Here is a 144,179-nt window from a genome sequence, read left to right on the forward strand (position 1 = left end):
GTCACACAGTGATGACGCAGACGTTTAGGATATGGAGGACATGAAAACCAATGACGCGGTCTTGTGAAAAACAAATCTGCTGGATAGTTTTTTTTTACACTTTACACTTTCAGCTTGTCTCACCTACCGATAACTAACTTTAATGATGTAGTTGATGTTCATTCAAATAAAACAAGGGGGGGAAATAACCAAGATATTTCCCCTCAATGGCACTCCATTTCACAAATGTATGACAACAGACACCCCTTCCTCTTTTATCACTTCACCCCTCCCTCTCACTCTCCCTCCCTGTGTAAACTGGGAATGCTTTTCATGCTTCATTAAGGCTAGCAGTGAGTTCCCATTTAAATCCATTACTTTATAAAGCTCAGTGATACACAGTGGTGATGATGTTCTCATAACCCCATTTAAGATTTCATTGCAGCTAAAATGAGCTCTCGTGTAATTCACAAGTAATAATGACATTTGGACCACTGTCGCTACAGTTTTGTGCCTCCTCCCAATTTCTACGGCGTTTTCGATAACAAACTCAACGGGGATGCTCCATTGCAGACTATTCAGAAGCATCACCGTTAATTCTGCATAACACCAGCTCCGTGAGATGACAGCTGTACAACATGTTCCTCATCAACTGCTGAGAAATAGCACATAAAAGCAGAACTAAGTCCCAGAAATAAGCAGATGTAATATCTCCAGTCTTTCACAGACACAGATGATGTGAAGTCCATTTGGACGATTGAAGGCCCCCCCCCCCTTCGGCTCCCTTCTGACAGAGCTTGCAGAGGAGATGGTGGTAGCATTTATTACCACTGATAAACCTCTTACCTGTACATTCCCATCCCCTTTACCTCTTAATAAGCTCCGTTCATCTGATTTCCATTTGGCCACAATCAGCCGCGGTGATTTCTCTCTCACTCAAGGCTAAATTATGCCTCGTACATCATCATTTCCTTGAGCCTAAGCAGATGCTCTGAGCAGAATGAGGTTGGGAGGGGTGTATCGAATTAATCTAAATAATTGGTCCTAGCTTGTTTGAGCAGGCTCTCACACTGGTCTTGGACAGTGTAATGAAGTTGCGACCCCCCCCCCCCCCACACACACACACACACACTAAAATGAGGCAGGCCAAGTCAGTGTCAGCATACATCTGAGGTGAGGAGAGATGCAATGTGTGCTGGGTACCCCTGACCCCAGCACTCATAAATCATAAACTCCACATTGTCGCCCTAATCTTGATTATAAATAACAGTCTCAGGTCCAAAGTTGTTGAATTATTCATGTTTTACTAATGGAGGTATTTAAAGATATTCTATGTTGTCTTACATGTATAATGTGAACACTTACCCAGTATAAAACATTTAGCAAATGACTCTTGGGATGTGTGCAGACAGGCATTAGCAGAAGCTAACGGAATTGTTTCTGTTCGGAAACAACAACAGAGAAAGGCCAGGGCAGCTGTCAGGGGAAAACATAACACGATGCTTTTTTTATTTTTACAGAAAAAACTCAGGTTATATGGGTTATGTGCTCATACCAGCCAAAGCTAATGTATTCGTCCTTTTTCATCTAGTAGCTCATTGTGGTTTATTCTTTAGGATATGTTCCTTGTTAGACAGTGGCAATATGATATAAAACAATATGAGCCGTTTTTAAAAAAAAAGGTTATGACATTTTTGGCATTCAAGACTAACCATGTGCTTCAGCCTGAAGTTTTTAAGTTTTTAATTAACATGTCTCGGTAAACAGCCTCAAGACATCAAGTTTATTGCGGGGTCAAACTCTTGTTTTTCTTTGTCTACACAATTATTCCTACAGCTGTTACTATGAAGCCAAGTTAAACACTTTACAATTTTGGTCTATGTCTGCATAACTATGACCCAAAACAACTGAGATCAAGATAAATCCAATCCAATGAAACAAAAATTATACAAAAATATTAAATGATCCAATCCAATATTATAAACCTGTGAATGACAAAAGTATGGGAACCCCTAGATAAGAAGTTAATCTGAAGGTAAAATTAGAGTCAAGTGATTTCAATCAATGCAAGAGCAAGGCGGGTAACAGTCTGTGAGGTCACAAAGGGAAGCCACTAAGACCTCTCTCACACTGGCTGATGTTAATGTTCATGAGCTGACCATCAGGAGAACACGTTGGTGTGCATGGCAGGGTTGCGGCGAGGAAACCATTGCTCTCCAAAAAAAAGAAAACTGCCCATCTGCAGTTTCCTCAAGATCACAGGGACAAACCAGAAGGCTACTGGGAAAGAAAACTTTCTGTGGACAGATGAGACCAAAGTAGACTTTATTTTGTTTGTTTGTTTTAAATGTGAAGCTTTATGTTTGGAGAAAGGAAAATGCTGCATTCAAGCATACGAACCTCATCCCATCTGTGTAACATGATGGTGGTAATATCTTGGTTCGTGCTCGTTTTGCTGCATTTAGGCAGGGATAGCTTGACATCATTGGTATAACAATGAATTCAGAATTATACCTGCAAATTCTAAATAAAGAAATGTCAGGAGATCTGTCCATGAAATTAAGCTCCGTCCTAATTGGGGCGGGGCAAGCAATCACCAAGAATGGAATAAAGTTAATATTTTAATCTTATAGAAAACCTGGGAAAATGGGAAATGGAAGGACCCGAAGTGAGCAATTCATGTGAAAGGAAACCCCTCCCAACAGCCCAGAGTGGAAGCTGTTCTGTACAGAGTCATGTGCTAAAATTCCTCCAAACCGACACGCAGGACTGACCAGTTACTGGAAATGTTTGGTTGCAGATATTGCTGCTCAAGATCACACCAGATACTGAAAGCAAATTGGTTTTGCCACTCACAGATATACGATACTGGATAACTTTTCTCAAGAAATGAATCATACATTTAGGACCTGTGAGAAAATCTGATGTTTTTTTATTTATAGAGAAATATAGAAAATTATAAAGGGTTCAAAAACTTTCAGCATCTTTTTTTTTTCTTTTACTGCAATATTCTTCATAATATTTTACCATGGAACTCCACTTTGTTGCGTCGTTCTCTGCTCTTTGACAAGACAAAACCAGTTAAGTAACGTTGGCTTGACAGTGGAGCCGTTACCTTAATCCTTTAGGAGGTTGTAACTACCATAGGTTGATAGAAGAGACTCAGCCATGCCATGTGAAAGATTAGAGATAGAAATAAATGTGGTTAAATGTGTTTAACTAAAGAAACAGAAGTTTCTTCATCCCTAATTAAAAACTTGCTGCAGGGCTTTTGTTCTTTTGACTATTGTCCATGGTGAAATCAGTGACTCACCACATGTGAATGGGTATTTGGTGGAATTAATAGGTGGATATATTTCATGTTGGACCCACATATTTTATAGCTTTACAAGGAATATAATGGAAATAAGCAGAAAACATTTGCATATGCACAAATGTGTCTTTCATTCTGGCATTTTTTGGGGGGGTGGGGTGGGGGGGTGGGGGTTGATTTGACAGAATAAATCTCCCAGAATTCCATATTTTGCATGGAACCAAATGCGCTGTCGGTTTGTTGAAAATTATTGTAGGAAACATAGCTGAATTATGTTTTGGGGTGTCTGGAACCAAATGCAAATGAAGGCAATGCTGGTACGGTTCAAGGATTTACTTAATAATGAAAACAGAAAAGTCTTACTTTGAAGGTGAAACAAATCCAGTCTGGGGCGGAGGAAGGAATCCAAAATCCAAAAAACTCAAACTGTAGAGGAACCAAGGTAAAACACAGAAAAACACAGAGGGTAACGGAGGCACAGGGAAAGTCAAGGGAAACTGAACAAACAAACTGACCAGGAGTGAGGGGAACACAGGTAACGAGACACAGGTGCAAATAACTGGGGTGGGGCAAGCAATCACCATAGGTGGGAAACACACTGTGGGGAGGAAGTTAAATCAACCATGAACAACAGGTGAGATACTTCAAAATAAAACGAGAAATAAGGAGTCCAGGAAATCACATGGGCAGATTGTGACAATAGCTGCAATAGGAAAGCACTAGCTGAAACACATAATTGTAAATAATTCACTTAAAGGTAAAATGTGTGTAGGATTTGGACCCACCAATCCACGATATCTCCTCAGACAGGTCCTGCTTTATTTGCTAAAGTTTTAACAGAGTAGAAGAAAGCAGGCACAGCAGGTCTGTGTCTACATCAGGTTTTATCTAACATCCTGTGCTATTTGGCTGAAATCATAAAACACAAATATTATCCAGTCCCCTATCTTATTTGTTGCTATCTCAAAGTCTGCGGCTGGCAGGTTTCCATTTCATACAATGGCATTTGGTCAGGGAGTGGAACAAAACTCAGCTTCACCTCAGCTGTATCTCTCCAAGGGAGTAGGATTAATGCAGATTGTTTCAAGCAGGAAAACAAGACGCTCCCATTTGGTTTGGATCTATGTCAGAAATCAAACTGTGACCTCTGTTGAGGTTTTGTATTGCTATTTTGCCCTGAAGCAGCCTTGATGAAGTGCATATAAAACAGTGATTGGTGTGGAAAGACGGAAATAAAGGGAGAGGTAGGGACAAATTCAGATGATCAAAGAGATGTGGAATGGAGAGGGGAAATGGGCCCTACATGGATGCTTCCCTTTAAATTGCTTTTTATAAATAAGACTTTGAAATTCCCTGAACCTTTTGTCATTGGTTCACAGTGATCCTTTCTGACATTTATGAATTAATAAAAAGACAGCAGAATGTCAGCCTATCTATTTGTAGGTTTTGCCCAGAGAGCAGTTGTGTACACTGTACCCGCCCATTAAGCTGTCCTCCAACTGTACCACACATACACAAGTTCACAGTGGGGGGACACAAATGCTCCCTTGGTTTTGCTCTTTCTCATTGACACATGCACACACGCTCTCACACACACACACACACACACACACACACACACACACACACACACACATGCACACACACACACACACAGCACTACAACATCACAGCTCTAAAAGAGGCCCACTAAATGACATGTATCAGCTGCTTAATGAAAGGAAAACTACTGTGTATTCAGTAAAAATGCCCAATTTTGTTTCCTGCACTGTAGAGCTTGAGATAGAGTGTGGGTTAATGGAGGGAGCCCTTGCTGTTCTTTGAGCAGGGGCATAGAAGCATGCTGAGTGTTACTGTGATTTGCTATGACAGCCGTGCCCCAGTGCAACATTCATTTAAAGCACAAAGTAAGCTTTGTCCATTTGTTTCTGTTGGCGTGTGTGTGTGTGTGTGTGTGTGTGTGTGTGTATGTGTGTGTGGGTGGGTGGGTGTGTACAGGGCAGGGCAGGGACTAGATGAATGCAGAACAGTGTGCATTTCCCAGCCAGGTGGAATCAGACAGTGTCTTCTTTAAATGACAGATGAGCTCGGAGACCATCTACATACATCATGTTTTGCTAGACTGATCAGCAGGAAGAGTGGGAGCGAGACAGAGAAATCCCTATAGTGCAGGATTTTGGACTTAATAATTTCATGAGAGGCTGAACACTGTGAGAATTACACCAGACAGACAGGAGAGCCGGCTTATTTTCAGCACCAGTTGGCTGGTATTTTTGCCCAGTCTCCCTGACTGCTTTTTCTGTTGAAATACATCGCTAGGTCAGACACACAAGAACTGTGATATTTCCTCCATTTTGTCCCATCTGTTTAACATGGCGCATTACAACACAATCAGCAGATCCTGGCACAGCGTGTGCCAGACACTGGTGGAACAACTGCCATAGAAACCTGTGCATGTACACCACATTTCTATTTCATTTCGCTCGGTTTTCAGTGGATTCGTTTAGAAGTGTTATTACTCCTGTATGGCCAAGATTCTCAGAATTCTCTGATCTGCTTTTGTGTTACTAATCCACAAGAGCTCAGGTCAGGGACTGGTATGTTTACTGTTCTGAACTGAGTTTCACCAGCTATTTGTGAATCCAGTATAAGTACAGTATATATATAAAGTTCTTCTGAAGACATTAATAGTATGTAAATTAGATGCAAGGTAGAGCCATCCAAGCAAAGCTGTGCCAACATTGCAAACTGTAACATAACCTCTGATTCATTCAGGGTTATATATGCATTCATATGGAGAAAAGTGTGTTTAGGGTTTTTTGCTAACAGTATACAGTTGAACGGAAAACATCCTGATCAATGCCATAAACTGCAGTTCAATCGAAGGGCTACTTGAGGCTGGCGGCAAAAGTGAGTCAATCCCCATAGACTCCCATGTCAAATGCCCAACTTTACAGCAGAAATAAAGATGTTTACAGCCTGGTTCAAAAAACATTTTTGGTCTTTATAGCTAACTGTACAGGGGGTGAATTTTTTTGAGGGCGACCCGCTTTGATTGACAGGTGGGTGAGCGTATACTTGCCACAAACTGGCATGCACTGAAGTTTCGGCTTAGCGCACGCCACACCTCGTTGCTCATTTTTTTGGATTAGCCAAGAGTTGGGCAGAGTCAGGCACTGCCAAGACGGCGACAGCGGAGCAGCCCACCCTGAGCTTCAGGACTACTCTTCAGAAACGTATGGGTCACAGAGGCTACGTCCATCTTTAGGTACAGTTTATGTGCTAACCTAACCAGCTTTTGTGAGCTATACGTAGCAGCTACACCTGGCAGTTACTGAGTGTAAATGTTCAGTAAATTTATTTTTATTTTCCTAACCATTGCTTTTTTAAACGTAGTATGTCTTATATAAATTGCCTGCATGTTTGAATGGTTCCATATAAATAAATTAGCATTTCCTGCCAAAGCAGAATGACTCCAGATCAGGATTATTGAAAATATCTTCACAATTTTTGAGTCTTCAGATTTTGTTTTTGTTTGTGTGAGCTGTCTGAATTCTTTAACCTTCCTATCTCTCATGGCACTGGCCAAGTCCGTGGCTCTGAGAACCATTTGTTATGCGGGTTCATGAGATCAAGTGGGTGTTTGTCATTCCCAAGCACACTCCTTCACAGTGGTTGGCTGCCTGTCTCCTTGCGATACCACAGTGAGGAGAAAACAGCATGACACAGACCACGGTCGTCTGCTGCACAGAAAAGGAATGTGCTCCGGCCACTTCTCGTATGTTGCTCTGATTTGCTCCAATATTACACTGATTTGCCGTCAAGATGGTTGGGCAGAAGGTATTCGCCACAGCAGTTTGATTCCAATGTCAGTCATGCTGCAGCTGCTCATGCTCTCGCAGAGATAAGGGAGATGCATGCTGGAAGGGGGGGGGTGGCTAGCACACATACACATCGGCAGTCACAGCAGGCATGAGTGTGACCCCACAAATAGTGATGAGGTCATTACAGCTGCCACAGCCAGGGCCACAGCCTGGAGACTGGAGGCTGTGCAGTAGTATAACAGAAGAGAGAACAGCATGTTCCCCAGAAAGGCCAGAGGTCAGGATGTGCCTGTGTCCCTGTGCTTGTCCTTAGCGGTGGATACAGAGGACGGGGAGCTGGTGACATCACACGAGGCCACTTGCAGCAACTCACAGACACTAATTATGGTTTCAACCTCCTGCTCTCGCTCAGTTTGACTCCTCTCCACCTCACTGCTGACATTTCCACCTGCGACATTTTGACAATCTCTCAAATCTCTCGTTCTCTCTTGCCTGAACTTCTTCTCTCACCTTTCTGTGTTTGTGTGTGTGTGTGTGTGTGTGTGTGTGAGTGTCACTTTCACACACACAGACACATGCATCTTGTATGAAACGATTAAATACTATCGCAAAATTTACACTCGCTTTGGTTCAGGACTTCCTTTTCCGTGTCTTGCTCTCTCACTCTCTCTCTGCGGACCTTGCCTTCTTTGGGAACCACATTTTTAGCTCCCGTAAGAGCAGAGAAGCAATTGTGACCTGTATCTAGACGAAATGGACTGAATGGGGATAACACTCTGCTGCTAGAGTGGGGAAAAAAAAGGCAACACGTGTTGGGGTAAGTCAAGGGCTTTTTTTTGGTCAGGTCTGTTGATCTGTTAAGGGATGATTCACTCCAAGACGGGTGAATAGAGAGTGGTAGAGGGGTTTTACAGTGAAAGGCAAGACATGGAAGGATGAGGTGGCGAGAAGTGGAGAATGTCACAAGAAACTTTGTGAAAACGAGGTTAGTAAAAGGGAGGGTTTGGTCTGCAGCTGCAGTGGGTGGGTTTCTGTTTGCACTCCTGCTTAGCTCTCAGCTGGCTGATATGAAGGAACCTTGGCAGAGCAGTCAGCCAGCAGCCAGCACACCTGAGGAGTAAACATGACAGATGCTGATAGACCCTGACACAGACTGATAAGCGTTCTCTGCCACAATCCCCCAGCGCTGTCCACAGTGGTGCGGAAACCTTATCGCGCCGCGCACCACGCCAAGCCTTGCATTGCCACCATCGCAGCCACCGCTCAGCCACCCTGATAGGCAGGGCGGCGCAGTGGGATCCCCTCCCACAGCGTGACGTAGGCGGCGCACGCACAACCCGGTGGGGCTGGAAATTATACCTGACTCCTGCGATTATTCATCTCATCTTGGTAACCAGCATATTTTATTAACATCCTGAGGCTTGATTGAGTACCACTCCAAACCCAAGTGTAATGATGTAGAGCAGGCTATCGCAGACAGAGAAAATGAATGATGAGATGCCAACATTACACCAGTTATATGCAAATTGGCTAATAAAAATATCTCTCTATAAAACTACGTGAAGGCTGAGAAAATAATCAAATCAGATACATATTCTAGTTAATGTAAAATATTTCTTTGCAAGGAGAGGTAGTAGTTCTAATAGCTGTGTATGTAGTCACTGTAGAAACATAGAACAATAAAACTGCATGCAACGATACAGTGCATTCAGAAAGTATTCAGTATACTTCACTTTTTGTTATGTCGCAGGCTTATGCTCAAATAAAGAAATACCCTCATCAATCTACACACAGTTACGCATTATGACAAAGCGAAAACAGAATGTTTTGTAAATTATAAATATAAGTATTCAGACCCTTTGCTGTGACAGTTTAGTGTCCCCACATTTCTTTGAGGTGTTTCTACACCTTGGTTGGAGTCCGCCTGTATTAATTTCAATTGATTGGACATGATTTGGAAAGGCACACACCTGTGTATGTAAGGCCTCACAGCTGATGATGCGTATCACAGTAAAAACCAAACCATGAGGAGGAAGGAGCCGCCTGCAGAGCTCAGACACAGGGTTGTGTCGAGGCACAGATACGGGGAAGGCTACAAGAAAAATTCTGCTGCATTGAATATTCCCAAGAGCACAGTGGCCTCCATGATTCCTACATGGAAGAAGTTCGGAACAACCAGGTCTCCTTCTTTAGCTGACTGCCCGACCAAACTGAGCAACTGGGGCAGAAGGGCCCTGGTGAGAGAAGTGACAAAGAACCTGATGGTCACTCTGGCTGTGTGTAGAAGGGAGAAACTTCCAGAAGGATAACCATCACTGCAGTTCTCCACTGATCTGGGTTTTATGGCAGTTTTATGAAAGCTGCTTGGAGTTTGCAACAAAAAAAAAAAGGACTTTCAGACTGTGCGAAACAAATTTCTCTGGTTTGAAACCAAGATTTAACTGTGTGGCCTCATTTCTAAGCGTCATGTTTGGAGGAAACCAGGCACAGCTCATCACCTGCCCAATACCATCCCCACGGTGAAGCGCGGTGGCGGGGGCAGCATCATGCTGGGGCAGGTAGAGTGGTCATGGCTGAGGGAAAGCTGAACTGAGCAAAGTACAGAGATGAAAACCTGATCCAGAGCGCTTAGGACCTCAGACTGGGCGGAAGGTTTGCCATCCAACAGGACAATGACCCTGAGCACGCAGTCAAGACAACACAGCAGTGACTCAGGGACAAGTCTGTGGATGTCCTTGAGTGACCCGGCAGGAGCCCAGACTTGAATGCAATCAAAAATCTTTGGAGAGACCTGAAAATGGCTGTTCACTGACAGACTGTAATCACTGCCAAAGGTGCTTCAACTAAGTACTGAGTCAAGGCTCTGAATATTTATGTCAATGTGATATTTCAATGTTTCCTTTTTTTAATCAAAAATTTCTAAAAATTCTGTTTTTGCTTTGTCATCATGGGATATTGAGTATGGCTTCACATACGATTTTAGCATAAGGCTGCAACACGAACGTCTGTTGGTATTGCTCACTGGTGCTTGCTAAAATGCTTATAATTTCTATTGACCTGTCTCCATTGATGTCTCTATCTGCTTATACACACACACCTAATCAATTGTAACCTGGCTCTAACTGATCCCTATCACTCTCAATTACGCCAATCAGAGTTTGGTCTGCTGATACCCTCCAGCCTCTGAATATGTGGACTCTGCATCATGTTAACTGGTATTGGATCCTCTGGTGGGCGGACAGGCTGGAATCAATAAAGGCAGAGAGGATCCCAGTGCAGCAGCAGCACACAGCCGAGAGTGGGCAGGTCATCCTGCCGCAGGCGAACAGACAGCGAATCTACTGGGAAAGACATATCTCAGCACCAAACAATAACTATTCTTTTCTGCATGTCTTCTTAATCCTGTACTTGTCATTGCTGTGGACAAGAAAGCATTTTGCTGTAACCTAGTGATTTAACCTCTCGAGATCCCTGAAGTCATGGAAAATATCTAAAGTTATAGTCAAAGGAACATGAAGTAATTTCAGGGAATGTAAACGCCCAGACTGTACAATAAAGGTTACATAACATCTCATCTAACGCACAAGAACATGTCATTACTATTGAAATTACAGCTTTGAAAGGCTTAGGAATCCTCTGCGTCAGCCTGACTGCTGGTAACATCCTCTTAACAGAGGTATCTGTAAAGGGAGGCTTTCACTTCAAAAAAAAAATAAAAAAACCTAATCAGCAGTGAGTGCTATAAGGTCAAAACTGCAGCAGGCAGGTGACGGTAGCAGGCAGTAAACATTCCACAACAAACACTTGTTGATCTGCATTTCAAATGCAGCTTTGAGGGGCGACTAACTGTGCCAGTCAAAAAAAAACTTGCTCAACTGCAGCACAAAGGCGATCAATCTCATAATAGTACTCATATTCCCATGTGTCTGCGGTTTGTTGTGGTTTTCTGAAACCGGTGCAGGTCTGCTCGAAAAATATCCATTCTTCCCCATTCTCCATTTCACTCAAGAGGAAAATGGCCATCCCTGCAATGATGGCATAAGGACTGTGTGTCATTTTTAATGCCAGTCATTTTCTGACATGTTGGTCGGTCCACAGAGATGTTGTACATAATAGTCAGAGGCATAATGGTTATGGTAGGAGTGGGATTAATAAAAAAATAAGCAAGAAGGGCTAGAACCGGAGTGAGCAGCAAAGCCTCTGCTCTCTGTGCCTCCATCTGAGCTGCTTGGTTTTATACCACTCTCTCTCTGATCCTCTCTGGCTGCATCACTCGCACATTCATCCTGAAAAATAGAGCTGCATCTGTCACATTGTCACTCCGTGAATCATCCTCCATCTGAATAACCTCCTTGAAATATTCAAAATGGGGAGCAGGTAGAAAAAAAAAAGAAAAGAGGTTTGGATGAAAAAGTTCTGTCTGCCCATTACTCCAAACTCAACCGGTAGAGGTGTTGTCACGGAAACAAGCAGCCACTTTTAACAATCAAACATGCATGACAGTTCATTTTCTCTCCTGGATTAGAAGTGCTAGAGCCGGTGTGTGAGCACAGAGACAGCAAGACCAAGCAGGAGCAGAGCGTGACAGTTGGACGGCAAAGACACAGACATTCCACAACTAGAGGCACAGTGGAAAGAATTAGCAGCTACTAATAAGATCAGTGGGTGGCAGCTGTTCGCTCACTATCTTGAACATCTGTTTGTCCTATCAAACAACTCAGGAATTCACAAGCCAAAACAAATGTTTACCTGTTGCTGAAGAAAATTTTAAAAATGGACATTACATATCAATCCATCCTAAACGTTCTCCTCCTCCTCCTCCTCCTCATCTTCCTCTGTGGTTAAAGTGAGCCTGCTTCTTAATGTGCAATTCAATACAATGCACATTCAAATCATGTTAAATATTCAATTTCACTCAAGCTGTCTCCGATATTCATAAATGTGTTTAATGAGAAATGTTAGCATGGGTCATATTCAGGCCATGCATTGTGAATTTAAAGGTTAACATCCAAGCCAGTGTACAAAGAGATTGACAGACATGGTTATGGGTGGATATTTCCATACTGCATAAAGAGTTATGGTTATGTCTAGCCTCTCAAAGGCATGAAGTCTGAATATACCTATATTCATAGCTCTGCTGCGGTGAATATATACCATATATGTGCATGACCGTAATGGGGGATTATTACAAGGGACCACCCAGTAAAGTAAAGTATATGGTGCGATTGCCCAGCCATGACCTGTGTGAGAAATAAATTACAATGCTGACAGAACATCACATCCTCTTAGCCTGAGGAGAGCTGAAAGACGAGGTCCTCCGTGACACCATTTCTCTGCGGATTGTTAAATGCCACCATTTGATCTTTTCCATTTATGAGTAATATTTTTTTCTGCTTCCCCTAAGCACTGTGCTGTGCGAAGCTACATACAGCAGGCCAGTCAAACACTGAGACAGCCACTGACCTCCACCGTCGTACTACGTTTCCTGTGGCTCACCAAAGCAGAGTTTGGGGGTTGCTGAAGCTGCTTTAGCTCAGATGTGTGACTAATACCTTCCCCTTTTCAGCATTAGCTGTTTTCAGATCAGACTGAAAACCACAACTGACGATGATTTCAGCAGCAAAATTGCCTCTTTTTTTTTTTTTTTTTTCTACATTCTTTCGACTTCACCTTAGTCTTTAAACCACCCGCCTCAACAGACTCATTGTGTCTCTTCCTCTCATCATCAGCAGCGCATATATAAAGACAGTGGGAGATGTCGAACACGGAGCAAAGATCAGGGTATCTTTTTGAACTTCTTATGTATTCACTCAAGGCTTTTTTCTTTTTGTTTGGCGAAGGCTGCTCTCCCGCTGTGCCTGCCCTACACCGAGCTCTCTTTTCTGCTCCAGCTGTACTCTCTACTTCAAATGGCATGGAGTATTCAATTAGATATGCCCTGAGCTGACAGACTGATCAAGGCTGCCTCTTACCATTCTGCATCTCTCTCTTTTTTTTTTCTTTTTTTTTTCTTTTTTTTCTTTTTTTTTTTTGCACAGGGACCGGAGAGCTCCTCCCCAGAGAGCAGCACAACACCTCCTGTCACCTCACCTTCCAGTGCTCGTGCCTCCTCCAGCTGCAGCTTTAAGATTCAGCTGTGGCGCAACACTGCCCCCACAGGTATATGTCACTTTCCCAGCATCTTTGCAATCAATGGCGGCAGGCACACACTGATTTACTGACTGCGCTGTTTGGCTTGTGAGGATTGTGTAAATCTCGCCCAGTTTAAGTCATCTTTTTATTCTCGGTGCAGGAAAACTAAGGTTTTGCTGATATGACTTTTGATGGAATAAATGAGGCTCAAGATTTAGCGTTAAAAAAAAACCATTTAAAAACAATACTTACTACAAAACATCCTTCATCATGGATCAGCTATGTTTGATGGATTCCCTCATGTGCACAGTAATTCAATGTAATTCATGAAATTTACCACCGTGCAGACCATTTTAGCATGTGCTGAATACCAAAAAGAAATATGCAGGATCCTTCTTTATATTTGTCATATTTGGTGAGCGGCACATTTTTCATTTTTGCCTCTCTACTTATTACTTCAGCTGTGAAATTACACAGTGACTGAGAGGTGTAAGTGCAGATCATCCACCTAACTTTGCAGAGAGGAGAGACATCCCGTATTCTCCAGTCATCCAGCAGGTAAGAGTCCTGGCTATTAATATTCAGTGTGTCAGTTTTATGTTTATACAGTACAGCTGTTTGAGCTTCATGGGTCGATACACTGCTCTTTGGTCTGTAAACTCTGACGGTGCTCGCAGTCACTACCCAAGAAGCTAAAATCCAGTTTCATCACCTCTATAACTTGTATTACAGCTGTGTTATTTTCCATGACCGCCTTAAAAGTTAATGGCATTGTCTGTCATATAAAATCCAATGTTTAAATGTGAATCTGGCTTTGACTTTCTTTCTCATTGTCAGGTATTTTGGTAAAATCCATGAATACCATCACTGGGACACGAGATGCTCCGGTTACAGCTTTGAAATAACGGCAACATGCATCCGTTTTTCAAAGGCAAATGCTGAAAGAACACTTTGAACACTTTGAACACACACAAAATTTCCCATAAATTATTTCCCCATACGGTACATTCAGTGTTGTTTTTGCTTCATTGCCTCTGTCGTCCTTCTTGTTTAAGCTCTCATTTGATGGGCATCTTGCTCTGTAGTCACAGGTCGGCCTTTTTTCACAGCAGACGTTGTCATAGTAGGAAAAGCACAGGTGTTTCTGAAAACACCGATGGCTCGGTTCCATTTAAATGTCCCAGTGCTCGACGCCACTGAGCCAAAATGCAGCAGGACCCTGGAACTGGCTCGCCTGCATGGAAGGCAGCCATCATTAGTGTTATTAATTACACCTGTGCCCTCCCTGCAGTGACATATCAGCCATGAAAGAGTCGAAATGCTTTTACTTTGGCGAGGAGTCGTTCCTGAGCGGCTGATGGTGCTGGCATTTTATCATTTCATGTGCCATTAGCCTGAAGACAGATAGACTGCACATTTCTCTGCGGTGCAACATGGACCACACAGTTGACTGTGAGTGAATAAAGTCTGTATTGTGTGCACTGCTGAAGCTATTCTTCTTCACTTTCCATAATCTCCCTTGAAATCTTTAGAGAAATTAATGTTTGCTAAAGTCATCTGAACCTAAATTGAGGCTTTGCAGCAGGAGAATGCTTAGTCCGTGGTGGTTTGAGAATTAGCCGCTGTTTGACTGGAACAACTGAGTCAGCCAGGAAGCTCCGTACTGGACTTTGATAAAGCTCAGTGTAGTGCACAGCTCTCTTCTCAGGGGAATGCACTGAAACGGGGGAAAATATTCCAGAAAACACTGTAGTCTGGTGATGTTTGTGGCTATGGATATCACTGTTGTAGTTATAGCTGTCGTAGTTTCTATACTGCCCAAAAGAAAATGAGGGTATCATGAACAAAACATCCAGTAATTATCAGTACTTAGAGCTGCTTACACCACAGCCTCATAGTTACTGCATGATTTCTCACTGAGAATAAACTGCTCCTGCATTTACCGTTGCTCTTTTTTTTTTTTCCAATTAATCTTTCTATTTGTTCTTTCTGTCTCCAGCTACAGCATTTTTTTTTTCTTGTATTTTCTTTTCTATTTTTGTGTTGCCATCGCGCATTCAGCACAGATTCCACTCAGTCGAAACTGAAGGAGAGCATGAATGAGCTGTGTTCGTTCACAGCCCTTTTGAGGAACCTTGTAGCAAGAAGTGGCTCTTGGTCTAACAATTGAAAGCAGGTAAACTCACAGGAATGTTTCCATGCCAACAGTGCGCTGCAACATTTTCAGTTCACTTATTTTCCCTATAATCTTGGAGATGGATGGGAGACCTCTGTGATGCGCCTGGCAGTCAGTCGGAGCGGCACAGAGTCTTTGGGTCCCAAGCCATCACACGAACACTCCGTTCTGATTTGCTCGGACTAGTGTTTTATTCAGTTTTTACTTTCAATGTTAAGATGCGGTTATAACCACAGTGTGTACACAGTAATTTATTTATAGGGGAGCATGTACAAGCTTGACATGCACACATGAGTGCACACAGTCTCTCAGAAGCACCAGAATTGATTTTCCCCACATGTACATCACCACTGCAGCATAGTTGTCACTCAGGGATAATAAAATGGGAGTGCTCCTGTCTCACCGCCAATCCCACCAAACTGTCTGCTTTCCAAGGAGCAGCAGGCGTCCTCTCAGTGCACAGTAACACGTCCATTGTTGGCAGAGATGCAATCACCAATAAATGTTATGAGCTTTCTTTGCTCAAATATGCCCATATCTGTATTTGAATACGTTAAAGCTACACAAAGCAATGATTTTTTTGTATTATCAACATGTCAAAAGACTGTACATTGTGAAATTCTCAGCTCATAGTGACAAACCCACAGGGTTGATGCAGCTTCACTGAGCATTTTAGTCTCTTTCAGCTCCTTGTTTTGGTAAAAGATTTTAACAGAAAGCCCACCCTACAAACTGAAGGACTTGAGGTTGAAAGACGTGGCTATTTAAGAGGGGGGGGGGGGCTCTAATAAAAGATACTATCAAGTTGCATTATGGGAACTACAGGGTCCGGTTTTTGCCGCATAAAACCATACTAAACACTAGAATCAGAATATCTCAGCCTCTACTGCTACTCTACTGCTACTATTTCGACAATTTGAAAAAAACAAATCAAATTGCATCTTATGAGTCACCCACCTTATTGAAATGCAATACTACAATCTAATCTGGAGTTCTCTTTCAGCCTGGTTTCCCATGAAAGCTGTTTTCAGAAAACAAGCTAAAACTAAACTAAAAGACCTAAACCAACAAAGTTGGTTGTGCTGGTGAAAAAAACAGATGAATGTTTAATGGCTAAAGGCAGAGATAGAATATGTTCTCAAGCCAGAGGCAAACATCTAGTGAATATTAAACTTATACTGAGTGGTGAGAAGCATTACTCTAAATAAGTACTAATGCTACACATCAGCTAGATGTGTAAATAGACAATTGTTTGCAAAGGCTTAGGCCACTACAGCTTAATAAGGTGATAATATGTCAGAACTGGGTATCTGTCAGCCAGTTGTGGAGTTCTTCTGCCCCCATGTGGCCAAAAAGTTTTACATTTTCATACAAAATGTGTTTTTTGTTTATGTTTTAGAAAATGGAAATATGTCAATTCCAGCTAACTGAATTAAAAAATGCAATTGTGGTTTAAAAAAAAGTCTGTCGTTAGGTGTTGTTAAATGTGTTTATCATAGATTGTCAGGTATGTCATTTTCAGGAAATGTGAAATGTGGCTCTCTTACTAGATATATTGTATACAGGTGTTACGTAAGAGATTCAAGCAAACTGATCTAATGGCAGAGAACACTCTTGAACATATACTATCAGTCAGTTGTCTTGGCCGTGGCGTACCGAGGAGGCAGAATAACAGGAGCATTAATACACTGGTGCAAAAAAATGAAACTGAACTGAACATCAAAGACAACACCTTCCACCCGCCCCCATTCTGGACTGATGCAACATGGAGCACTTGTGTGTTCAGCTCCCTCTGTCCAAACAGCTCCAGCCACTGCCAGCCTGTGTTACTGCAGAGTGCTGCTCACACACTTCACACACACTCGCCTTTATGCATATGAGTTAGTAGTTGTACAATACAATACATGCATATTTGATGTACACAGACATCCTGCATCCTTGCAGGCTGTGCTGCACATGCTGTGCTTTCATTTGTGTTTTTATGGGATAATGATATTTGACTCCTCACATTATGCATTTCATAATGTGTTAGATTTAGAATGTAAAGTACATCCTGTACAGTTACATACTGCATGTCATATTTCATTTTTTTATTTTTCTTCATTGGAGCGTATGTGTGTATTTCATTGCTACTGCATTTTCTCATTTTGTTCATACATTAGATTTTCTGCCTCATTATGAAAGATTCTACTGGTCCCATTTTGCACACTTCCATTCCTTTTCATACATCTTATCACTTCTATACAGCATGTTATCATGCTCAGATTGTGGGTTTGTGTTCATATAACCTTCATCTTGCTGAAATCTTTCTTATTATTTTTTGCCACATTCCAATTACCCAAATGTGATTAAGGATTCATCTTGATCCTGCTGAGCACAAAGAGATCTGTTATTTCTGATAAAAAGGACTTTGCCAAACATAATTTATTTGTTGCCTCAGATTAAATAAGGCCAATGCCAGACTTCCAGCTGATAAATCATCAAACTGCAAGGTGTGATTTAAATATACATTGTAGATTTGGCATGAATCAAAGTAGATGTTAAAAACTGTATTTCTCACAAATCAAAGGAAACACCATATCTACCGTAGTAAAAATATTTTCAGTGCTCTTTCAACCAGTCTAGAAGAGGTGCTTTTCATCAGCCTCTCTGAAATGTCTTTTAACGTCACTAAGTGGCCAATAAAACCTAAAATTAAGCTTCATAACTGCTCGAAGAGAATGGGTAAAAGGGATGGTTATCTACATATGATGAATGTGAAGAATATCTCAATGCAGAAATAGCATTTGTAAGCACTATTGTGTAATGCTTTTCATTGTCACTGGCCTTGAATCATGAATGTGAAGTGTTGCTGCCATCTAGTGTTTCACATTTAACCTTCTGTCTTAAAGCCAGAGGACATTAAAAAAAAAAAAGAATTACTTTATTAAATCCTGGCCAAAGTCTATATATGGATCTGCACAGAATTCCACCTGCCAAGGTGCCTTGCTGCTGCTGAGCTTACTCAATATTCAAAGTTTGGTAACCAAAGTCACAAGGAAGTAAGCAATTAGCCACACTACAGGGGACCTATCAGATTTCATTAATTGTGAACAAGACCAATACCCCAGCACGTTGCCAATTTTTTGCATGTAAGGAGGGGCATTTTGTTTCATGTGAATGCATGCTGACTAGGAAATTAATCTTTGCAACTGCCATAGATCAATTACTCTTTACTGCAGTGCCATTTATTATGATGTAGGCGACATGCTAAATGATCAATTGCTGTACTTAATTTCTCACAAAATAGCTCAGCTAATGCCCCATTAAGGATTGCTGATAAGTTTGACTGCTTGATCTAAAAATTACAGCATCAAATTTGATCTTCCACCTGGTATATTTGGCATCCACAACTGATCTGAGAGCTGTTTCTAATACATCAAGTTTAAACAAATATTCCTTTTTCTTTTCTTACCCACCTGTCTATATTAAACCAACATAGTTTCCAAGGATAACCCTTACTTCTTCAGCATTATCCTCTAATTATGAAGATGCCGACATATGATACCTAAACAGTGCTGTAACCATAAAAATTAGGTGCCAGTTGCTTCTCAGTAATTGGGCAACAAAACTACTTTTAAGATGTGATGCTACACCAACAGGCCTGTAATAACTACCCTCCTTAAATAATGTTTTTGTGGAGTCTAAGTTGTTTTATTGCTCAAGGATGTTACAGGCTATATAGGTTTTTTTTGTAACGACAGGTATCCCAGTTACATTTATATAAAAGACGATTGAATCAACACCATAAAACAAAAATTGTGCTTTCATAAATGTATTTAGAGCGTCTGGGGTTTTAGGTGGATTGTGTAATTTAAAAGTTTATGTAGCATCCAGTGTGTATCTTCCAGGTGATCAGAGTTTGAGTTTTGTGTGCAATGGGTACTCCGGGCTTCATACGCTCTAAACCTTATAAAACAGTCCGCAGAACATTATGTTAGAACTAAAACATTTTCAAACCAGTTCAGAGAGAGCAATTATCTGCTATAGTTATGGTACAATTGTTGCTTCACACAAAGTTGTATACAAATATTTTAAAGCACAAATACTCCAGTCCTTTGTGTATTAAAAGTCTCTGGAAATTTGTGAGTGACAGTGGCTCACATACCAGTGTTTCAGCTAAGTGACTACATTTGTTTAAATGTGATTGTAATGCTACCTAATCATACCCAGCATCATGCCTACAAAACAATTCATGAATAAACACACAAAACAATTAACTTGGACAAAAAAACACATTTATTTGCAGTGCTGAATTATCCCATCTTGGCTGGCCTTCCAGAGATCACCACCTGAGGATGTCAGCGTAAGACATCTAGTCCAGCTGTGTGAGAATAATAATCAAGTCGTTAGTTATGGTTAGAGAGACACTTTCTGCATTGTTGTTTCAATTTCTCCAGACTATTCAGTCATATTAAGTGACAACTGAACCATAAGTTCATTACTCTTAAGAAGGAGGCTGATGTCTGCAAATATGTGCTACGAAACTGCTCATTAAGAGCCAATTTTCTAGATGAGACAAACTACATTTGTTTAAAATGCAGGTTTAAACAAGTTAGAACAATATTATTGCTGAAGTTGTGTGATGTGCTTAACGAGCCTTTCCGACGCCGTCACAACAGCCGTCACCAGCCTTTACTAACGCTACGATTTGATATGAAGTCAAATATACTATGTAAACACAAATTGATAGAAAATGGATAGTATTTACCTTGACGAAGCCGATGTCTTTAGCGTACTGCCTGAAGCACTGGCGGCACATGTTGAGTCCGTATTTACGGATCAGACCGTGTCTGTTCGAGCATACCCGGCTGGAGTAAAAAGGGAAATTATTTTATTTTAGTTATTTACATAATAGAGCAAATATGACTGTGGTTATCATTCACTCATTCATAGAGTGCAGACGCGGTGTCCCACACAAACTTGGCGCTGGTTATCATGGGCAAGCCTTTCTCTGTGCATCACGGCTAATCCTAGCCTAGCTTAACATATACTTTGGATGTAAAACGGTCAGGCTTACAATGTTATAAGAGACAGTTTACATTAATAACCTCCTGAAATCACATGCAAATGTGTAATAAGATTTCTGCACATTAAACACGAGCAGTTTCGTTTCATGAACAGTGAGCGGCTAACTGAGCACAACTGTACCGCTGTTAAGTTAACAAGGCGCATCCATATCCTCCACCGCCATATTAGCTCACGGTCAGCTCCCATGCGGTGCAAAACTACTGATGAATTATCAACTACTGAAAGCCACAAATACGATCAAACCAGCTCGATTTAGTTCACATGTCGACATTTGACACATTAAAGGCAGGACTGACCAGGATCTGGATCCCTGACCGAATTTTCTGGGGTGACTCCAATAGAGCTGCTGATGGCCCATCTTGTCTCTTTCGCTCGAGTGTCGGAAAGGAAGAAGGAGGGCTGCGCGTGCGCCAATGAAGCATTCAACTAGGAGTGTTTCCGGTTGTGGTGTTTGTATGTTGCGCCTCCCAGTGGCGGGGGGGAACTGCAGCATGTAGCGGGACAGCCTGCAGGGGGCGTCACATACAGTTAACACCATGGGGTAAACACATACACGGAGGTGATGAGTGGAGACGTTTAAGTTCATTTATTATACTTACTGTAGCTGGAACTATATAAAATGAGTTAACGGAATAAACAAAAGGCATTTTATAAAGAGAAACTACAGGTTAAATATGAGGAACTGTGTTTTCCATACGTTCAGACCTTCATTAGACCTAATTTGAACATGATATGACATGTTTTTGACAAATTAATTGGACAATATTTTATTTAAAAGACAACATTTTGTGCATGGGTCAACAGTTATTTTCCAAATGGATTCAATATGAGAATAGATGGGATATGATGAGTTTAATTTAATATCTAGGCCTAAAGATTTGTTTTCTGTTTTATACTCATGTACAGAACACAGTGTTGGCCCTAGTTTAATGATATAAAATAAAATTCACAAAGGGGTTAACCCACATTAGTTAAAGTAGAAAATGAAAACGTTATATTAATAGAAAGTAGATGTTTGTTTAGATAGAAAAAGCAGTATATTTGTACACCTGGTGATAAATGCATGACTTATCTGTTCACATTTCTTATTTGTTTTTGTATCAACCTGAAAACAAGCTGTTTAATCAACATACTAGCTACAATTATCCAGGCAAAATCAACAATTTTAGCAATTTGTGTGTGTCATGACAGAACTTGAATAAATAGCTTTCCATTATCTGACCATAGATAAAATGTCTAAATATAAACTATATATATTGTTGTTATGAAGGATTTCATCCTTTTCAAATTTGCACCAACAAACTTCATGTGCACCAAAAGTAGCCTGAAAACTACTGCTGGGAATGAATAAGGCAACACCTGGAGCTGCTACATAGATAGTGAATAATGGAACAACCCCTAGGTCACAGTGACAGCTCCCATGGTAATTTAACTAGGGTATATATTTTCGGTCACAGCTGTAAGCCCAATTGTCAAATAAAACGGTATTAAATAAAACAATCCAGCATTTAAAATACTGATGCTCTGGTTTCCATTTTAGGGAAACAGTTGTTTGTATGTAGCCTGCAGCACTGGAAAAGCACAATGTTTAAGCAAATTCATGTTTTAGGGTGGATTTTCCATCTAAATATATAAATGTGTATATTAAGCCTTGGTATGCATTAGTGAATCACTTAAAAGTATAGTAAAACTGTTCCGACCCATGTTGAGCTCAGGAAGGCTGTCATCAGCAGCGATACACGATGATATTTAGGGTGTCTCGGGTGCCCCCCGCTGGACCAGTGCATTGTGGGACAGCAGCAGGGGCAGGCAGTGGTTCCGTATTTGGGATTTCTACAGCTAGCTGATAGTTGCGTTTCCATGCATCCTGCTGGAAGGTATGGAGGAGAATGGGACCCCACCGTACTGATGTTTCTCGCTGAAAGGACCGCACGGCTTCTCCAGTGTTAGGTAACTAGTGTGAATATTGTTGTTCTGGTTCGCCATGGACGTTGTTGTTGGCGAGGTTCGGTGTGGACGGGCAGCTTGTAAGTTGCTAGCTGAAGCTAACTTACGGCTAGCATTTTTCTGGATGCTCGTTGTCATTAAAGACCGAAACTGAAACGACGACAACTGTTGTTTTCGGTCGCTTTGAGAGTATTTCACATCAGTCGGCGACACGACGACAACGGCATCTCGTATTAAAATCGATTAAAGCTGTGGCTGGCTCGGTGTGCCTGACAGCGGCCAATTCAAGACAGAAAAACTAACCGTGTTAGGCTCCAAGTGAAACATTGCATATCAGAGCAAGGAAACACGATAGATACAGACACTGGTAGAATAAAACGTTGCTGCAAATACAGTGGATTGAAACAGCTGCAGAACAAACCTTTCACTTGATGTTCACTTGAGCTGCAAATGTATGGAAAGCCCGAATAGGGACATACATATTACAAAGATATGAAACCTATAGATAAGATAGCTTTGCCATCTAATCCGCTTTTCATAAACTACTGTATTTAAAGTTTAAATTCAATATTACTGCGTTAAAGTACATGTTTACAGGTAGCATTTTTTTTCTGTTGTTTTCTTGTTGAGTTTTCCAGTAGCAACCACGATTGTATTCATTAATATTATCAGAGACTCTAATACAGTTGGTGTCAAATGCCTATACCAGGCAGTGTTTGTGTCGCACTGTGACCATTCAGCTGAAGAGTCTCCAGAAAAAGAGGAGAATGAATGGGGTCAGAGACCACTAATTTAATAACAAAAAAGATGGAGTTTTGTTCAGCAGATCTGAGTAGAAAGAGCTAATCGATATTTACAATGCAGTTAAGGACAGTGATTTATGCAGAAGAAAATAAAGAAGTATTGAGCTATAATCAACATTGATAACTAAAGAGGGAGTATAGAGTGGTCATAGAGATATGTTTATTATTAAATTATGTTTGTGGCTTAAGTGATACTGCTTTGTAGAGACTATTGGATTGTTATGTGAAATTAAGTTAGCTATTTTAACAAATGTACTTCCAGTAAGGCTGGGTGATAACAGTTTTTCAAATTTCAACGATCTAATAATGTTATCATCCTACAAATTTCTGTTCTCCAAATTAATGACTCACAGCAAGCTATAATTAACATTAAAAAATACTTATTGTTGCACAATGTTGTGCATTACACAAACCTATGCTCTTTATATGCATAAAGTAAAAACTCCAACGTGAGAGTGAAAGTTAATTCTTGATCTCGGAGGCAATAGTTTGATTTAATATTCTTAACAGTAGGATCAGTAGTTAGCTTTACCCTGCATCTCATGGTCTTCATTTCCTAACTGAGTTTGTTTAGTTGTCATAGCGCTGGTTCATTTGTCAACATGCAACCTACATAATATATATGCTAGTATTATATATACCATGAAAAGCTATTAAGTGGACCTTGAGTTAAGATTGTTTTATCAAACTGCTGTTGAAAAATGAAGTGTCACACATATTTCACAAGTTTTTACACATGAAACGCTAGGTCTCATTTAATGTGCAAGATGGGTCATTGTCATAGACATCATTTTGATTACTTTCTATTTTATTTTGCATGTATTTGTCATACTGTGATATGCTGCCTATTTGGAAAATATTCCTCTTAACACTTTGATAATGATTTTAACCATATTGCGCACCCTAAGTTTATTTCCTGGTTTATTTTTCATTCAGGTGGTTCATGCACACTGCAACACTGCTGCCTCCCAGCACCCGTCATGCCTTATGGAATATTCATCCACCACCAATGACATTCCAGTGGGATCCATGTTTACAGCAACAGTTCATTTTGCCAACAATTAGCCTCATTACAGCTTCTTTTTAATCAGGCTTGCTCCCTGTGCAAAGCACACCATCACAACTGCAAGCCTGTGCTTTTTTTTTCTCTACAATCAACTTTTCTCCCTTCGCAAGAGGCTGACCCCCTATCATGAGATTCCGAATCTACAAGAGGAAGGTGGTGATACTGACTCTGGTGGTTGTTATCTGTGGCCTAGCTTTCTGGAGCAGCGGAAGGCAGAAAAAGAACGACACTGGATCATTCCCCAAGGAAGTGGAGACGGTGAGGAGAAGCAGCAGCGTTAGCAGCAGCAGTAGCAGCATCAACAACCATATCCAGGTGCAAGCCACACCTGCAGTCAGCCGGGCACCTGTTCCACCTCCTATTATACAAGCAAATGACACACATCCAGAAAAAGCAAAGGATAAAGAGAAGATACCCAAGCCAGAGGTAGATAACACCACTTTAGTCTACCGTGGCATTGTTTTCCAGCTAAATTTTGACCAGACAATAAGAAATGAAGAGAAGTTTAAGGCCTCTCGACAGAAAGACGATCTGGTCGTGGTGGTTCAGGTCCATAACCGACCAGACTACCTTAAGCTATTAGTGGACAGTTTGCGGAAGGTCAGAGGTGTGGAGAGCATACTGCTGATATTCAGCCATGACTACTGGTCCCCTGAAATAAATAAAGTGGTGGCCTCTGTTGACTTCTGTCAAGTCCTTCAAATTTTCTTTCCCTTCAGCATTCAGCTGTACCCCCAGGAGTTCCCTGGAAATGACCCCAGGGACTGCCCAAGAGACATTCCCAAAAAAGACGCCTTAAAGCTGGGATGCATCAACGCAGAGTACCCCGACTCATTTGGCCACTACCGCGAGGCCAAGTTCTCCCAGACCAAGCACCACTGGTGGTGGAAGCTGCACTTTGTATGGGACAGGGTCCGGGTCCTGAAGGACCATAAGGGTCTGGTCCTGCTGATCGAAGAGGACCACTACTTGTCTCCGGACTTTATCCATCTCTTAAAGCTGATGTCAGCTCTGAAAAGGGAGCAGTGCACAGACTGTGACATCCTCTCACTGGGGAGCTACAGCCACATTGGCTACTCCAGCAAAGCAAATAAGGTAGAGGTGAAGGCCTGGAAGTCAACCGAGCACAACATGGGGATGGCTCTGAGTAGAGAGACGTACCAGAAGCTGATTCAGTGCACTGACACGTTCTGCACTTATGACGACTACAACTGGGACTGGTCCTTACAACACCTGACTGTATCCTGCCTGCCCTCCTACTGGAAAGTCATGGTGAGTGAGGCGCCACGGATTTTCCACGCCGGAGACTGTGGCATGCACCACAAGAAGGCTTCTTGCATGCCAATCAGCCAGAAAACCAAGATAGAAAACATCCTACAGAGCAGCGGGAACCAGCTGTTCCCAAAGAACCTCCTGATAGCAAAGAGACTGCCAGCCAATGGGGTTGGAGGGGTGGCCCCCCATGTGAAAAATGGGGGCTGGGGAGATATCAGGGACCATGAACTCTGCAAGAGTTATGTTCGATTACAGTGACCTTAATTGCTACTATTATATATTATTGTCTCTTTTGCATCCTCTATAAAGAAAAAAGCCTTTTAAAGTAAATCTTTATGGACTATTCTTCATATTGCCTGTTTTATTGGACTGTTCCAAATAAAGACGAATGTTGGATTTTTGGCTTCTTTAACAGAAATATGTCTTTACATTGAATTATTCAAGTGATTTCTGGCAAGTCTACTTTGTTTTGTAAGTTGTAATTAACAATAATATACTAAACAATATATTGTTGTGTTTTATCTAACAAGGCTTTCAGATTAAAATATGTGTGGTTACTTTTAAGTTACCAAAAATGTAGAACATCTCTAAATCATGGTAAATTGGAAAGAGCAGGCAAGTGCTCATCGGGGCAGTCATAAATTTGGTGAATCTGTGGACTTTGCAATCCCACTGTGCATGCATAATTAATTTGAAGTTATTTATATCACATAAATTTGCTGAGATCAAAAGAGATCCTTTGAGACACCTTGTTCCATTTAAATAATCTCCCACTTAGCTGATCTTCAACAGGTTTCGAGAGCACACCAAGAGTCTTGTTACTCCTGTGACTGCAGAATGGTGCACAGCATTGATAAGCATACCAGTGACACTGATATGATAGGGCACATGAACGAAATGAGTGTTTCTCATCAAGCATGTTTCACAGAGGACGTATATGATGAGTGAAGGGCATGTGTTTTATTTTGTTGCATCGCATCACTGTCAAGCTTAATATTTCACATATAAAATGCCTATACAGGCCACTGTATCTTTGTGCAGAGATTTTGATTTCACAGATAAATGCACACAATGCACCTGGAGAGATCCCAAGACACTGGTGCAACTCTCGTTCGTGTTGTTGCTATTGAAGATGCATTTACATTTTAAGTGCTTAGACCACAGCTCTGTATCGATGGTTTCCGCTAAGGCCCAAGCTTGGTGGCTTCTCTGAAGCTGCATTGATTCCCCCCCCCCCCCCCCCCCCCCCCCCCCCCCCCCGGCAAAGTTTAACAATTGGTTCTGCACACCGTTCAGAATCCTGAATAACTGCAAAGTTATCGCTGACTGGACTCCCCATACAGTTCACATTAAGTACATCCTCTGGCAGATTGCTTGAGGCCTCTCTTAGACTCTGCTCCCAACATAAAATTCCTAAACATTGCATGAATTAAATATTACATGCTTAATGTAAGACATATATCCTCAGCATAGTTGTTCACTAAGACAAATGTAAAGACTGAGTTGCACTGATGAAGCTTTACAAAGCTTCCTCTGACAAACAGAATCTCTGCAGGGTAAGAAGCCCCATTTTGTTTCCTATTTGTGAACTTTACTTCCTAATGCAGTGTGAAGACATGTGATGCTGGGAATGATGTGTTGAGGTCATGTGACTTGCAAATTGTGCAGCTGCTCCCATGGTGGAGGCCCAGTAATTGGGCCCGCACCTCAAGGGACACGGCTTAGAATAGAATTGAGAATAGGAGGACGTGGCATTGTGCTCTTGATTCTTGGTGACTAATGGTTAACCGATGCTGGAGCCTTTGGAACTGTAATGTGCTGTTGCCACTGGAAGCTCTCTACTTAGTTTAATATTTGAGGGCAAAAATGAACAGGAAAAACATACAGAAGTTGTGTGTGACATCTTTTCTAGGGCCAGTTATATGTAATGTCCATTAATCAGTAAACCTTCAGCTTTAGAGCACATTTTTACGCTGAAGCAATCATAAACATCGGGGCAGATTGACCAGTGAAACAGATAAAGCAATTAAAATTGAAGCAGTAAATCACAAATTCAGTGTCAGTAATAAAGTCAGTATAAGACAAAGAAATATAGGCACTATTTTAATCTAACAGCCATGCTGAACAAAGCTCAATGAAAACATAAGCTACTGTGTGTTATAATTTAAATGCAATAATTGACTTGTGATGTGCCACAAGTCTACTTCTCTGAATGAATTATTTTAAATGTTGATTTTCCAGCCTGCCTTTCTTTCCAGCACACAGACCTGGAATAATGAGCTACTGGAGCATGCAGTCAAAATAAATTTTTCATTGGGAGTAAATTCTGAAGCATGACTTGGCAGTTACTTCAGTATTTTGAATTTTTCAGACCATAAGTGGAGTTACAAAGATGGCTTGATTACATAATAAAATACACAACAGCTGCTTCAACATTTTTCCAACAACCTGGACATGACTTTAACTTCATGTTAGCAGCTTCAATTTTTTAATATTATAAATGGCTACATGTAATTTGAAAATTGTCGCTCGTAGCGATGAACCCACAGAGAATTATCACATAACTCAGTGCTTCCCTTCAGCTCTATGGGACATTTAAATACCTTGTTTAGGTTTTTTGTCCTGCAGCTTGCTTTGGTTCACTCCCTCTAGCTTCCTGTAGACAGAAGACATACATAGTGTAACAACAATGGTGCATTTACATTTACAGACTATGATATTTTGTTCAGGAATGGACACCAAAAACAGAGTTAAAAGGAGAGGGAATATTGGACTTAGGTGGCCAGAAACATGACTTCAAAACAAACAAGTTCACAATATCAACTTAAATGTCAGTGTTGAATTCACAGCTTGCCATCAAGCAGCTAAAAAAAACATAGAAAAAAAAAACCCTGATTGTGTGTTTTAAGAGTGTCAGTTTGGTCATTCGTTTATTCGCAGCACCCAGGTTAGCAGTAGGTTCCAGACATCTGTGCACCCTAACACCCAGGTACCTATTTTTATCCTTTCCAAAAGACCAGACACACGAGTGGTTATCTATCTACAAAGTGCTGAGTAGAGAATTACCTATACATTGTTATCCGAGCTTCCCAGTTTTCCAATACATCAAATTTAAAGGAGCTTGAATTTCAGTGTTCGATTTAATTTAACATGATAGTTATTATTGCTACTTGCTAAATAGAAGTCATTTCTTTATTTCTGTTCTCACAATGGCCTAAATCAATATCCCTGTGGAAGTTTTGATGGAAAAAACTAGGTTCATTTTTAATTATTTCTGTAATCTGACTAGTGCTATTTGTTCAGAGGACATCCATCACTGACATAACTAAAAAGTGTCATGTCATTTTACAAACATAATTTCATGTATTCATTTTCCCTGTTCATTATCTTAAACTGTCAAGGTTTTGCAACACATCGAATGCTGTTCATTCTTCAGGCTTATAGCTCTGAGAGAAGATATTAATCATTCATAGCCGCCTGCACACATTGCTAGGTAAACAAAACTCTGGGTCAATATGTGGAGGCATGCAGGCGAGGGAGCTGCATCACACTGAGAAGATGAGCAAAGCAGGACCCCACAGAACCAATGGGACTCTCTTTCAATCTATTGAATTCCTATAAAGTGGGACCTATTTCCCTGAAGATGCAAGATAAATGTAGCTGTTCCAAGCTCTTAGCGTATGCCACAGTGTTTTGATTGCTATTCAAATGGCTGCTGAGATGAAAGCGCGGTTGCTTCGGTTTGTAAAATGAATAAATGTGGTTGAAAAGAATGTAGTTTAGAGAGCAGCATACTAGCATATGTACTGCATTATAGTCAGTGTCACGTTTTCATGTAAGACATCTCTCAAAGCCAATCCTGACTGATATCTGCTCAACATGGATGTGAGTGGCCCAGGGCAGATCAGTCAGAGCCCGTCATGTGGTGAGTGACACCCTGACAGGATGATCGGTGCCTCTCCAACCCGCTGATCACACTTCCCACCCCTTCCCTCACACTGATGCCACAGGCTGCTGGTTTAATGGCTCTGAGTGCTCGTGTTTCCTCTAAAAGTGACTCATAAATTATGGAAGAGCAATTTTATTCCCCACTTGGAGAAGAAAAGTATATATGAAGTAAGTAGGGTGAAGTAGAATACATTTGTATACGAAAGGAGGGTGAGAGACAACAGGATATACATATATAGACAATGTTTTCCCTGTTTGATCAAGTGATAGCTGTTATCAAATGCAAGATCACTTAATGGTTATGAGGCATTCCCAAGCTCTCATTTGTCTGAACAACACTGCCCCCTACTGGTTATCTGGAGAACTAACACGCCCTTTACTGGTAAATAGAGTACAACTAGGAGACACATTTATGTGGGATGGAGTGACAGCAAACAAAGTCAGAATCTAGATCAAATGGCTGTTCCTGCTCAGTTTAGTATCATGTGAATAATATATTAGATTTTGTCCTTGAAGTTCAATAGGACCTCATGAATTTATAACAGCTTTGATAATGAAAATAAGTTCCATGACTTGTTATTGGCCTAGATTGCAGATGGAGCATATAACCCCCAGATATATTTGCACTAGATCAACATCTATGAGTGTGTGTTGCATACCGCTGTAGATAGAATATAGCTAGCTTTAATAGCTCATGCATATCATACACCCCACAAGTGTTTCCATTTATTGTCCCTCATTGGACCTCTGCACGGGTTTGTCCAAATAACACCTTTACATTTTCTTTATTATTATTAATGTATGGCTGCAGGGTCTTTATGGACTTTGGTTTAATGCCTCATGTAACTTCCAGCATGGAGTGGAGGTCTAATTAGCCGATAACTGAAAACACCTGTGTGGCAGGGTCTTCAATAACTTTGCAAACGCCTCTTGATGAAGAAAAAAAACAACATAAAGCAATGACACATGAATGTGGTTATCCTAGTGACTTATTTACCTGGACCAACACAAGCTCAAACGGACAGACTGACTCAGGACTATCAAATTGTGATATACATGTACATCCAGTTCTTACTGATGATCTTTCATGTTCATACATACTGTCACCTGCTCCCTTGGGGATATTCCCAGGGTGCCCCTGGGCAGACAGCATCTCTTCATATCCTGTGTGAACTAATTACTGAAGTTCAGCCGCAGGTTTTCCACCAACAACAACACTTGAGAATTCTGCTTCATGTGCTAAATGCCACTGAAAGAGATGCGATGACAAGAGACGACAGAGACCTTAAACGACACAAAACGTCTTCAAAGAGATGCAAAATGACCACAAAAAACAAGAACAGCAAATAACAAAAAGTCACCAAAAGAAAACACACACACACACACAAATGACACAGAGAGAATCACCCCAAGGATACAAAATTACCACAGACACAAAACATTGCTTTGTCTGCATCCAGGGGCCCGTTGTCTCATAATCCATCTATGCATATTGTAGAATGTAGTATGCACAGTGCGCTTGGAAGCATTGTAACTGGGTGGATCAGCAGTAGGGATGTAGTTTCCAAGCCCATAATTCCTTGTAATGATCATGTAAAAGCATGACCTGGCAGGGCAGTGATATCTTGAATTTATATCAGTCAATTTTTTTTCTGTCATGTCTCATGTGAGGCCTTTCCACTTACTCGTGAAATCAAATTACAGGTCAATTGTTCTGATGTCAGCATTCCGCGGCTGTGCTAAACGCTAATGGAAGTACTAACCTAATGTGACTATCAGTGGAGTGATAGGAGTCCCTATCTGGGTGTCACTACCTACAGTAGTAATTTCATGTTGTGTGTTGAGCCTGAATCGCACCCTCTGTGGAGGGAACCACAACGGTATATTTCCCAACTACGAAAAATCCCAATCACAATATGTTACATGCAGACCTGTAGCGATTCATGTGGCGAGTACTGAAAAGACACTTGAAAAATTAACACAAATGGAACATAAGGTCTGTCAAAGCTGTTTTAATAGGCGTCACATGGAGGAAAAGGCTCCCACTGTTAAAATCCTCACTCTCTTCCTTTGTGGGTGCTTGAAAAACACCCGCACCTCAAGCACGCACACCACCATCAAGTGCTGACATTAGTCAGTTGGTATTCAACAGTGTCAAATGTTTGTTCACAAGTTCGGCATCAGTTCAGTGATTATTACTCACAATAACAGGAGTCACAGATTTCAGCCCTGTCTGCAGAACATAAGTCGTCAGTCTTATTTGTTAGTTAAAGTGAAATGACACGCATGTTGATGGATGGGACTAGTGCTAACGAGGGGAACTATGCCAGCGTTAGTCTTCCTGTGGTTTACCTGAGCTCGGAGAGATGGCTGAATTAGACCGCTGCATCTGCGCCTACCTGCCTATGGTGTAAAAGGAATCTGCAGCGACAGGCTAGCTAGCATTCAGCACTACCTGTTAGATAAGAGGACTTCATAGATCTCCTATACCAAACGTTTCATTAATAAAAAATACACCTGAATTCTCTTTATGTACAACAGAAAAGAAACATTTTTCACCTGCATATTCAAGATTCATTTTAATATTAGGTATAGATTTTCTGTATTAGAAATATCACTATTTTCCAAAATGAGGATCTTTCAACTAATGTAATAATGATCATTTCACCCATAAATCATTGAAGTACAATATTTACATATAATACAGAGCCCGTTTAATCTGAAACAATATTAAAATAAATGTTCAATAGATACAAAGGTTTTTAATTCTATTTATATTTCAACCTTGTCAAGGAGTCCTTACACACTCCAAAAATGTAAAGCCATTCTCCTCTAACAAACTATTAAGTGCAAACAATTTTTTCCATATAAAAAACTATGATTGCAGCGTCCAGCGTTGAGACAGTAGGCAATAACACGCCATTCCCCAAGTGCTTCCAAAGCGGTCTTCAAAATATTTCGATTTGTGTTCCACCGTCATGAATTCAAAATGAGAAAAACAAGAAAACAAGAATGAAAGGAAATCTGTGCAAAATTCACTTTTAAGTGTGACACCTCTGATTGAAATATTTGTAAAGGAAGTAAAAAGCTCCAGTCTCTCTTGAGCAGGTGTTTAAGGAATGTGGCTGCACAAGGGATCGCCCAGGAGGTGAAAAAGAAAAATTAAAAAGAAAAAGAAAAAAAAAAAAAAGATAGTCTTGGCATTGGGGATATGCTGCTGCTCTAAAACAATCCCTCATCTTATTCCCTTTTTTCTGTGAATATATTAGAAGAAACAGAATATAGAAAATATGACCGAATCAAACCCACACAAAAGGATAGGTTGAGGCATTACCACAATGCTTACACCGTGTCTAGTCTTTGAAGAACTACAGGCACAAAGGATTGGGTACAACAGTTTGTTATTTTCAGACTAGACGTTACTTGATATGACCATGGATGTAACAGTGAGCCAGTCAACCCTTCCCATAAACCTCCTGGATGATTTAAAGCTTGCCCTCTTACTTCCAGTAGCACCCTTTTTCACCCCCAGACAAAAGGGGTCAAGTCTCTAACCCTAGCTTGGCCAACGTCGCTTATCTAAACATGAGTAGTAACACAAAAGCGAGCATTCTGGGTGGTTGTAGTGATGAGAATGAAGGTGACACTGGAGGTCATGTGGTGTGTGACAGTGTGTGAAGAAGCGCTGCAGGGCCTTGGCCTTGGTCATCCCCGTCTCTGTTGCATGGAGCTGTCATTAGCAGCACCAGCACTGGGGCTATACTACTGTTCCACTGGGGGAGTTGGCTGGGTTGTTTTGAGATGATAGCAATCCCTGTGGAGAGACAGATAACACACATTGATAACAAACAACAGTGTAATGTGAATGTAATAAAAGAGGCAGAATAGTGAGGCCATGAGGTTTACTGTCGGAAAAAGATGTGCTAGTACTGTAATCATCTAAATGCTGAGGGTTTAGTATAAATCTGGAATGAAATAACCAAAACCCTTGGCTGCACACAGTGGATTTAACAGCTTCTGGATGCAGCGAGAAAATGGCTGTGCTAGAAGCAATGTGAGTTAAGAGGTGTCACATGACAGTATCCTCGAAAGGCCTGTCACTCACCACTTTCCCAGGCCTAGCCCATGTGCAAACGAAACCCTCCTGACAGGCTGTTACCAGACAGTCCTCAAGGAAGATTAACACAGTGAGTCTCTCGTGAGCAATCTTCTTGCACACCAGCGGCTCCAGCAGTGGCACTTCATCCATGCGTGGGCAGAGCGTAGTGCCCAGAGTCTTAGCCGCGTCAGCTTTTGCCGTCCGTGATGAGCTAAGCTGGTTGAGCTTGTCACTGCTCTTGCTGCTAATGTGACCCATGCTGTGGTTTCGTTTGTGGTCCTTCTCGTGGCGCTCCTTGCGTGAGTCGTGTAACGACAGCGTTGCAAATTTGCTGACGCCGGTCGCAATGAAAGCACTATCAATGATACTGTTGCCCTTGGTGGAGCTGCTGTTGCCTGTGTGGCTGTTGGGGGTGCTGACCCCTGCTGGGTTGGAGGAGTGTGGCAAGCTATTGGACCGAGGCAGGGTGCTGGGGAGGGAGTTGGTTGGGTTACCACTGGAGCTACTATTGCTCACATTGTCTTTTCCATTGGTGCCACTGGGATTAGTGGTGGTGGTGGTGGTGGTGGTGGTGGTGGTGGATACAGTAGTAGTAGTAGTTTGTCCAGTAGCTGGAGGGCTTGTGGCACTCATAACATTAGTGTGAGTCCTAGTGCGGGACAATGGGAGGTGAGGGAAGAGAATGTCCTCTGTAAGGTCCCACAGACACAGTTGAGTATCTTGGCCCACTGAGCCAAATCTGTAGGTCACACTAACAGGCCTACTGTCTGTAGAGTTCCTCTTAGACAGCCGAGAATGAGCGCTGTTAGCTCTCTCTCTGCCCGCACCAAAGTGAATCTGCTCATGGAAGTCCTCATCACTACCGCTGAACTCAGCAGGGGGGTCACCATCCTCCACACTGGTAGTACAGTGGTCAAATGCCACCACACTTACCCACGATTTGTGACCATGCCCCCGTGCTATCACTCTGCAGTCTGAAAAGGACCACACCGTCACCAGGTCGTCCTCCCCTCCTGCCACAATATATCGTCCGTCTGGGCTCCAGCACACACACAGTAAGCCACCAAAGTAGCTCTTCATTGTCCCATGGAGCTCTGCAGCGTCAAAGCCAAATACCCGCAGGAAGCCATCCTGGCTTGCACAAGCCAGAAACTTGCCATCAGGGGAGAAGGCAAACTCATTAAGCGACCCTTCACCCACTGTCCAGCGTAGTAACGGGTTACGAGCTGACTTGCTCTTGCAGGTATGCACAGCATAGTTTTCACCCTGTTTAAGGAGCTGGTAGTGAGGTGCTGTGGTGCCACAGGTGTTTTCCACGTTGTACAAGTACATACTGCCACTTGAGTGAGCCACCAGGAACAGGCTCTCTGAACCAGGAACCCATCGTACGCACGTTACTCTTGACTTGTCTATAAGTCTCTGGGGGGAGATGGACAAACAAACAGAGCGGAAAAAAAGAGAGAGAGACTGGTCAGCTAATTACTCCATCACAGTAATAAAAGTGGTTTTGGTCTAACCAAAACGTAATGCAAGTATGATTAAATACTACATAAGAAAAACAAGTTATCTCTGGTAGAATGTCTTCAAAACAATGCAAACTGAAACCCACCTCTTCATTGAAGAGTTTGCTGGTTTCCTTCTTTATTGGGTCTATGAGCTGCACCTGGCCTGCTGAGAAGCCCACCAACAGGGAGACACTCTCTGCTGTAGCTGTGAGTGGGTTGAAATCATGACATGTGGGCTGCGTTCCTTTGTATATCCTCTTGTCTATGGGCTTACTAAGATCAGCAGCCTAGAACAGGAACAAATACACACAGATGAGTACATTTTGAAACATTAAAGTAATTTTTGATTTGTAGCAACAGCCATAAAAAAAAAAAAAAAAGAAAAATCATCCTAATTGCAATTGCTCCTCCAAGGTCACCTCTAATACTTTACTCCACACTTACAGTATGTTTGCCTCACAGCTTTTCTCCGAAGACGGACACATTTCAGTCACAGTAAAGAATTCAAAAGAACACCTAGAAATTACATTAGTGTCCCCCACACTGATTTATTTGTGGTGGCCTGCCACAATATCAACACTGACGGCCACATATTGATTTTTTATCTTATTACTATAACTACACATTTTTCAATGAAGAGCTGTGCTCAGCAGATCAATTGACTCAGCCCCTCCTTGCCCCCACTCTGCTCTCTCTCGCCAACACATAGAAAAAGAGACCTGTCTGTCATAGTCGGGCTGGCCATCGGGAGTACAGGAAGAAATCCTGCCTCATTGGCGGGCCTGTGCACCGTCAGCCAATTGGTGGGCTCACTGGCCACTCACAATATATAATCATCTTAAATAACCTTCACTGACTTGGTGAGGTTTGCTTGACGCAATGTGAAGCAATGGAGCTGTCTATATTGTTCACGAATTTATTTGTCACAAAGTACTTGGCAATTAAAACATTTGTAGTGGAGCACCATATATACTGTATTACCTAATAATTAATTTAAGAGCCAGTCAAATAATGTAGTTACTGCAAAGTTTATGTCTTCCAACAACAGGTGGCTGAGGATACATGCAGTTATCAAAGGCAAACAAAAGGATTTGATCTATTTTCTAATTTCATTTGACAAAAATGTTTTACCTCTTGAGCTTGTACCCTCAATGAAAAAGTCAGAGCAGAACAGCCAACCCTGTAGGAATGTATTTAGCACTGGACCAATGCAAATTTGATTTGTTTGTGCATTAAAAGCAGTCAGAGAAAAATCTTATGGGGTTTAACTTTAAAAGGTGTCAGCGTTGTCAAAGTGAGACTGCTATAAATAAAATAAGGATGTTTTGCACACATGGACATTTCACACACAGTGAAGACACAAAGTGCTACAAGTTTGACTTATTGGCTATCAAAGTATTTTACACAATCTTCAGACTTCATTAAGAAAAATCCTTCCTTAACAGTGTCCTAACCACAAGCAAGACTGCTCAAAGACTCATCTTAAGAGTGAGTTGTATAAGAAACCCAAGACTTGCTCAGTCTAGATCGTGTTTTTTTTTCTTCTATGTCTACTTTGGTTAGAAAATGAATGGCATACTGCCAGAGAACTTCAGCTGCTCAATGAAAATCCTCACAGCAGTAATTAAATCACAGTAATTAGAACACAAGCTGGGTCCTGACTACTGGCTGTATGTACAACAGTTATATTCTGTATGTCATCTCAGTGGAGGGAATTATTTTCTAATATTAGAATTAGAGGTAAGAACTCTAAAAACTTACATCACACTTTCACTCTCATTCCCCCCAATTAGTCAGTTAATTGGCTGATTAGTTCAGCACTTCCTCAGCACTTTCTGCTAGGATGCGCACATAGGTATTTTTTTTTTTGTTTATCCAGTGTTTGTATGGGGTGGCTCAAGTAAAACGAGTTTTCCTTTAATCACAGCGCTGGCGGTTCAACCCCCTAGCTCAGGGGTCAGTTCTAAGTTTGGCTAAGCTTGAAATAAAGCATTGCTGAAAAAAAAAAAAAAAAAAAAACCTTCTAACGTGTGCTATTATTTCATAAGTAAAAATCACTAAAGAGGAAGTGATTCTGTGGATAACTGTTGTTGCCACTGACAGAGGTCTATTTTAGCACCAGGCGCTGTGCACCAAGTACAGTTCAGCCCACAGCCTGATGCGTGGCTGCTTGTGTTTGTTATTCAGTCTCAACATGGATAAAATCATAAGCATTCTTCAGGTGAGGTCAGATTATAGCTAAATGTGGGACTGTCAGTCTGATATTGTATCATTAAAAAAAAAAATCATATGATCAAAATAGTCTGGAAGCCCAGATATTAATGCCGGTGGGCCAGTTTTGGCCCACGGGCCGTCAGTTGCCGATCACTGCCCTAGCTCCTCTCTCCTAGCTCCTCTTGTTGACAACCCTAAATTAATCCTGATGGTTAGGCCACTGCCTTGCGTGTGTGTGTGCGTGTGCGTGTGTGTGTGTGTGTGTGTATGTGTGAAAAATGAATAACTAGCTGTCAAGTGTTTTATCCATGCAGTTCATACTGCCTGCTCCCAAAACTAATTGTGTTTGAGAGATGCTGATCTTAAGGCAGTTCGAACTGTATACCAGAGGATATTCCTATTCCTATAAGATAACAATATAAACAGACTCGTATAAGGTAACATAAAACAAAACTAAAACCACAATCGGGTAATCATTGGCAGCATTCAAATCTATAATGGACACCAACACTGCTTTTTAAAGCTGATATTTGCTTGTGTCAACTGGTGCATATTTTCATTGAATATGAGTATTTCACACAAAAATACTCTAACTCTGTTTGATTCCAGGTCTACAGAAAAAGACATGTAAGATCATTGCTCATTACTTCAGTGGTTTCTACTATTCTGTGAGATTGTAACTCAAAGAATAGCAGTCTCTCCCCTCTCCCCCTCCTGGGCTTCTATATTCTGTGACTGCTTCAGGGATAACCACATCATCATCAGCATGATCACCACTGCCATTGTCACCACTCCTGCTAAACAAGACCTAACGTGGCTTGCTGCAATGACATCACCACTGTGTACAAACCACATAGTGGTTCACATTGCATCACATCCAAACCCTGACAGTAGAGTATACACACAATTACATTACGAATAGCAAACACTCCCCACTTCCACACCAACAGCCCACACTGTGAACACTTCTGAAACAGGAACACTGAAGTTGACACTCCTGGTGAGCACTGTTGACAACTTGACAATCGTATAGCCTAGAGGTTTACCATGCAAAGACCGAGGATAAACAAACGCATCCTAAGACATGACACAACAAGCCTTTTCACACGTTAGCTGGTTCGCTGGAAAATATCATGTCACAGCTTGTCAGAGACTGAGAACTCAAAAAACTGGAGGATTTTGAAGCGCACACGTCCCATAGAGACAAAAACAACAACTGTGGCGATGTTAGCTAAGAATGCTAATTAGCTCCTAACTTAGCTAGGTCTGCTACATGGCCTTGTCTTGACAATCTGCGCACTTCAATGACAGAAGCTAAGAGAGTTGACAGCCTGGGTGCGACACGTTTCAAGACGCCAAATCAATGAGCTACTCCTGTACAGCACGGGCTTCGTCGCTCCAGTCGATATTGTTTACCTTTCTCACGCCTTTGTAGATATAAAAGTACAGTTCCCGGCCCACATTGAAACAGATCCTGTCGCCGTTGCCAGACTGGTCGTTTACATTGACGAAGGAGACCTTGACGGGATTGGAGCCCTGCGAGTTGAAAGGCACCCTGTTCGGGCGGCTGTATTCGGAGTGAGTGAGGAGTTTGTAGACGCCTTCTCGTGTGGTGAATTGAGTTTTAATTTCGTTCATCTCCTTCCCTCCTCCCTCCGCCGCCATCTTGGAAATTGGCGTTCATCCTTGTCCGAGTCCCGGATGTTACAGACAGCGCATGCGTCGGACTGTTCAAGTCCGGCAGCCATGCGTACAGAGAAATATAAAGTCATGTGAGACAAAACTAGAATAACAGAGTACGAGTGGTGAAACTGTTCAATCACCGCTCCGAACATACGGGAAATTTATAATGAATTTACCTGAAAGACAAAATGCACCCATTTGATGATGTTGCTTACTAAGAAAAAAATGAAATAATGATAGAATAACATGCAGAATGTTTACTCTGTTACCAACACAGAAAATAAATGATACAATTGAATTAAAGGGCCATATAAAATCACAATTATGTATAAAATAGAGCAATATGTTGCTACTATAATCATAGGCCAAGCAACACTGATGTTGAATATGTTAAGAATTGTACCTATTTTTATTTACCCTAAAAAAAACCTGCAAAAATGAAAATGAGCAAAATACAGAGAACCACTCGTCCTCTTAGTAAACTATAGCTAAATAAAATTATGTGGACACAAGATACAAGGTTTTCATTGACAGAACCTAAGCTGCATTTGAAACCCCATGAACTTTGATGTAACCAAGTTACTCAAATAAGAGCCGTCCCAGGATATAGTCGAGAACGCCACATCTATTTCTAAATTCCAGGAATATCTATTTGTGTATTTGTGTTCCCACAAGCATGGACTCACCATCTTAATCTAGCAAGCTATTTAAACTATGAGGAATCAGGCTGTCAGAAAATATCATCTTACAGTGATTGCGACAGTTTTCCATGTTTCTCAACATGGACAGTCAGCTTCTAGTAGTGTCTGCTATCAACTGGAAAGATTTGGATTATGTAACAGATGAAGCAAGTGTAATACACTGCCATCCTCTGGTTAGCTGAAGTCACTAACACCCACAATGGACCAGAGATTTCTAGTCTTGTTTCTTACACAAGATTCTGTTTAGCGTGTAGTCCCACATTTGGAAATTTCTTATGAGTTCTTTTTGGTATATTTCAAGTTTTATGGAGGGTGAGTGACGGTAAATGTACCGTATGATAGAAAATGAGCATCTTCCCTCTGTCCCTTGCTCTCTCACATGGTTCTTAGAGCTTTCATCAACAGACTGTATGTTTTGCAAAATTTCCAATAATAATGATATATAATTATTATTCCCTGTAATAATAATTCCCTATGTAATAGAATTCCCTAAATTCCTTAAATAGCCATGTCACATCTGTGTTCAGGAATTTAGGATTCTGTTTTGATTCATTTTTGCAGTAAAAAGTACAAACTAATAGTCATAGTTTCTTTTAAGTCAGAAATATCAGTATAAGATCCATCCTGCATTTCATAACACAGAGAGTTTTCATTCTCTCATGGCTTCCAAGTTACAGTACTGTATCACATGTTAAGAGTGACCAGCGTATTTCTGTCTTCAATAAATTGTTTTCAGCTTAATCCAGACTGAATATCAGCCAAATAACTCTAAATCTAATGAAAAATATGCTTTTGCAATTGTGTATCGTTGCAATTGTGGCCCTTCCTCTTTCAATCTTAAGATGGCTGATTCTGTTTGTAAACTCCATTGACTGATGAAGGCCATGAGATGCAGCTGAAAGCTCTGGACAATTTTCCTGTAAAGTGACCTAATGCAAAGATTTTTTTTGTCAGACCGCTATAATGGAGTTTATTATGATTTTAATCATGTTTAAAGGTGTGACATGAACCCTTGCAGACACAAAGAATCTGAGAGGCAATTTCCTTTCATGTGTATCTCAGCTTCTATGATATATGCTGCACATAAGCTGTGGTCTGTTCTAAAATATGTGAAACCTTTGAGATTCACCCCAATCTTGCATGCCAAAAAAAGACATGGGCCTGCTGTCCATAGGAAGGCCTGTGGTGTGTGTCCAGCAGGGCAACATGACAGCAGCTGATAGCAAAGGCAATGCACAGCTGTGACGCTTACAAGAGGGGCATGGAGCCTACCAGCCAGACAAGCTATCAGGAAAGCTCTCGTTGTGAGTGACAGGCACTCCTTGTGACTCTGCAGCCCTATAAGGACACATAAACTTTAGGGCTCTGGTGTCTCACTCACCACCCCCCATCAACCCCCCCTTACTGCCATGAACGTATCTTCTAGAAGCTTCTGAATGGGAGCTTCGAGAAACCACCCCTTAAGTATAAAAAGACACCGGCATGTCACGGGGTCTGCATAGAGTCAAAAGATACTCTCTTGAACACACCAAAGGAGAATTACTGCCCACAGGAGCAGCGAGGCACACATTTGGAACTCTTCAAGAAGAGAAGAGAAGACCGGTGGTACATTTGACGACTATCTACAAGAAGAGACAAAATACAAAATTACACTCAAGGTAAGACCGTAATATGAAAAATCAAATACAGCTGTGTTTCTGCATGCAATTAAAATGAAAATTGCTAAAATAAAATGAAAAGTATATTGGGTACTTAAATGGCAGGAACAGATGCAGGGGGACACAAATACTTCCTCAACAGATTATATAAAAATAAAACAAATAATAAAAGTGCACAAATATAAATTAAAGTACACTTAATCCAGATGTTTGATATCAGTTATTAGTGTGAATAGCCTATTTAACATTAGTATCTTTGTGACACTGTAACATGCAAGGAGCACATGGCAAGCAGGGTGACCCTGAGTGTGAGAGCAATAGTACATGAGCAGGAAAACCAACTGGCACAAAGAGCAGATGTGGCACATTTGCATCTTAGTTCAGTCACAAAGGAAATAAGAAAAATCAATACAATTGAATGCAATGGAATCATATGGAACTTTTGTACGATCTGTAATTAAAGATTAATTATGAATGTGTGTAACTAAGGAATTGAAGAAATTTTACGATAAGGCAGAACTGTTTGTGCTGAATTTATATACCACAGTCATGAAAATAGATAAAGGATCCTCACTCCGCTATGGTTCAAGACCTAACTTATTTTTTCTTCTGTCTTTGAAATCGGAGGCCATTACTCCTTCTTTTAAGATAAAGGTGTTAAATGACACATGTTGAAGACGTTGGGGGTTGGGAAAAGCATCAGAGCTCCACCCATTTTCCAAATGGCATGTCTTTGATTGACAGAAGTAACATGTGTTCATCTAGCATCAGCGATAGCTACCCCAACCCCCACCCCCCCTCAAGCCATGAGGCTGTCTGTAACAAGAGGGGGGAAAGAGACTTTAAATATAACAGCAGGAAAATATTTCCAAGATATGTAACACATATAATACAACTTTATTTCAGAGCAAAATAGTATGTTTAACTATAGAAAGCATAATTATAAACCCAGAATAAGATTTTATTAAACACAATATAATGTGTGCTGTCTTTTAGATGCCTGAGAACGCTGGACACGTTATGGAGGAGGAAGCGGAGACCTTTGCCTTCCAGGCTGAGATTGCTCAGCTTATGTCCCTTATTATCAACACTTTCTACTCAAACAAAGAGATCTTCCTTAGAGAGCTCATCTCCAACTCCTCAGATGTAAGTAAAATCAGCACCTTCACCATTTGTTCCTATGTAATCTATAAATATACAGCTGGGCCAAAAAGACTGAAACCATTTTCTCACTCACTTGAATATATAAGCTGCCCTAACATTTATGCAAACAACACTATTTCAACTTGCTTCTCTCTTCTGGACAGGCCTTGGACAAAATCAGATATGAAAGCTTAACAGACCCCAGCAGACTTGAGTCCTGCAAGGAGATGAAAATTGAAGTCATGCCTGACCTGCACGCTCGCACACTGACCCTGATCGACACAGGTATCGGCATGACCAAGGCTGACCTGATCAACAACCTGGGAACAATCGCCAAATCTGGCACCAAGGCTTTCATGGAGGCTCTGCAGGCTGGAGCCGACATCTCCATGATCGGTCAGTTTGGTGTGGGTTTCTACTCTGCCTACCTGGTGGCTGAGAAGGTGACAGTCATCACCAAGCACAACGATGACGAGCAGTACGTGTGGGAGTCTGCAGCTGGAGGCTCATTCACAGTCAAACCTGATACTGGTAAATTTCATTTCCCTCGTTGATATATTACTCCATTTGATAATTTGCACAATGAATATAATTTGACTCATTACCTGGCACTGCTTTCATCATTGATTTTACTGTTCATTTTAGGAGAGTCCATTGGCAGAGGTACAAAAGTGATCCTTCACCTCAAGGAGGATCAGACAGAATACTGTGAAGAGAAGCGCATCAAAGAAGTTGTAAAGAAGCACTCACAGTTCATTGGCTACCCTATTACACTTTATGTAAGTTTTTAGAGAAGCCTATTAGCAATAAGAATCAAGCAAAAATACCTAATAATAACCATTTTTAACAATGATAGTGAAAAAAAAATCCTAAACCACCATTCTTTTCATATATTTAAGGTGGAGAAGACAAGGGAGAAAGAAGTTGATCTTGACGAGGGAGAAAAGGAAGAAGAGGTTGAGAAAGATGCTGCTGAGAACAAAGACAAACCAAAGATTGAGGACGTTGGCTCTGATGAGGATGAGGACACAAAGGACAGCAAGAACAAGAGGAAGAAGAAGGTCAAGGAAAAGTACATTGATGCTCAGGAGCTGAACAAGACCAAGCCCATCTGGACCCGTAACCCCGACGACATCACCAATGAAGAGTATGGAGAATTCTACAAGAGTCTCACCAACGACTGGGAGGACCACCTGGCTGTCAAGGTAAGCTAAATCGACTGATGATAAACATACCAAAAAGTGCAACTCAAGGACCTTGGTATTATCACCTAATGTCATACTTTTAAGTTCATCAATTTATACCTATATCTTTTCTCTGCAGCATTTCTCAGTGGAGGGTCAGCTGGAGTTCCGAGCCTTGCTCTTTGTACCCAGAAGAGCTGCATTCGACCTCTTTGAAAACAAGAAAAAGAGAAACAACATCAAGCTTTATGTGCGCAGAGTCTTCATCATGGACAACTGTGAGGAGCTAATTCCAGAATACCTCAGTAAGTGACATATGAATAATATATATTACAACCAACATCTAACGTATAAATACCATAAACTATACTTTCTAGCTGTCATTTATATTCATTTGATGTGTTTTTACCTTCAAGAATGAATTTTATCTGGCTTTGGATGGCTAAGCAGCTTTCATCTCCTCCATTCAGATTTCATCAAGGGTGTGGTGGACTCTGAGGATCTGCCCCTGAACATCTCCAGAGAGATGCTGCAGCAGAGCAAGATCCTGAAGGTCATCCGCAAGAACCTGGTCAAGAAGTGCCTGGAACTTTTCACAGAACTTTCTGAGGACAAGGAAAACTACAAAAAGTACTACGAGCAGTTCTCTAAGAACATCAAGGTAGTTTGATCTATCTTAGATAATATCTTTAGCCTTTACCCATCAGAATGTCATATTTTTCATATTAGTAACACATTATTTCATGTTTTAGCTTGGCATCCATGAGGATTCACAGAACAGGAAGAAGCTGTCTGAGATGCTGCGCTACTACACCTCAGCCTCCGGAGATGAGGTGGTTTCCCTGAAGGACTATGTGTCTCGCATGAAGGACAACCAGAAACACATCTACTACATCACAGGTTAGATTTTCATTCTTTTTTTGTACTTTTGCTTAGAATTTCTCTCACATATGATTTAAGTAATTAACGTATGAATTTAAATTACCTTTTACAGGTGAGACCAAAGACCAGGTCGCCAACTCTGCCTTTGTGGAGCGCCTTCGCAAAGCCGGCCTTGAGGTCATCTACATGATCGAGCCCATCGATGAGTACTGTGTCCAGCAGCTGAAGGAGTACGATGGCAAGAACCTGGTTTCAGTTACCAAGGAAGGCCTGGAGCTGCCTGAGGATGACGAAGAGAAGAAGAAGCAGGAGGAGCTCAAAAATAAGTTTGAGAACCTTTGCAAGATCATGAAGGACATCCTCGACAAGAAGATTGAAAAGGTAATGGAAACAGCAGAATAATTACGCTATCTATTTAAATGTTCCAATAATATTGTGCTTATATGCTACATTTCATTACAGACAGGATGTAGTCACAAATTCTGCAGTTGAGGCAGAATATTCATAATCTTTTTTTTTACCTCTGCAGGTCTCAGTCTCCAACCGCCTGGTCTCTTCCCCCTGCTGCATCGTTACCAGCACCTACGGCTGGACAGCCAACATGGAGAGGATCATGAAGTCTCAGGCCCTGAGAGATAACTCCACCATGGGCTACATGACAGCTAAAAAGCACCTTGAGATCAACCCCCTGCATCCAATCGTTGAGACCTTGAGGGAGAAGGCAGAGGCTGACAAGAATGATAAGGCTGTTAAGGACCTGGTCATCCTCCTGTTCGAGACTGCACTACTGTCCTCAGGATTCACACTGGAGGACCCACAGACACACGCCAACCGCATCTACAGAATGATCAAGCTTGGTCTTGGTAAGTTTTTTCCCCCTGACTACTTACCTGTCTGCTTATAATGCATTAATAGAATAGAATAGAATAGAATAGAAAGCCTTTATTGTCATTGTATTTAAAATCCAACAAAATTAGGAGTCTTTGATTTTTAAGGGTCTTTGGTTGCTAATGTATGTACTCTCATTCACAGGCATTGATGATGATGATTCCGCAGTTGAAGACCTCATTCAGCCTGCTGAAGAAGACATGCCAGTCTTGGAAGGTGATGACGACACATCAAGAATGGAGGAAGTCGACTAAAATACTCAGTTGACTCTTTCCTGCTTTCTTAATTTTTATTTTTGTAAGATATATTGCTTCTTCAAATAGACATTTCATTCTAACACAGCTCTCATTTCTTGAACAGTATTAACTAGTCAGTACAAGTTAATTAATGGAATTAATGCAGGCCACAGTGTGGTTTAGTCTACATTACATCAGCTGGTTATATGAAACTACTGACAACCATTAAGAGTAATATAAAGTCACTGGGAATTTGACTTATGTCTCTTTTTGTAACTGTTACATTTTTTATGAAATACATTCAAATTTATAATAAAATGTATTCACAAATAACATTTATGGTCTCTTCGACTGAGTCTATTGCATGCTGAATTTCATCAATTTGTTTGGTTCCTACAAACAAATAGGAGCCTATGTGAAGGGGGATTTTCTCCACATGTTACAAGTGAAGTAACTTTCATTTATCAACTCATCCTGATTCACTCGATGTTCTGGAATTTTCAGTGAACACTCATTCATTCTAGTCTCTACACCCGCACGCCTTCCTCACCCGGCTCAGCCCCTCTTCCTTTAATCCCACCTACTCCAGCCAATAATGGAGAGAGAGGCGTGCACATACATCGTGATTGACAGCCCACTGGGCCTGTCAGTGACCACCACCGAGCTGTCGCGAGGAAGATTCCAGATGGTTCTGGAGGCTCAGGTCAGGATTTCTCGAACGCTCGCAGAGGATACAAAAGCTGCACAGCTCCCGTTTCCATTAGAAACCTCACCGGCCGGTTGTCTGCGATTTCGAAAAACGACCTCCACACGTTTCTTACCGAAGTTTTCGATACACGGAGGACCAAGGTAAATTAATTGAATATATGTATAAATTTTATTTTATAACGGTCGTATTATAACTGAGATGCCAACTGATAAAATATAATATTATATACTTTGACATTCATGTCAGCCAATGTTGTTATATAGCTGTCGCTCAGGCAGTTCTCATTGAAGGCGATATTTTATGACATGACAATTATAATAAAGTAGCTTATTCTGACATGCCTGGATGCAAATGGTGATGCGCTTAGTGAAGGCAGCATCAAGTCTACTGAATGTACATCGTGTAATAATCAGATTACGACAATACAATAACTATAGGCCTACCATGTTTATTTTACATTTCCACATCAAGGTTTATAACGGTAGTGACAGAGGGGCTTCCCTGGCACATCAGCGTTATTAGCACATTTCTTAAAACTTTTCCAAGCATTATCTTGGCAACTATCCCGCCCACATAACCTTTCGCTTGTTCGACAGCAGCTAGACGGACCACATGGTGCATTTGTGGTGCACCTGTCAGGCACCAATAATGTGAAGCAAGCGCTCAACTTAATAAACCTTAATAATATTCATGGACAGAGACATCATTGATAGATTTTCCTCTGCCGTCAGTGCAAGTACAGGGCGATCATTCACAGTTCTTCCTCAGATGTTAGGAGGAGGAGCTTTCTATTCCTATGGAAACTGCTAGAGAGGTCTGTTCGCCTCTTGGTACCTTCTAGAAACTTGCATTTCGCCTGGGAAACCGACAGGTGGAGTCATTTTTGCTGATGCTAATATATAATTCTAGCCACGTGCTCCACTTTAATTAACCAATAAACAATCCTGTCACTAACAGTAGGAGGATAATAACACATGTAAATGTGCTGTCATGTGTTATCTAATTTTGTGGGCTGAGATACATTAATCCATCACTGATCTCTCAGTTGTAAAACTGTTTGAGACAATGTATATTTTTAAAATCTGTTGAATACAACTATCACACTACACTATCCGTATATAAATTTAATTTCTTTTGCTGCTGTCCAGAAATAAAATATTTATTATGTAACTTGCTTAAAGGCAGATGCAGGTGGATTTAGTCCCTTTCGTCAAAGATGGATTATAGAGAGGTGGAGCAGTGAGCTGAGCTGGACAGTCTGTCACACCACCTGCCTCTATTAGTGATACATGCTCACACATAACCTATAATTACTGATGCATACCTTACTGCTACCTCAGGTAATTGTTGTTAACTGTCAACTGGTTATTAGACAGTATCAACAGAGACACATTGTGTAATACCAGAGCCATGTAATAAATACTGTCACTGTGCCAGGGTAATTTATTCAACTCTATGGCATTTATTGAGACTTGTGGTTTGTGGTGGTGTTCATTCCATGGTATAATAATATAGGTTGTAACTCTTACAACAACACAACACTTACAACTTGCACATTACCTGAAGGTGATTGGCAGTGTTCGTTGTAAGTGTGGCAGTGTAGTGACTCACTGTCACTTCTCGCTGTCACTACTTGCACAGACCAATGAACACAGTCGTGCACACAGGCCCTTAACATGTCTGGTTAACTGTAAAAATGAGATGAGAACAAACAGAACTGTTGTTTTCTTTCGGCTGCTCCGGTTAGGTATCACCATAGTGGAACACCATTTACACAGTTGATTTAGCATAGGTTTTTGTGCTGGATGTCCTTCCTGATGCAACTCTGGGTTCTAGGATTGAGGGGATTGAACTGCCAACCCAGGGATCAGTGGCCAACCTGCTCTACCACCTGAGAAATAAAACGGAAATAGCTATCAAAATGTAGACTTATTAAATGTACAGAGTTATGGCAATGCAGTTAGCCCTCTAATCTTAGTGAAATAATTCTGCAAGCATGTGTACTGTGCTTAAGAGAGACTTGTTGCCAGCTAATATGACATACCATCTATTTTGTGTGTGCATGTGTTATCCATGATAAATGCACATTATAAAACAAATATTCATTTGTCCCCTCTGCTTAGATGCCTGAATCACATGATCAGCCGATGGAGGATGAGGCTGAGACCTTTGCATTCCAGGCTGAGATTGCTCAGCTCATGTCCCTGATCATCAACACCTTCTATTCCAATAAAGAGATCTTCCTTAGGGAGCTTATCTCCAACTCCTCGGATGTAAGTTTGCCATAGTGTTAGTCTAAAGCTGTTTCATTAATCTCATGTTGTGTCAAACTTGTTTTTTGAGCTTGTTTTAAGGTAAGTATTGTTATATGCTGCGGCTATAATACATAAAAATATGCTAATAAAATGTATATTAAAAATGACAAATACAGAAAAATTTTAAATCAATCATTTGAATTTCTGTCAAAACTTTTAATAATTTTTTTAAATTCCAGGCCCTGGACAAAATACGCTATGAGAGTCTCACTGACCCCACCAAGCTCGACACTGGCAAGGACCTCAAAATCGAAATCATTCCCAACAAAGAGGAACGCACCCTGACCCTGATTGACACAGGTATCGGCATGACCAAGGCTGACCTGATCAATAATCTGGGCACAATCGCAAAATCTGGCACCAAGGCTTTCATGGAGGCTCTGCAGGCTGGAGCCGACATCTCCATGATCGGTCAGTTTGGTGTGGGTTTCTACTCTGCCTACCTGGTGGCCGAGAAGGTGACAGTCATCACCAAGCACAACGATGACGAGCAGTATGCCTGGGAATCCTCAGCTGGTGGCTCATTCACAGTAAAAGTGGACTGCTGTAAGTAATGTAACTGCCATTGTTTTGTGGTTATATATAAGTTATACTCTGACAGGAATAGGAGGTGGCTGGGTTATCTGTACCGTGCACTGACCTATCTTTTCTCTGTGCAGCTGAGCCAATGGGTCGTGGCACCAAGGTGATCCTGCACCTGAAAGAAGATCAGACAGAATACCTCGAGGAGCGAAGAGTCAAAGAAATTGTGAAGAAGCACTCACAGTTCATTGGATACCCCATCACACTATTTGTAAGTACTATTCCAATTGGGTAATTGCTTTTAATACGTGGTAATATGTGAGCTAAGGTTTCAAATTGCTCAGACATCTAAATTAAGTCACATCAGTTAATGCTGCAAAATACATGTGTGATTTTTTAAAATTTATTTCAACAACAATGTAATTTTTCTTTAAAAGGGACAACAGATGGCAAAAAGTCTAGTTAGTAGTTCTAGCCAGTGACTAATGAGTTGTTTTCCTTCAGGTGGAGAAAGAGCGTGACAAGGAGGTGAGTGACGATGAGGCAGAGGAGGAAGAGAAGGAGAAAGAGAAGGATGAAGAAGAGGAGAAGGACGAGGACAAGCCCGAGATTGAGGATGTTGGGTCAGATGATGAGCACGACCACGACAAGTCTTGCGACAAAAAGAAGAAGAAGAAGAAGATCAAGGAGAAGTACATTGACCAGGAGGAGCTGAACAAGACCAAACCCCTGTGGACCCGGAACCCAGATGACATCACTAATGAGGAGTATGGAGAGTTCTACAAGAGTCTTACCAATGACTGGGAGGACCACCTGGCGGTCAAGGTTGGTCTCTCAGCTGTTATTTTTTACCTGGAGGAGCAGAAGTTCTTCATATTGGGTGTAATTTAACACAAGTAATATAATCAAATTTGAAAACTGACCTTAAACACAACTCATTTTCTCCACAGCACTTTTCAGTAGAGGGTCAGCTGGAATTCCGTGCCCTGCTCTTTGTGCCTCGCCGTGCTCCGTTCGACCTCTTTGAGAACAAGAAGAAAAAGAACAACATTAAGCTGTACGTGCGCAGGGTCTTCATCATGGACAACTGCGATGAGCTCATCCCCGAGTACCTCAGTGAGTTTTAACCCAAGTGTGGAATTATTGGCATGTGCAGTTTGTTCATAAATAAAATAATCGGCTAATATTATATCAAATGAAAAATACGTCTTTCATATTAGAAATGTAGATATATTGCTGACCAGGTTGTCTCTGCCAACTTACCAGATTTCATCAAGGGTGTGGTGGACTCTGAGGATCTGCCCCTGAACATCTCCAGAGAGATGCTGCAGCAGAGCAAGATCCTGAAGGTCATCCGCAAGAACCTGGTCAAGAAGTGCCTGGAACTTTTCACTGAACTCGCTGAGGACAAGGACAACTACAAAAAGTACTACGAGCAGTTCTCTAAGAACATCAAGGTCAGTGTCCTCTCCTTGCACTGTGCAAGCTGCAAGTTTTTCCTATCTTGTCTCTTTCAAACTTTTGGCAGCCACCTCGTGTTAAACCCTTGTGCCTTGGTTTGATACTGTAATAATGTCATCACAGAGCAAGCCAGATATAAATTCTGCACTAGCACGATGTAGCTTACCTTTGCTTTCAGTACAAAGCTTAACAAGAACCTTTGGAATTCTAGTTAATGATCACCTTTGTTCCTCTGACCCAGTCACAAGCCATCTGTTTGATCCTTTGGCCATATTGTCCCAATGAAAAGCTGCTTTAAGCCTTGTACAGAGCCTCTTACTGCCATGTTCTGTTTAAATGTAGGCACTATGGTATGGACCTAATTGGCTATGTAGTGTTTTCACATATTTGAACCCACCCATCAAACACACTGGTATAGTAAAGAAGCAATAATGTAATTGTTAACAGAATTAAATGTTGATTGAATTGATGTGCTTGCAACTGCATGTTGAATGTTTCCTTTGTTTTTTAGCTCGGTATCCATGAGGATTCACAGAACAGGAAGAAGCTGTCTGAGCTGCTGCGCTACTACACCTCAGCCTCCGGAGATGAGATGGTGTCCCTGAAGGACTATGTCACACGTATGAAGGACAACCAGAAACATATCTATTACATCACAGGTAAGGAAGCTTTTCATTTATAAACAGTGTAAATGTAAATTGAGAAGTCTTGTCTTACAACATTTCCATATCTGTATTTCAGGTGAGACCAAAGACCAGGTGGCTAACTCTGCCTTTGTGGAGCGCCTTCGTAAAGCCGGCCTAGAGGTCATCTACATGATCGAGCCCATCGATGAGTACTGTGTCCAGCAGCTGAAGGAGTTTGAGGGCAAGAACCTGGTTTCAGTGACCAAAGAAGGCCTGGAGCTGCCTGAGGATGATGAAGAGAAGAAGAAGCAGGAGGAGAAGAAGGCTCAGTTTGAAAACCTATGTAAGATCATGAAGGACATCTTGGAGAAGAAGGTGGAGAAGGTGAGCAGATGAATAAATTAAACAGCATGTAAACACCCTGTGAGAGTATAACTTTGTATTGTGTATAACCCTCAGGTATGCAGTTGAGGCAGAATATGATTGTATTAATACTTGTCTACCTCCGCAGGTCACAGTCTCCAACCGACTGGTCTCCTCCCCCTGCTGCATCGTCACTAGCACTTACGGCTGGACGGCCAACATGGAGAGGATCATGAAGGCCCAGGCCTTGAGAGATAACTCCACTATGGGCTACATGGCCGCTAAAAAGCACCTTGAGATCAACCCTGACCACCCCATCGTGGAGACCCTGAGGCAGAAGGCAGAGGCTGACAAGAATGACAAGTCTGTGAAGGATCTGGTTATCCTGCTCTTCGAGACCGCCCTGCTCTCCTCAGGATTTACTTTGGATGACCCCCAGACCCACTCCAATCGCATCTACAGAATGATCAAGCTGGGTCTTGGTGAGGATATGTGTTTTGTTACACAGTTCAAAGCGTCTTGCAAATTACTATCAATAAAATAATACACTGTTTGTTGAGTCGATTATTGATTTAAATCAAATAATTACCTGGCTTCACTGACTAATAATCCGCTTCTTCTTCTTCTAGGTATTGATGAAGATGATCTGACATCAGATGATGTCACCTCTGCTCCCACCGAGGACATGCCCCCTCTGGAAGGGGATGATGACGACACATCCAGGATGGAGGAGGTGGACTAAGCCCATTTCTATTGCCTGCTAGTATTCAGAAGTAGTGTTCTAACAAATTTCAAGTTTGATGTTGTAAATGAGCCTGTAATGCCCCACCCTCACTTTATTCCCCCTTGCATTGACCATATGCTGTTCAGATTCATTCCCTTTAGAACTTTATTTTTTAAGTTGTCAGTTTTTGTATCTTGAGTTTTATCAACGCATTTGTTTTTGTATTTATTGACATTCCGATGTTCTTTGTGTGGTCTTACTTTAACTGTAAATATATGAAAATTGATACTGTTATTTGAAACGGTGGGACCTAGAAATAAAGGTTTACCATGTTAACAAGCCATGTTTTGGTCATCCTTACTGATAATATAATATGCATTTGGGTAAAAATAAACACACTGATGGAAGAAATGAGAATGTTAAAACCAAATATACAAATAATGTTCTCTCCAGCCTGACTTTTATGTAAAATGTATGAATTGACACATAACAGGGGATCTGTTACCAGTCAGGTGAATGAATAGGATGGACTATGTGCTCTACAGCTAGCAAAATAATGCATTTACATTTTAAATGTTCAGGGACCTCAGGGTTTACTTCATAAATGGCTAGGGCAGGACTACAAAGGTGTATTCAAGGACAAGACTGGAAAATTGCAACATCGATACATTTTTCAAACTGTAGCCATAGTGATGACGATCTTCCACTGTAGCATTCATTATACATATATTATGAAACATGAACTGCATAAAAATAGCAATTGATTATTTCAAGGTATTGCCTCACAGCCACCCACTTGTTCCTTCTCGTAGGATTTACTTCAACCTGCCAAGGGGTAATTCAAGAAAAATATTTGTGTTGAGACAGAATTAAATGTCATTACAAGAGAGAATTGCCATCATGATGACAAGATCTGTGGCAGAGGGATATATAGGCATTTGATATGAAGGTCACAATGTGCACAGAAAATAAGGATGAGGTACAGGACACAAAACAATTACATACAGTCATACAGTTTCTATATGAACCCACAATGTTTCTGTGTTTTGCCTTAGAAAGTGATGTAATTTCAATAGCTTCACATTCCAATGAACGTACTTGCAGTCTCATCTATTTTATAACTGGGTGTGTGGTATAGTTTTATTTTCATCATGGATTTCATCATGGATCATGGATTAATCCACAAACCGTTGGGTCTATAACATGTAAAAAATGGGCATTACAATTTTCCAGTCCAAGCTGATATATGCAAACTGCTGGGTACAAGGTGGAAAAACGGATAAGATAGAGCCAGTCAAACATGATTCCTGTCTGCTGTCTCATGTGTTGCAGTTAGTAGCTTTGGCCAGCAGAGGGCTCCCACTCCCTTGTAATGCTCAGCGTGTCACTCTGAGACGTTGGAGTCAGCTGATAGACAGCAGCCAATTACAGAGTGAGGACAGACTGAACCGCCTTGCAGTGTGGTGCCCTGAGAGTTGTCAAGGTTTTGGTTGTGGAGTATCCGAGAGGGGAGCAAGGGCGGCTACGGTAGTACAATGCCGAATAAAACGAAAAAAGACAAGGTGAGTTTGAATATTGCCAAGAGGTTAGGATAGTAGTGAGTAAAGTTTGCAATTGGTGGATTTCACTGTAATTGTTGATAAACCGGCCTCACAACAGGACATTTAGCTGTCAGCGCAGTGTCCATCCCATTACCGTTAGCCAACCAGCAACCATGACCAGCTAGCTGCTATCCTGCCAACATTATTTAAATAACGCACCGTTATCCCGGAGTGAAATTGTGTACTTTGAATGCATGTGTTTCCCCAGACAGGGTGTGTGTGTTTTAGGTGTAAATGTAAGCACTTTGTGTCTCTTAAAAGCTGAAATCCGGGGTCGTGTGAATGGTATTGACGGTGAAGTAGCGTTAGCTAGCTAACAGGAGTGTGAGACTGGGTGGGCAGGCTTGCTATTTTTAGCTAGGATTGTGCGCGGTGGCATTCACTGATAGACTGCTTATTGATGTTGTCAACCCACTTATCCGCTAATGCCAACTTGGCTTAAGTACTTCAACTTTTTCTTTCAGGATTCTCCTAAATCTGGCAAAGTGGGCAAGAGTGGAGGACAGGAGAATTCAGAGCATGAGGTAGGCTAAACCAGGACACCTTGTAGACACTTCCTGGGGGACAGTATGTTAGACCTTTGTCTGAGACAAGTTCAAATGCCACTGATATTGCATTGTCACTGTTTGAAAATGGAGTGCATTATCAATGAGATAATGGCTCAACACGCCCAATCCCTGCATATTCACTGCAGCCCTATGCTGTGATTCTGGTGAAGGTCTAGACAAACTGATACTCAGACTAAATAAAAGCATTCCTACTGAGCCATAATGTTTTCTACCAATGATGGAAAATCTTGGTTGTTTGGCAGAAATATTGTATCTTAATATTTTTCTTATAGCTAATAGAGTTATCATAGACTCAGTGTTATTTATCTCATGTAAAATACAGTTCATAAAGAGTACCATGGCTGAAATAACAGGAATACCTGTACAAAATTGTGAAATCTACCACAATAGACCCCATTTTTAGAGCTTAAATTGTGTAATTTATGTTGAAACAGTCAGAGTGGTGTTGATAACACTGGTATTTTTTAGGCTGTAGTTTGTGCCCTAGTAACCGTGTCTTAACATACTGCTCTGTAGTTTTCCACATAAATGACAAGTACTTGGTGGACCCTCCCTTCTGCCTTACCATGTGAGACAGGTGGGGAGGTGGTACGCCTGTCATGTAGTTAAGCAGGCACTCACATAGAGGACAGAAAAGCTCCTGTGGAGTGAAAGGACATAACCCCTTATAATTTTGGCCTCATGATTCTTTTGATTGTATTTAAGTGGAAGTCTTGAATCACAGCTTTTCCCACAAGCCATCAAATGTTGCTCCCATACCAATATTCAAGTGTGTCAGATTCAGACCATGGTGAGATATATTAGTATATATGACATGCTGTCTTGTAACAGCTGTAATCCTGTGTAATGAGAGGAATCAGAGGTGTAGATACTTGTTTGGTTGAGGAGCCATACCTTACATGCCATGACTGTTCTCCTCTAAATCAGAATTTCATATCGATACAATATGCTGTCGATCTTTTGTTGGTTTATTTTCCAGCCTCTGTTGATGAGTACAGCTTTCATTGATAGGACTGGGTTGTACTTGCATCATGGTTGTCCCTCCTCTGACTCATACTGCTGTTTGTTCATAACCTGGTGCTAAATTACTTGAAGATGATTCAGTTTAGGGAAGTAGGCAATCTGCTCACAAAGGCTTTGCCTCTATTTGAATTGTATTTAAAGAAAACAAAATAAACAGGCTTTCATTCAAAACAATTTCACATTAGTATACTTTAAAAATCATTTCTAATACTGCTGCAATATAGAATTTCTATTTTTTTCTAATGATGCTGATATTCAGTATAATTTAAGGTGGTATTGTAGAAATGTGTGCCTTTGTGCATAGTCATTTCCACACTACTTTATCAGTACCCACCCATAATCCATGAGGCATAAAATAGTTCCAGACAGACCAAAGGAGAACATTCTTCAACATCATGGCAACCTATATCAAATATGAACAAATTGCACTGGCAAAGAGTATGGTTAGTCATAAATTCCTCATGACATGTTTGCCCACATTTGGAGTGGGTAACACCCGGAAAGGCCAAAGGATACCTTCAGCCTGCATTACAAACTGTTAAACATTGTGTTGGTCCTGTAAAAACACTAGCATCTGGTGTGAATCATTACATCATATTATTGCACTGCATGGCCATATACTGTATTTGTAAAATAATATGAGGGCATTTACCGGGACCAGGTACACAACTTGGCCTAAACACCATTTTCTTATGATATTCCTCTAGTTCAAGTTAAAATGCATCTGTTATCAAATGCAACTAACATCAGAATCAAGTCAAACTTCATCCATGAACTCAGCTATGACCACATCTACATGAGTGAACTATTATATAAAGTTTTCAGCTTCCTTTGTTCTTCAAAGAACTGGAGGCGTTTTCTTTTTCATGGGTAGTCTGAAATCTTCATTCAGCTGACTTCTGTTTGTGCTGCTTGGATAGGTGCTCCTCTTTACTAGACATTTAATATTCATATTGTAAGGTCTGCTCACCAGCCGTTTGTATTGTTTTGACTGCTGTTACTGTCCAGCCCAGTTCACTGTACCAGAAAAAGTCAGTTATCTGCTCACTGGAACCCATATATATATATATATATATATATATATATATATTATTGAAATATATATATTATTGAAATGTCACTTTAAAGTATTCCCTAAAGCATATATTTTATACTCTTTGCTTTAATGCTAATTCGTTATGAAGGATGTAGATATATGGTCTTCCCCTGTTGACTGTCTGAAATCTTTTTTTTTTTTTTTTTTTTTTTTCCCTGAAGCTGTGGTTTCAGCCTCCTGCCTGCCTCTTGCTGGGTAATAATCCTGCATGTTATTGTGTGTCAGCAGTCATGTAGCAGATCTACTAATGCAGCAACCTTGTGTTAAATTGAAAGCGCTGGGCTCCAAGCTGTTGTGGCTACCACCCACTGCCCTTCCTTTTGTCTCATGTACTTCTGGTACCCACAAGTGCATGAAACTGAGGGGAGTCTATATACTGTAATATATAGGAAGGCTTCATTCACTGTCTTTGTAACAAGCAACTGTCAGGAAATACATTCAAAGCATTAAATTAGAAAATCGTAAATGACAGATGTTTCTACTTTGCCTTAATGAACTTACAAGTCGTTAATTCCTCTCTTTGTATTACATTAGTGCGTAATCTAGTTCATAATAGAGGCCAGCTCAGCTTTATTTCCCACTTTACTCGACAGCTTGCTAGTGGCCGAGCCTAAGCGCCTGTCTTGTAGTGCTGCAGACTGTGGCCAAGTTTAGTTGGGTCTTAAATTAATTTGATAAATCCCCTGTGACTCAGACTGACACAGCTCCACAGCTGCATCTGGTGAAATAAGTTCTATGCCATTAGGTGTGTGTTGATGAATGGATCCCAGCAGGCAGGTAAGACTAACTGGGAAACTTGCCACTTTCAGTTGATCCCACATCAGGATTATATCCTGCCTTACAAACCCTTGTGTTTTTCTAAGTCTTCATAAACACAGCTGGATAGCTTGATGAGTGGAACTATAATAGTTTGTTTTTTCCTCAGATAAATGTACTGTTAAATATAATATCTATAATGAATTGGGTGAAGTGAGGTTTTTGACCTTAGTTTCATAATGCAAGGCACTGTCTTGTTGAGCAAATGCTGACACACTGTATATAATTAAAAGTACCTGTCTAGCATATGGCAGTCAAATAGCTTGGCCGGAGGCTACGTGCACACAGTTTTATCAGATTCCTACAGAGGTACTCTCTTTCACACTCTGTGCACCACTGTTCAGCATGTGCTTGCTCTTACCTCACTGCCACTAATGTTTCTTGTTTCAGCAGAGCTCAAACAGGAAGGCTAGCAATAGTGTTCCTCCCACCACTCAGCTGCTAAAGGGGAAACAGCCAGGTTCCCAGACAGCTGTCAAAAAGGACAAGAGGCAGAGCTCCTCTCGCTTCAGCTTGAGCAACAACAGAGAGCTGCAGAAACTGCCTGCGTTCAAAGGTATTTACCTGTACAACAACTCAATCCTGTCACCTAATCACATGATGAACTAACTACCCAGAACTGTAGGTTTTGGATGGTTGGAAGGTTTGGTTGCATATACATATGTACACATAAAACGCTGCTGTTTCCAGACTGCACTTTTGTTTGAGGAGTTGTAGACAAATTGCCTTTATGGCAAAAGTAATGATTTAAAAAATGTTGTATTCAAGAAGTTGTACGTAGAGTAGAATTTTCCTTCAGACTGGTGGGGAAAATACACGAGTTGCCTGCCTGAGTTTAATATGTAAGAAATCCCTGTAAACTCAACAAAGATAAGTGCAAGCTTCACAGACAAATACTAACAAGCACACACTTAGTTATTTACTCGCTCTTTCCACACCGAAATGTCTATGAACAACCCCTGCTGCATCACCCTCATTTTAATACCAAGCTGAGCATGACATAACGCAATACAAGGAAACAAACAGAGGACATACATGGCATGGACTTTGCGCTGGATTTAACCCAAGTGTCTATATTTAGTGGTAATCCAGAGATAAAGCTTTAATTCCATGGTCCTTGTGTTTCAGGATGTTGCCAGTGACCAGATAAGCAATTCTGGCAGCTATACCACTATTCCTTCTCTCTTTTTCCCACTGTAGAAGAAAAATTGGTGGATATTTGCAGATGTATATTGATGTTTACTTTGATGTCTAAGTTCAGTGCCACAATAGCACCAGATGGAAAAGGAAGGAGTGGCCAATGTTGTTAGGCCTCTGGGTACATCGTCTATGCATGTTTCTGGGTATGCATGCATGAATACACACAACAATGCTGTCCACTGCCTTTTCCCAGCTAACTGCCTAACTTGGCGGTGTACTGAAAAGAAACAGCTATGATTGCATTATGGGATATTAAGTATATGTGAAAATAAACAATTAAAAAAAAAAAAAAACAGATTTTGCAGATGATAGTGGCAATAAGTCTGAGCAAGACAAGCAGGACAGTCAACTGCTCTGATTACTGCAAAGTGCATAGTTATAATAATTCTGTGTGTGTAAATGGTCAAAACCCAGAAGATATCAAGAAGAAAACAACCCAAAGCAGTTTTCTCATTGAAAAAAATCTTTTAGTAGCAACTCAAATCTCCCCCATGAAAGTTTTTCAAAAGTTTGGACACTGGAGGTATTGCTTGCCAGCTTAGATTAGGGTAGGCAGGAATAACTCTTCTCAAAGACAGGCTGTTGGAAATACATGAAGATACACCAACTCCCATTTAAAGAGATAAGAAGCTTTTCTTGTGAGCTACAATTTCTCGATACCACCTGAATGAATTTACTTTTCTCATGACAGACTTTGGTGTTAGCCCCTAAAATAGAGGCATTCATTTATTTTGTTTAGTTATGAAGGCTGCATTCCCCTTTAGGGAGACTTTACAAATGTTATTTATCAAAGTGGAGTAAGTTACTGTCTGTGACTTATGGCAGCGGCAGCTGTTGTGTTATTGTGCACCATTTGTTCGCCATTCAGTCTCTGTATGATTGGAATTAATGGACACAAAACAGGAGTTCACTCCGCAATAAACTGTAGCTGTATCTTTATCCTGGTTAGCCATTACCCTTGTGCTATGTCAAGCATAACTTAATTTCTGATAAAGGCTGCTCACTTCCCACACCCCAATGAGAGCTTTGATAACATTCTGCAAAACATTATCCCACAGTGGCCCGGTAGATGTTATCACTCAGTCCTGTCCAAACAGGCTCCTCGCTTGGACTGTTTTCATTCCAGGCATGTTCACCACCTCCTGATGGAAACACATGTCCGTGAGCCTGTCCTGCAGAGCCACAAGGTTGAGGCGCGACTGAAAACCCTGACCAGAGGCAGGCTTTTCCCATGAATTCACCCCAAAACCAAGTGTACTTGTTACTCCGTGGTACATTTTAACTGCCCCAGCTTTTGTCATTTGGTAGCACAACAGTTCAATTGCTTTCTGCTGAAAATCTCCTACGGTGAACAGCTGCTCCTCTCTATGCATTTTATTATCATTTTTTAGGCTTTACCAAAGTACACAAACCAAAAATTGTTTGTTTTGGATAAATGTCTGCTGGGGATTTTCTAAATGCAGAAAGTAAAGAATAGATAAATGCTCTACAGGTGCTTGTTTATTTCCTTGTGGTTTCATTTCAAGTATAAACATACTTGCCAAAAAGGACAGAACAACAGTTGTTGCCTCTGTATGTGTTCTCTTAGCAGGAGCTGTCCTGCATGAAGTTTCTGCCTCACAGGGTTTGTCGCCATCTGCTGGTTAGAGTAATGCTGGCACAAACATTTCTATTGTCAGGACAGAAATATAATCTGCCCCTCATAATGTAGCTGTAAAAACAAAAAAACCAAAAGGGAGATGCAATCTAGTTTGTAACTTAATTTCTTTATTAGTAGGCATTCATTTAATGCTTTATTTAACATATAATTCTTACGATGGCACATTATGGATTCATTAAGTGCCATAATATTTCTAGTTACTCAGTATAATTTGAAAAGCACAGAGCTGTTTAGTATGCAGGAAGAGACTTTCGCTTTTATTGGGATGATAGTTGGCAGGAATAAAAATCATATTCCGTATTCCCCCGAAAATATGTAACTGTGTTCAGCTGTCAACTCATTCCAGACATGTTCTCCGGCCAAAGGAAGAGAAAAATAAAACTGTAGCTGTGGTTGTCATTTGAAGGAATACTAAAGCTTTCAGGAGACAATCTCCATGTTGCATCATTTACTACAGACATTTCATCACTTACTGTAGAAACAGGGTGTCTGTCATATTGTTTGATAGTTTGTGAGTGTACAAAAGTGTTTGCTTAACCTGTGTAAGACTAGTATGAGTTGGTGCCGTATAAACAGAATCAGACATCTTATTGTTTTATGCTATCTCTTAGAATGCTTAGAAAAGTTTTTAATGCTTAGCAGGGGATCAAAGTTTGACGTGATACTGAAACCCACGCAGGTATTTTTAATGTGGCTGGCAGATAGTTAAAGCAGGATGCAGAGGCCAAGGAAGGTTTCAGGGAAGGATTTCCTCTACCACTCCCGCAGGTTGTAGAGGAAAAGACTCCCACATCTCATGAGAATGACTTTCCCGGTCAAAACATCTTACATAAAAATACAAAAGCAAAAAAATTAAACTCACTATCTGCGATCAGGTTGTTGAGCAGTAAATGTAAACGTGTTTGGCATGACTCTGCTCTCATTTTGTAAAGAATAAGCCTTGATTAATATAAAGAGTAAAAAAAAAAGAAACATAAATGTTGATATTTAATCCAATAGTGTCCTAAATGCAAACACATTATCTGGCTGACCTGCAGAGGAAAGTTTAACTGTTATGTTGTACTGTACCCTTTCAAATTGACATCAGTTTGTAGAGACTTGTTGGTGGTTGTGTCAGTTTTAAATTTGCTAAGATCAATAGCATCACACTCAGTCTGACATTCCATTATATGGATGACAGTAAAATTTACAATGTTTGGCATAAAGTCATGCTCACAATGGTCTTTGTAAACAAACATTTTTCTTAACAATAGATATACTTAAATGTGCACACATGCAGACCAACTCTATCACTATCAGCTACAACCAACAAAAGTAAACTGTCAGCATTTGGATACAGCTATGCTGACCTGTTCCTCAGTTATAAAGTGTTATTAATGGTGATTTGTATTGCGTGTATTCCGCTTACAGTCATACGGTCACAGGTGTTTCCACTTAGCATGTGTAACATTTGTGATCGGCTGAGTCCCAAAGTAATACTTTCGATATAACTACAGCCAAGAATCTCTTCTCCTTCCTGTTCTCATTTTATGTGAAAGTAATACAGATATGCCATGATAATAAACATGACATCTCTCATGAATCACTTTCCATAAGTCTTAGAGTAGATGCAGATGAATGAGAATTGATCTGGGATACAGACAGAGCTGTGTTTCTGTCATTGGAAGCTGCTTAAGGGGAAAATTGGGTTCAGCTGCTGTTAAAAGAGCTTGTGTCTCAGCTGCGTTGATTGGTCTATTTCTCTAAATAGATTTGAGCCTCAAGCACATAAAACTGAGGGCCATGACACTGAAAATCAGCAGACCTATAAATGAACCACTCGGCTATATATTTTAGGCTGCCCTGCTGCTATCAATGATGAATGTAGGGAAAGCCTGGCTATAACACAAGCAGGCACGCTCGCCATCCAATCCAGTACACTCATGATGCCTCACAAGTTCACTCTCTTTCCACCGCCAGAAGTAGCACACACACAGCAAAAAGCAAAAGTCTGATGAATGCATGTGCCAAAGAAGCATTTGAAGAGTATTTGTAACAAGTGGGCGTATTTAGAGTTGTCTTGGTCAGAACAACTGATCTTTAGATGGGAGGTTGCCCCATGACTAGAGTACAGAATGGCAAGAAAGAGCCTTTTATACACTCTGATTAGACACTGCTCCTGAAATACCCCATTATTGTATATATTAGGACCAGCCAGACTTGATGTTGGAGTTCTCTTGCACTCCTACATTGTGTTTGTTGGCTAAATCATTACAGTGGGGATGTAGTCATTCCCATTTGTACAGTGTATCCTAGTTTAAAAACATTCAAGGTTTCAAACTTTATGACAAACATAAATGTCTGGCTTGCCAGTGTATCAGAAGCAAACATTAGTCAAACCAGAAACCTTGGAGGGTTTAATACAAATGTGACATCCCCACTTGAACCACCCCAATACCTTCTTAACCTCTAAAGCAGATGTACAAGCCCAAATTAAGTGACTCACTATTATGTGTTAAAACAGTTGTGCTTTATTTTGAAATAAAAGCAAAAATGCATTTCACGTTACATAAAGTAAATGTAGACATAGTGAATCTTTGACCTAAAAAAAAACTCAAACTGTTTGCATTGAGAAGCAGTTCACAGCTACATCTGCTAGACAGAAGGAGCATTATTAGCTACCAATAATGTTTTAATGGCTTACCTTTCTGGATATAAAAAGACATATGATATGAATAAGACTTTTATATGCAACAATATAGATGTTGACTTCATTAGTCCTTACAATTGACATAGTAAATTGAGAAAAAAGTAAATGTGCATTTTATTAAGCTGTTCACAGGCCACCTTTATGTAACTACCAATAAAATGATGACAATCATGAGGAGTCAAAAACAATGCTCAAACTAATCTTAAATGTGTAAACATGTTAAGATGTGCAGATATTTTTCTTTAACTGTTAGATAATGTAATTCAAAAAAGGGAGGCATACACTAAGGTCAGTGGGCTATAAGCTACAAGCTCTTTGTTCGCATAGAAAATGTGTGTGGATTATCTTTGCTGGTTATAAAATGCTAATCCTCAAGGGGTAAGCAGAGCCAGACTGCACAGGAAATGACTTTGTCCGACTCCTTAGTAGTTTCTCACTTAGTGTTTTTCATGGAGTTCTCCTTCAAAAATGTGTGATACAGTAGTGCAGCAAACATTAGCAGATTACAAATTTTAGACTAAAAATGCAAAGAATATCCACTGCATTGATTCGCCTGGTTTTGCATGGTACTTAGTTAGAGATACAAAAGCTTTTAGTTCAATCATTGTGCCTACACCTTTTTCTGTGTGTGTCTGTGTGTATATATGCCCATGATCCTTGCAGCATGATGACGCATGAAGTGCACATGAGGATTGGTGATAGTATATGTCATGATGCAAATGCAGTGATTGGATGCACACTGTGACTCAACCCTAGAGCCTAGTATGATGCAAGGGTTACAGATTTTAGAGTGTAATGTCTGACTGGGTGAAGAATTATCTTGTTACTTTATTAGGACTTATTTATTGATATGACTTTGCTGTATTTTAATCGCACATAGTCTGTCAGTATCATTTTGCTGTATTTAATTGTCTGCTTCACTGCAGATTTGCCCTTTTCTTGCACAGCTTTACAGTGCAGGATTTTGTCCCCAGCCCTGCTGAGACAGACAGAGTGCTGCTTGCTGCATATGCACATCCTGTGTTGCTCACATTGAGACTTCCTGCCTTCCTGTTTCTCTGTCACATACACCTGGGCTCAGGCTGTGCTCCTGGAGAGCCATCTGTCATGCAAAAACAGACACACTTGCACACACAAATACGGCACACACACCGGGACGGTCACAGAAGTAAAAATGGCTTTTATCTGAAGAGCAGTGTTAGGCAGTCTGTCTTGTCTCGTATGAACCTCAGTTTATAGCTGATGTCTGGTTTTCCTGTTACATCTTGGAGCTGTTTTATACTAAGTAAAATATGTCTAAGCTTGTCCTTTGGCTTGCATGCTTGTTACTTGTGGTTACATGTGTTATTTTTAGTGTACTGAACTCTTTTTTTTGCGTTGGATATAATTGTTGTAATTTGTCATGAGTTGTTGTATCTGGGTTTGTTTTTGGGTGTAAGGTTGTGAATGAGAAGTGTCATTATATCCCTGTTCTGATTCTTATAAGCAGGCTACATGTTGGATAGGAATGTGTATTTCCTGCCCTTATGCTTTTATATATATATATATATTTATATACATGTCAAAACAGGCTAAATTGAATTTGCATCTGTAGTTTGTGCTTTAAAACTCTTGACAGATGTAGCTGCTCTCGCTCCAATCACAGTAACAGTCCCACCCCCTTCCCCCTCAGCCCACCAGCCAATCCCTTCCCTCATGTTTATTTATTCTGACAGCCAGCCCATGTGATTGCAGCCAGCCAACCGGGCGGCTGCAGTGGGCGATGACATCACTAACTAGCTGGTTCCCTCCAGCAGCAGGGGAGCTTCATTTTCTGCTCCGAGTGTTCGTGCTAAAATGGAGGCTGGCTCCTCGCCTTAGCCTGGGCTGCCCTCTTCTCCCCTGTCTCCTGCCTCAGATCACTGATGTTGGCATGTACTAGAGCTGCTAGTGGGATGGTTCTGGATGCACCGAGCTCCAATGGGCCTTTCCAGCCTGTGGCCCTAATGCATTTTAGAGGTGAGAAGAGGAAATTTACCTCCTTTGCTGCTCTGTGTTTGTGGGTTTCAAGGGGCGATAGGCAAGAATGTTGTTGTCATTTAGCAATTGCAGCTGCTAATTTGGATTTTGTAGAAGAAAATGTCCGTGCCTGATGACTTTTCTAAAAGTTACTGCAAGGGAGTGAGAGCATTTATCCTCATAGTGTTGGTGGCATGAGTATTTCTGGAAGAGGAAGCAGGGGATTGTGTCTGTATGTCAACGAGGAAGGGTTTTGCCAAGACATTGCATAGCTTAGCTTCAGACAGAGAGGGAGGGCGAGAGAGTGAGAAGGAGTGCTAGTTTTGAGTCTCCCATCCCCCATCAAGACTGCTGATGTCATAGGAAGTGAGGTCAAAAAGCTTGTTGTCAATTTGTGTGGGTCTGTATTGTATTGTATGTATAAGTTGAAATGCTCTGCTTGTTGTTGCTGAATCTCCAGAAGGCGTCTGAGTTACTGTCTCATCAGACAAACAGGGACCTGCACCAAGTACACTTGGTTGAGCATGGGAAACAGAAACTGACTCTAAATGAATGCTAAGAGGTTCTGTGTATATTATTTTGTTTACAATCAACCAGAAGAACTTTCTCCGGAAGCTAATGTGGCCGTGGTCATTTAACATACAGCCTATTATAGCACACGCAGGCTTCTACTGCTGAGACATTAGTCTCATGCCGTGACTTGTGACAGTGTTAAAACCACCATATGACGACAGTGTTAAAACCACCTTATGACGTTTAAAAGCAAAGGGATACTTGTAGCCCAATAATAGCAGATGGCTGCCTGTCCCAATTTGTATTGGTGGTTCTATGTCTGCATCAGCGCAGAATTTGTGCAAAGTTTTTACCAGTGCTGCCAATGAGTTCATTATATATTCTTCAGTAGACATTGTGGTGTTGGAGATTTGTACTTGGGAGCAATTTCCACGACTGGAGGTTTCCTGTGTGCAAGCTGGAGCCTTTAGATGAGTAAAGGTTATTTGCCCATCCATGCAGAGAGGTCTGCCTGTGAAGTCTGCAGTTGCACAGCATGTCTCTTAATATTTTAGGCCTGTTCAGAAACCCTAGTGCTGTTGTGTAACAGGAGCTGCTAGACCTCATGGCACTCAGGGGCCGATGAGATGAGGTGCTCACAGATGGACCCATGTTTCAGATATAGGTCCAGATACAGGTGTGCTGAACCTTTAAGTTTCCTTATTGAGGACATCAGAGTAAACCAGGTGAAAGTGCAATCACTATATGTTCTGTTAATTTGAACACATGTGACGAGCTTTATTTTTCATTTTGACATCAAAGCGGTTTCCTGTTCATTGTCAAAAAAGCGCTAAATACCCTTTTATAGACACTGTATGGGCTTAAAAAAAAAAAGGAGTAGGGGTGATATTGCAGTGCTGGACAGAGAAAGTGGGTCTGAGGTTTTCCACAGAAAAGTTATATATCTCAGTGATAACTGCTTCACAGTATAAAACTACAGCTTGTTGGAAAGGAAGACAGAATACAAGTATAAACTTGAGTGTGCAAAACATAAAACAGATCCACATCAGGGTTTTCCATGAATGTGGTAGTCAAAGCTTAAGGGTGAAGTAAATTTCAGCTGTGTGACCTTTTTATGCGGTCAATTAGATCCTGTTTGTGGCCATGCATGATGTTACTGAAGACCTACTTACAGACTTGTCACTATTCTATAGTGTCTGAATATAGACTCAAAAGTGTTCTGTAATCTGTTGGTTTGACTCCTTGTTCCAAGGTACCGTACTGCAGAAGCCGACCATAAAGACTGATATACACTCACAGAACAAGTTGTTTGATGCCTCGTCCACCACCTCTTATTCTGTTTCAGAGTAATTATAAAGCAGAAGGTTAATAACTAGGCACAATATATGACATTTACAGGTAGCACACAGGTAGCTGTGTGTTGAGCAGCTGTGCTAGTCTGACTCACAAGTGTGGAGGTGTAGGGAAAGTCCGTCTGATGATGCTGTTGGTCCAGGTTCAGGCTCTAGTCTGTGGGAGTTTGCACATCTACAGTTCTAGATCTCTTTAAATTGACTTATTTCACCATTGCCAAGTTATTACATTTTCTACATGCTACATGCTGTAGAGGCAATACTCAGAGAAGGGCTGTGCAGATTATACTGCAAATTAATATACAGATCACTGTAGTTATTGATGTGATCACTGTGTCCTTATTGTTTTTAATAAATCTGCAAAATGAAACAATGTTTAAATTGTTTGTTAAAAGATAGTTGAATGTTTTGTGTGCTAAAGGCAGATTATACAAATGATGGCTACACAGTGTTGCTTAAACTGAACATGTAGGTTTGGAAGAGTGTGCATGTTGTGAATCATGAGTGTATGCTAATTCATGTAGCGATTTATCTATACATCTACTATGTATTGGTTTCCTGATATGAGAAAGTACCTGTATAAGATTGGAAATTGGCTTGTGGGTTTATAGAGTTAGCATAGAGGGTTTTGTTAACTGCAGTGTTTGTTTGTGGTAAACATGTGTGAACATCCTGGTGCTAGTTCCAGTTACATGAGGTCGTGTGGTTCACGTTTTCAAGTAACACAACCTCCTTTTTTTGTTTGCATAACATGTAGTAGTGTTTGCTAAAGAGAAGAATTACCCAAATACACCGCTGAGTTTTGCCAAAGTGTGCTGCCTCATTTGATCGGTCTGAACTGCCAAATATTTTCTTCAATCTGAGACTAGTTGTCTGTCAGATTTTGTCTGTTTGTTTTTTGTTGAACTGATTTTGTTTGTCTGAGTAAGAAGGTTAGCTTCCTAATCACCTTTTTGTGGGATGTCTTTATGATGCGCTTTGCAGGAGCATCTGGGACTGTCCTTTGTGGATTCGTTGTCACCATGATAAAGCTGTGTTATAGGTTCTACCTGTTGCATACATAATGACATTTCCCGTTTGTTTCTGCTTAATTTTGTGAACATAATGACACAATATGGTTTCTGAACACTAGTGATGAGTCAACGGATTGATTAGTCAGCAACTGTTTTGGTAATTTGGTCATTGTTTTAATAATATTTTGATCAAAAATGGCAAACATTCCCTCATCCAGCTTCTGAGGATTTGTTGTTTTGCATATTTGAATATCTTTCGGTTTTGGACTATTGGTTGGACAAAACAAGACATTTGAAGACGACACTCTGTGCTGTGAAGAATTGCCACTTTTCACAATTTTATGACATTTTGTAGATCAACAATTAATTGATTAAAATAGGAAATAGTCAGCAGATTGATTGATAATGACAGTGATTTGATAATTACAATAATGACTAGGTGTAGCCCCAACACATCTGTATTTCTACCTTTTTATTAATTGTTAAGTTGTAGAAAGTATTGATTAGTTGTGTTGGAGTGCATTCTCTTTACTACTAGTTGGTATTGTCCATGTTTTACAAGGTCAGTTTGGCTGACACATCTCTTGGGCGCAGCTGATGGGCTCAGCAAATCAGCAGCATATGATTCCAGTGTAACAGCAGCCTGCATGCATCTCTGAATAGCAGCGGTCACCCTCTGGTCCAAAGTCCTATCTCTGTCCATTGGCACCATGGTGATGTACAGTACACATACTGATTGTTAATGAGGAGAAAAGACTGACTGATAAATCCCAGGCTGTGACAAACTGCCCCATAGGTAGGTTTTATAAGGTGACATTTTGGTTTAGGCCACTAATCCTCACGTTGGGTGAAAATGAATGAGCACTGTTGCAATTCTCTTGGTTTCAGGATACTTTTTGTAGCTTAGAAATCGACAAACTGAGGCAAATTGATTTGCAGGAGAAGCTGTTTCTCTGCTTCTTGTGTCATTTCGTACAGGCTGTTACTGACATTTTGTCAATTTAAAAGCAAAACTATTTCTCTCTTAGTGAAAGCAGAGTCTCAATACAATATCTACATCATGATAAAGTTTATAGTATAACTACTTATATAATATATAGACTGATCATATTAATGGTGTCCTCTCTGGTCGTCCCAAAGAAGCCATAAGTCAATTACACTTGATCCAGAAGTCAACTGCCTGAGTGCTGACAAGAACCAGAGGGAGAGTGCACATTACAGTTATTGTCAAATCCCTGCATTGGCCACCTGTTAGGGTTTAGCATAGTTCTTAAGTTCTTTTACTTGTTTATAAAGCACTACATGGCCTTACAACTTATGTCTGAAACATTATCGATGTGCGAGTTGGGAAAGCCCTTCAGTTCCTCTGGGAGCAGACTTGTAACAGTTTCAAAGTGCAGAAAATAACCTTGGTGATTCTGTATTTAGCTTCTGTGCTCCTAGCTGCTGGCTCTGGCTCCATATCAATATGTGAAGGCTGATTTAAAAAAAAAAAAAAAAAATCTTGTCATATTTTGAGCTGAAAGCCTACCTTTTTAACATGCCATTTGAATAGTTCTTTTTTCTCATTTCATAATAGTTTATTTAATTGAATGTATATTGTGTTGAGTGAGAGTCTTTTCCTCATTCGTGCTAATCATTGATTTATTTGACAACTGTTGTATGGTGATAATTTATTCATGCTGGCACAGAATGGAAGTTGGCTCATTGACAGTGAGTTTGCAGTATCCACAAAAACATGTACAACATGTTTTAAATTGCAAGATAATGATTTTAGACAGACAGGTGTGGCCCTGTGCTCCTCGAGACATATGCATTGTTAATGTTGTGGTGACACTGTCTTTGAAAGCTAAATTATTGTTTTATGAAGTTTGCACTGAACCTGAATAACTCTTGAGGCTTTGGTAGAAATTATCACTGACTAATTGGAGAGGGGATGGGAGGAGAAAAACCTTTGAACAATGATTTTTGATGATTGCCACGACAACAAACAAAGCCTCAAAGTGTATAAGTCATTAACACCTCGTGGACAGCAGAGATTACAGCAGAGATTGCATTGTCTGTAAAAGACAGTATCATGCATGTGATTTCTGAAATATTAAACTTCTGGCAACTTTTTGGGCTTTTCTTTATGACCCATTCTGTTAAGTCTAATATTCATCCTCTCCTCTATCATTTAGTGTAGTTTTGGATTAATTTACTATACAGGCATCTGGCTTGTATTGTGTTTCAGAAAATGTTGGAATGACTTTTTGTCCTTTTTAAAGGGTGGTCACAGCAACAGTCCCCTCATTGCTCCGAGTCAAACACACACACATTTGTCGATGATAATGATAGTGGGATAAAACTCTTGTAGTTGAGCTGAGTGAAAGCCAAATTGCAGCTCTGATAGTGTGTAGGATAATTTCTCAGATACAGTGTTATTAACTTGAATGCAGAATGGCATCTCACTGCTGTTCTGTTTGCTGTTAAATAGGATTAACATTGTGCTTTGTAGAGACAATTTGTTCCTGTTCTGAAATCTTCACACACATCGACACCTGTTAATTCCCATCTTCCTGTATTTCTGTCGTGTAGATGTTCCCCCTGCAGAGCAGGAGAAGCTGTTCATCCAGAAGTTGCGGCAATGCTGCGTCCTCTTCGATTTTGTGTCAGACCCACTGAGTGACCTGAAATGGAAGGAGGTGAAACGGGCAGCGCTGAGCGAGATGGTGGAGTACATCACCCACAACAGGAACGTAATCACCGAACCCATCTACCCAGAAGTGGTTCACGTGGTCAGTATTAAATTAGGGACTTGGAATTGTCATTGACATCGAACAAAGTTAACAATCAAGGATGTTATTATTTTGTTTACGAGCCATTAAATGTTTGGTAACAGAAAATGTAATTATTTAAATTGTCCAATAGACTGAGCGGTGAACATACTCAGGTTAGCTATCTGAATACTGTACATTATTCACCATGAACAAAGACTTAATGTCCTCCAAGAATGTTGCATTTTCGTTTCCTTCACATGGGCTCGGATGACATTTTTTCCTCTGTGATGATACAGTAAGACTTTGCGTATAGGTTGATGTCGCAGGTTGTTGAGTTTCAGGTTAGTGAGTAGAAGCTCACTAAAGCTCACTACAGTACATTTGTGTCTGCTACTGTTTTATGATACCGCTGTACAAGGTTGCACAACAAATCGTCGTCTTTTTCTCCAGTCCATAGTAACTCTTTGGGCCCGCATAGAGTACCATTGATGGATTTTTTTTGTATCATTGCATCTCAAATGGTATTAAACAGTATTGCAATCTGCATTAAACATAATATAATAAACGCACTTTTTAGTTCCTGTTATTCATGAAGAACATTTATCACATCACTGTTTCCCACAAATAAGGGGATCTCTTCTAATTTAGATTGGCATCCATAAACACCTATGATATATAATATATATAACAGGCTTACTCTACCCAGCGAGCAAGTGAGTCCGCTGAAGCTTTTTTCTTATCATAAGCCCATAGTTTAAAGCTCCATAAAACATACCGTCTCTTTCTGTTGTCTGTCTGACTCAGATAAGTACAGTAGCTTGGTCAGGTTTGAAAAATATTCACTTACATTAATGGTTCAGTTACATGTTCATGAGAGGTGGGAGAGGGATTTTCTCTTCTATAAGGCATGCTTGAGAATAGAGCTCTTCTGTGTTTTAGTAAATAGCGTAACCTTGAAGAGTCATCTGACTCAGTAGATTTTGCAGCTATTGCTTTAAAGGTCCCATATTGTATAAAGTGAGAGTTCCATGTCTTATTTTGATAATAAAGCAGGTCTAGGTTCTATATTTATACTGTGAAAATATCAAAAATATCTAACAAATATGGATATCAACACTTCAAATAAAACACCGGAAAAGTGTTAAGTATGGGACCTTTGTAATGATCTGCAATTAGTGAAGAAGCTACATTTGTCGTTTTCATGTGAGTTTTATTCCTTGACCATGGGAAGAGATTGCACTGTGGTTTCCATTACCAGCAGTACTTCTGGTTTCAGACCATTTTAGTCTTTATTTTTGGGTTCCTCACTAAGTCATAGGAAACTTACTCACTGACCTCAATTTGAACCCAAAGATCTGTGTAACAGAAACCTGACTCAACTGTTATCCTTTAAATCATTGGTAAAGCCATTAAGTGACCCATTTATTTAGCTTCCCTGAAGTGTTCCCTCAGTGGGCTTTGTTTAAAGATCCTTCACCCATTTGAGGTCAGTAAATCTAAATTGTCTGTAGCTCCTACCTCTATAAATCAGAGCCTGTTCATTCAGTGGGGCTGTAGTCAGTGTGGCTGTCACTGAGCTCCTACTGTATATTTATTAGAAATGTGTCCCTCTGAGGTTGTGGCCTGGATGTGTTCGTGGTGCCAGGTTTGCTTTCCCAAGCCAAATTAAAAGGCCTTTGATGTTAATCAAAGCCCTGCCTCAATGCCACATGGTAAACTGCAGATGATCAAGGTGCAAATTTCCCTCCATCCACCTCGTCATGGCTTTATTTGATCAATGCAGCAGAAAATGCAACAGAGCTGCCAAATCAACATGAAAATATACTCTTATTCCTGGCAGCCCCTTTCCCCTGCCCCCTTAAAGACAAGGACTCTTTGAAGTCCACTGATGGCTTTCATCATCAAAGTATGGAGATTGACACGACTAACTCCTTTATAGCCATAAAGAGTGTATTCTTATGTTAAGACTGTATGTTTTGTTTTCTCCCATAAGCCCTTGTCCTTTCAGAGCATGTTTGATGCCTCAGTGTTGAAGCTTTAGAACAATATTTTGGCAGACCTTTGCATGACACGGCACTGGTTGCTCCATTAGTATTATTCTCTGGGGGGAAGAAAGAAATGGTTTCTGCTGAGAATATAAACATAATGATGAGTGAGTGTGTTTTGACCTCTGGTCGACTGCGCTGTGGTGGGACTGTCTAAGTGTGCAGTCTGGAAAGTGATAATAGACTCTGAGGGAAAATAGATGGCTGCTTCCCAGTTTTGGAGAATGATATTTTCAGGGAAACTCTTAGCTCTTATCACAGACTAGCGCAAGAGGGAATATTTATTAATCCAAGTTTTCATTCATTGTTTTTCATAAAGAAAACACGTCATTTTCTCATTAAACTTTTTGAAAGCAGATTTGTTTTGTATTTCTTTTGAATTGTCCGTTGAGACAGTTGGAAACAATATGTGGAGTGCTTGATAAGAGATTTAATTTTTTAGTCGGCAGTTAAGTTGTTCCCACAAGCGAAATAATGTGGTGTATGTGGTGATGAAGAAGGTTGTATAGGCTACACAACAATCCACCAGTGTTTCTTTACTGTTGGTTGTGCAGTAAAATAACCCGCATATCTAACACTTTTAGTCCAATTTGCCATGGAAAGGTTACGTGCAGAGCTGCAGAGTGTTTTGGAAGTAATTTGCAACACAACCTATTGATTATCTGTCTTATTTGCTTGTCAAATAACATGTCTGATGGATCTGAATTCCCCATTCAGTTTCATTATTTCAGCTGATGTGTTTTTAGAAGTAAACATTCAGTCATTGGTTGTCAGAGTGGCAGGTGGATAATGTGGTAATGTTTACTAGGGTTCTATAATAGCAACTGTTACTTTTCAGCCCGGCTAAATGTAAGACTAAATACGATATTTAAAGTGATTATAGGATATTTATAATTTTACCAAGAAACAACAGGAACACACTTGGCCTTTGGACACTTGTTGTTGTCCAGTGATTCCATTGTAATATTGTTGTATATATTGTGTTGTAAAATGAACAGATTGTCTCTGACATCTGTGTCAGTAGTTGAAACATGAATTCTTTTTCTTTAATTGAGAATTTTTAAATCTTCACTGGAGCATTGAGCTAACTTGCCTTTCTTTGTCTGTTCCCCAGTTTGCTGTGAATATGTTTCGAACGTTGCCGCCATCATCCAACCCCACAGGTGCCGAGTTTGACCCAGAGGAAGATGAGCCTACGCTAGAGGCTGCATGGCCGCATCTACAGGTACACACACACACACACACACACACACACACACACACACACACACACACACACACACTCCATTCAGCTGTTACAGGTTCATCTTTGAACCTCTTGCTTTTTTCTCTCCACAGCTCGTCTATGAATTCTTCCTACGGTTCTTAGAGTCACCTGACTTTCAACCAAACATAGCCAAAAAGTATATTGACCAGAGGTTTGTAATGCAGGTGAGCACAAAATGATACAAGTTTATGTGTGATACGTTTTTTGTCTTTGTGTTAGGTGATCAGTTGTACAAGTAACCTTTTCTTGTGCACAGCTCTTAGATCTGTTTGACAGTGAAGACCCAAGAGAAAGAGATTTTTTAAAGACCACTCTGCATCGCATCTATGGCAAGTTCCTGGGCCTGCGAGCATATATTAGGAAACAGATTAATAACATATTTTATAGGTGAGTGAGTATTTGTGTTAGATATACTGTATGTATTAGTGACATTTGAGCTGTTTTTTGTGAATAATGGAGTGTTTTTCACTTTTGAACCCTTATGTTTGTGGCTGCTATTTTTCAGGTTCATTTATGAGACTGAGCATCATAACGGAATAGCAGAATTGCTGGAAATATTAGGCAGGTAAGACGTAGTTTTACTTTTGGTTCATTCCAGTTACGATACATAATGATGTTTCCAGAGTCAGTTGACGCGGAGCTCCTAAGCACAACTACCCCACTTGTTTCCCTAATGACCACCTTTCTCCTTACAGCATAATCAATGGATTTGCATTACCATTGAAAGAAGAGCACAAGATATTCCTGCTGAAAGTTCTGCTGCCTCTACACAAAGTCAAATCACTTAGTGTGTATCACCCACAGGTAACTATTTTGGCAATGTTGCATTATGCTTTGCTCTGCCATAACGGGTTCGTAATACTGTAGTTTGGTTAGAAGTGGAAAAATCATGTTGTCTGTCTCCCTTAGCTGGCCTACTGTGTGGTACAGTTCTTAGAGAAGGATAGCACACTCACAGAACCGGTAAGATTTGATTTATTAATGTTGTTATGTTGTTAGTATTGTTGATTGAATTATCCCTCAATATCCTTTCTGTTCAAGATTAAGCTCTGGTACGAACCCGAGGACTCACTTGACAAAGTCCTGTTTTCATCCATTAATTTCACTTGTGTGCTGAGTTGTAATATGATTTGTCAGGTACTCATGGACAGTATATTTGGCTGGTCATATCTCAGACAGTCATTTTATTGTGTCTTCAAGAGCAGAGGAAATGCATTTGAATTATTTGATAAAAATAAATATGGAGGAAAAAAAATAAGATGTGAGCTATTTCCTTGCTGAGCCTGTGTGATTTCAATACAATAGAGAGAAAAACAAACTTTCAGTCCACTAAAATCAGATAAGTCCCTTCTCCTGGGAGACCAGCTCAATGGTATACAAACAAAGTATCTACATAGCTGTCTGTGCTTTATCACTCTTTAGAAACGCTACCCATGTAGTCCTTCACAACAGATGATTAGTTTTGACAGATCGGCTGTCGAGACATTCCTCATTGACAAGCCTGTTGTCGTGTGTGCGTGTGTGTGTGTGCAGACGGTGATGGCTTTGTTAAAGTACTGGCCAAAGACCCACAGTCCAAAAGAGGTGATGTTCCTCAATGAACTGGAGGAGATCCTGGACGTCATTGAACCTTCAGAGTTTGTCAAAGTCATGGAGCCCCTCTTCAGACAGCTGGCCAAGTGTGTGTCCAGCCCACACTTTCAGGTCTGACAATTCTTTCAGTACACTGATGTGTTTTGTTTTATGTATATAAGCACTGAGGTCATCTGGGTAAATTTTCTTTCTTTTTTTTCTATCAGAAGTTGTCTGTGCACATATGTAACCTGTTATGGTTTAATGTTTCATTAGGTGGCAGAGCGAGCTCTGTACTACTGGAACAATGAGTACATCATGAGCCTGATCAGTGACAACGCCGCCAAGATCCTGCCAATCATGTTCCCAGCCCTCTACCGCAACTCCAAGACTCACTGGAACAAGTGAGTCACTACAGCGTTTTCTCCCCATGTCTCTCTGTGTTTGTCCGACCGATGATGGCTTGTGATGATAGCTAAGCACGTAATTCAAGTGACCCGTGCTAATCTTTGTGTGTCTGCAGGACCATACACGGGTTGATCTACAATGCTCTGAAACTCTTCATGGAGATGAACCAGAAGCTGTTTGATGACTGCACCCAACAGTTTAGGGCAGAGAAAAGCAAGTAAGTCGCACATTAAATATCGTGTCTGAATCTCCAGTGAAGCTGCAGCTCTCTTGGTCTTAGAACACAGCTAAACACCGCATTGAAAGCATCATACAAACATTATTAGAATGGAAAAAATGACTAAGCAGATAAGTAAACCAGAGAAGTAAACTGAACCACCAACTCCTGAGATGCTTTTAACTTAACAGATTCGTGATGTCAGCGTATGAGTACATTTTTCCCTTTGAAGTCATCTCTTAATGATTTTGTCTGTTCGGTGTCTCAGAGAGAAAGCTAAATGGAAAGAGAGAGAAGAAGCGTGGCTGAAGATTGAGAATCTAGCAAAGTCAAACCCACAGGTGAGCACAGAGATTTTAATGCTGTAAATATCTTAATGACTCGCTCTGTTTAAACCTGGCATTAACATGTGTCTTGGGTGATCTGATCACAAGTGGACAGCTGTGAGTACAGGTGTGAATGCACCCAAGACACTCAAGTGTGTATGCGATGTGCCTCGGATCACATTGAAGGACACTTACACAACTGACATCCTGTGTTGCAGTCTTAATTTGTTCCGCACCAGTTTTATAATGAACCCAAAATATTTTTAAACTTGTCAGTGTTTCCCATACACAGATTTATTTGTGGTGGCTAAAACCTTGATTGGCTCAGCCTACCCCACCTACAAACACATTGTTAATGGACCAATCTGTCATAGTCGCACTGGCTAAAGGCATTTGGTCTTTGCAAACAAATGATGTGTGTGTTTATTTGCATATAGAGCGGGGAAGTCAGATCTGATCATAAGAGGCCACTTGACACATTTTAATGTAAGTTATGAACAGCGCCTGATGTGTTTCAAGATTGCCTCACTAACTTTTATCTTGTATGACATTTTTGTGTTTCTGTGATCAAAATGAGCATCAAGTGTGTGCTTCAGTATTTCGTATCCAGTCACAGCCTTTGAGTCTAGTGTACGTCAATATAGCTATAATATTCTGCGTTGGAAAAGGGAATAGAGTCTTCATATCTGTGCATGTTGGCATGAAAGGAGAGAGGTTTGATTGTCTGCAATGAGTCTGAATGTGAGAAATAAAAATTCCTGAATGTTGATCAAAGACAAAAGCTGCAATAACTGAACTTGTGACATCAGTGGTGTGGTGCCCTTTAACATTTCCTTTTGTTCTCTTCTCCGTGCACAGTTTCTGATGTACGTTGACTCAGTAGGCTCAGACAGTCCAATGGACATGGAGACAGACGGGCCACTGCTGGATGATGTCAACATGCTAAAGAAAGCGGTGGAGGAGGAAGCAACACAGGTGAGGGATGGGGTGTCGGCGTGTGGTGTAGCAGTGAATATGCAGACATGTCTGTGAGGAAGGTTAGAGTTCATGTACAGTGTGGCTGCCTTGTGTAAACCTGATACAGTTATAATTTAATGGAGTAAACCACTCCATTAAATTATAAGGGTTATTCTGTATCATGCTTCCACTTAAAATACATTGTAGCTTTTATCTTTATATAGATGTGCTTTAGCAGAAACACTTGCTGGGAGTTTGCAGTCAATTCTCAGGAAATAGGAAGTGACCATAATTGTACTTCAGTTTGACTGTCAAACGCAATGAAGATTTGATCATTATAAAGATTGGCAGCTGCCTCATGCTTTTAAGTCAATGCAGTGTTTGGACAACAGAGAGACATCTAGCCATTTGGATGTGGTTGGACATTTTGTTGCCAAGCAGAACTCACATACTTGAGGCTATTTCAGGTAATGTTACTCCTTCACTGCATCCCTTAAGAAGTAGTAGATTAATAGTAATTTATTTTGTCAAGATGATTATTCAGACAAAACAGACGTGGGTCACGTTATCACCCCAGCTGTCTTCCAACTTCCAAGACGAACCTGGAGAATTTGAGCATTTTGCCTCAAACTAATTTTTTTTGCAATATTGCTTCTTTTTTTTTTTTTCTTCTTTTTCTTTTTCAACTTTCACATTGTAAAATGAGGTTTGCTCGTGTTGAAAGTGTGAGAGCTTGGTGCATGAAATGCAGATGTTTTTGTTTGTATTGGATTTCAGAGGTACACAAATGAGAGATAAGTGTCACACTTCTCTGTTTCCCATGGCAGGCAGCAGTTAGATATCTGTGAAGCAGGGCTGGAGTGCGTATCATTGTTGAATGTTTTTCTAATCCCTGTCTGTCCCTCTGTCTCCATGTGTTCAGATCCAAAAAGATCAGCGACGAGAACGCCCATTGATGCGAAGGAAATCGGAGCTCCCCAAGGACATCTCCACTGTCACAGCCTTGGAGTTGCACCGGAGAGCCGAGGAAATGATAACGCCGCACGACGGCCACTAAGAGACCACCCCAGAACCACCATAAACCAGCAGCAGCAGAAGCATCCACAGAGGAACCACAGGCCCACAGAGGCCAGCACAACAACAGAACTCCGGTATCTCAGACCAGCCCAGCACAACACAGAACTTAAAAGTCCCAGCTCCACCTGACACAGAAAATGTCTAAAGCCGCACATCCAAGCCCGGTTCAGCTTTCCGGACAAGCGGTGCTCAGTCCTTACTGATCCCCCCCCCCCCCCCCCTTTCCACCCCACCTGGTTGTTGTCCAGCAGGGACGTCTGTGGTGCTGGACGGTCCTGCATGACCACGACACACCATGATTTTCACCTAAGATACTGTAGTGTTGTTATCTCTTCTCCTCCCTGGTTTTTCTCTTTTCCTGTCCTCTCAACCTGTTGTGTTTTCGGGGTGCTGTGCTGCCCCCTTCTGGTCATTTCTCTCAGGTGTTCTGTTCTGTTCTGTTCTGTGTGTGTGTGCGTGTGTGTGTGTGTGTGCGCGTGTGTGTGAGCTGTCTGCTCTTCTTGCCTCTTATAGATGTCAGGTGCTTGTACAAATAATAATATGAGCCCCTCCACAGAGGACTTCTTTGGTTTAATTTAAACAAAACAAAAAAACATCAGTTGATGAGAAAATGTCCGTTGTTTCTATATATTTAATATTAGCTATTTTTCTCATAACATTTAATCTAGACAGCTGTTTATATTTTTTCCTACATAGTATATTAGGAGCTCTTCTCAGAGTAAAACACACTTCCTCTCTGTATAACCGTTCTGTTTGGAGCTTGCTATTTTTTTTCTCAGTTCATTTTCCATCAGCTGTGAAGATTCATTGATCATTCTGTTAATCAGGGCAGGGTCAGCGAGGACTCGCCAGTAGAGTGCATCTGGTTTAAAAGCGTTACAACATAGTTCTGTTCATCAAACAGTGCTGGCCTGACAGAGGTCCAGGTTCTGGGTTTTTCATCTACCAGATCTTTGTCCCTGTGTAGAAGCCCAGTTCAGTGCCAACTTCTCTCACTAATTTAGTTTCCTTTTGTTTGTGTAGGCAATAGGTTAACACGGGTTGCGGTTTGTGTCTGTGGCTCAAACAATGGTTAGATAAGTTTGTTATTACGTGTTTAGTAACGTTTGATTGGTCAGTGGGACGAGTCCAGCTCAAGCCCGGTTCGCTGCACCAGTTACCTGAGAGGGGATTATGGGATTTATTTTTAGTTCCCCGTTCACATCCAGCCATTGTAGGAGCGTGTTTAACATGGACATTAGCATTCAGTACAAGTCAGTGTCATTCATGTGAGGCTTATGAGAGGTCAGAGACATGTAGTTGCTCGTCTGGGATTTACACAATGTTGCCGTGTGTTGAGTGAAGTCAAACGGGGTCAGATCCTGTGCTGATAGTAATTGCTTTTTCTACTCTTCTCAAGCAAGACCCTTTTATTTATAAAACACTTGTTAGAGATTAGACTGCATCATAGATGAGGTATGTTTGGTTTGAAGAGGTCAAACATTAGCCTTTCTTTTCACAGTGCCTTTTATAGTCTAAGGGGATATTTGCTCAACTGAGAATCGAGTAGTAGCATTAATAAAAATGTCAGATCCTTAAAAAAAAAATTGCGACATTAGTTTCCAAAAAAAAAAAAAGATACGTTCAAGTCTGTACTCAGCACACCTCGGGCCCCTTGGACTCCAGCACATGCCTTGTTGAAGCTACAAAGTCCATTTTGTAGTTAAAAGCTCGAGAGGAGAAGTAGAGTGGTCGCCCCAAACCACTTCAGCAAAGAAGCACTTCCTGATAAAACTTGAAAGAAAATAGAAACACAACTGAAAAAAACAAACTAGTAAAGAATTTAAATCTGTGATGCTGTCTGTTTTGGTGTGTGGGGTCACCTCCCCTGGGTGCCTGTCGATAAGAGCTAGCCTCCACAGGAGAGGAAAACACCTCCCATCGCAACTTTTCCATTCTGCCCCCCCCCCGTCCCATTCCACTTTTGATTTGTACCATTGTTTGACCCCTACTCCCTCCCTCTCTCGCACCCCTCCCAGTTAAAAGCCTACTCACTCCCCTGTAGGGCTCGTTATTTGGACATGATTTTGATCTGCTTCTGGATGCTTGCAAGTTCTTTTTGTTGTGGTTTTATTCTTCCTTTGCCTGCAGAACCTCTTGTCAGTGTTTCAACTGAATGTGCAAATTGTAAATAATACTGCAGTCACACTGTTTTTTCTCTTTGTTTGTCTTGAAGAACAAAATTCACCAAAGGCTTTTACAAAAACCTCGTCCCCCTCCACCCCGGGTATTACGGTAGATCTGACAAAAGGAAAGTGATTCCATCCCTTCAGTATTCTGCGTCCTCTGATTGTTGGTTGTCTGCGTTGTCATGCAGTGCGGCAGCGGCACCTTGTTAGTGTCCCATTGGTGACTGTTGTTCTTCTTGAAATGGCTTTAATATTGGCTTCTTTGGAGCTCTTTTCATTTTACATAAGCTTTGTTTTCTTTTTCTTTGAAAAGAATAATTATTGCAAGTGTCCTTTAGTATACGTCTCATACTAAATGGCTTCATCTAATATTGTACATATAATGTACTTTTATTTTATGTTATAACTATTATTAAATGGTAGATTTCATATTTTGTACAAAATACCCTGTGTACAGAATACAGAGGTTATTAGCAACTGCAGACAGTTGGTATGTGGCACAGACTTCAACACATGTGACTATTTACATTTAGAAACCGCATAGAATTTGGATAGTTTTTTATCGACTTGTAATCCAACATCTTTTCCGTTTTGTTTTCCACCTCCAGACATGTGTTGAGATCCTACATACATGAGCTTTTTGTGTGTGCTTTTATCCAAATCTCCAGTGGTGTACATCTATCTATATACAGCAAATAAAGAGAACATGTGAGTTTTATATTTTCATCCTAAAAAAACAAAACTGCTCTGTGAGTTGTCATTAGTTTCTTTCAAGCTGTTTTTTTTCCCCCCTTGCATCGCTCTTGATGGACGCCAGAGAGTCATTAATCTAACAGCCACACATTTCTCTCTGGAGAGGTGATGTGCAGCTTTTCATGTATTTGTCAGGTTTAGCATGAACACCAGTTTCTCCGTCTAAAGAGAGGAGGTGGTGATGTAGGAAAGGAAAAATAACCAATGCAGTCTAGACTTGAGAAATCATGAGACGTGTAAATAATATATTTGTATTCTTTCTCTGCAACCACTCCAGGATACTTAGACCTACGAAGTGTCTGTGTTTAGTTGATGGCAGCCAACCAACACTCGACACAGGCTCATGGAGACGGACAAAGCTCTGGTCGTGATTGCATGCAGGTGCATCCTATTTGGATGACTGTGAGGCTACAGGCAGAATCTCAAATATTCAGCTAAACTTTGAACAAAACCACATTCAATATCAGTGCTTTTCTTTTCTTTTTTTTTTTTTTTCCAGCAAATAGAAAATAACCAGTCCTTGTGAAAGACAAGTGAACAGCAAATCAAGGTTGAGCTGTGTGTGTATGTGTTAATTGAAGTGTAGAAGAATCTAAAAAAACAGTGCAAGTCATGACATGTCTATTTCAGTTTAGCACTGTGAATTAACTGAACTGACTCATTAAAATCCAAGTCTAGTCTCAAAAGAAAAAAAACAAAAACAAAATTGTGACATGAGTTGAGATCATATTACCTAAATCTCCAGATTGTCTTCAATCAGTTCCATCCTTCCCTTTGCACAAGAAGTAACAGCAGATGTGATTAGAGAGATAGAACTATTATGAAGAAAATCCAAATCTGCTCATATTCTACACTGAGCAAGTTGTGCATTAGATTTAGACATGGCAGTGTGACGTGCTTCTGTCAAGAGGCAGCACAGCAGAATGAGTTTACAGACGGGACGGCGTGGTCATAAGACACGTTTGTAAACCCTGTTGAATTAGACAAATGAGAATGAAAAGACGGTCCTCTGCTGCCATCTGCTGGACAAAGCTGGTAAACATTCATCACACCTTCTGAAAGCGAGATGATTTATCTCAAGAGATATTTATTTATCTGAACCGCAGATATGTTTATCACTGTAGTGTCACAGCGTAACTGTTTTAATCTCCCCTACTTCTGTTCAAATTCTACCAAAGCACTTTCTAACATACAGAAGAGAAAAAAAATGTATGTCTTTATCAATTAAACGTAAAGTAGCTTAAGGTGTGAAGCTTATTTGGTTCTTTGTTTTATTTTATTTTAATTAAAGATAATGTTTAAATCTAAAATTAATAAAACATCAGATTTGTAACTGGTATTCTCATGCATTATTTAACATTACATAAACAAACAGGTCCAATCTCTATTTTTTTTTTTACCATTACAATGACTTTAAAAAGGATGAGCCGTATTTGTTTATTCTCTTGTTGCATTTTCTCTTAATGATTTAACACGTCGCTTCTTGTGTAAGTAGGTGCTGTAATGTGCACCTGCTTCTGCTTTGAAATCAGTTACTCTATCTCACCGCAATACTGAATGAGGACACACTAACGGTTAATTACCGGCATAAGTGCCACTGATATTCTGGTTCATTCATAAACAGTCATTTTCATACAGGATCATTTGAAGGACACCGCTTGCTTCTCTTTAGGAGGTGTTGCTAGGTGCAGCCATCGGCCATTCACAGTTGCCTTAACACTCTCTAAATTGGCTTGTCTGAGGTCACTTAAGTTCCTCTATTCATTTGAAGACAACAGTGAGGTTTGGCACCCGCCCACCCTCTTGTGTCTAGCACCCCTGCTGGGATCTGTGCTGAACCCAGATGAACCTGCGGGGATTTAGAGAACAAACAGACCCGCACATTTTTCACCTCTATATAACAAAGATGTTGGCTTGCTGCTGTGACACTGATGACACAGTGAAAGAGTGGCAATCGCATCAATTATTGATCATGCAAATACTTGACGGGTTCACCCTCGTTGCATTCGGCAGAATGCATTTTTCAGGGCTAAACCTACATTTCTGCATTTACTGTAAAGAAAAAAAATATTGTAGCATAATAGCCAATTGTTTCTAAACGACTGGCCTAATGAGGATGCAAATTATCTCCCACAAAAACCCCAATTTGCTTCATTATCAACACATTGTATCCCAATTATCTAAGAGGGAATATTCCTCTGGGCTGGATGCGTCATTGAATATCAAAATACGTCAGTGGTTTTTGTGGGTGGTTAAAAGACTGCGCTCGGATGAGGTCATTTGGGTTCATTGTTTTTGCCTGCAGTCAGAGTGCTGTACCGTCATTCTTGACATGAACTGTGGTGTTTTGCTTTTTATTTTTATTTATTTATTTATTTTGATTCCCTCCCCTTCCTGGTCTCCGCAACCAAAACATATCTCGTCACGACTGGAGATGTCAGAATCCATCGCCATGGAAACAGAGCTCAAAAGTTTGGAGTGTCAACCCCCATTGTGGCTACATCCAATCAGATTTGAGGAAAAGCTTTCAGCGCTGCATTACTTTACTGTGTATTGCAGTGTGGGTACCTCTGTGTGGACCTGATTCTGTGAGTGGGTGAGTGTGTGTGAGTGAGTGAGTGGGGGTGGAGGGGGGGCGGGGGGCGGGGGGCAGGAGCCAAGTGGGAGGACAGTGACTCATCACACCCCAGGGGTCTGAGATCGGACCCACCTCCATGGTCTTGTATCCACCTCTTCATCTTTCCTCCTCACACTGAAGCTCCGCAGCACCTGAAGTCCTCTCCAGCAAAGTGACGAGTCACACCTCGCCCTTCCACCCCCACCCCTGAGGACGGAGAGTTGGGGTGCAGCCCAGTCCCAGTTTCTTTGATGCTTGACACTCGGCTTCAAAGTCCTTCTCATCAAAGCCGCGGACTTGGGATCAGGCCCAGCAGCAGCTCGGCATCCTGCTTTACACACACAAGAAAGAGACAGGATGGAGTGTCTCCCCCTTTAGGTTCATCCGACTTTAACGAGGAACTTCCTTACAAGGGGCACCACAAGACAAAGTTGGTGAAATTACACATGAAAGGCTAAAAATCGAAGCTCGAAACATGTTGAAAGTGTTTTGTCAGGGTGATAACAAGATATGAAGTTGTACGTTCTTCTACTTTTGTTGTACACAGCAAAAAATAAGAAACAGGGCTGATTTGTAAAGATCAGTGAAAATGCATGCGTGCATCAACATCTATAAAGTGTGCAGCTAAAAGGAGTTTTGCCTATATACTGTAGAAGGTATAAAAATGATACACATACAGGATATGCCTGGAAACATTTCCATATAATTTCAAATGACATTTTCTATATTTGCTCTGCATCATATTTATTGCCATATATAACTATATGTAGTGGTTATGGAACGTTTATCACTTCTGCTTTTTATAGTTGTTTCCTACAGAGCAGCAGCAGAGTCTGGAGTGCAGGTGTTAGTTTTAGAAACCTGCACTTCCTGCAGACAGCGTGAGCTGACAATAGGGAAGCTTCAGGGAATAAAAGGTGAGAAGGGTAAAACTCACAAGGTGGGAGAAGTTGTCAAGATCGGAGGAAGCACAGCTCAATTTGCTCACAGCCTAATCTGTTCCTAAATGATGAAATACCAGTTGTTCCTGGAGCTTGCTCAGAAGCCGGAAAGACAAAGTACCACTGTATCTTTTCTTCAATCACAGCATGAAAGCCACAGAGAAGCTGATAAATATATATACAGAAATTGGTGCTTTTAAACAGGAAGGAAAAATCGGATCTTGGTGAATTTATTTGTACTAATCTGGAGACAAATTTTTGATGTGCACATTTACTGATTTTCAGTAGAAATTACAAACATTTCCTTATTTTATAAAAAGTATATTTTGGGATCCCAAGACCAGGATACAAATACAAACCAGAGATAATCATTTCCCACTGATGCATGTGTGAAGATGCCTTTCTTAACATGTGGATCCCTCTAAAAACCGTTAATAATAATAGATCAGATAATAGATAGATAATAAATAGATCAGCCATAAGCATAATTATGATATAAACAGCTCGGGTATATAACACGGCTACGAGCTCTGGTTTCAGATAAAGAAGAAGATGAGAGTTATCACCTGACCCCAACTGTCGCGTCGGCCTTATCAAAAATATAAAAGTAAAACCTGTGGAGTGTTGACATCGTTAGTCCTTTACCCAGAAACATGTATTTCTTTGTGTGCTCCATGTGCGTGAGTGTGCACATGCTCCTGTATGTGCATTTGGGAGATAAAACTGTGGTAACCTCTCCAGTGATAATCCTGCTGCCTGTCAGTCCAGGCATAATGGAGCCATACCGGGACGCTCTTCCACTGTGACTGTCTGGAACATACACACACACACACACACACACACAACCTTTATTATCTTCCAATATCTGGGCCACCTGGGGACAACCCCCATTGTCTGCTGAAGCCGCGCAGACACATAAGCGCTCCGTCTGTACAAGAGGCACAGATAACTGTCTGACTATACGTGGGGCAGATGAACTAGAACAGTGTAGACACGGCAGCCTCACCTGACCGTCTGGAGCCTCGTTGCTCTCAGCACATAAGGTCAGAACACACTTGAGGGACGTGAAGGGCAGGAAACACTGCGAGCAGAGCACTGGCTCGTACTTGGAAATATAAGATCAGGAAGACAGAGGGAATTGGAAAGAGAGAAACACTCAAGCAGAGAGACACACACAGCGGTTCGTTCACACTCTTTTGCTCTTTTTCCACTTGGCTGAGCGATAGACGGATGCACAGAAAGTGATGGAAGCAACCTTTCGCAGAAGGGGATGTTCAGATGAGAGACTTTATCGAAGCAGCACGGGTGAATGATTTTTCTCAGGATGTGCATGGATGCATTTGTGTGCCATGGATGTTTTGTACTTGCTGTGTGGGTAACAAGGGGTATGCTTAGCAGGTAAATTATTCCTTGGCACATTTTTCCACAAAATATATAGTTTGTGGCTAATAATGATTTGTAAAAAAAAAAAAAAAAAAAAAAAAAAAGTGGGGGATTCCACCTCATCCAACCCCCTCCAAGTCACACTGGCTGTGAGCACACGTGCACTCTGCAGACAGACCCGATGTCAAACTCATCTCTAGGGCCTGTTGTTAGCATGAGCTCTCCAGACATTATTGCTGGATGTAAACATATACTTTTAAAGGGGAAGGAGTCAGTTTATTACAGATTCCTGTGAATACATACACATCATAAATAGAAACAAGCATGCTAACTGTTGTAGAAAGGACAAACATGATTATACAGAGTTTGTTCTGCAACTTGATTCTGTCCATGAAAGTCACGCTGCCACATGTGATCCTTCAACAGTTGCAGATGCACTCCATTGATAGTGCATCAGAGACCAAATAGGAGCCTCTTCTGCTGGATCTAATTGAAATGCTAGTCTGATCTCTGGTAGCCAAGTGGGGTCAAGCTGATTTAGTGCAGCTCAGTCTGCGGAGTGTCTCACAGAAATGCAATGAAATCTTGACTGTTTCTTTATTCTGTTGTAGGTGGCACAGGGAGGATAATCTGCTGGATGTCCACCCTCAGTTCTCAGGATGGGAATGTGTGGATTGTGTCCTAGCTTGTTGCCCGGGCTAACGCTCTCCCCTGTCAAGATAATTCATAGGTCATGGTTGTTCGCCTCCATCTGCATGTGTTGTGTAAACTAGGAAAAACACGTTCCCTAAGGTTACTGCAGTAGTCTTACAGGAGGAGCTGCAGGTGTTATGTGGGGCTGGGGCTGATGGTCCCTGCACACTCACAGTGAGAGCTGCATCTGGGTCAAGGACATTAAAAGCATGCACTGAACTGACATGGGGATTACTGATTGTGACAACACTTGAGGAGGTTATTATTGTATACTGGTAATGGTAAGAAAAATATACAAGACAAAGTGGCAGAGATGACAAGCTCTAGAGATTCTTTTTTTCTTAAAAGCTTTCCACAATTATTATTATTATCATTTCTTCAAAGTCTTCTCCCGGCCTTACTGCACATCCTGATTCACTACACCCACTGTTGACGTCCACGCGTCTTGCAGAGGATGCACACAGCTAGCGCTCTTACGAAAACTCAGGACACAGCAGATAGCCACCGCACATGCACATGAGATTTTCCTTATTGCAGATCAATCAGGGTAATGTTAGCTTAGAAGGATCTACTGGAAACAGCGCTTTACCGGGTGGGTAGCAGACCATTTACACGCCTCCCCTTGCATGGTAATGTGCACACTGACGAAACATTAAAGAGGCAGTATAAAGTGACTGAAAATGAAAACTAGTGAAGCGAGAACTGTTGGGCAGCTTCAGTGGGTAAATCTGGGAGTTGTGGTCTACAAACAGCTTTTGGAAGATTCTGTTGACGCTTTTTGACTTCAGTGAAACGCTGGACTACCACTTCATGAGAAAAATGATCGGTATTTTGTCAACAGTTTTTTTTTGACAGTGCCCGTTTACACGCGCAGCACCACAACAGTACATCCATTGATCAGATGAAATTTCCCCCTCTGTTACTCTGTTTGTTATTACGACATAAGGCGATTAAATTCAGTGTCAACATAAAAAAACATGGACATGTTGACACGCTGCATTAATGCCCGTGAAACTTGACATGGACAAGTGGTTTGACCCTGTCACATGCACCACAACAGCTGCAGGAAATCAAATGAATGGTGGCTGAGGTCTGCGGCAATCTTATGAAAGAGTGCACACCATGGGACGTAGGGCTTGGTGATGGTCCTTAGACTGTGTTAACAACATTAATCATTCAGCAATTGTGAATAAATTACTTCAAATGGATTCTAGTGTTGTGTTTGTTGTACCTCACCAGCATGACAATTATAATCACTGAACCAGAAGCCTGTAGCCCACTCAATAAAACAAAACATATAATTCTTGATCCAGAATCTTGTTCGAACAATGGGTTAAAACCAAGGCCGGAGGAAATTCAGCTGGCAGCCCATAAAAAAGATCTATTTATTTATTTATTTATTTTATTTGTTATTCTTACGAAAGAAGACTAGAACTGCATTGTGGGCAATTTGCATTCTGCCTAGTGTCAGCTGGTTTCAGCTTTTACCTTTTTCTCTCCTACTCCCTGTGCTCACATACGCAGTATTATAATCCAGCAATTTCCCAATAAAACTGTTGTCTTTTACATATTTTTCTTGTCAGACAATGGAACAAGTTTGAAATAAAAAAGAAAAAGAAAAGGAAAGAAAAAAAAAACCCAATTAAGACTACATGTGAACCAGCTGTCACTTCCAAGCCATTTCCAAGCTGCATCTCTGCTGCTGATGCGGCTAAAAAAAAAAAAAAAGTATAACCATGATGTCATCCACCAAACACATGAGTTAAAGATGACTGTGCTGTGATTTCAGCTTTTTTTACTTGTAATATCCACGTGTGGTCAGCATAGGCAGGTGTGCATGCAGAGGGAGAGCGTGACCTCGTGCTCGCATGGCAGAACTGGTGTATTCACTGTTCACGTAATCCTTCATAAAAGATAAATGACTTTATTATCCGACTTTATCTTCTTTATCTTTAGCAAGCTTTATGTTTCGTAAGCTAGTACATTACATTTGTTGTTGGGCTCTCTGGTTTCCTCCCCTGTCCCTTCTGTTTCCACTTCCATTGTGTCAGCCATGTTTCTTTTAGCCTTCCTCTCCTGCCACTCTCTCTCTCCGCCCATCAGAGTGCAGTCACCTGACTGCCAGCTCCACCTGCTCACCTGTCTCCAATTCCCAACCACCTGAGCTTCCCTGCCCATTCACACACCTGTTCCCAGTTTGCTCGTTATCGCAGCCTGCGATTAAACCAGGCGTTGCCGTGGTAGCCTGTTGTCTGTACATGTCTGCCTACACGCTTGTCCATCCATCTGTCTGTAAGCCTGGTCCTCTTCATTTTGGCTGTGAAAGTTGCGTCACTGTACCTGCCTGCGTGTCTGCACGTGGGTCCTCTCTACCTGTGCTGCTACTGTCAGCTGTTGCAACATTAGTGTGGGAGTTGCACTGTGTCTGAAATTCTTATTCTTATCCTCTGTGTTTCTTCTAGTGTGTTGAAGCCTGACGTTTTCTATGAAAAAAAATAAAATAATAGCAAGTTGAAATTAAGCAGGCACATTATAAAACTGAATTTATTAGTTAAAATTAAAATTAAAACACCTGACCTCCATTACAGAGGAGTCACTCCCAGTTCCTTTTAGTCACATGGTCACCAGCTGAGCAATAGCAGCAAGACCCCCTTTCATAAAGGACCAATGCTCTAGTCTTTCCCTGTGTTTTATTTGAAGTTTTGATATCCATAAAAAGATATATTTAAAGTCTCTCAGGAGCTCTAGTAAGAAAAGGGCATTTTGTGTCTCGTCTCTCTTCTCATTGGCTGTAACAGATTGTAGCCTACTGCTGTAGCTTCGGACTAAAATGCCCCAGTATTTCAGAGAAAATAAACTTTAGCCGCTGCTCTCTAATATTACTGTCTTTGGGAAGGCTGTGCAGCGACATATTGTAAATATGTGTTCAGTGTCAACACACATTTACGACACAAATTAAGATTTGTGAACTGAAAAAACTCAGTTTCAACCTTTGCATGTAACATGTTGTGTGTGCTATGTGAATTTTACTTGTTTACGCAGTGTTCGCACAACAGCTTCTCTATCTGCAGAACACTACATCTACAGGCTGAACTCAGTAAGTGCTTTTCCTTCACCTTTGCCACTATTTGATGCTTTCAAGCACGGCTAAATGGGACTCAACTTGTGTTCACAGGCAACAGGTGAGCAGCGTTAAGGGGGGGTCGTCAACACTAATGGAACACAGCTGGAACTGGTGTGCACAAGACTTTAAAACCTGAGGTACTGCTACTATACTTGTGAAGGCATTGTATTGATTTACAGTCACTCCCTGGAAGGGAATGAGGCAAACCTTAGCCACAACACCACTTTACCTTACCCTTGTCATAATTCTTACCCAATAGTTGTTCATAGATTGGAGCTGAGTCCCCACATGATGATTTGACCAGGTTTTATCCTCCACGTCGCATTGAAGACAGAAGAGCAATAAACAGATTTTCATTTGCCGCTCAGGGGTATTAACTACTGGAAAGCAAGTAGGTGGTATTCCCACTTCCGAACACATCCACACGTCAGAGGTGCAGAAACATGCGTCATGCAGGGGCCGCACTATATCGCACAGCACTGAGTCTCTGAAGTGGAGGAGGATGGGAGATAAGAGAGAGGTTGGAGGGGGGGACTGTATGTCAGGCTGCTCTTTGATCTTGACTAGCATCTTATGGTATTCATCTGATAGACTAATACTTCATAGTGCGCATTTGGTTTGATATTTTTGACAGAACATTCAGAGGAGGGATGATGCCACTGGATTCACTATATGAAGACATCCAAACTGTCTGATACTCGACTAACGTTTTCTGTCTTTCATAAAACCTACTCCCTCAGTCGAGGTCGGAATTAGAAATGAGTGTGAGCCTTAACTGTCTGTAATTTGACCAAAGCTTTGTTATTGAGAGCAGCACCCAGTGACATCTGCAACTGCAAGATCTCCAGATAAATTGATCTCATAGCAACCACATTGCCATGGCAACCGGGATACAGATGCCACGCTGAGGTGAAATGCAGAGTGACTGGCTGCCAGACTGACATTTTTTCCAAAAGAGAAAAAAACATAACTGAATGATTCATCAAGTTTCCATCCATAAATTATTGTCTGCATCATTGGCCTCCTACCATTTCCTGCCTATTCTTTTTTTTTTTTTTTTTTTTTTTCTCTAATTACTTTTTATTATTTCTCAGAGCAGGCTCCTCTCACTGTGTTTCATGTACCTCCTCCGCTTCAGCAGTGATGTTTGTAAAAGTTGGTGAGCTTTACTCAGGTTCAGCTACAGGTTACACTTGTAACTAGCATATTTGAATGAATGTGCAAATGTATGTGCACTCAAAATTGAATGTTGATTTCCTTGTTGTCAATAATCAGACTTTACACATAGTGACATAAAGGGAATAAGAAATAAAGAAAAACTTTAAAAAAACTTAAAAAAAAAAAAGAATGTGAAATCCATTTTTGTGGTTTGTTGATTGCAGTACAACCACTCACCCAAACTTTCATAAGATGTTATTCATTTATAATGTGACCATAGCCACCTCTACAGAAACAATAACATAGTCACGTAATTTTAAAAGATGTAACTAAACTATTGTACATTTATATTGTATTATATATTATACTATAACCTACCTTTGCTGTGTGTCTGTGCTTACCTTTTCTTTACAAATCACAATGAGTATGAATTAAAATACCAGTTACAGGACAGCTATATTTTTCATGTCTGTCTTAAAACAATACTAACATACCCATATGTGTGCTTTGAAAGAGTTAGTTGAGTGTGTAAACATTCCTCCTCTCCATGCTGGTCACAAAGACATCTCTTTAAAGCGACTGCAAGGGTAAGATTTGTTAGGGAAAATGCTTATCATCGGTGGTGAAGAAAGAGCGCTGGAGTCCAGGATGTCTTATGCTGAGGATGTTTATTGACGCTTGATCAAAGAGAAAAGAGGAATCATCAATACAGTCTCCTGTGCATGATGTCACCTCAAATCTGGACCAGGAACTCCTGAGGATCGTCTTTATACATTTAGAGAGATTACTATAGATAGCTTACACTCTATAATTGGTCAAATATCTAAAATAAGAGGAAGAAGAGGGATGTGTGAATACACTATTGGTTCATTAACCATAAACAAGGAAACATGACTATATACGCCCAAATGCTGATTCTTAGAACACCCAGCCCCTTGTTACTGACCGTCTAAGGTCTGCGGTTATCAGCCCTGGCACCAGCAGTATCAGCAGCAAACCACAGCTGCATCTGGAGGAGCCGCCTGTGCGTTTCAAGGCCTGTAAGATTTAATGCAGTAGCTGTGGCACAGAGACCTGGGGCCTTACACTGACCTTTCACCCTGAGTCAGTCATTCACTAGGTGGACAAGAGAAAATTCCCTCACAACACTGAACAAAACCCTCTGTCTTTGTTCTGTGTAAAACTTTTCTTGTAAGTTCAGCTTCAGCTCCTCATTATTTTTGTTACTATGCCTCTGCAGCAGCTCAATCGGGAAAACACCAAGTTTGTTTTGATCCACCTGTTTTTATGTGCATGTTTAATTTTTGCGTTAAAAAAAAAGTTGCGGAAACACTGGAAAATCAAAAAAAAAAAAAAAAGTATCTTTTGTTATGTTGGAAAATTTGATATATAGATAAAAACAAAAACAACAATTCAATGGAAAGTGCAATTGGAACAGACCTCTGTCCATGAAGCAGGTCACTCAAAGCAGCTATAGGCAGGGTTTTTGCTATTTCCACATATAGCATATGGTAACGGTAGACTACGGTAGACGGTAGTCCAGAAGAAATGCGGTGAGTTCAGCATCAAACCTCATTCCTTTTCTCACCAAGAGCTGCCCCCAGCTGTGGAAAACAACAGCAACGTTAACTTCTATTTCTATCACTTCTTTTCCTCTACGTAATAAGAAGATGAAGAAGTAGCGCTGCCCAGAAAAAAAATTGCAATGTCTTGCAAATGTAATGATATGTAACAATAATATTGTTCCAAGACAGACATGATAAAATGTGAACCTGTCCTTTAAAGAAATGTACAAGTGCAAATGTGAAAAAAGAATAATAAACCGAAAACTGTAGTGAACTTTTCATACAATACTTTAAACTTATAGAAATCTATATCAAAGTCAAATACCACCACCTCCCTGCTGGAAATGACTCCTTGTTCTCCCTCTGAGTCAGTCTTGTTATTATTGTTTATGCTGTGTGGATAGTTTATGAAACTCCCTCTAATCCCCCTAGTGTTATTGTCTCCTCCATTCTATTTATTTTTAGTATATGTTTTTTTCACAAGTTATACTGTCTGCGAGTTTCTATACATTATATGAGACTCTCGGGGACTAAAATCCCTGCTCCACACTGCGCATACTTGAATCTATTAAAATTCTGTCTGGTTCAGTACAGGTGTGTCATCTGTTTCCTCAACAACTTCCATCGCCTCTATGTCATCGTATCGTGCATTCAGAACGAGGTGGACCGCAGGGAAAGGTATGTGAACCCTTTGGAATTTGGATTTTCTGCATTAATTGATCATAAAATGTAATCTGATCTTCATCTAAGTCACAAGTGGAGACAAACACAGTGTTCTTCAGCTAATGTCACACAAACGTAATCTTCTGCCTCTTTATTGAACATACCCATTGTGCATTCATAGTGCTGGTGGAAAAAGTAAGTGAACCGTTTCCGGATTTGATAACTGGTTGAACCTCCTTTGGCGGCGATAACCTCAAACAAACTTCCAGTAGCTGTAGATCCTCCGGGGCTGCTTCAGATCACACATATTCTTAGGATGTCAGGTGTGAACGACTCTCTTCAGGTCATCCCACAGCATCTCTACTGGATTAAGGTCTAGGCTGTGCCTGGGCCACTCCAACAGGTGGATTTTATTCATTTGAAGTAACTTGGTAGTAAATTTACTTTGATGTTAAGGGTCATTGTCCTGCTGCACCAGACAGCTTCAGTAGATGGACAGTCACTCTGACATTATCCTGTGAGAGACCTTGATAAACATGAGAATTCATTTTCCTCTTGTTGATGTCGAGCTGCTCAGGCCCAGAGGCGGCAGAGCCCTAAAAACCATGATGTCCCCTCCACTCTGCGTCACCTTTTGAGGTGATGTTTTCATGTTGGTGACCTTTTTTCACCACACATAGAGCTGTATGTTCTTCCCAAACAATTCAACCTCAGCCTGCAAAACATTATCCTAGTAATACTGTGGCATGTCCAGCTGTTCTTTGGCAAACTTCAGCGAGGCTGCAATGTTTTTTTGGAGGGCAACCGCTTCCTCTGTGGTGTCCATGGCAGGACACCGTGCTTCATGGTAGACTCATGAACAGAGTTGTTAATAACCTCCAATGTTTCCTTGAAGCCACTGATCATCCTGCGCTGTACTTTGGAGTCATTGTAGCTGCAGGCTCACTTCTAAGAAGAGTAGCCACAGAGTAGCCACAGACCTGAATCATTTTCTTTATTTATACACAGTTTGTCTGACTGTGGACTGATGAATATCTAAATTCTTTGAGAAGTCTTTGCAACCCTTTCAGCATTATGCAAATCGACAATTCTTGATAGTAAGTCTTCCGAGATCTCCCTTTTGTGAGGCATGGTTCAGATCAGCAGATGTTACTTGTAGAAATAAAATGTTTAAGTGTTTTTATATAAGTAGCTTTAACCCACAACCTTGTTTCATTGATTGTACTCCAGGTTTGACAACTCCTGACCCCGGTTAGCTTTTGTTGTTACCATTAGCCGAGGGGTTCATATACTTTTTCCAGCCTACACTGTGACTGTTTGAATGATGTTTTCAGTATGGACAAGAACAATACAATGATTTGTGAGTTATTAGTTAAAATAGGTTGTTTATATTCATAATTGTAGCTTGGATGAAGGTCTGACTATATTTTTTGGCCGCATTTATACATAAATGGAGGCAATTCCAAAGGGTTCACTTACTATTTCATTGCCACTTTATCTCTGATAAACAGCAAAATTAATGCATTCAGTTTTCAGTCCAAATCGAGACCTTACATGACAAAACCGTAAAATTTACCCCGAGGGTCACTGAGGTCAGGGAATCTAAAATTGTAAAGGGTGTCACAGAGTGTCTCTGCACATGGATCCACTGTCCCATGGCTACAAACCTTGTTTTCTACATCATATGACTTCAAGGGCTTGCAGCTGAATAGAAAGTCATGGGATTGGCTAGATAAAGAGATACAATTTCAACAAGGCATTTCATGTCCTGCCGAGCAGTACCTTGTCTCAAATGGCATAATAATCATTTTATTTCATGATGTGTGCACACCAGTTGGGCTTGTGAATATTTTTTGACACGTGCCAAGTCATTACTGACTCAGAGCACGAGGGGGGCGCTGTTTTTTTTAATTTTTTTTTTTTGATTCACTAAAATGTGACGAAGATCGGCTCCCTGTGATCTGAGAGTGATTCAGCATGCAGGGGGTGGAGTCATGGGTGGAGTTGAGTGACTGAACAAAATCAACAACAACTATATGCACATACTTAGTCTACAATGCAACCTACAAAAAAAAAAACAACAGATGAAAAATAAATTCCAACAAGCGTACTCCCCCTACTGTTGAATGTATAAAGTAATGCTGATAAGAAGTATTTTTTCTGTGACAGATAAACTGCATTATTATTATTATCATACCAGCAGCCACATAGCAAAATTAGTATTTATTTCAAGTCTTATTTGTTTCTGGCCACCTGACAAATTTTAAGTTAGTATTCCCTCTCCTTTGTTGTTAAATGCTCCACTGTGTTCACCAGCTAGGTGCTAAGTTTGTGTAACTTTAGTTTGTTGTCAGACAGGTAGTGCACAATGGGTTTTTGGAACATTTTTGGTAGAAAAAACCCCCCTGCCTGCTGCGACTGTAAACAGAATCAAAAACAGTAAATTTGTGGGACAGAAAACCAAAACAATGATCCGAAAGGTGCTAAAATGCACCGTTTGCTGAGGGGAACTGCGGTGGGTTTTTAATTTCTTTGTTTGTGAATTCTTGACTACAAGTCAGCATTCCCACATTACCTGTTGTCATTTTTATCCATCGTTCATTTAAAGAAATATTCGGCTATATGTGGCTTTAAGTGGAAGTAAGGTGTACCTTTGTAAAAATAAATTCAGAAGATGCTGCAACATCAGTGAAAATAAAATGGGTTACTATCTGGTTAGAACATCTTATATACGGCATTTTGTTATAGCCCTAATTGATATTTTATGTTGCCCCTCCTTGGAATTCCCCAGAATGCTACAAGAGGGATTATAAACAGTGACAGAGACACTTCTGAGTGTTATTCAACAGTTATTCAACTCTAAATCAAATCCCATTTCAGTAAATGTCTCAACAACAAAAAGGACGTCTTTGCTGCTTCTGTTGGTACCTGTATGCCTGGGCGATGAAAGTCAAAGTAAAAAAAATGTCTACATCTAACAAAAGTGTGACCATAGTTTTATAACTGTATTTAGGAATAATAGAGAGCCTACTGTCGTCCCATTTTAACAACCCTCAGCTGTTCCTCTCAGTTCTCACTGTAGCGTGAGGAAAGATCTGTTGTTTTTTTTAATGTTTTTAACTTTCATTTGTTGAGTTTTTAGCACTAAGTGTTTCTTGTAGTGTCACATGAGTTCCACCTCTAGACTTTCAAGCTGCCTCCAGTGCAGTGACAGAACTGATTTTGCTTTGTAACTGTGAAACAGCTACTGCATGTGTCTGATGAGTTATTAAAATTATTCATTTTTGAAAGCCGATTCATATTTTTCTGTAGTGACAAAATATCGGTCAAAACCTGAATTGGAAGCAGCGTAAATGAGTGATAATTAAGTTGATTTATTGATAAAGATGGACACTACTGTTCCAAAATGCAACGCACATTAGACATGGAGAAAATTTTCACAGCATTTACAGGCAAGTAACGTTAGCAAAAACATCTCAAATGCAAAAGGACTAAAATTCTTTACCGTGTTAAATAGCCACAAAAGAAAAATACCCCATTACATATAAAAGTAATGCAATAATTTTTTTCTTAAGGAACATGTTACTGGCAAAAATGTACTCAAGGATTCGCAGTAAAAGTACTCATGAGGGGGATTTTATGATTTCTGATCAGTTCAAGAAGGAGAGGACTGAGAGGAAGGAAATAAGGATGGAAATAAATGTAAAATATAGAAGGAAGTAAGGAGGAAAGACAGTTGTAGGGATGAGGGGCTGGCAGTTCATTTTGCCAAAGGCAGGATGATATTTCTGAAATGCAGCATGGCACAGACCACAGGCTAGAGGGAACAGACACATGTCAGTAACATTTTGTGACTCATGAGTCACTGTTGAAAAAAACCAGCATCCCCTGCTGTGTGTAGTCAGCACCCCAGCGCTGGCCCGGCGTGACACAAAAAATATTCACAAGCCCCTTGTGCGCTCCTCCTTTAAGACCCATCTTCAGTGTCTTCTATGTATTAAACGTATCAACTGAGGATGATTGGTTGATGAACGGTTCAATAACTGTTAACCATTGTGAATGAAAATGATCTGAAGGGTCAAAGATGTCACTGATCAGTGAAAAAGGAGAAGATTATTTCACCTATTTCCAATACAAATCCCAGGTTACAAGAGTTTTCTTAAAGATAGTGTAGTTTTCCTGATTCCTCTGCACCCGCTCTGTGGTGTTTTTGACGCCTGCTGTAAAATTCCTGCAACATGGGTAATGACACAAGTCAAAATCAAGATAGAGACAAAGTTCTTTGTAATTTGCTGAGAAAAACAAATGAACAAAGTCTGAATGTGAGATAGAAAACAACCTGCCAAGACTCAGCAGTTCGTCATGCTTGACAGTGATGGCCTGCTTTTTTAGCCCCTGACTTTTCACGTTATCAGTCAGTCTCAGGTCACCACTGTAATTTGAAAAAGGTCTTTGGTCAGACATCACTGATTGACTGACCCTCTTTTATCTTGTTAGCACTCTGTTTGCACCTGAAGAGTTGTCCTTACCTGAAAATGGGAGGTTTTAACAGGGCTTTGGTTTTTTCTTTTTTCTTTTTGAAACAGAGAAGGAGTTTTCAGGACGGAGGCGGCAGGGCACGTCAGATCCCCTGCTCTTAGCTCACCTCCCGCAGCACGCTACATCAAGGTGTAGGCTCAAGACACGCACAGCCATACAGTACATGCATGTGGTGATATAATGAGAATGAACTGAGGCATGAAGGAACCTGAATATATTAAAACCACACAACAGAGACTTGGGCCACGTGGGATCGACAGTAATCACATTGCTCTCTAATCCTAATTATATGTGGCAGTGCGTCTGTGTGTGTATTCCTGTTTGTGTATGTGAGCATATACAGAAGTATATGTATATGGGGGGGTGACAAAGTCAGAAAGAGATAAAGGTAGATGGATATAGATGGATTACAGACGCTGCATAATCAGCTCAACCCTCTTTTGTTTCTTCAAACTGATCCATGTATAGAAAATGCCACAAACTTAACATAAAAAAACAAAGTAAACAGTATTTTTTTCTAACACGTCTGTGTACTTTGATCTACTTGATCTTTGTGAGTAATTTCCTCCCACAATGCAGCTTTTTCAATGAGAATACATACTTCTTCACTCAAGAATCACCCCCCCTCCCTGAATCAGAAGATTCAGTAATGACTTGATTCAATTCCTCCAATTAGCTGCCGAAAAAAAGAACATTTAAATTCAATAAAGAGCACATAACTGATATTAAGTTAGCATTTTCCCCCAAATTTAAAGCACTGTTTGTTAAACTGTGAAATCCTGACCTTTTCTGGGCTTCTCACTTGATCATCAGAGGAGTGTCATGATTCATGATCACTTCTGATTAACCGACTTACACAACACGAAACTGCCCCCTTCTTTTCAGCTATTCAAATTAATCTGGCTGCTTCCTCTGTCACCCACACACATGAAAAGGTGATTTCTTGCTTTCCCTTTTAGCATGTGTCACGGCTTTAAGTGGGTTAATTAAGAATGAATGCTTTACTAATCAATCAAGGAGCATTTCCACTCTGCTGTGGGTTACTGTGCTAATGGTGCATCAGTTTGAGATGAATAGGCCTTGTTAGAGGAAGATAAACAATAAATTCCGGCTGTAAACAATCATGAAACATCCTGAAAAGCTGCACAAGAAGCAGGCATGACGTCATCAGATTTAAGGGGGGGGGGGGCAAAACACACAAGACTGACAGTCAAATGTTTTGTAACTGGCCTCAAACCTGAATCCATCCTTTCCTTCTCACCAGCGGACAATAAAACCACAGAATGACCAAAGGAAGAACTTTAAGGTGTCTGCTCCACAGTCAACAGTAAATCATCAATGTGTGATCTGACATTTATTAAAAACATTTGTTCAGTTACATCGTTTCAACATTACATCGTTTGGCGACCCATCGTCGAGGAAGGCATCCTGCTAATATGAACCCGCTCCCGGTGTCAGATGCATCAGTGTCGGTTTTCTGGCTGCGCCTTTTAAAAACCGAACTTCATAGAAACACCGGAGTGAGATATTAGGCTGGACGCGCGCGCGAGCACACGCACACGCGCACACTGACACACACACACACACACACACACACACACACACACACACACACACACACACACCAGTACTGTAGAAAAATAGAGTGATCACTAATTGAATCCAGTTTCAACTGATTCAAGACTTTTTCATACAAAAATTAAAGAAAATCGCTATGAGCAATCAATTAAGGTCAAGACAAGCACAGTATACCAGCCTACTGCCTAGATACAGGCTTCAACATGACTTTAGGCTATTTGTCAAACAGTCCTGAATATCTTTATGCAAGAAAAACAACGTAATGTGCCGTGTGTGAACATTTGATAGCAGCATCTGGATATTTTGCACTGTGGGTTGGACACTTAAGCAGAATGGGTAGAGCAGCAGGCAGTTCAGCATCTTCAACTACACATGGAGCACCGCTGTTTGGGAATTCACCAGATCGTTCCTGTATTGCTCCAGCCAGTTTCTAAGCTCGGAAATCCGGTATCCCTCTGGACCTCTGCCCCCCTGATACACCACTCTCGCATCCCTGACGATGTAAAGTCTCTCAAAGTAGGCTCCGTACGCGGCGTTGGACGAGTTGTCCATATTATCCACCACCACGTTGCTCCCGGGCATCTCGGTGAGCATCAGCTGAGCGGCTCTCAGTCTGTCCTCCAAGCAGCGGTGCGTAGGGATCTGATACGGCGCGTCCGAGCTCACCCAGCCGTCCGACGGATGCGCTTCCTCGATATATACAACTAAAAAGTCCGCAATGTCTGCGTACTGGCTCACGACGCGCTGAAACGCCGCCAGGCGCGTCATGAATGGCGGTCAGGAGCAGCTGCCAAAGTTAAGAATGAGCGGTCTCTTCCCTTTCATGCAGTCCAGGATCCTGACTTGCCTCCGCTCCTGGACCAGCACCACCTCAGTGTTGGGCGCAGTGCGCCCGAGGTGCGCCGATTTGAGAAAGTCCAATTTCTGGCCGTACCACACGGCCCTGAGGGACTCCAAGGTGAACATCTTATTTGAGTCAGAGACGCACACCGGCGGGTCGTCTTGGCTGTCCTGCCTCTCTCCCATTTTCAGCAGCACTTTTTTCCTAATGCACAAGAAATCCAGGAGCCACAGCATGACAGCGGCCAGGAGGAACCGGGGCAGCAGCATCAGGCACAGGGCTGCATGCTTCAGCGCCCTCGCCATTTGGACACCGCCAGAGTCGTGCATCATCTCTTCCCCTGCCGATAGGATGCGACTAGGCCGGCGAAAGAGACAACTAGTATTTAGTCACCTTTACCCATTGGAGAAAACTATCTGACGCACACAGGCACTCTTTTTATAGGTACAGCAGCATTTGAATAATGGAAAAAAAAGAAAAAAAAAAAAAAAAAACACGCCTCCGGTAACCGCACCGCCCACTCACATGGTGGGGATTACCTCCCGTCAACTCTGGGCTTCAAAGATCCAGAGAGAGAGGGAGAGAGAGAGACAGGGAGAGAGAGAGAGAGAGAGGGGGGAACTGAATGACTATCTTCAGTTGACATGTGAAGATAAAACATGACAGTGGATGGATGCGTTTTATATCAGTGAGAGACACTCGGATTAGTTTTAATTGTCTGTAGCTGAACGCATGGTTGGTCCTGAAAGTCGGGAAAAGAAAAACATTTGAGTTCGTCATTCTGCCTGTGAACTCAGATCTCCCTGGAGTGAGTGTAGCGGCGTCTACGGCCGCTAGAAGGCGCTGGATTCATACAGACTGTGAAGGCTGGATGACTCATTCACTGAACTGCTATGGGGCCCCTCAGCACCTAGTGAAGAGTAGAAGGCAGAATGAACCTGCCACCACCAGTTTGAAAAGTGAAAGATAATCAGCCAATTAAAGTTCCAGTTTTTATATAAATCAACGATAACACAATGATAGAGAAGCACATTTAGATCCATGCTGTGTCTTCACTTTATTTATTTATTTATTTAAAAGAAAAGAAAATCTGTGTATCTTGTCTGTTCTACACCTCTCTGGACTACCTTGAAAATAAGCTGGTCAGCCTCAGTGGGACCGAGCTGGCAAATTAAAGGTCACGACATACAGTACTGAATGACTGCATTCTTATTTTTAAGCTCACCTTATCTGTTAAGACGCAAAGCGATGGCAGTGTGGTCGTAACCTCCATCGCTCGTCACACAGTCAGTCACATCACCTCACCTTGAAACTTTCCACCTTATCACAGATGTTGACAAGATGACATCCATGTGACTGCTTGGATCTGTTTCTCCGATTCCATAATAATGCCAGCATGCCCCCCCCCCCCCCACCTCTGTGTGGTGTTTTTTTTAAAACCATGTCCCTCCCTTCACCCCCCCCCCCCCCACCCACCCCCCAGCCCAGTAGCTTACCCTCCCTTATTTTGTGTGTCATCCACCTCCTCCAGCACACGGACAGACAAAATACAGTCCATGAAGAACAACAGGTACTGCCTCGTTACTAGATATTTGAGTTTAGGTAATATCATCACACTCGCCAAACACTTTCATCAAAGAGATGGAGGTGATGCTGACCCTAAAAAGACGACCGTGATACTTAAGTGCAGAGCTGGAGGGAGATGTAAAGCACAGGACGAAGGAGAGAAGATTTTATATAAGAGAGGAAAGTGGCATCTGGAGGAAGCCGAAGAAGGGGGGAGAAGGGAGGAGGCAGATGTGTGGAGAGCTCCTTCATCACTTTGCGGAGAGAAATAAGGATGCTCAAAGAGGCGCTGTAGTCCTCTAATGCACGGCAGCGTCTGGGCCATATGTACACATAACATAAGCAGATTCATTTGTACTTGAAAACCGTCTACACACATGACGATGTAAGTTGAATGACAAGAGGAAGCTGTCGTCAGGGACAATGTGGAGAAGCAAAAGTGGTTTCTTGTTTTCTTTGATTAAAAAAAGAAAAGAAAAGAAAAACAAAATCAGTGAAGGTGAAGAACATGGAGTTATTCCTCATCCTTTCACATGAATAAAAGAAACGCCTTCATCATCAATCAACACTAAATCTTTTTGGTTTATTTTCAACTCCGTGTCGTTTGTTTAAAGGATAATTCCATTTGTTTTCACTATGTGTCTTATATAGTTTCGACCGTAGTTTCTATCAGATATGACACTGCATCCACCGGAGCAGTTGCTGAGATCTGAGAACTTCACTGAAGTCCAAGGAGGAGAGACGATCAGAGAAGCCAACAGGTTACATTGTGTTCACGTCATGTGGTAGGAAATTTAATGATGGAGAGATTCTTGTGTTTAAGACTCGCAAGCGTTCATGTCCTTGATATCTCTACACGGCAGCTGTCAGTCTTATTATTCTACTGCTTTTCGCTAATTGCTGGAGATACCAACTGCCTGAATCAATAAACACTGAGAAAAGAAAACTGAAAACACACATATGTTAACTATATGCAATAATGGCTTCTATATAGGAGTCTAATTTGAACAGAGTGTAATAACGGGGTTGTTTTACTGAAGAGTTGGACGTGTGACACCTAAAAATACTATATGTGTATAATTTTACCTTTAACGATGGACTTTGGCGCCATTTTCATACTTTTTTACTGCCAAGTCAGATGTATCAGAGCTTTCAGAAAAAGAAAAATGAGACTTTCTGAATCATCAATGTGATTTGGGTGTTGACGTGAACGGTATAAACTAACTGGAAGCTGCAAAGAAATAGCCTTGCACATAGCTTCCTGTGAAACCGCAATGTGTTGACGTAAAACAAACAAGATCTAACATGTCAATCAGTGAACTTTAGAGGTGCTCCTTGGCAAATTTTGTCACCTTTGGACCGAGCCAGGCTAGCTGTTTCCCCCTTTTCAGTCTTTGTGCTAAGCTAAGCTAACTAACTGCTGGCATATTGTCATCCAACTCTCAGCAAGAAAGAAAAAGAAAAGTGTTTTTATTTCCTTCTTAATGTGAAATGTGTTGAAATACCATTTCCTGTAAGAACTTCATCTGTATTTTTTTTTCATATCTATGCAAATGAGTTTCATTCAACATGAAATCAAAAGTCAACACGGCGAGGAGAGCTGAAAATAAACACCAAGGCTTTAGAGGATTACACTGGTCATGGTAACACTAAACTAAGATTAATATTCAAGATCTGGGATCACTGTGACACCAACACAGCAAAGTCAGGCAGGGCAAGAAGGCACAAGCAGTAAGATGATCAGACATGTTGTAAAACAGCCAACAGCCAACAGTCATGGTTTCTTTCACTTTATCTGAAACTGAAAGTGGGTGTATGCTAAATTTCAATATCCTTCATTGCACAGAACAACCGTATTTGTTGAAAACCACAACAAGTGGGTCAAAGTTGAACCAGGAAGTTCTAAAACTATGACACACCAAATAAAAGGCGGCACCCACCCCAAGGTTTGTTTAAAACCTGCCTGATCGTCAGTCTGCTTGTGTTCCATGCCCTGTTTGACGTCTTTTCTAGTGATGTCACCCTGATCTCAGGAATTAACTGAAATAATAGCGAAAACCTATGACGATAAGATTCAAGTAGTAATGAACTGAAATAACCCCACGATAAACACAGAATGGATCTGTTTGAGATCAACACCTGCGATCACACGTCCAGGCTGACTGGAAGCACCTGGAACTGTTTAGCAGCTGTGGCACTGGAGGCCTCTGATGGTGTTTTGCAGAACTCTACAGAGAACAGCAGACAACCTGGTGAGAAATGGCTGTAACAAACCAGATGTGCAATAGCTCGACGTTTACACGAACATCTGCAAGTGTGAAGTTTGTTTGTTTAGAAAACAAAGTAGTAGAAAGAGGATGCCAGGGACCATCCACCACGAGAAGTCATCACAGTATGATTATATTAAAAACACATTGGACAACATATAAGAATGAACAGAATAACTGACGTTTCGGAGCTTAAAATTCGATTATAGCTTACTTTCCATCAAAACAATGTGACTATTGGCCCAGTTGACTTACCTCCGAATGTTGAAAACAGTGAAAATAATAATATAATTGTATTGATGTCATTCAGAAAAGGGCACTCTCCTGAATGAAACAGGCTATATTTAATATTCTTCATTATGTTATGAATTAGTTACTGCTGAACTAAAGTCCCGTGATAGGGTGAAAACCCCCCCCCAAAAAAACAACTCTGATATTTGAAAATAAGAACTTTGTTCCTGTTTCCTGTTTCCCTGCATGTCTGACATGCATTTCAGATTGTGCAATTCAGAAAGAAAGACTACACTTGTGATCAAAGCTCTGGGAAAAAAAAAAGGGGCAAACAGGAGATTTTCCATTGAAATGAAAGTGACACAGATGATGACGGGAAAGACGGACTGCCCTCAGGCACCAAAAATCCACATAGCTGATGACACACTGTTTTGTGTCACGAAGCCTCTCATTCATGCTTTCATTTCATCCCGGTCTTAACACAATCTGGACTTGCAAGATGACACACATTTGAGTGCACGAAAGCCTCGCATATGACGGCAGTAAGAAAGAGACTTGATTAGTTTAAACACTTGTTACAGAAGGAAAGCGATGATATAACTGCTGTACTACTCAATGTCAGTCAGTTAAAATAAGCTACTGATTACCAAGAAGAGTTTCTTATCAGAAGTAATATCATTACTACTGATGTAATTTGTGCTGAAGGTCATTGAGATGCTGCTAAACAAGATGTTTACTCTAACGGTAGGAAACATCACCCATCAAGTACAAAGAGTGCCTGATAGTCTGTAATAGAGAAAAAATTCAAACACTCGGTGCTCTATAATCAGGAGTTCCTGTGAATTTGGTTTCTCCACACCACTCTGTTGTGCTGCTGCTGTTATCTGGATTAGACCACTGGCGTCTTTTGTTGTTTACACCCAGGCTAGAGGAGGAAAAGAGCATGTGCGCTGGCTCGCGGACAACTACTGGCGAGTGTTCGTTTCTCTGGCTGAATCTGATTTTCTTAGAATCATTAGGACTTGTAAGATCAGCTCGGGTTCAGCCTCGTGTGACCCAACAGTCCGAGAGGTCATTGCAGAAATACTAAGTCGCTAAAGCTCATTAACTCTAGCAAAGATTGTCACCACACAAACACACAAATACACATAGATCCATCAAATCACGGGCCTCGCCTACACGCCTACACACATGCACACCTACACGCCTGTGTGCGCCTACACGCACACGCACACGCACACACACACACACGCACACACACACACACACACACACAGACTGCTGCTGAATACCTTCTAAGCTTATGAATACAAATGCAATAGTTGGAGGACTAGGATCCTCACTTATCCTCACTTTCACTTCCTAGATTACGCAGGTAGGTCCCCCTACTACCTCACACCAATCACCTTGACCGTTCACCAACCTTCATTAAGTCAGTCCATTAGGAGCGTTTTGCCAATAGTGGTTAGAAAGTCTCATACTTTTTTTTTATCTTCCCAATAGGAATGATTCTAAAAGTCTAATTTATGCATGTACACACAATAACACCACATAAATTCAACATAACGAATAGAACAAACAAACCATATAAGATGCAAGAGAAAAACGAAGATAAAAAGGTGTTGTTTTGCAGCTCATCAGACTTTTTCTGATCACTGGTCGCATAAAGTTTCCTCAAAAAAGAACAACGTATCAAAAGCCCTTTCTTGCTTAAGAAATACTCATAAAAGCTCCATTTTCATTGTGTAAATACCTCTTTCTCTTTAAACTTCCAAGTCTGCCGCCACAATCCCACAGCTACTGCTACTTTTCACATTCTCAACCGCCAGCTTGACAAGTATGGCTTAATGAAACACTGGTGGCCTGAGCATTGATTCTGTTTGTTTCAGAGATTTTTTTTTTTTTTTTTTTTCTGAAATAAACTACTGGAACCCTACTTTCATTAGACACAGCCTGGATCTTGGCATGGGAGCACAGGTCATACAAGGACATCCCAGAACAGGAAAAACAGCTTGGACAGAGCCTGCAGCAAAGCACTAAGAGTGGCAGGGTTCCAGCTGAAACCACTATTAGTACACTGGCCACCGCAGAGTCATTGTATACACACGTCTCAGGTAGGATACACACACACACACACACACACACACACACACACACACACACACACACACACACACACACACACACACACATTACTGCAACGCTAGTTTATGGGGCTGCCAGGAGATTGTTATAACACATGTATCATGTGTAGGGTTACAATAAAAAAAGCACTTTTGACCATTCATGGTTAAAATACAGCCCCGTCCCTTATGTTCATCAAGCTTTGAGTAGACTTGTAGTTACTAAGCAACCGTCATGTAGTCCCTCTCAGGCTAATCCGTCTAGGCCGCTGTGGCTGCATGGAGCCTTCGATGCACACTGATACATCACCTTGGATCATCAGTGTCCTTTGTCCACAAGAGCAGCGCTGATACACCAAACCCTTTAAAGAGGGTGAATTTCTTTTTCTTTTCTCTTTATCGCATCACACAGCCTGGTCATTTAGCCCTGAAAAATAACTAATCGGTCGTGTTGATAAAGAGTCAGAACTGGGAAGATAGGTACGTTTTACACTCTGTTCCACGCTGCGGTTTATCAGTGTGCTCAGAAATGACTCACCCTGTCTCTTTTGACTTTTCAGCCAGAACCACCACCAAAACTAAGCAGATAAAACTGGGACAAAGTGCGTCAGCTGAGGTTTGATATGATACTGTTGTGAAAATGAAAGTCTATTCTCAAATGTCAAAGCACAGAGTTATTATCCAGAAGAGATTTCCAATAAGGCTACTAATGTGATTTTGATTTGGATAGGAATTTCACTCATGTTTTGTTCATTTGCAGCCCATTCCCAAAGACAGTCTTTAGTGTGTTTTGAAGATTGCTTGTCATTAAGACATGATAACAGAGGATTTCTTCCTGTAGTCTTCCTGGAATTGAATGTTTATTTGACCCACTTGGAAAATAAAAACTACTAATGAGAACAAAAACCCCAAAACAGAATTCACATGTTATTCCTTTCATGTTGGACAGTCGACAGTTTTCAACAAAAGCGTGAAGCCATGAATGTTCATGGTTTTGGTGTTGTATAGAAGTCTATCTATCCCAGGCCACTGCATGGCAACATAAAGTGCAGAAACTCTGTGTATAGTACCACTTTTACTGTGTCTAAATGTAAACACTGAGATTTGAAGCGGTTTGGGACATTGTTTTACATTCATCCACTCTGTTCTTCTTGTCTCCATATTGTACTGTCTAATGAAGGCAAATGTGAAGTAACAATCTCAAAAATAGCTGCTGTGTGTCTAGATTAGGCGCAGCTCAGATTTGCCTTGACCTACTTGTTTATATAATGTACATGTGTTATACCATACTAGACACATAGATACATTGGAGGCGCATCATTTATTTTAAAAGAGGTAGATAACATTTTGGAAAGTACACTTATTCATTTTCTTGCAGAGTAAAATGAGAAGATTGATACCACCTATTATTACCGTGCATTAAATATGAAGCTGCAGCCAGCATCTGGTTGCCTCAGCTTAGCATGAGGAATGGAAACGGGCTGTCTCTGTCCAGATGTAACAAAAATCACCAACCAGCACCTCTAAAGCTCAGTCATTAACACGCCATATGTGTTCCCTTGTTTATGAGCTAAGCTAACCTGCTGGTGGTAGCATCATGTTTACAGTGGTGGTATAAATCTTCTCATCTAACTGTCTGCAAGAAGACAAATAAGTGTACGTCCCAAAATATCAAATCATTCTTGTAAAAATCAATACATAAAAAATGTATATATACATTTACATTTATACATATTTTGTTGGTTTTTTTTCACCTTTTATGGGCTTTAACTGTGTATTGACCTGATTTATAGGCGAGTCTTTAGATTTCCTCTCCTCCAGAGACTACAATGGAGACAGTGTTAAGACCATAATCATTCATATATGAAGCTTTAACACATCCATATATTTTGTGGATTTAGGGATTTACCAGCTTTAGGAGCCTCACTTATCTAAACACAGGGTATTCAGAATAGGAAACTATATTTCTGTGCAGCCTGTGAAATGAATGGTGAGTCTGTGTATTCTCACCTCTGCATTAAAAGTCATTTTTCTTCTCTAGGTTCTTTGATAAGGAAAGAACATAACGGCTTCTATAGTTTCATATCACACCATTTGAAAATACTGACGTACATTTGACAACAAAGTGACGTACCTTCCATATACTTTAACATCAAAACTTTGGCAGTTCTTTCCTTTAATGTAGGATGAAAGGCAAAAATATTTTGGCTCTGTGTCATTGATTTTTACAGCTTTCAACCTTATGCAGTTACTGATTATATGTGACAATGTGCCTTTGCCAAGACTGCACACCAAACAAGTGTTTTGAAAAATCTATAATTTCTGAATCTTTCTATTTTTTTCAATTTGAACCACTGCCCCTCAAAAATTTCTCTGCAAATCCCCGCTCACATGTGCCCATCCCATCCGGTATCAGCTTAACCAACAGTGCTGTTATCTGCCAGATAACTTACAGTAAGAGCACCATGTGAAAACCCTAACCTGTCAATGAGCAACAAGCAACATATGGTTAAAAGGGCTCCCAGAAACCTTTGCACTTTAAAAGCTGATATGAATTTCTTTAAGGACAGCGGCTGAGCAATGTTTTGCATAATTTAGAGACCACTTTCCTGTTCCCTCATGAGCTGTTTTCACCTCACATGACCTGAATACCAGTTTACTTGGCTGAGGGATCACAGAGTCACACATAGTTGAAGCTGAGCTGCTAAACACCCTCTAGTATGAAGGAATTTCTCCGTGCTTGCGGCTTCTCATCAACCGCAGCAATTTCAAAATGCGTTTTTTTCACATATTTGTTAGCCTGTCATGGTTTTGTAAGGCATGGCTTTCCAAAACTGTTAAATGTTAACAGTAAAACAGAAGGGAATACAAGTAGTACACAGGTATAAGTGCATCTACTGTATGTGGTTATCTTTCTTGCAGTCAGTTTTTTTTTAAGAATTTATTTGTCTATAAATCATAACAGAATTTATCTCAGGGCAGTTTTCATATAGAACAGGTCTAGACTGTTCTCTTTACAATATTATTACAGAGACCCACCATTCCCCAGTGAGCCAGCACTTGGCGACAGTGGCCAGGAAAAACTCCCTTTTAACAAGAAAAAAACCTCGAGCAGAAACAGGCTCTGGGTGGGCGGCCATCTGCCTCGGCCAGTTGTGTTGAGAGAGGAAGAGAGAGAGAGAGAGAGAGAGAAAGGAACCCTAAAAAGAGTCCCTTCTGTCAGCTGGTCCTGAGACTTACTGATCAAATAACACCCAGTGCTTTTCAACCTCAGACCTGCGCTGCTTTCCAACCACTAATCAGAGAAAACCAAATTATTAAATTAAGAAAAGATGCCTATCTGGAACACAGGATGAATCAAACCAAAACTCAAAACAAACTTAACTGCCAAACCATGAATATAAATTAGCAGAGTATCTCTGTACTGTCAGGGCAGAGACATATCCTGACCAAATACAGACTCAGTCACCACAGTGTAACCCATTGAGAAAGGACGATACAAGAAGTCCAGGCTACCACCAGAGAAAAGAGTCTGTGGTCAGTGCACGACAGCTGAGGTGGAGACAGAGATTGAACTGACCTGAATTGAAAGAGAGGAGAGAGAGAGCAGGAGGGAAGAGAACATTGAACAATGCAAGTCCCACATAGGTGTATAATAATGATAATTGTATATGATAATAATAGCAGTGGGTGTTGAGAAGGACCATGGGGGGAGTAGGTGGTTTGCACTGATCCAGACTTTACAGCTCTGAAGCCAGGAAGCGACAGAGGAAAAGAGGAGGGAGACGAGAAGAAGCTTAATTAGTAGCACGCATTAATAGGATATGAATGTGCACAAGTAGAAGAGGAAGACGAGGAAAGAGGTGCACAGTGTATCATGGGAAGTCTAGGTTGGTCTAGGCCCATAGCTGCGTAACTAGGGGATAGTTCACAGCAACCCGGAGCTGGCCCTAACTATAATCTTTATCAAAAGGACAGTTTTAAGGCTGCTCTTAAATGTAGAGAGGGTGTCTGCCTTCTGGACCCAAACTAGAAGAGAGGAATCTGACAGTTTAGGGCTCTGCCTCCAATTCTACTTGTGGAGATTGTAGGAACTATAAGGAAGCCTCTATTGTGGGAGCGTGTGTGCTCTAGTGGGGTGATAAGGCACTCTGAGCTCTTTAAGATATGATGGTGCCTGACCATTAAGGGCTTTGAAGGTGAGGAGAGGGACGTTAAGTGCTATTCTGGATATGACAAGGATGCTGGGGTGCTGGGCCATCTAGAGTAACTATACCATTAGATAAAGTGTTTCTGAGGTTCTTGCTACAATAACAGTTCTGTCTCAGTGTAATAGCAGAAAATTACTATTTGTGTTTATGTCTTTAAGGCATGCTTAAAGTTTAGCTAACTGTTTCGTTTCATGTGCCTTCATTGATTAATATAACAGCATCATCTGCATAACAATGAAAGGTTGTTTCCTGATAATATTTCCAAAAGAAAGCATATACATAAACATTTAACTTTGCGCAACTCTAACTTTTGCATGCATCATTAACATGTACAAACTGAAATCAAGCTGATAAATAGGACTTAAACCAGCTCAGTGCAGTTCCTTTAATGACAATTAAATGTTCCAGTGTATGTAACAGATAGTGATGGTCATTGGTGTCAAGTGCAGCATGACGATCAAACAAGACAAGTTTCACCAGTGGTGTCTATGCTGTGCTATGATGGACTCTTAGTCCTGACTTAAATCATATCCTCAGATAAACTATTGTTTGTTAGAAAGTCACACAACTTTGGCGATCTGGAGAATCTTAGACAGAAAGGGGAGGTTGGAGATAGGTCTATATTTGGCTTTAAGGGGTATAATTACAGCTACTTTAAAGGACTGTGGTACGTAGTCTGTTAATAAAAACATATTGATCATATAAAGTAAAGATCTAACTAAGAGAAAAACTTCCTTAAGCAGTCTAATTGAGATGGGGTATAGGAGACAGGATGATGGTTTACATTTTACATTCATACTCACAAGTGAGGCACAACACTAAAGCTTCAGTGCAGTAGCAGACCTTTGTGTGAGTACAAAGTGCTACATCTATTCAATAGGTGCCAGAAGATCAAGTAATGAAGTGGACTGAAAGCGCATTGAAAGTGTTAGTTGGCATGTTAAGGTGTTTGAGGTGTTAGGAAGTGCTCTTGGTTTAGATGAAGAGATCACTGAAGTTAGAAGGTGAAGGTCGGTGGGAGAAGAACAGTGTAAAAATATATCCAGGTTTTACAGCTGTTTCTAAGGTTCCTACGTCTGAGGACAAACTGGTGCCAGTTAAGGGCAGGAGGTGGTGAATTTTGTCTCTAGAGTTTCATCATTAAAGAAGGTCATGAAGTCATTACTGCTGAGAGCTATAGGAATACATGCATCAATAGAGCTATGACTCTCAGATCTATGTATCCCTATACTCCACAGCACGACATTGTCAATTTTTAATCAATCTATCATGTATTAATGAAGTTCTCCAAGAAAACATGTGCACATAGTTCTACGCACTTGCATCTTGCCTGAGTGTGCATAATACACATCACTTGATATTCCCTCTTGTATAAATATAAAGTTTTTATTAAAAGCATAATAGAGCAATATTGTGCCTTCATCAAAAATTTAAAATAGCTGATATTACAGCTGCCTCTGGATAATAGCTTTTAAAGACCATCTCAATTTTTTTTTAAATATTTATTTAAACTTGAATTTATGTTTTTTTCCTACTGTTCCTACTGCCTTTTTTGACGGAGGGGGTATTAAGGCTTGACTAGGTCTAGCTGGCTTAAGGCCAAACAGACCTTTGGGACTTTCCCCTAAATAATACAGTCTTAAATAGGCTATTCTTAAATATTAGCTCACCAAAACATGGGGCTTTCCACCAACTCAGACAAGACTCCAAATTAATCATGGCATTTTTACAATAACCAGAATTTATGTTGAGACACAAGTATTAAAAGTTAGAGTTATAATGGACAGTTCAGGAAATCCAAACAAGACTATAAGCTGACAATGGAGGGGGCATGGCCGTGCTAATGTTAGCTTGCTATAACATATCTGGAAACGCCATTGAAGCATTGCAAATCAGAGTGGTAGCTTAAACACATGAGATATCCTGTTGTTACAAATACTCAGTAGACAGTAGAGAGTGGTCAGTAGAGCACCAGCTGATAGTTGTCCCCTCCAAAATATGCTATTTCCTCATATTTGAGAAACATTTGCTAAACACCACAGTGCCCAGCTGTTCTAGGAAATTAGGAAATGATTTAGCCTGTTTTAATTATGAATATGATCTGGATGGACATGGAGCAAATTATATATATATATATATACACACACACACATATACTGATGTATTTTTGAAGATCTACATCCTGAATAAGACCTGTCTCGGGCTGAGTGTCACAGACAGGTTTGGTAATTTGGTATGACGTATGGAGAAAATGTCTAATGCACTGTTGGTTTCAGTTATTTTATGGGATTTGTTGATAACATAAAGATATTGAATGCTTCCAGCCTTATCCTTTAAGGCATGGGTGGAGCAGTCCGTAATCCTGTTTCCCAAAAGATAATCTGCACTAGAAAAGTTCCATTACTCAACAAGATTAATGCAAACAAAAGAAATGATTAACCTGTAGGAAGATATTTATGAGGAAAAACAAACAGAGTAGACTCATTCGCTAAAATAGGTGCACTCAGATTAGGACTCTCTTTGACTGAAGGCCCAGTTAGACCAGCAAAACTTTACACCACAATCGATGCATTCAATGAAATTGATGCAATCAGTGAATTTGCTTGTCGACTAAGCTGTAAAGATTTTTTATCTTTAATTTTTGGTCAGTTTAAGTGAACAACAATGACACACAAATTTGTGCTAGTGACCAATAGCAAGCTGTCCTGTCGGTGCTGACATCAGTGTTGCCAGACTGGGCATTTTTCCAGCTAGTTGGGATACTTTTGTTTAGTTGGGCAGAGAAACATTGGTTTTGGTGTGTAATAAAAATCTGGGCTGCTCTTTTGTACCATTTTGCCTTTTGGTTTTCACCATTGAGAAGTTGCAGTAAATTGGTGACACCATGCTCACATCTCACACATATGTGAATATTTTCAAAGTAGCCTAACATTATCTAAAAGACTTTATATTAGACCCCCATTATACATTTTTGGGTATTTTAACCATGGTTTTAAAACAGAAAAGTGGAGGTGATATTTCGGTTTATTTTTCTTCTTGTTTGCTCCAAAATGTAAGAAGCTATTGTAGCTCATTGGCTGTGTTGCATCAGCCATTTTTATTTAACGTTATCATATCTTTATCTCAGTAGAGGCTGCTCCACAAAACACATGGTTTTCAGGCAGTTATGAGAGAGACTGTGTTAACTTAGGACACATTCAGACAAATGTGACCAGGTTCTAACTTTTATTCCCACAGTCACAGGTAACCTGTATTTCCAACCACATCTCCTCAGTGGCCCTCTGGTTGATGCTCTAACCGGGCGCTGAATTACTATTTGTGATCTGCTTCAAGACAACAGTGTGGTAAATGGTGACACAGTGGAACAAGTGCAGGCATGTGGAGTCGTTTGTCTCAACTGAGGCATGACACCACCGCGAGAGAAAGATAAGTGGCGGAGCCTACCACTGGAGGTTAAAATGTCTGTACATACACACACCTTTTCAGCATAATCTGGATATGACTGGTTTATGTGAAACATGTCCTAAACCAAATGTTTTCTTATCGCATTATAAGAAGCTTCCCCACTTGTGTATACCACTGCTTGTGTTGCTCAGGCTACTACACAAGGCGGGGAGATAGCCTTAATCTAAAAGGCTATTTTCAATTTAACCTTCAAACTGGATATTACTTTTAACTCTTTTGAAGCTCTTGTATTAAAACTCCAGCTCCATCAGCAATTAATTGCTTTGTCCAGGGCCACAGACTCTGACCCTGTGGTACTCTGCAGACCACCTGGGCCCTTACTCACAGCTTTTAGAAGAATTTATCTCAGAATTTTTTACACATTCTGATGAGATTTTAATCATAGATGACGTCAACTTTAAATGCTCTTGGAGAGCGATTAACAGTGGCCCTGGCTTCTTTCATTTAAACACAGCTCTTTGTGGTCTCAACTAGAGACCAGACCAAAACTAGACAGAAAAAACACATGCCCCCTGTGCAAATGGCGCAAATGGCAAAAATCTAAACTGGAAGTACTACCTCCAGTGGCAAAAATGTGTGCTGAATTACAAGTCAAGTCACATTTTATTTACATAGCCCAATGTCACAAATCACAAATTTGCCTTAAGGGGCTTAACAATCTGTACAGCATTACAACACCCTCTGTGCTAAGCCCTTCAATTCGAACAAGGCTTATCAAATTATCAAATTAGAGGACTGCTCCTCTGCTGTGACAAGCTGGGTGTTAAAAAAATTCCTGCTCCTACATTCAGATAAAACTGAGACGCTGGTCACTGGGCCAGCCCAACACAGACACCAATTTGAACAAGTAATAGTAACCCTCAACCACTGTGTGATTTCTCAAAGTATGACAGCCAAAGACCTTGGTGTTATGTTTGATCGTCTCTTTTGATCTGCACATTAAAGCCTTTTCTCACCTATGTCACATAGCTAAAATCAGGTCTTTTCTGTCCATGGCAGATACTGAGACCCTATTCATGCCTTTGTGTCATCCAGACTGGATTATTGTAATTTCTTTTTTCTTTTTTTTTTCTTTTTTTAAAGGCCTGTCATGTTCTACTATTAAAAATATTCAAAATGCTGCAGAATATTGTGACTAAAGACTGAACATTTGACCAAATTACACCAATTTTATCTTCCCTTCACTGGCTCCCTATCCATGTTAGATCAGACTTTAAGGTGCTTTTAACAACAAACAAAATCATAAACAGCAGCCCCCTTCCTGGTACCATTCTCCCACCAGCAGGTCGTTCTCAGTCTCAGTTAATCCATTAAACCTAGTACATACAGTAAAGTTCATGTTGTCTGGCCAGCAAGAGCATGTGCGTCTTGGCTCTGTACCTCTCTCTCTCTCTTTTTATCCCCCTATTTTCTCCTTCCTGTCCTCTCTTTTCAGATGGCCATTCGGGAACCTCCCTCCCTCTCCTGGCTGTCGGAGCCTCATTCCAGATGTTTTCTCTCTCCCTATGCGTGTTTGTTTCCTTCTCCTAGACGTGTGAATGATTTACTGGGTTTTGCCTATGGTATGTTTGTGAAGTCTGTCCTCTTTGTAGGTCTTAATGGTGGAGAGGAGGTCATGTGGCTCAGGTCCTATCTTTATATACAATCTGTGAAGGTGACATTCGAGCCACCTACTATGAGCTTCAAAATCGCTCTCCAGAAAACCTATGTCACAGATGCTACGCCCAGCTTTATATACAGTCTATGGTTGGCAGCATCCGAAAGTTGCTCCATGTCCACCCAGATCATATTCTTCATTAATATTTACAATCTGTAATGCTGTCATTCTGATTGTCCATACTGTAAATCTACTCTGTTGCCCTAAGATATTGGGCTGTATAAATAAAATTTGATTTGACTTGACACATACAGGGAAGGCAGCGCTACAGGTTACATTTTGTTCTGTTTTACCACAGAAAGTCTTAGAACTGTGACTATTTTATTTTCCACATAGGCCTACAGAATTGTAATGTGTGGTTTTAATCAGATTGCAGTTATGTGATTACGTACTGTATGTGTACTCTACAGCCACTTAATTTCATTTGAGTTAAATGTGGAGTTTGTGTTTTTTAAATTAACTTGACTTGCATATGTGATTTGAAGTTTTCCTCCCCTGAAAATCTCTTGTGACACAGGAAGAAACAACACTGAAGAGTGCATTTAGGAAAAGGATTCAAACGTAGCAGGATGATTTCCTGGATTGGAATGACTGACTGTTGACACACTCAGTAAAAATGAGATGAGACTCCTGATCTGCTGCTGAATGGTTTAGGGAAGAGTTGATGAAGTTCATCAATAATGGACTCTAGCAGGTCATCAATGTACCAGTTAGCTACCTGGAAACACCATTACTATCACAGACCTGGGTGCACTGCATATAAATTATTGCTAATGCAGCATCATTGTCAGTTTTTTTCGTTTGCACCGGACAACAAATCACAGTCACAATAGTCACAGGTAGTCATGGCCGCGGGAACTAGGGCTGTTGCCCCTAGTGGCAAGATCATAATGTTTTATGGTTTTAACGTGACCTGTTCTTCTCTGCATCAGAATGATTTCTTACCTTGATCAAAGATCCTCTATACTATAGAGTATTTAGGCATGAGGCCTAAATCTAACCAATCAAACTGGTGGCAGCGATTAGCCAATCAGAGGCAGTGTAGGGCGGGTCACGTCAATTCTAACGTGAGGTTCCGCTGCTGTGGCATTGATAGCTAATCGAAAGATAACATCACAATGGAGGAAGAGCGTATTGCAGATTTTTTTTTTGGCAAACCACCAGCTAAAGAGAGCACAGATCAAGTCCAGCCTTGCAGGAGAGCAGCTCCGCCAGCATTGTTTTCGTTTGAGTGTAGATTTTTCCTCGGAGACGGAGACTAGAGTATCAGCGCTATTAGCACCGCCACCATTGAGGAGCCTGCTGTTAACAGGTGTCGGGGACCGGCTAGGATCGACTTGGCGGCATTTGAGGAGCCTCTCCAGCCACCCAGCTTCAATTTTCCGGGCAGACGTTTTGGGAAGGAAACTTTGAGCCGTGCATTTACACCAACTTGGTTTGCTGAATGGAAGTGGCAGCCGAGGGAAACCGCGTGATATGGTGTCCCTTCACCTTCCTGAGGAGCTGGACCCAGGCCGCACTGATCTCCAGCTCAACGTGCTAGGCGACGTCACCAGAGAGTCTCGTGTCACAGTTCAAGATTAAGCAACATGTCTACCTAAGCTCCATCCACAAACAAGAACTCTGTGTACAGAAGATGAAAAACTCGTAGTTATGTCTGTGCCTGCTCATTTCTGTGGTCTCATCCGAGCAGACCTTCCCCGTCTTGCATCCTGAAAACATGGCTACAGCAACACCATGACCCGGAAGAGACAAACTCACCTCGCCCTGATGCATATCCACGCTGACATTTTGAAATTTGAACTGGACATCCTTGCACTGATGAGAGACTTTTCCACAACACCTGAGCGCAAGGCCACATTTGGATTATTATAACTACAGGGGCACATTGTCTGCAGCACAAGGTAAGTTATTTGGTTTAAGCGGCTCCCGAACTGTTTAATATTCAGTTACTTTTAACATCACACTGACATACCTTTGTTTAAAAAATGTGCGTGTTTGGATATGTTCTTGTGTGCCGTGCACAATGCACTTTTGGACCTGTTAGTTACAATAGAGGCATACATTTGGTGGTGTAGTATTGTAAGCTGCCGCTGTGCAGTTCAATATTCAGCTGTCATTTACTTTTAACATCACACTGATATACTTTTTGACAAAGAATTTGCATATTTGGATATGTTCTTGTGTGCAATGGGCTTTTGGACATGTGTATTGCAATATTATGACATTATTGTGAGCTATTTGTTTAATAGCATTACTGAGTCCTTTTTTATAGACCTGGCTGCTGATGTTACTGCTGCTGCTTTTTTAGTGTGTAGTAGTAGTAGTAGTAGTAGTAGTAGTAGTAGTAGTAGTAGTAGTAGTAGTATTGTTGTAGGCCTACGTTGTATTTGTATGGGTTGGGGTGAAATGCTCCTCTCACTCCAGTACCCCCAATTTAAAACTGCAGGCAGTTGTTAAAGTCACATGTTAAGGTCAGTGGTCTGTCTCAGTAACACTTACACAACTTTTAATTTGAATGAAAACATTCTGACAGTTTTAGCATTTATGTTTCACTGTCTAGAATTAACTTTAAAGCACGAAAGGCTCAAGCATTAAATCAGATGAATATGAGTCTCTTTCCCTGTACTCTACTTCTGCCTTTTCAGGGTTGTGGACATATTGTTATACTGTACATTCATGATTGAAAAAATACAAATGTTTTACATGTTTCACTAGTGTACCACAAAATGATATAAATTAGAAAATTATTAATTAGAAAAATAAATATAGTATATATATTTCAAGGAATAAAAACATTAAGCATTGAAATGCTGAAGTGTATATTGGCCCTTTGGGCAGATTGGAAATTTTGCCAGTGTATAAAAATGTAAATTGTACATGGTTTAAAGCTAAAAATTGGAAATATTTTATGGCTGTAGTTCCACTGGTTGGTTATATTATACAACTGACATGATGGTTAAAATAGTGTGCTGATTATGATGCAGGTGCCCAAGAGAAAGCAAAAAACTAAAGACAGCTGTTAGGAGACAGCATGTTGATTCAGCTGCTTAAAATTACCCAATGTCCATATGAGCACACTAATCTTGAACAATATTTATTATCTGTTTATAGCACTTGTCTTAACTATAAATTAAATTAATGTATAGTTGTGATTTATGTAATAATCTGTACAATGTGACCTAGGGCTGCTCGATTATGGCAAAAATCATAATCACGATTATTTTGATCAATATTGAGATCACAATTATTCAGCAGGATTTCTCATTGACTTTGGAAAAAACCAGAACAAAAAATTATTTCAAAACAAAAAGAGATGTGTCTATGTAGTTATTCCCGTTATACACAATATAAGTTTAAGATATCTGAGCATGATACAGGGTCAGAGAGAGAGAGATGCAGATGAATTTCTGCGTAGGGAAAAGTGAAAATGTATCATGGATGAAAGTCTTCATCAGAAATGGAGTTGGTGAATGTGAAAGAGAACTTTTATGTTGCAACAAGTACGAAATCTATTTTCCTAATTCCCTCCGTACCGAGAGTGGAACGTTTTTTGTCGGGAGGCTGAAATGTGTTGTGAAACAGAACGCCGCACAATAATCGTTGTCTCTCGATTATCTTGTTTTTCTGATCGTTGGAGGCCTAATGTGACCTTTCCTCTCCATTACTTAGACCCCTCACCTTTTGTTGGGTTCATTTTCTGGTCTGCAAGAAATTGGATTTCACTTTTTTTTTCTTCTATTTTTAAGGGCATGTTTTTAACACTTCCTGGGGTTTCTTTTCATTTTGAAGTTGGAAGTGATATCTGTAGGGCAATGAATATATATTTTTTATTTCTCTTCGTTTTTTTTTTTTGCTTTATTTATTCAACAGTTTGTTAAAGTGTGCTTCAAGGAATATACTGTACACTGCACTACCTACATCAGAAAATCTTTGACTGAATTTTCACCTGCGTTTCTTATGATCATCTAGTGTTTCTGACCCTCATGGGGCATCCCTGACAGACTGCTGCGTCTTTAGATGTTCAGTGCCTTTATGAAATGAGAAGAGAGGAGGAGGGCTGGAATACTGAACAGCTTTGGTTAGCACAACACCGAGCCAGAGGGTGTTTATACTGCTGTTACTATGGAGATACGCTCTCCACTCTCCGTTATGTAATAAAGTTTTAAAATTCATCTTTCTGTGGATGAAAGAGCAGTGAGCCTCAACCCCTTAGAGAGAGACAGATTCAGGGAGTGTTGACAAGAGTGTTCTTGTAGCTGTCATTCTGCTAAATTGCTTTCAGGTTCATTATCACTGTATATTTACATCTGTTGGTTGATTTTCATTGACCAGAATTTATGAATGAATTTGTTTTGTTGTTCATTGACATTTCAAACATTCATGAAAATGTCTGCAGCTATGTTTACTATCTTTAGCTCCAAAAGCCTACACCATAGGGAAAAATAATGTATACGTGATCAGAGGAGTCATGTAGTGTATTGACTAGTGTATCTGATAAGGATGAAGGAAACATCAGCAGCTGCAGACAACATACTGCTTTTGTCATTTGCCATTCTGTGCTAGTCGGGGGAATGCTCAACCAAATGTTTGTCTCACCACTCCTGCAGAAAAATCCTCCACAGCTGATCTGTATGTTCAGTATATTTGAAACGCTTAACGTGTCTCCAAGTGGACACTTCTGGAGATGAAAAATTAAGCCAACAGGGAAGTGCTAAAACCTGCATTTCCTTGGATAGCCAATTGAGACTGACTCCAAAAGCAAGTCAATTCCTATAGACTCAGGTTAAAATGCCCAACTTTACAGCAGAAATAAACATGTTTACAACCTGGTAGAAAGGTGATTTTGGTTTCTATAGCTATTTTCAGTAAAATATACTATGCATTATAAATATACTGAATGCTAAACTTATATAATCCAATGGAATGGCTATACTCCCAACTGAGGTGAGATTTGTATGTGAACCAGCCTTTACTGAAGTAGATTGTTATAGAAAAGGAACCTGGAGGGAATAAAGTAAAAACAAAATGGTGTGAAGGCCCTGGGAGCAATGGTGTTGGAGTAGCAGCTGTAGCAAGGCCCAGATTGAGGATAGATGAGGGCCTTAGGTTTAGGGTAGAAGAGGGGCTTTTGGATGCCTCATTGTACTACGATGCCCTGGAACAGGAGCCTTAGTTGGGGTAGACGAGAGGCTTCTGGACACCTGGTCCTGCTACGCTACCCTGGCAGGCCTGGTTTGGTTTCCACATGGGGCTGAGCACCATTGTTCTCGAGATGGTGATAGGTTGACTTAAAATAGGTGGAGAATCCACCTAAGAAAAGAAATATATATGATTGAGTACAGGCACTCTGTCTTTAGTTCGGATCCAGATCTGATCTCGCTTTTGTTCTTGTGAAAGAATAAATTCTATTGCGTTGGACTCTGATCATCTCCAGTGACTTCTTTTTTTGAATCTTTTTGACTCCAGTAAAAGTGCAGTTTTGTAGAAAGTTAATTGTTTTCGGGCAATTGTGCCTTTTTTTGTGGAGGTCGTGAGCAAGACTTGAATCAGGGATGATGCTGTTATGTGGTGCTTCGACCACTTAGCCACTGTGACTCCCTATGGTAGTACAGTATTTTGGTGGTAATCAAGTTGGTTTACCGCATAAATCATTTGCTTTGTCTCATAGTTTTCTATGTAGTTTACCTTAAAGGTGTCATGCTCCGACCCGAGTGCTAGTGTTCCTTATTTTCATCATGCATTATTTCCTGTTTCATTTTATGTTGTTTGCTGTGTCTCTCCCAACAGTGTGATTGTCTGCCCCGTCCCGATAGGTTTCACCTGTGTATCATCGTCTTCCCCTCTCAAGTGTATATAGTCTCTGTACTCCTATACCCTGTGCCAGTTTGTATTTGTCCCTAGTGTCAAGTGTAAGGGACTTTTCTCTTGTCCACCTAGTGAATGGCTGACTCAGGGTGAAAGGTCAGAGTGAAGCCCTATGTCTCTGTGCCACAGCTACTGCATTAAATCTTACAGGCCTTGAGACGCACAGGCGGCTCCTCCAGATGCAGCTGTGGTTTGCTGCTGATACTGCTGGTGCCAGGGCTGATAACCGCAGACCTTAGATGGTCAGTAACAAGTGGCTGGGTGTTCTGCGAATCAGTACTTGGTCATGTTATATAGTCATGTTTCCTTGTTTATGGTTAATGAACTAATAGTGTATTCACACATCCCTCTTTTCCTCTTATTTTAGATATTTGACCAATTATGGAGTGTAAGCTATCTATAGTAATCTCTCTAAATGTGCTTCAGATTTGAGGTGACATCATGCACAGGAGACTATATTGATGATGCCTCCTTTCTCCTTGGGCTCAAGCTTCAATAAACATCCTCAGCATAAGATATCCTGGACTCCAGCGCTCTTTCTTCACCACCAATGATAAGCATTTTCCCTAACAATCTTGCGTCACAAAGGCAGGATTTCAATATAACTACAGCCTGGTAAGTGCAAAACTTACTGAAGTCATGCCTTAGCTTGTCAGTGTTTGACGAAATCAAAGAAAACTGTGTAAATTTGAAATTGGAAAAACAGTTAATGGCTAAAACCTATACTTTTAAAAGCAGTGTGATAATACTGTAATAGAAATAGAATTTAGTTAATTAAGTGGTTGTCAAACAGTGGTTGTGTGGTTGTGGAGAAGTTAAAAACAGGGGTGTGTGTTCCTGATCACCCGCTGTGCCGCTACAGTGGCTGTTTTGTGATTTCTGGGAAGGCTCCGGGCCGTACCCGACACAGAGGGGCCCACCTGAGGTTTAAACTATAGAAAAGATGTTTCTGGGGTAGAATGAAATAGATCTACTTCCTTTAAAACCAGATCGGGGATTACCTGCTCTGTGTCCTATGGGAAATATAGGGGCTCCGTTGGATTTCTGATCCCAGAAGTTAGGGTGCTGATAGAGATAAAAAAGGCTGTGTACACAGGACAAAATATATTCTGATTTTGTCTAAACCTTCAAACCAGCAGCAGTGAAAAAGGAACGAAGCTTGGAGACCTTGATACAGCTGAAGTGTTGTTAAATTCTCTGTATGTTTGTTTGATGTACTGATGTATAATGGGCAACAATCTGTCCAAAGCAGAAAACAAGTCTGAGTCTTCAGCCAAATTGGTCAATTCACCAAAAAGGCAATGAAAATAAAACAACCAAATCAGAGGTTGAAAGAAATTCCTTACTCTTTCCATATATACTTAGCAGTTAAGTTTCATTTTATGTGAATTGTGTAATCTTTTACGATACTCTTAATTCATTTTTTTTATTGGAATATCAACAATAATAAGCACTTGGGCGTATATAGTCATGTTTCCTTGTTTATGGTTAATGAGCCAATAGTGTATTCACACATCCCTCTTCTCTCTCTTCTTTTAGATATTTGACCAATTATGGAGTGTAAGCCATCTATAGTAATCTCTCTAAATGTATAAAGACGATCCTCAGGGGTTCCTACTTCAGATTTGAGGTGACATCATGCACAGAAGCCTGTATTGATGATTTCTCTTTTCTCCTTGATCATGCATCAATAAACATCCTCAGCATAAGACATCCTGGACTCCAGCGCTCTTTCTTCACCACTAATGATAAGAATTTTCCCTAACATCAAGCCTTCCAGCAATTCTTCCAGTGTCTAGTGTTCATGGTTTTGATTTATGATAGTATACCAGGACCTTGCCTCTGCCTTTTCATTGTGAGGTTTGTGTGCCTGTTCTTCTGACTTCCTGTATACTGACCTATTTTGCAAGTGAAGACTGTGATTTTTGAACTCAGTGACTGTTTCCGAAATGCGCATTTGAGTACTCTTTCCGGTTGTGTTCCAGTTGTTACAAAAGGCATTTTGCAGAGCTTATCGTATACGGCTGTTTACATTCAGTGTTTTTCACAAACATCAATTCTGTGTATCATTCCACATAAAATATTTGGAAAGTCCATTTTCAAAATTTTTAATTTTTGAGAGCTACAATAGAGTTCAAATTTTTACAACTTTTCAGTTTCATTTATTCATTTAACAAACGTTACAATCTCCACATCACTCCTGACAGATGTGACGTTTTTGCTGCCATGTGTTGTGTCTTCAGTTGAGTGGAGGCTTGTGGATGATTATGTCATGCTTCATATACGTCATCATTTATTTAAGTCTCTTTCTATTGCACTTTGTTGCTATCTGCTATTTATTGATACACCACATCTTTCCACCTCAGTGAAAATGTTTTTTTTGCGATACTTCACTCTTCTCTTAATTTTCAGCCACTCAGGTTTTTTAAAGCGCAATTTGAAACTATGCATTATAACATGGATGATAATACAAAGCCACATGGCCAAACCATGCCCCACTCACTGCATCCATCTGGTAGTCTAAATAACTGCATGTGTGACGACCATGTGTTTTCACACATAATATGACACACATGATCACATTTCAAAGAGGGGCTGCTGAGGTGAAGGTGTTATTTAGAAGCTACTGAGCAGCTGTTCCACAAGGGGAAGGGTTAATCAGAATCAGAAATACTTTATTAATCCCCTATGGGAAAATTGTTATGTTGCAGTGCTCCATTCCACACACATATATATGTATATATATACATATATACATATATACATATATATATATATATATATATAATAAAAATATAGATATAACCCCGCCATATTCAAATAGAAAAAATATACCCTGTCAGAAATAAACATTATATACATAGTTATTATTATTTACATGCCATTTAAAGTAAACAGTGAATTTGTCTGAAACTGTCCAGGGATCAATCAATTGATTGATGGATTTCTCAGAGGGAAGAGTTGAACAGATTGATGGCCATGGGCAGGAATGATTTCCTGTGGTGCTCTGTGGTGCAACGTGGGGGAATGAGTCTCTGGCTGAACTTGCCCCTGTGGCTGATCAGCACATGGTGGAGAGGGTGTGAAGAGTTGTCCAGTATTCTGTTGTCTTTATCTTGGACAACACTCTCCTCTCTGACACTGCTGTTAGAGATTCCAGCTCCCCTCCAACAACATGGCTGGCCTTGCGGATGAGTTTATTGAGTCTGTTGGCGTCCCTCTCCCTCATTCTGCTGCCCCAGCACACAGCAGCATAGAGAATGGCGCTGGCCACCGCAGACTCATAAAACATACTCAGCATCGTCCGGCAGACGTTGAAGGACCTCAGCCGTCTCAGAAAGAAGAGACCGCTTTGGCCCTTCCTGTAGAGGGCGTCAGTGTTTTTGGCCCAGTCCAGTCTATTGTACAAGTACACCCCTAAGTACTTGTACTCCTCCACAATGTCCACACTGATCCCACGGATTAAAGGATTAATCATCAGTGCTTTGCAGAATAAACAATTGATTTGTGTTTGTTTCAGTAACAAGAACTAGAAGGCAGATGATATGAGGTCGTGCCTAAAAAAATAAGTAAAATAAATCCTGCTCCCATATTCTCTATCTTTGTTTCCTTTACACTGTCATTCTGGGTTTAAAGTTATTTTTTGCCTTTATTCAGATAGGGACAGTGAGATAATGACATGAAAGTTGGAGAAAGAGAGAGGGGATGTCATGCAGCAAAGGGCCATAGGTCGGACTCGAACCCACATCTATATATATATATATATATATATATATAATATATATATATATATAATAAAAATATAGATATAACCCCGCCATATTCAAATAGAAAAAATATACCCTGTCAGAAATAAACATTATATACATAGTTATTATTATTTACATGCCATTTAAAGTAAACAGTGAATTTGTCTGAAACTGTCCAGGGATCAATCAATTGATTGATGGATTTCTCAGAGGGAAGAGTTGAACAGATTGATGGCCATGGGCAGGAATGATTTCCTGTGGTGCTCTGTGGTGCAACGTGGGGGAATGAGTCTCTGGCTGAACTTGCCCCTGTGGCTGATCAGCACATGGTGGAGAGGGTGTGAAGAGTTGTCCAGTATTCTGTTGTCTTTATCTTGGACAACACTCTCCTCTCTGACACTGCTGTTAGAGATTCCAGCTCCCCTCCAACAACATGGCTGGCCTTGCGGATGAGTTTATTGAGTCTGTTGGCGTCCCTCTCCCTCATTCTGCTGCCCCAGCACACAGCAGCATAGAGAATGGCGCTGGCCACCGCAGACTCATAAAACATACTCAGCATCGTCCGGCAGACGTTGAAGGACCTCAGCCGTCTCAGAAAGAAGAGACCGCTTTGGCCCTTCCTGTAGAGGGCGTCAGTGTTTTTGGCCCAGTCCAGTCTATTGTACAAGTACACCCCTAAGTACTTGTACTCCTCCACAATGTCCACACTGATCCCACGGATTAAAGGATTAATCATCAGTGCTTTGCAGAATAAACAATTGATTTGTGTTTGTTTCAGTAACAAGAACTAGAAGGCAGATGATATGAGGTCGTGCCTAAAAAAATAAGTAAAATAAATCCTGCTCCCATATTCTCTATCTTTGTTTCCTTTACACTGTCATTCTGGGTTTAAAGTTATTTTTTGCCTTTATTCAGATAGGGACAGTGAGATAATGACATGAAAGTTGGAGAAAGAGAGAGGGGATGTCATGCAGCAAAGGGCCATAGGTCGGACTCGAACCCACATCTATATATATATATATATATATATATATATATATATACTCAATGATCATTTTATCTTTTACAAATTCTTCACAGAAAATAAGATATGGCCATGAAGTTTCAGGTTGAAAACATTTTTTCTTTCAGTTAAAATATAAAACAGTTCAATTTGACCCGAAAAACCGCACAAGGGTTAAACAGAGGAGGAGTCACTGGGAGAGAGCCTTTTTTTTTTTTTTTTTTATCTTAACAGCAGGCACTAGCTGTTATACTCAAGAGAAGCAGCAGGAGGGAAGAGGCATGAAGGCAGAAACTGCGCAGAGGAACCAGGGTCACACGAGGCCAGGGTTTCTCCAAGGAACAAAGGCTGGGCACAAGGCACGGCTCAGGGGGTGACATGCAAAAGAAAGTGGTGGGGATTTGAGCAGAATGAGGTTAAAGCAGGGGAACAGGCGAGACAACATGAGTCACAGAATAGGTTATTAGCCCACCATGGGGCAGAAAGAGAAAGACTTATGACTTTGAAGCCCAAAATCTTGTCAGGGGGAAAGTTCCTACCGTGATGCCAGCTACTGTGACGTTCATATGCCTCTAGAGGGTGGTGAGCTCGGGAGTGTGAAGGCTACACACACACACACACACACACACACACACACACACACACACACACACACACACACACACACACACACACACACACACACACACAAAGCATTCAAATAGCAGGATGTAGCAGAACAGGAGCGATGCTTGATGATTTGTGGTTATTTATGAGCATTGATAAAACTAGACCCACAGGACGCTTGCACTGCATAACAATAACACTGGCGTTACCATTAGCTTAATGTGACGAAGATGAAAGAGATGAATAAAATAAATTGAGCACATGTGCAGTGCAGTCCTTGGGCAGGGCACTGATAACAACAACAACAGATCTGTACTCGCAAATTCAGGGAGATTGATGGAGGAACAGCGTCGTAGAAAAGGAGACACTCTGCTAGGACCAAGCCTTTATCTGACAAGGTTTGTTTACAGGGAAGGACTGTTCTTTTATTATAAGATTGCAATGCTGTGCACACTGTTTACATACTTTCGGTGAACTATAAAATCTTTCTAATATCTCAAGGAAATTGGGTCGAAAACAACTCAAAGGTTTTATGATCTAATTTTCTGTGTTTTCTGTGTTAAACCTCTTAAATACAGAATGATCGATGAACTAGTTTCTCACCAGAAGGGAGAATTAAGCTTAAGGGAAACTGGGAAGTGACGGCATACCATCCTACTTATACTTTGCATTTCATTTTTATCATTTTTTTTTTGGATGTGTGACTTTATTTCAGTGATTCTTATTGATGAAGATATAGGTATTTGTTGTTTTGGTTTGTAGGTAAAACAATGTTTCATATAGTCACATATACTGCCACATCTTTACCACAATAGATATTATCATCCATGACATCTTTTTAGCTGTTGTGTGGGATTTAATGTCCTCATCTTAAATAAACTAAACTAAAACATTTTCATTTTCAAGGTGGAATGAAATAATAAGAGGTCATGCTTCAGATGAAGTATACTTTCAGATCATTCATTTGGCTGAACATTGTGAGTCTTTAAACTATAACCTTTGCAGTATGTCAGCTATGTGGTGGTTTATGAAAACATTAGAAATAACAGACCTGTCCCTCATGTATGAATGGTCACACTGTTGAACTGTTAATATGTAACCGTAACCCAGAAAAGACCGCACAACTAGGCCACGAGGGGACTGTCAATACAAGACAACAAGTAATATGGACAAGCATAAAAAGCCTTTGTTATAACAAAAGCAAAACCAGGAATTATACCTCTAGTGGTTTTGTTGCTTGATATTAGTGTGTAGCTAAATACATACTGTACAATCTGAAACTAGGCCAATATAAATAGATATTGGGAGTGTTTTCAATGATTTTTTTAAAGTCTCAGCACGTTACAAACTGCTCCATGTAGTTAAGTAAAATTTATCTGACACCACAGGGGAATTTGAACCAGCTGCTCATCAAGACCATCAGACTGATTTCTTATCGTGTTAAATCCTTCCTCGGCTAACTTAAACAGATTGGATTTAGGTAAGCAAGGTAAACATGCCATCAAGTTTAATACTAAGCAGTCAGCAACTATAAGCCTGATCAAGGCAGAAATAGCTCAGACAATCCTCCCACCCTGAATGCTCCTACTATAAATACGTAATTCTGCCAGGATTAGCGGTTGGCCACCTTCAGTGTAAGGAAACAGATCAAAAGGTCTCTTCTCAAACCATAGTTCTCTGAACGAAGGCAGAGATAATGAAAGTACTCGTCCTTCTTATCCTCACTGTACACCATAGGGAACCTTATGGAACCAGGAACCTTTTGAGGAACTATGCGCAGGAACCAGGGTCTAAATTTAGTTCTGGGGTAATTGATCGACCCTCAAAAACCCGGTCGGGGGGGGGGGGCTAGTACCTTCCAAGGGTTCAGGAACTTTGGGGGCAGTGCTGAACATTTCTGACTGGTCAAGTACTCGCAATGCTGAATAGAAGAAGTACTTTTTGGTCGAAACGCAGCTCATGCAGATGGAATGGATCGGTGAGTGGCCTGGAAGAGGAGAGAGAGTCTCTTTACAAAGAACACTGTGTGCCCTGCGGACAAAAGCTGACTTCAGGCATGTTTAGTGCAATCAGACTGTCAGCCAGCATTTAGCAGTGGTGCCCGGGCATGAAACAGACAAACAGGTCTGTTTTCGGATGGATTGGATAGATTTTTTTTCCACTTGATTTTTAAAATATCTATAAGGAAAGATGTAAAAAAAAAAAAAAAAGAAAGTCTCATACAATCGGAGTAACTGAGTTGGCAAAGGGGGAAAAGAAGATTAAGTCAACAGATATGCTAGCAGCTCTCTGAGGCTTAAGCACTGATACTTAGCTAAATGCTAACTTTAACATGCTAACAAATGCAACGCCTAAGTTTAGCAGGTTCGCCACCTTAGTTTATTTGCTAATGAGCACCAAATGCAAAGTACTTCTATAAGTAATAAATTACAATAATGGATAGCTTGAGGTTGGAAGTTAGGAGATTTAGGTCTAGATGAAAAGTTGAGAGATTACCAAATTATTGTCTAATTCATCCAGAGGTGGAAATGAATGTCTGTGCCAAATTTACTGCTAATTCATTATATACAAAGTCATTCATTCGGCAGACACTTTTGTTGAAGGCAAATGACAACATGTTTTTGAGAGAGATGGATACAGATCAATGAAGAGATAAAGAGACAGAGGGATTCTGCTGACTGAATTGAGTTCAGTAAAAGGAGGATTAATCCTCTGGACACCGTGAATAGATATTTCAGTCTCTAGATCCTGCTGCTAAAAACTACAAGCCCCTGGAACTGCAAAACCCGGCTTAGACAAAAAATTCCCGCCTCTATGCAGCGGCACACATGAGGTGAAAAACACAGCATAGGACGTTATAATTAGAGCTGTGTGATGCATATTGCCCTTGATGCAATTATTCATTGTTCATTTATGTTCATTCATACTTTCATTTATGTGTATGCGAGATACAGAATGGCATAAATGCAGTGTAAAATCAGATGAATACGTTTTAGTGAATGAGGTAATGCCTGGTTCAGCTGAGGTGAGTCTTTATATCAGGGCATGATAAAAGCAGTGTGTCCTGCGGTAACCTGGATTTCCTTTTGAAATGCTGCCAACCTGTCAGACCTTAAAGTGTGTCATGATACGCTGCACAATCTGATATGTAACTGCTTGTGTGTGTGTGTATGTGTGTGTGAGCGTACGTGTGTGTGTGTGTACACACTCTTTCTAACATAAGCTGCTGTTGAAATTGTTTTGATTCATCCCTGTGTGTGAACAGTTATCGTTATTATTATTATTATTATTATTATTATTATTATTATTTCACAGATCTGTGTGTGTGTGTGTGTGTGTATATATGTGTCAGTGCGTGTTTGTGCCTGTGCCGTGTTTGTCCATTCTGAACATCCCTCCCATGTTTCAACAACCTCAGTGAGTACATTTTGTGTTTGTTGATGTGTGCGTTACGCAACCTTTATCAGCCGGTAATTCAAAGTCATCTGAAGTGGCTCCCCTCACTGTCTGCATAACATGTCAGCTGAGTCTACTGTGCCATCTCGAAAACTCGGTGTCCCAAAGGTTGCCTGGAAATGCTGTCTGACAGTAAGAGTAAAACTTCTGTCAAGTTTCCCAAACGACATGAGTCATAGGCGTAACACTGCAGGAACAGAGAAAAAAATCTGAGGCATCTGAAATGTTTCAGGATGAAACGTGTTGGTTTCTTGCCAGATTTCACAGATCTTTTTACCTTTTTTTTTTTTTATAGCTTCCGAGTTCCTCTGATTTTTTTTTTTTTTGTGTGTGTGTGTGTTTAATTCTTACCTGGCCTCAAATAGCACCTGAGATAGCATTTTTCCACACTCATTTAACCCCGTGTTGTGCTCCATTTTGGATCTTCTAAACATTACTGATTTGAATGTGTGTATAGTAGAGTGAAGTGTCAAACTAAATATTTGTTGAAAAATGTCAGCTTCGGGGGCTGGGCGGGCTGGGGCAGGGCAAAGGCCATGAAACACAGATAAACAAGTTCTTTTTAACTATTTACTACTGAGACTTAGTCCATGAGAATGAGTAATGTCTTTTCTCAGCAGAGGCCGAGAGAGGAAGTCACAGTCATACAGAAATTGCAAATTGCACAAACACCATGTTTCCATTGTGGGCGTGCTACTTGCCAGCGGAGAGGTTTATATTCATTTCATTCCATTTGTGCTGTCTTGTTAGTTGCGTAAAGTATTTCACCGTTTGAACAAAGGAGGGAGTGGCAGTCACCTAAACACAAAAGCTTAATTCATTTTTTTAAATTTATTACCTAACAAAATAGTGACAAAGATTAATTTCTGGGGAAAATTTCATGGACAGTTGCATAGCATTAGAAGACGCATAGCATGTACTAGTAAGCGCATTCTATCTTGTTCATGTTTTGGCTATGGGAACACATAACCTGGGCCTATCTCAACTTTATCTCTTTTACCCTCTTCTCTCAGTAATGCTCGTGGGTAATAATGTATCTTATCAGTGTGCAGCACATACAGCATAGTCTTAACATGCAGAGCAGGCAAAATACATATCGACGTTGTGACGTGCACCAAATCATAAAGGGAGAAAAAATGTAACGAGGGCACACTTACAGAGTCAGAGGTGAACATAAAGTTGAGATGAAAGGAAAGGGTGTAACACGTGAACAAGTTGGACCCAATAAGTTGTAATGTTTGACACACCCTTATCTCTATTCTTGCTTGTGCAAGCCCTTGTTTCTGTACATAAACAGACATCATGAATTTTCCCTAGGAGATAAATAAAGTATCTATCTATCTATCTATCTATCTATCTATCTATCTATCTATCTATAAATAAATATACACTCCCAATAAAGTCTGCCACATCAGCAGCCCTGCTTATGGTGATACTTTATGATGATCACATATTGTTGTTAGTTGAGAAATTGCTGGTCCTTGTGAAATTCATGCCATTTATTTGATAGCCATACGGTCAGGACAAGTACAGAGACTGGCTCCCATCTCTTTTGAAGGACTTCAAAATAATTCATTCATTACAGGTAGTTCGATTACAGTTTGACAGTTTCAGAAATCACTCTTTCGCTGAGATTTAGACGAGAGGATTGATACTATAGTCATTTGTGTCCGCTTGGTGTGAAGCCAAACCCAGCAGCTGGTTATCTTAGGATAAAGACTTGATATCTTGTTTGTTTAATATGTGTAGATAATGAAGTGGGGGGGGGGGGGGGGGGGGGGGTTAAATAGCTTCGAGCCTCATTTCAACAAGTTTCATAATCGATTATTTGTTTGTAATTGAAACATCCAGAATAATGTCCTTTTATTTCAATTTGAATCTTTTGAGTTTTTTCCATGGGAAGAGCTGCTTGTCCTGCTTTTTTCTCTCATCAGCTTTGTATGAAATTAGTCTTTTGTGTGAGAATGGTTGCCAGAGAGACTCATTGTTTTTGCCAATCCAATAGACAAGTGTCACATTATATAAATATATGCAGGCCTATTTAGGAACCGATACAATGATGGGAAAACATTTACTGCCAGTGTCACAATGTTAGCTACAGGTAGCTGCTGGTATTCTGATTTGGTGAGTCCTGCAGTGTGACCATGTCTATTACAGGCCATATCCTGTAATTTTCCAGTCATTAAAGCGCCATACAGAATCATGAGTTAGTTATATTTAGGACTAGGTGTTGCAGTCCCTTGTTAATTGTACTTACCTGAGATTTTACTGTTGTGAGTGGGGACGGTGAAGTTAAGTAGCTTGGTAGTTGACTTGCCCATTAAGCCTCTTCAGCCAACTTCAACTGTGCGGCCTTTAGCTTTCCAGTCGTGTTGTTCAGCATCAGCTGCCAGCTCTGCGCACGTAAGGCTCTTGCGTTCGTAGGCCTCATCCACAGCACCTTCCCAGGGCACAGTAAGCTCCATGATGCAGACAGTGTGAAGTGAGGAGGAACAGAGCACAAGGTCCGGTCTGCCGTTGGTCATGGCAATCTCAGCGGAGCCTCTGATCCACGTCCCCCAATAGCTCCCAGTCTCATGCTTCTCCCAGCTGCCCATTCTCTGGATTTGAAGCACAGACTTTGCAGGATGGAATGGCAGACGGAGACGGGTCATTGATGGTTATCCGTCTGCTCTGTAGCGTAGCCGCAGTACCTGGCTGTGCGTCCGGGTGTAATGGCCTTGCGCAAGGGCTCGTCTTCCAGTCGACAAGAAAATTAAAGTATAAAGGAGTGAATGTTTTATTACCCGCCTGCCAGTGTAATGTTAATTCCATTCATATGTGGCTTTAGAGGTGCCGTTAGACCGATTTTATGCCAGCTTTTTATTTAATGCACAGAAACAAGAGTAATATATTGTCATTTCACTCTCTGCAAGAAAGCAACTAAGCACATTTCGAAAGAAAAATGCAGAAAATGTCCGTGCAGGATATGTTTATACGCTAATCTATGCCTCCATGTCTCAGTCTCGTCAATAGATGATTGAAATATGTTTTGTACTGTAATGCGTACCTCAGTGTCAGTGCTCTGAATAATGCTTTGAATAAACATCTTTTAAGCAGCCGTCCTTGATGATGGAGGAGGTACGAGGAGAATGACCGGACGTCTTCAAAAAAGAAAGTGCTGGTTCATAATTATATACGGTGAATAACAAGCCGCATAGAAGATAGAATACACTTTCTATATTTTCCATAGGATGCCCTTATTCGGCTTATGCCTGAGATTATCAGATGAACGCCAGAATCACGACCTTGTCAGAGAAGTTAAATTCTAACCTGTCACAATCTTTGTCCTGTCTTGGATTCTTGCCATGATGAACCCAAGCTCCAAAAAAATGATCTTATGTGCTCACTGAACTGCATGTTGCGTAATGACCCTTCGGATTAGACTGAAAACTCTGCAAGTGTAACTTCTTTGCAATTGCAAAACAGTCAGATATCAAACTTTTCCAGCAGTGCGCAAAAAGGTGTTTTGAAAATAAGGCTGCAGATGAGTCATGCATGCATCAGACACACATTACAACACCCTCTGCCCCCGTTTTGTTGTGATGTTTATGAGAGCAGACTGTTCTGGTTTTCAGGACGTGAGAGGTGTGCTTATTCCATATCACCACTTGACCTCAGATCACTCCATCTGCTGAGAGTAAATCTGTCACCTTGTTTGAACTTTATGGATCCCCTGAGCTCAGGCCCACATGCTGAACAACCCATCCTCCTCCACCCGACTACAACTGTGAACACCCACTGTGCAATAAATCTCCATACTGCTGGAATGCGACAGGATCCAAAGGGTGGTTACTGTGTAGTCTGCAAGAATATCAGGCTTAAATCAAAAAACAAAAAAAAAAGAATAAATAAAATAAAAAATATTGCTGCTATTGAGTTTAACCATAGTGATCTGATATCTCAACACATAAAAGCATAGTTTAGGTGCTCGTGTCATCTCTCATGTTACATAATGGTCCCTGTGAAGGGAGAGAGTTCTCTTCTATCCTTTTCTCACCTCTCCTCTCCTCCTGCTTTTGTTTGTGTCCAGTCATATCGTCTCTTACTTTCTTTTTCTGTCTTGTCCTCTTTTACCCTTTCGTTTCTTATCCTGTCCTCACCTCACCTCACCTTCTCTCCGTCCTCTTGGCTTCAACATGAATTTCCCCTAGGGGATAAATAAAGTATCTATCTATCTATCTATCTATCTATCTATCTATCTATCTATCTATCTATCTATCTATCTATCTATCTATCTATCTATCTATCTATCTATCTATCTATCTATCTATCTATCTATCTATCTATCTATCTATCTATCTATCTATCTATCTTTCTTTCTTTCTTTCTATCTTTATTTCTCACATGAACTTTGGATTATAACCAATAGATTCCATATAAAATGTTATTGCGATACCGTATTATATGTACTATATGTCTGTGCTGCAGTAAAACTTTATATGGAGGTATGTTCTTGGAGGTACATTTAACTGCAAATGCTTCTGCCAAACAATTCTCATGTTCAGAGTATCAGAGTCATTAAGATATGTGATGGTCTGTTTCAGATGAAATGAGGACATGCTCTCAAAAACATGTTAGCTCTTGTAGTGGTATCCCATGCGTCCGCTCTGCTGGTCTTTCCCCACTCTCCTGAATCTCACTCGCAGGCAAGGATTTCTGGACCCAGAAGGGACTCTCTGAGCCAACAGTTGGGACATGACCCCAGTGTTAATTTCTTTGTTGATGGTTATGTCCTTTATTGATGTGGTTTTCAAGCAGTGTCACCACAGCGGGCAATCAATTCACCTGAACTGACCCTGAAAAGTACACAAACAACTGCAATGGGAAAACACTCGGATCTCTGATGTAATGATGATTTAGGGACTCAATAAAACTACGTCACAAAAAAATTATGGACGAAGACAACACATTTATAAATGTAGTATAGTATATGGTGAGTAAAACTTCAGCACCAAGTTGTGCTAGGAATCTTTTACCCACAGTGTTTGGAAGATTTCATTGATTTTTTTTAGGACATCGTAATGTGAGATTGGAGGGTGTGGAATGGGCCTGTGAGTTGTGTCTGCCCTCTGCTGGAATTTATGAAGAGTGTGACTGATTGTGTCGATGCTGAAACTCATTCCCTTAATTCGGTTTACCGTGTGTGTTTGTATGTAATATACATTTTTTGGGCAATATGGACCATCAAACCACATAGTCAACTGACATAGAGGTCATATTTGAAATCGCACAGAACTTAGGAGGAAGGGGGGTTATTGGGGCCTAATGTGAACATTTTTGCTCCGGGAGTTCTCACAGGTTAATCCGGCCATGTCGCTCTGTCATTCAATACTTACTCTCAGTATAACAGTCAATGGTTTACTCTATGGTGAGCAGTAAAGTAAGTAAGGTTTTGGACACTTAAGTGCACAATTGTAATTTTAACCTTTGTGAAATGCATTGCATTGTGGGATTGTGAGCTGAAAGTAGTGTACCAGTGCCGTGGACAATACTTTTTTCGGTCCATGTTGGTGAATTTGACTCCTTGCTATGACATTTGAAATTTTGCTTAGGTGCCCTCCCATTTGTCTTCTTTGCGATGTTTCTACACCTTGATTGGAGTCCACCTGTGGTAAATTCATCTGATTGGATCTGGTTTGAAAAATTCACCTACAACATACCAAAATGTGAAAAAAAAAGTGAAGGGGTCTGAATACTTCCTGAACCCCCTGAAATACCTCTCTCTACATGAGGTAAGCGTTCATGGGAGTCCATCGTGTGTTATGAGTGCTGTAAAGAATTTATATGTGGCCAATATACAAATTCTTGCACGTATAAGTTTCTATAAAATCTCAGCATTTAAAAGTGGAAAGCCTCATTTTCCAGGAATGTGCAGAGTTTATGTTCGGTTGAGCTTTGATCTTTGCTAATGTTTCACAAAATAAACTTTCATATTTTTTCAGTACTTCAGGTGCCGCTTCAGCTTTCCAGATGCTGAGATGATGACTTTCACTCAGACAAATTATAATTCTGCTTTTGGTAACTTTTAGTTTTGAAGAGCAAAAGGTATATATTTTACAATAACCCATCCACTCTCCTTACAGACAAATATAGAACACGTTTTGATGGATACGAGTGATCACAAACAGGAACATTCCCATTGGAGTTAATGAACGGCTTTGACAGATAATAACACTTTAACTCATCACATATGTAGAGAAGTGTACTGGGAACTCTTAAGTGCAGGGTGGAATTTGCAAACTTTGTTTATGCTGTTGCATATTTCCTGTCTACAACAGATGTTTGGTTTTATTTGTATGGCGAGGTCATGTTGTACTGTAAATCCAGTACATCCAGATGTAAATAAACAACAGTATAAATTACTAGTAACCTAATTTCCAAATCAACGCATTTCTGGAAATGACAAGTCTACACACAGGAAAGTTTGCTGTCAGTATGAAATCTAATAAATCGCTGGTGCTACTTATTCAAATGAATTCACAGTCTTAAGCACTGACCTAATTTTTGGTATTTTCTCATTGTTCAAACAAAGTTAGCAAACTTTGTAATGTGCCCCATTAACTTTAATACTAAGTAATCTGAATGTAACAGCTTTATAAATGGGGAATTTGAATAGTTTCCCTGCTTATATTCAAGCGTTTGTTACAGATTTAGATGTTAGATTTGAAAGGAATGCTGGATTCTGACGCATACTGTACTCGTACTGTACATAGGCACTCATAAATCTCATTTTACAGACCAGTTGTTAGCTAATGACCTTCCCTTTAATTAACTTCTGTAAATCTATCAGTCGATTCGTGTGGATTAGCAGTGTTTCATCTAGACCGGCTGTGACATTTACTGACAGCCCATCAAAAACGTCGCACGGATTAATGCTTTTATTTTCTTGTCTTTTTTTGTCCTTTAGGTACAGTCCTACTTAGTATTTTCACATACATTTTTTGGTAATGATGGGAAAAAAAATTGTGGGCATGGCTTTTTGGATGCTATCCTTTTGATATTTAATTGTGGGGATTTTTTCAAACAAAAATGGAGCTAAATGTAAGGGTTCCTTTAATGAGCAATCACACCAGTAGAATAACCTGGAGCTACTCAAGTAAGAATAAAAAGAAATCTGATATTGTTTCCATTATTTGTGTCAAAATGATGCGTCCAAGAAGATCAGCTTGGTCACTGTCACAGTTTCCAATTTCTAATTAATTGTTGATGCAATTAGTAGTGGATGTGTGGTTGGCAAAAATCCCAGTTTTTGCAGTTTGCTGTCCTTCATGCCCTCACGCTCCCTCTGCAGACCTGTAGACCTGTGGCTAATACAGAACATCTAAATTAAAATATCAGATTCACAGATGAGTGACACAATAAGTGAATAACTGCATATGAAATGGATATCAAATCATTTACAGATGGTCAATATAAAAAAAAAAAAAAAAAAAGGAAAAGCAATAAATTTGCATGAGCTGCGGCCACCCGTTCATGGTAGTGGCCTTTGGTCTGGTGTGTGTATGTCTGGCTGTGTGTGCTGACAAGTGGTAGCAACTGGGAATTATCAGCTTTGTCTGACCCGATTATTGTAATATTCAAAGAATTTAAACTGACACAGCATGTCATGTGTTCCCCACATGAAAGGAGTATTTTGTGGTTGAAGCTAAAATGTAAAAACTGCGGCTGGTTATGATGAAGTTTCTATAACTTTCAAATGAGAAACAAATTTTCTCCAAAGTCATCCAAAAGAAAAAGAAACCCTGTTTAACGGAAATACTTTAAATGTTCTCATCCACCATCCTGAGCTCCAGATTGTTATGGGCTCCTCTCAGATTCAGTGTCATACTGTTTACATTGCTCCACATGATCATTGGCTGTGATTAAATATAGTTTTCTCACTGTCTGTTCACACAGCCTGTGCATATTTTTTTTTTTTTTTTAGGTTTTATGGTTACTTGGCAAACCTTTCTGCTCCATGCTGATCTTTTTAGGTGCATGGTTTATATTTTGTATGAACCAAGGATGCCAAATAAAACACAGATCTTTATTTATGATTCATAACAAATAATTATGTCATCACCCCATGAAAATGTCTGTGTTCACTTTGAATGATCAAAACTCTGCTTGGTTTCTTTTTTTCTTTTCTTTTTTTTGTTTAAAGCTTTTGTCTTCTTTTTCACACTAGCTTGATACATGTGCATGTTTAAGTGATATGTGCCAACTAAGAGTCCAAAAACAAAACAAAAACAAACTACAAAAGATAAGTAGCTTGGGAAGGACATTCAGACTTGCCGCTCCACTTTATGCCTCTGGGTGACAGGCATGTGTTTGAAAGCATTTTGGAGAGTAGAAGAAATACTATTGTATTATAATTGATTACAGCTGCATTAAGTTGTCAGAACAAACTGACAATGTTTGGCCAGATTTTAATTTGTCACATCTGTCCAACAGGCCTCGAGTTGCTTTATTAATATATAGATTATGCACTGTTAATTTCACCCGAACCATCTGAACCTGGTCACTGGATGTGTATTTCTGTGATACAATGTGGGTAATTCTAATGGAGATTTTCAAAGGATTTATAATTGGAGATTTTTATTCAGATATTAGATTAGCTGTAAACATATTACTCTATATTAACCCATATTTCATCCCCTTCGTTGTTGTACTGATCCCGTCCCCCTTTACCCGGAGTTGTCCACAGAAAATTTCCAGGCCCTCCCTAGATGTTGCAGCGTGTCCTGCTTCTGCCACGACTTTGTACAGCACTTCAAAAGACTTCCAGTCTGCGTTCTCCCTCTGATATTTATATTTGTGTGAGCCCTTTTCTTCTCTGATTTTCTGTCTTTACCTTTACTGTTCCTTTGATGTAAAATATTCTGTTTGACAAATCAGAATTATCAGAGGTTTTCGTTCTGCAAACTGGAGTCTCGTCCTGTCCTGGTTTAACCTCAGACACTGAGCTACATTCTTCTGATTATGAATGTTGAACACTATTGAAATATCCTTGACTATAAACATATTTAACTACAGAGCATTTTAGGGAGCAGTTTTATTTTGTTATTCTAGTTGATCCATTATTCAGTCTTTTGTGGAGCGTGGCGCTGTCCACTGTTAGATCCTCTGACTCACCAGGTTAGTGCCAAGTAGAATAACAGTAAGGACTGAAATAATAACTGCTTTTATTACAGGGACAGTTCCCATAAGATTGAAGTCTATGTTTCATCTGTATTAATCAGCATGAATCTACATACATGCCCTGAAATGTACAACTTTCCATGTAAATTGAGTGGCTGAAGCTGAACAAAACAAGTATTACAATATGTGAGAAGCAGCAATGCTAAAGTTTTCCAAAAAAAAAAAAAAAAAGTCTGTTTTTTTAAATGAAAACAACTGAAAACTGATCACTGATAGAGCTTGCTAATGATGCTCCATCATCCTTCCTCATGTGTATCCTGTTTTGTGTGTTGTTTCTCCGCGGGTGTGCGTGGTAATTTAGTGGACAATTTATGGGTTCTGTGTATTTCTTCCCTAATGAGGCTTGGGTTGGTGGTCTCCCGATGAAAAAAATTTAGAGGGCCTTTTGCTGGCAGCCCTGTATGTTCAAATATAGCAGTTAGATAAACAGGCAAATTGAGCAATGCAACAGAGGTTGAATCAGGTCAGCGAGACGAAGGTTCATTGAGTGAGCCTAATGCAAGTGGGACTAACCCCCAAAACAAATTAATTTAGTCAAAGTCAATCAGCATTGCTATTTGTGTCTGGCTGTGCCAAAACAGAATGTCGGTGACAATTAGGAATAATAAGGCCCCTCCGTTTGTTCTCACATCCCTGTGAAGAGTAAGACAGAAAGATACTGCTGGCTGAATTTCTCAAACTAAAATGACAGTTGGGCCTGGATTCACAGAGGCAGAGTTGAACGTGTTAAGTGGAGCAGAGAAAGTTTTGGAGCATTTTCTGCCTGTTTGCTGACGTACAAAGAGTGCTAGCTCAGTTTTATGATGCAAGCCTGCTGTGTCAAGCCTTTGTATGAGAGGATTCTCTGGTTGTGTGACCTCTTTTTAAGTATGTTAACTCCATGGGCCTCACTGAAGGTTAGCCTGGCCCCAGGCATCTGTGACCGGACTTCAACTTTATCAAACCAGAGCAGAGCAAACAAGGCATATGTTATTAGTGGTGGTCATTATCAGTTAAAATGTACATTTGTACCTTTGGTTAAAAACCTAAAGTTCTCAAGAGTAGTGACACTTACTTAAGAATTAACATGACCAAAAGTGTTCAGTGTCCTTTGTCATTTGATTGGCCATTGAATTTGTATCTACTACATGTGGTCTGCTGATCAGAATCAGGGAGAGCTCATTCAACCCTATTAGGCTACATGTTTGAAAAAGCAGCAGACACTGTTGAGAATAAGAAGAATAAGAGAAGAGTAGAGAAGAAGAAGAAGAAGAAGAAGAAAAAGCATCCATTCAGTAACGTTATCTGTTCCTGGGGGAAATGGATTTATAGACTAAATTAATCTACGATCGAAGAAGCACCGCCAAATCAGCCGGAACACACAAAAACATGCAGGTCAGCACGCCATTTAAAATACTTATCGGTTCCTACAGATACTTTAATGTAGGTACAGTGGAACAAGGGAGTAACAATTGTGAATTTTAGAGGCAAAACAAAATAAAGTACACTGTTAATTCTTTTGTACTGAGTATACTGGTAAAAAGATACCATCAGTTGACATTGACCTCCTGTGACGCCTCGAAGGTAATTGCCTGCCAAGCAGCCAAGGCATGAGAGGTGATGTTGGACTTTTAGTTTCTGCAGTAAAAATTTAGGCTGATGGTTTCCATTTATTTAACACTAAATGAGGGAGTATCTTTTGGAAGAATGGTGTTCATCCATCCAGTAGAGTTCTAGAGATTTGTAGAATGGATGCCAAGGTTTTTGGTGAATGAAAATGACCTCTGTCTAATAATGTGTGACGTTATTAGATTACTGTATTATGTTCTCGGATGACAATACAAGTACTCCATAGCTGTGTGCTTGAGAAAGGTAAGTTTGTTGCTTGTGCATGGATACGAATAAAGGGCCCATTTCTTGACTTGTTGTCACATGGAAATCTCGAATTGCACAAGATTGTCCATTCCATGTGCAATTAATTAAAATTATTGTCATAACTGCTAAGAGAACCACTTGTTACTCCCCTTTTCCACTGTACATACATCGAAAATACTGATAATACTGGTAAATATTTCATATGTATTGATGCGTACCATGAAATTACACTGTAAATTTCATAGGAAATACAAGCTAAATGACTGGAAACTATGCTATAAATTGCGGGCTGGATTCAGTGAACAGTATTTAACAAGTGAGGTAATCAGCTTGTGAGTGATTCTGTGCAGTGGAGACAGAAGGGTTATGTTCAACCAGTCAGAGCTTGGAACTGATAACTGGATTTACTGAGGGGAGTCATTTTGTTGTATAACTGCAGATCGGCGTGACATGGACACTGTGTACGTACAAATACCCAGAGCATTCTCCACTAACCTCGCGATAAGAATGACACGTAATGAAACTGTACACAATAAAGATGGCTGTAGCCTAAAAGAGACACTGATAATTAAAAATGCATGTCAAAAATAAAACTGATGACTAAAGTAGCAAAAATCGAATGATTAAAACTTGGTCCAGTCCAAGAGTAAAACTAAAAAGAGACAACAATATTTACACTGGTTTCCTCAGCTTGGATGCTTCTGTTGCGATACACTGGCAGTGCCACAGAACTGAGCTTGGAGTCAGAAGGGTAGGAAGGACCAGATATGCCCCCTTTTCTTCTTCTCCTTTTTTAAACGTAAGCTCCTTGGAAGAACAGTTATTTAACTTTACTTACAAAAACTAGCTCTAAACCAAATTAAAACAAGGCATTGTTTGACTTATAAGTAAAATGATCATCTGAAACACTGTAACTGAAGCTATGTGGCTTTAACAATCCCCAGTTTGAGCTCCTCATCTCCTGTGCCCTCGTCCTTCATCCTCTCATCTTCTTTTTTCAGCCACAACTTCTCGAACCTTTTCTCAGCTACCTTTCTTCCCAATCCGCTCCATTCTTGCAAAAGATACCCTGAAGGCGTAATCCTCACCGCAGCGGCCCGGGTTCGAGTCCCAACCCGTGGCCCGTTTTGCACCATATCATCCTCTCTCTCTCTCTCTCTCTCTCTCTCTCTCTCTCTCCATGACTTTTCCTGTCTCTCTCACCCTCTCCCTCCCTCTCTCATAATTAAGGCAAAAAAAAATAACTGAAAAGGAAGAAAGTGATGAACCTGGCTGGGACGCACCTGTTATTCAGTGCTTCTAACTTCAGACATTGAACAACAAGTCCCAGCCAGGTTCATCTCTTCCGTTGTGTGAGTACGCAGCGCGTTTGTGTCTTTGCATGTGTTTTCTTAAGTTGCAGTATGTCGAGCTGTCAGGGAACGCCGTAAACCTCAGCCTGTTTGTGGCCAAGCACCGACAGGTTGCACCGAATCTTCTCTTGTTCGAGCCTCTATTTCCCTCCTCGCTGTGCTGGTCCTTGCCTGCATGCTCTTTAGCTGGTTCACCTTCCCTTGTTTGCTTGCTTTGTAATTTCCCCAGCACAGGTCATATGTAGCTGTTGCCAGTCACTCTCCTGCCCCTGATAATCCTCGTATCCTTGACTATCCTAATCCCCATGTACTTCTCGGTTTCCCATGCCTCCTTGCCATTTTGTCTTTGTTCCCTTGTGTGTTCGCTGCTTTCTGACGGTTTGTCCTAGCGTTTGCTTCTGTAGACTATGCTAGTTTCCCTGGTTTATGGATTTTTGCCATCTGCATGCCTGCTTTGTTTGACTTTTTTTGGACTGCCTATCTGTGTATGACCTTTCTGAATTGACTGTCAAAAATGACCGCCTGAAAATAAACAGGAGAAAAAGGTACACACCCCCTGTGGCTTCCAAACTAGTAGATACAAAGTAAAACTACCAGCTGTTTACAATATATATAAATCTGAGTGAAAATCTCAGAGAACAACCACCAACTACCTAACCTAGAACACGACCAGTGTGGAGGTGAGAGAGCAGACACAGCTCCTGTAGTATATTACCAATCCAGACTGAAGAATGAGGTTTGGAGTCTGAGACAATGAACCGGTGTAGAGCAGACACTCCTCCAGCTGCTCCCATGCTCCCTGCAAATCGGCCTCAGCCGTTTGTCACTCAAATAAACAGAAGGGAGAGGATCACAGAGACCCAGGTTTGCAGACAAACAAAGCAATTACAACATCTGATTTTCCCGGAATTATTAAAGCAAT

General features: G+C 40.6%; 7 protein-coding genes and 2 long non-coding RNA genes across 13 annotated transcripts; 5 read left to right on the forward strand and 4 right to left on the reverse strand.

The window, feature by feature from the left end:
* Positions 1 to 19,684: 19,684 nt before the first annotated feature.
* rps29 (ribosomal protein S29) lies at positions 19,685 to 20,948 on the reverse strand. Its single transcript, XM_056363203.1, has 3 exons — positions 20,791 to 20,948; positions 20,175 to 20,274; positions 19,685 to 19,787 (listed from the first exon to the last, which is right to left on the reverse strand). Exons 1-3 carry the CDS (start codon positions 20,850 to 20,852, stop codon positions 19,779 to 19,781), a joined length of 171 nt encoding a protein of 56 aa, XP_056219178.1. The 5' UTR covers positions 20,853 to 20,948; the 3' UTR covers positions 19,685 to 19,778.
* A 1,329-nt stretch (positions 20,949 to 22,277) lies between these two features.
* mgat2 (alpha-1,6-mannosyl-glycoprotein 2-beta-N-acetylglucosaminyltransferase) lies at positions 22,278 to 26,091 on the forward strand. The gene is made up of 2 exons (XM_056363202.1): positions 22,278 to 22,444; positions 24,181 to 26,091. The coding sequence occupies exon 2, from the start codon at positions 24,437 to 24,439 to the stop codon at positions 25,841 to 25,843; it is 1,407 nt and encodes a 468-aa protein (XP_056219177.1). The 5' UTR covers positions 22,278 to 22,444; positions 24,181 to 24,436; the 3' UTR covers positions 25,844 to 26,091.
* Positions 26,092 to 31,529: 5,438 nt separating this feature from the next.
* On the reverse strand, positions 31,530 to 39,031 carry wdr20b (WD repeat domain 20b). Its single transcript, XM_056363331.1, has 4 exons — positions 38,768 to 39,031; positions 35,242 to 35,424; positions 33,639 to 35,051; positions 31,530 to 33,347 (listed from the first exon to the last, which is right to left on the reverse strand). Exons 1-4 carry the CDS (start codon positions 39,014 to 39,016, stop codon positions 33,291 to 33,293), a joined length of 1,902 nt encoding a protein of 633 aa, XP_056219306.1. The 5' UTR covers positions 39,017 to 39,031; the 3' UTR covers positions 31,530 to 33,290.
* Positions 39,032 to 41,231: 2,200 nt separating this feature from the next.
* hsp90aa1.1 (heat shock protein 90, alpha (cytosolic), class A member 1, tandem duplicate 1) lies at positions 41,232 to 46,061 on the forward strand. The gene is made up of 11 exons (XM_056363432.1): positions 41,232 to 41,393; positions 42,390 to 42,539; positions 42,701 to 43,067; positions 43,182 to 43,315; positions 43,436 to 43,741; positions 43,860 to 44,025; positions 44,191 to 44,381; positions 44,473 to 44,620; positions 44,715 to 44,983; positions 45,132 to 45,465; positions 45,635 to 46,061. Exons 2-11 carry the CDS (start codon positions 42,390 to 42,392, stop codon positions 45,742 to 45,744), a joined length of 2,175 nt encoding a protein of 724 aa, XP_056219407.1. The 5' UTR covers positions 41,232 to 41,393; the 3' UTR covers positions 45,745 to 46,061.
* Positions 46,062 to 46,416: 355 nt separating this feature from the next.
* Positions 46,417 to 52,787, forward strand: hsp90aa1.2 (heat shock protein 90, alpha (cytosolic), class A member 1, tandem duplicate 2). Its single transcript, XM_056405819.1, has 11 exons — positions 46,417 to 46,575; positions 48,559 to 48,708; positions 48,930 to 49,296; positions 49,410 to 49,543; positions 49,777 to 50,097; positions 50,223 to 50,388; positions 50,539 to 50,729; positions 51,245 to 51,392; positions 51,475 to 51,743; positions 51,871 to 52,204; positions 52,352 to 52,787. The coding sequence occupies exons 2-11, from the start codon at positions 48,559 to 48,561 to the stop codon at positions 52,462 to 52,464; spliced, it is 2,193 nt and encodes a 730-aa protein (XP_056261794.1). The 5' UTR covers positions 46,417 to 46,575; the 3' UTR covers positions 52,465 to 52,787.
* On the reverse strand, positions 47,874 to 49,452 carry LOC130187878 (uncharacterized). The gene is made up of 2 exons (XR_008830520.1): positions 49,391 to 49,452; positions 47,874 to 48,326 (listed from the first exon to the last, which is right to left on the reverse strand). It is a non-coding gene; the product is annotated as an uncharacterized LOC130187878 (long non-coding RNA).
* Positions 52,788 to 53,891: 1,104 nt separating the features above from the next.
* ppp2r5cb (protein phosphatase 2, regulatory subunit B', gamma b) lies at positions 53,892 to 81,516 on the forward strand. Of its 5 annotated transcripts, XR_008830487.1 has the most exons (17): positions 53,892 to 54,008; positions 54,512 to 54,571; positions 57,942 to 58,107; positions 70,554 to 70,753; positions 73,895 to 74,005; positions 74,119 to 74,211; positions 74,304 to 74,434; positions 74,553 to 74,612; positions 74,743 to 74,851; positions 74,957 to 75,010; positions 75,581 to 75,751; positions 75,896 to 76,023; positions 76,143 to 76,244; positions 76,513 to 76,585; positions 77,008 to 77,056; positions 77,429 to 77,545; positions 78,450 to 78,466. XR_008830487.1 is itself a non-coding variant. In XM_056405363.1 (16 exons), exons 1-16 carry the CDS (start codon positions 53,982 to 53,984, stop codon positions 78,582 to 78,584), a joined length of 1,737 nt encoding a protein of 578 aa, XP_056261338.1. In that variant the 5' UTR covers positions 53,892 to 53,981; the 3' UTR covers positions 78,585 to 81,516. The 5 variants fall into 5 exon arrangements, 4 of the variants coding, with proteins under 4 accessions (XP_056261338.1, XP_056261339.1, XP_056261340.1 ...); XM_056405363.1 differs by lacking the exon at positions 77,008 to 77,056 and having other exon boundaries at positions 78,450 to 81,516; XM_056405364.1 differs by lacking the exon at positions 77,008 to 77,056 and having other exon boundaries at positions 57,945 to 58,107; positions 78,450 to 81,516.
* A 2,688-nt stretch (positions 81,517 to 84,204) lies between these two features.
* On the forward strand, positions 84,205 to 88,367 carry LOC130187245 (uncharacterized). Its single transcript, XR_008830418.1, has 2 exons — positions 84,205 to 86,388; positions 87,078 to 88,367. It is a non-coding gene; the product is annotated as an uncharacterized LOC130187245 (long non-coding RNA).
* Positions 88,368 to 99,545: 11,178 nt separating this feature from the next.
* On the reverse strand, positions 99,546 to 101,091 carry LOC130187182 (thyroxine 5-deiodinase-like). Its single transcript, XM_056404564.1, has one exon. It carries the CDS (start codon positions 100,957 to 100,959, stop codon positions 100,153 to 100,155), a length of 807 nt encoding a protein of 268 aa, XP_056260539.1. The 5' UTR covers positions 100,960 to 101,091; the 3' UTR covers positions 99,546 to 100,152.
* Positions 101,092 to 144,179: the final 43,088 nt, after the last annotated feature.

The sequence above is a fragment of the Seriola aureovittata genome, chromosome 19 (genome assembly GCF_021018895.1).
Source record: "Seriola aureovittata isolate HTS-2021-v1 ecotype China chromosome 19, ASM2101889v1, whole genome shotgun sequence".
NCBI lineage: Eukaryota > Metazoa > Chordata > Actinopteri > Carangiformes > Carangidae > Seriola > Seriola aureovittata.

Coding starts and splice junctions, on each gene's coding strand:
- hsp90aa1.2 (XM_056405819.1), top strand. CDS start 48,559: ATGCCTGAATCACATGATCAGCCGATGGAGGATGAGGCTGAGACCTTT. Junction 49,297..49,409: donor CACAGTAAAAGTGGACTGCT/GTAAGTAATGTA, acceptor TTCTCTGTGCAG/CTGAGCCAATGGGTCGTGGC. Junction 51,393..51,474: donor ACATATCTATTACATCACAG/GTAAGGAAGCTT, acceptor TCTGTATTTCAG/GTGAGACCAAAGACCAGGTG.
- ppp2r5cb (XM_056405363.1), top strand. CDS start 53,982: ATGCCGAATAAAACGAAAAAAGACAAG. Junction 76,024..76,142: donor TCCAAGACTCACTGGAACAA/GTGAGTCACTAC, acceptor GTGTGTCTGCAG/GACCATACACGGGTTGATCT. Junction 76,245..76,512: donor TTTAGGGCAGAGAAAAGCAA/GTAAGTCGCACA, acceptor TCGGTGTCTCAG/AGAGAAAGCTAAATGGAAAG.
- rps29 (XM_056363203.1), bottom strand. CDS start 20,852: ATGGGCCATCAGCAGCTCTATTGGAGTCACCCCAGAAAATTCGGTCAG. Junction 20,275..20,790: donor GGTCAGGGATCCAGATCCTG/GTCAGTCCTGCC, acceptor TTTTTACTCCAG/CCGGGTATGCTCGAACAGAC.
- mgat2 (XM_056363202.1), top strand. CDS start 24,437: ATGAGATTCCGAATCTACAAGAGGAAGGTGGTGATACTGACTCTGGTG.
- hsp90aa1.1 (XM_056363432.1), top strand. CDS start 42,390: ATGCCTGAGAACGCTGGACACGTTATGGAGGAGGAAGCGGAGACCTTT. Junction 42,540..42,700: donor TCATCTCCAACTCCTCAGAT/GTAAGTAAAATC, acceptor TCTTCTGGACAG/GCCTTGGACAAAATCAGATA. Junction 43,742..43,859: donor AGGACCACCTGGCTGTCAAG/GTAAGCTAAATC, acceptor TTTTCTCTGCAG/CATTTCTCAGTGGAGGGTCA.
- wdr20b (XM_056363331.1), bottom strand. CDS start 39,016: ATGGCGGCGGAGGGAGGAGGGAAGGAGATGAACGAAATTAAAACTCAA. Junction 35,425..38,767: donor TCTACAAAGGCGTGAGAAAG/GTAAACAATATC, acceptor TTCCTGTTCTAG/GCTGCTGATCTTAGTAAGCC. Junction 33,348..33,638: donor GGGCTAGGCCTGGGAAAGTG/GTGAGTGACAGG, acceptor GTCTCTCCACAG/GGATTGCTATCATCTCAAAA.